Here is a 144179-nt window from a genome sequence, read left to right as displayed (position 1 = left end):
TATATTAACTTATTCATATAAAAAAGAAGTTAAAAATAAATACTTTGATTTTTTGGTTATTTAAATAAGTTTTAACCAAGTTTTTTTTTATAAAAATCTTAAATACCTAACAAGGTGTCATTTTTAAACCAAAATTTTTTCACAAAATGAAACTTATATGCAAAGCAATGTAGATCGTTTTAATGAAACATCCTTGAACTTAGGTCAGAGTTTTTCAAAAATAGGCCATATCGCGCGTTTGGGGTTGATTTTGGTTATTAGGGGGCATTAATTAATAATGCAAAAATAAAAATATATGTTTACTGTTCATAGTACTTTAACTACTATAGCTTAATGAATGACAAAAAGACGCTCAAATTATTTGGTCCTAGGACCTGGTGCACGAAGAACTTTTCGGTTATAAAGTCGCACACTACGGATACCTTTCTATGTCTTGCCAAGGATAGAACTTAACTATTTTATCAATTTATAAGTGTTGTTTATACTTATCAAAGTTTTTTAATGTTGGTGTTCAATTGTTTTTTTGATGATGATTTATCAAGAGTAAAAATACTTTTTCTTCAATACTTTCTGTTTAAAAAATAATGCTATCAAATCCACTTACCAGTTTGAATTCGAGCCGAATATTACGACCGTTTAAACTGTTCCACTCGGATGCTTGCCACTTTCGCTCTTTGACCAAAAAGTTGCACCTATTATTCAGTGCTTTTGCCTCAATTTCAATATCTTCTACTTTTTTTGTTAAACTAAAATAGTTACAAAATATTTAATGCTACTATTCTTATTAGTTTTATATAGAAAAAACTCCAAGAAAACATTAATATTTAGTTATTTAGATGAGTTCTTATCTAGACAATGTATAAAGAGTTTGAAAGAAACTGCTATTTTTAACTTAAAAAAATCATATACGTTTCTATCTCTTTCTTTTGCGTTTGAACCAATAGAGTTTTTTTCTCCAGCTTGTTTACTGCTGCACTTAGCATCGTTTTTTTAGCGCTGCTTTCCTGGCGCTCTTTTCTAAGGCTTAATCTATTGAAAAAAATATCTGCTAAACCAATCAAACTTCTACCAAAGAAAACTTGATTTCTTAATAATAATTAGCTAACCAATGTTTGTTTTTAAGTTTAACACTCTCATTAGCTTCTTTATTTGCAATGAGTTTAAAAATGTTAAAAACAGTCATTTAATTCATGGTTTAAATAATGTCTAAAAATACTGCATTTTTGCTTATATTTTTTATATGTGAGCTTCAAGATTGCATTAAAGTGCATAAAAGTGCATCTTAATAAAATTAGAACAAAAACAAAGTTATACCCTTCAATTTAAAACTGTATTATTAGAAATAAAAATACATGTAAGTCAATAAAAAAAAGAATATTCTGAAGTAATACTTATCTACTCGTTTTTTAAATAATCAAAAATAGACAAATCATCTTAAAAGCTAAACAAATAATGAATTAAATTTTAATGATTTTAAAAATAAAGCGTTAGTTATTATACCAAACATTTAATCTAATGTAACTTAGATGCTAATAAAAGATAGTAAATCAAGAACAGTTGCAGAGTACTGTATAACTTTATAAATTTTTCAAATCTTGACTAAAATTTAAACTCGAACCTAGTTTCGTCTATATTTTCATTCAGTTCTTTGATTTCCTTCTCCTTCCTTCTCTCAACATCATTCAGCTGAGTTTTCAACTCGGTCACCTGTAATTCCAATTCGTTTACATTCTTCTTGAAACTATTATGCTCTTGCAAGCGGACTTCCTTCTCGTCATTAAGCTCAATGATCGTTCCAACATGCTGCTTCAACAAACGCTCATCACCTCCTTCTAGCTCAGCGATCCTCTCGTCTCTTTCCCTGATCTCAGCAGCACTCTTTTCTCTCTCCTCCATGATTGTTACGTCCTTCTCTCTGTTCTGAGCTAGAAGGAGGTCGTTGGTCTCCGTCAAAGCAGCAATCACCCTCGTCTTTTTCTCCAGCTCCGCTTGCAAGGCCATTATCAACTGCGATTCCTGATTTTTAATGATCTTTTTACTTAGTTTATTTTTAAAAATGATGATATCCTTTAAAAAAGGCATATAAATTAGATTATGAAATATTTTCAATACTGTTTTTTTTTATTACTGTTTATTCTCTGCAAAACTTAGGTAAACTAACAATCACTTTTATACATTGAAGTTTATACTTGCTAATGAAATAAGTACTTTTTGCTTAATTGAAATAGCTGATCAGTTGACTGAAGAATATAAAACTAACATTAAATAGTTGTTGATCTCTTGAGTAAAATACGTTATAAGAAGCCATTTTATTCTTCTGTGTATTAGGTTTTTAGAATACGTCAATAAAGCTGTATTGGTGTCCTATACAGATATTTTTTATAAATAAATTGGGCGAATCTTTCTAACTAAAATGTCTAAAATTATGACGTACTTCACATATAGTTTTTAAGTAATTAAAATATTATAAAATTGCTTATTGAACGATAAAAAAAGCGCTTAAAAAGTTTGGTCTAAGGACATTGCGTACAAAGGAACCTTTCGGTTATCGAGTAGTACAACACATAACTTGATAATAATATAATTTTACTAAAATAATATAATTAAAGTATTTAAGATTTATCAATAAAATTAAAATCTTTTTCCATCTTTAGCTTATTGTAAACTATTAAAACTTCCAAGTTAAATTTAACAAACATCTAGGTATATAGCAGGGATCGGTGAGCTACGACTTGTCAAGCATAAACCTCAGGCCTGATACATTTTTTAGTTATAAATTTTTGTGCAAAACATATAAATTTTGTTTCCTATATACAGTTAGAAAGATGGTTTTATCTTAATTATGAGTTATTTTCAAAAGTGAGTTTTGAAAAGTCATTTCATTATAAGTTTCTATTGATTTTTATCTTGTTACATAAATCTAATAATCTAACGGCACTGTGAAATAATCGGTCTATCATAATTACGTTGCTTACAAAAAACTGCTGATCTCTGGAAATATTTTATATAAGTTTTAAATGATTTAAAATACGAACATTGATTATGTACGCACTAAGTTTCGAAATGACTTAAATCAATGTTTTTCATGACCTAAGTCTTAACTTAAACTATGACATACTAAGAAATTATTCACATACTTTTAAACACCATATAAAAGTTTTAAGACTTATGTTCTTTCATATACGTAGGTTATTACTTTTCGTATATATTTTTAATATTTTCTTGGAAATAGCTTATCAAAAGTATTTCACTATTAACAACATTTTTAAAACAAATGAATAAAGTTAAATGAGCAAACAAATGGTAGCAAAATGGTTAATGCAAAAATAATACTTATTATAAAGTAAAGAAAGAACAAACTATATTTTGATTAAAATAAGAGATTTAATCTATTATTCGGTGTGAAATAGGTCAAACTTGTTTTAAATCTGTATGGTACGCACTTTTGCTTAGATTCAAGCAGTGTACTTACCAATTTCCCCACTGTGTATATGGTCCTAACTGAATAGATCTGAATTTTTTGGAAAAAGTTTTAAATCAACTTACATTTGCTAGTTCAACAAGTCATTGTAAATACATACTATAGTATTTTGATAATTTTTTTTTAAATATGTTATAAAAAAAAATTATTGACCAACATAATAAAGACTTAAAAAAAAATTCTACTAACATTTAAAGAAAGTTATGTTTTTCAGAACAGGTTTTTGAAACACTTTGAAAATGCTATGTATTACAATAAATGTTTTAATAGCTTATACTTATTATGATATAAAAAACAAATTGTATTTTATATAAACGGACTTTAGAAAACATTTAAAACGAACTAAAACAAAACTAAAAATCTAAAGTTTTTTTATTTAAAACTAATTGTAAAGCTGATACAAAGGCAATAGATAAAACATAAATTTAAACTATGAAAAAAAATTGAACATACTAAAAGATAGATCACGTATTAGTACCATTATTAGCACACTGTATAAAAGTTTAAAAACTAACTTTCTTTGTACCATATACATAGATTATTACTTTTCTTATATTTTTGTTTTTTTGACATAGACTATCAAAGGTAGTTTACTGTTAACAATAATTTTTCAAACTAATACAGTGTTTTAAACAACCAGCAAGTTTTAAAAAATATATTTAGATATAAAACTATTTTATTTTTGATAGTTTCTATTTCGTTTGTATTAAAAGTTAACTTTGTAATTTTTGGATAGCTTTACATATTTTTATTACCATAGTATGGTAACCATACTAATAATTTTTAGGGCATTTAAGTTTTTCTTATACAATATGTTTTAAACTTAATGTTTTTAAGTTTAATTTAATTTTTAAATGACTTTTGTTTATTATCTAGCGCAGTGGTCTTCACAGTATGCACATGTGAACTCTAGTGTGCATATAAGTTAATTTACAGTGCACAGAAAGTTAAGAAAGGTAAAACAAAGTATTGAATAAAGTTTATTTTGTCTTTTTCTATTAGTTATAACAAAAAGTAATATTTATAAACATTTAGCACATATTATAGTGGTGCACAACTCGATAACCGAAGGTTCCATTGTACACCAGGTCTTTAGACCAAACTTTTTTTTTAGTCGTTCAATTAATAATAAATAAATCATAAACATAACAAAAAAGAGTTGATAACATTTAAGTTAGTATTGTGTTCATTATTATTGAGCTTGAATTCCTAAAGCTTACAGTTTATTTAAAGTAATTTATATACTTTTTTCTTAAGTTTTTGTGAAACAAACTTTAAGAACATTTTTATTTCTAATCTGTTGAAAGCTTTTTTTTTATGAATAAATTCTTGTTAGGGTAATGTTACTACAAATTTTATTTAGTTTTATCTAAGATAAAAAATAATAATTTTGTTTCCTAAATGAACTCAAGTATTTAAAAAGAAATAAACACAATAAAATATATTTATAATTAAAGTAAATCACACTTAACTATTCGTCACGAATAACTTTATAGAATGTGGAAAGTCTTTATAACAAATATTTTATAAAATAAATTATCTGACTTTTAAAGTCTATAACAAACTAAATTAACATAATCTATAATTTTAAAACTGTACAATTTCAATATATTTTATACTGTCTTGAAAATTAAGTTGTAACAACTTGGGTTTTTGTTTTGCCATTTATAAAATGCATTATTTTATTTTAATTAAAATATATACTCCTGTTTATTGAAGGAAAAAAAAACGCCCAAAGTTTTTGGTCATTGGGCCTGGTGCACGAAAAAACCTTTTGTTCATTGAGTATACACCAATTGGATACCTTTTAACGTCTTGTCCAGGACAAATTATAATCAAAATGATACTTAAAACTGTTGTCATATCATAAGTTTTTATACATATGTACATATATTTATGCTGTTGATAGACTTTTTATAATACCAAGATTGTTCAAATTAATCTTAGTTCAAAATTATCTAAATTTTGTTACTTATAGCGTGAAATTATGTAGTTAGTTTTAATGTTTACCGACTAAAATTTTTCAAATGTTGAATTGAGTTAATAATACTAAACCCTAAACTTTAATTAAGTTACAATGTCTAAGACTTCAATAAACTTAAGTATATTTAAGTAATTAAATTTATGTGTTTTTTTTTTAATTTCCATAAATTTTAAAACCAGATGAAGTTTTATATTTTTCAATAAAACAGTTATTAAACAATTAAATAAGTGTCTATGTAGTAAAATGCGAATTTTCGTTTTTTATCTTTATATTCTTAGAGCTGATAGTTATAAAATGAAGTTGTTTGATTTATATAACATAAGTCAAATCTCAGTAACTAAAAGTTAAATTTTAGTTTATTAATATATTTATAATTTACACATAAGTTTGGTGTAAAATTTACTAAAATTAATATATATTGTTACAAAAGTTTGAGCTTTTAACTTTTTTAATTATTTATTAAATGATAAAAAAAAAACTAAGTTAGTACAAGTACTTTTTATCAAACTACATTCTACGGTATATATTAAACAGATAAAACATCAAAAAGATTTGCACACAACTGGAAACACGAAGAAGTTTTATGTGAAATTTTAAATGTAAATGATCAGAAAGTGAAAATTATTAAAAAATTATACTTCAAAGCAAATTTTGAAAGTCTGTCCACAACTCAAGTTAATACCAATTGGTGCGAAGATAATTGAAGGGGTTTTGCTTAAATCAAGTTTTGTTATCTTTAAAACTTAAAACAAATTGAGAAGTGAAAACGATTGAAAATTACATCAAACTAAATTCATTTTATATGTATTCTATATTTTTTATCTGGAGTTAATTTTTTTTTTGCCTTACTACAGGGTTACCAAACGTTTCTTGATTTTTTTAGATTTTTTTAATTTCTTCCAGGTCTTTAACTGTACAGATGTAAAAATTCAAAACACCATATCGAATCATTTCAGCATAAAATTATCAGATAAAAACTGATACTAAAAAAGTAAGGTTTTAAAAATCCATCATAAATCATCACAACTTGCAGAAACTTATAACATTTCAAACGATAATAACTTTGTAACCTTACGCATGAGTTTTAATTAAATCAAGAAAAAAAAATCATTTAAAGTTATGTTTAAACTAAAGTATATTTCATGATTTCAATGTTAAGCTTCCCATGATAATTGTAAACGAAATGTATTATTTTTCAAATAAAAAAAAATTGGATATCATATGTAACACTTTAAATGGTTTTCCAAGCATAAATTGTAAACAATGTACGTTAACTATATGTATCCTCCTTTGAAGTAGTTATAAAACGTAACTACTATTTTTTTATTACCACAAAACTAAAAGACGATGAATTTGTTTCAGTTGTAAAGCTTTATAAGCTTTTAGTAAAAAATTATACGAGTGAAAAAATATGGCAACACTTTAACGATAAAATATCAGTTGAAAACTGTTTCATTTTTTACAGTATAGCTAATCTATACAATTTAGCTGGTGTTGCTAAATTAGCGTTGGCTTCGACGAATCGTTGCTTTCAATGTTGGTTGAAACTCAACACTTTCTACATTTGGAGTTTAACCTGGTTGCAAGAGTACTCTGAGTTGAGTGTTAACTCGGAAATCCAGGTATTTGATGCGGCAAACAACTGGTTGAAGCACAAAAAAGAAAAACGTAGCTCAGTTGTAAAACAGCTGTTGTTAAATCTTCGAATTCCGCTACTTTCTGATGCTACTTTGAAATATCTTATAAGAATCAAATCATCGTTCACTGAAAGCAATGAATGTGTTGAAATATTAAAGTTTCAGTCAACAAGAAAAACTATTTTGGAAACAAGTCGAGTAATTTTAACAGAATCAGGCAATGTAATCAAAACATGTTCAACATTTTAATTTTCTGCGGTAAATAACAAAAAATTAAAAAAGTGTGATGGAAACGTGACCCAAACTAACGGATGAAACACAAACAACGTAAAATATCTGCCTCCGATGACAAAAGTCCAAGATAAACAATTTACTATGGTTTGTTTAAAATGAGGAGTATACGTGGTTGGCGGCAGTTTCATGCATGACAGTGATTTGAAAAAATCCCGTTACTCACCCTCCACCAACACATGGAGTATTTTAGCTAGCATGTACGACATTCGTAAGCGCTTTTGCACTACACTTAAAAACATACGAGAACTAATATTGACTCTTGCTTACAGTTTAAAACAAGAGACAAAAGTTAGCGAGAAATTTGCAGAATGAAGAAAGTAAGATGGTTGGCAGCCTGCGAAGTTTTTGGAGGAAATATAGAAGTTTCAGGCGGATATAATGATATTGAATTGGGGTTAAACACAGTAGAATTGTATGATGTAGTTGCTGATGCTTAAACTCAGCTGTCAAGCATAGTGAAATGAAAAATTTATCACTTTCTAGTTGTTGTAAATGTAAGTTGTTTGTTATTGGAGGTGTTAAAAAGTTTACTACATGTGGTGTTTTGACAACAATTGTAGAAAATTTCTCCAATTAAAACTACAAGTTTAATGCGTTTAACAGAGCATTGTCATTTAAATCTAAAACTTTTTTCTTCTAAGACGAAAAATAGTTGTTTACGACTTTCAAAAGGGCAAATGGACAGAGGAGGCATGTTAAGTTACTAGATGCATAGAATGGTTTTATGCTGCTATAATACCTGTAAGATTTTTAGTTTAGTTTTTTGTTAAAATAACTTTACATGCACTAAAATTAAAAAAACATTTTCTTTTGACTTTTCCATTTGCTGTATTTGTAGTGGGAACGGGTCACTTTTACACGAGGGGACACTTTTGCACAGCGTCGCTTTTGCACGAGGGGACACTTTTGCGCGGTCGTAACTTTAGCACTAAGGGACAATTTTTCACGGCGACTCTTTTGCATGGAGGGTCACTTTTGCACGGTCATTACTTTTGCACGACGACATTTTTCACGATGAAAATATTTTACTGTAGCATTGTTGCACAACGTTACATTTTTTACGGTGAAACTTTTGCACAGCGACATTTTGGCACGATGTCTTTTTTGCACGGAACATCACTTTTGCATGCAGGCCGATTAAAAGTTTTTTAGATAGTACCAAATCTGTAACATAAAAAGAAACTGAAAACTAAAATTTTCTAACATACTTATACAAAAGGCAAAAAATTAAAGATTTAAAATCTTAAACAGTAGAAGTTAATGTTAGAAACAAACTAACGAAAAGATAAAATAAGTTATGGAAGATTCATACCAGGGAGAAAAATTTAATTTATTTATAAACTAAGATAAAAGATATAAACTAAGTGTAATTCTGTGTGTAAATTGCTCTAGTTTTTTTTTTTTTTTTAACATATTAATTAACATTTATGCTATTTTATATATTTTACTATACGATTACAAGTTTGTTGTCCATATGATTGACCTAAACATCAAAACCTAGACCACTTAAACTGAAAGACACATACAGATAAAATAAAATTAACACAAAAAGTTTATTTATTAAAACAAAGTTAAAAACATAACTTGATACAAAATTTATAGGTTAACATAAAAAGCAAAATTTTAACCACAAACTTATACTTATTAAGCTTTGATGTAGAAGGATGATCAACATCAAATATTTAAATGCATTGACTTACAACAAAAATAAAAACCTAACGCTCCAAGGACATTAACAATAAACTGGCCAGATAAATAATCATTAAATACATTGAAAAAGGAATAATCATTAATAGAGTAAAGGTGCTGCTAATAAAATTAAACTATAAACTAAGCTAAATCTTAAAATTAAACCAACGGTTGATAAAAATTTCTTATTAGTTTTACTAACAAAAATTTAATTCAAATAAAACTTTTTTAACTTTAATCGAAGTTCTTTAATTTTTTTGCAAGATACTAGTTCATTTGGAAGTTTGTTCCATATTACAACTGACCGATAAAAAAAATTATTCCAAGCCTCATTATTGAAATGAAGTTTGTACGTAAATTTTTTGCTATTTTCTCTCAGTGAGTAATTAGTTCTATAAGGTTCAAAAATTGATTGTATATTAGTTGTAGTTTGACCATTAATTAGTTTACAAAAAAGTAATGAGATCAAATTCAAGTTTCCTGTATTCTAATTATTTAATATTAGGTTTAGTTAGTCTATCAAGGTAAGACATATCAGAAATATTGCAGCGGTTGAAGACTAATATGGTAAATTTTCTTTAAAAAAGATTCTAGATGGTTAATAACTTTTTTTTTAAATACGTAGACCAGATTGGTGTGTTATGTTTTAACTTAAGACGAATTTAAATGAAAAAAATTATTAAGGATGTTTATATCTGGAGACTTAAATCTCTTTAAATTATTAAAAGATGTAGTTGATGCAATTTAGTAAACGTAATTAATATGGGGACTTCATTTAAAATTTTTAGCAATAAAAGTTCGAAGATCTTTAAATTAGTTGAAGATAAGTTGATACTGTTTATTTTAAAGTCAAAAGTAGAGATAGTAGTGTTTTTTTTTTTAATATTTAGAACTTAACATTTACTAGGGTTTTAGTTTAATTTGCTTTACTCTAAATAATTAAACCTGCAGTAAAATTAAACAAAAACAATCTTTACAAAGTACTACGAAAATAAATAAAAAATTGTAATACTTTATAAGGATTGTTTTTGTTTTGTTTTACTGCAGATCAATTATAACGTAAGTAAACTTATATGATTTTAACTGTTACTAATTGCTTTTGTCTTTTATGAATCTCTTGATTACTATATAACTTTGTAAAATTTTATCACTTGTTAGCTTTGTACTCTACTGATGATAATTGCTCGAAATATATTTAGTGTTTTTGAAATTATGTGTCTTTTGTAACTTATTGTATACTACATTTCAAACATTTTTCTCAAGTTTATGGTGTTATTACATACAAGAATCATTAATACATATTTTCTTAATACATAGTTTTAAAATATAACTTCTACAATCGCCTTATTGTAAAAAAATTTTACAATAACTTCCCCTATTCAGGGATCGATAGGCAAACCAAATACCATCTAAGATAAAATTCAAACCTCACGTCAATCATCTCTCAGACCTTTTTTACTATTGTTCATAAACCTCAGATTAGCTAGTGTGAGTTTAATAAGTTCCAGAAAACCTAGTGTAAATTTGTTGTTGCCACCTTACTAGTAATTGTTCCCTTACTTACAAAAAAAAAATGCATCACTATTTGCCCATTTACTAGCTATTGCCTCCCAGCTTGCAAAAATCACCCAAAATTATGTGTGTCGCCCCTTTTAACCATAGACGTCTAGTTTAGTCTTATTATGCTTTGTGCTTATACATACTTAAAATTGGCTGAGAACTTCAAGTTTATCATAAAATAAGTAAATAATTTGTTGAAACGAAATACTTTTTGGGTAACTTCTTCGAGAATGCGTTGAAAACTAGAAAATACTTAATAAAAATTATTAAATGGTTATATGTAGTTTTTAGTTTAAACTTTGTTGTAAAACATAAAACATTTAAAAAACTCTTAGTTTATTAATTATTGATACAACGGAAACAAATATAATACTCTTTAAAATATTTATAAAGTTTGAGCACCAAAAAAAATAAATAAAAGAAATACGTTTAAACAAAATAAATAGACTTAGTTCTTTAGAGTTATAAAAAACACTTAAATCATTTAAAAATTTAATATACTAATAACAATTAACAGTATAATTTATTTATCAGAAAAACAAAGGCGTTTAAAAACAAAATAAAGTGCTATAGAAAATAAACCTTACTTTAGTTTATCTTGTTTCAAAAATAATAAAAACAAAAAAATAAACTTTGTATAACCTTTAAAAATATTTAAAAACTAGTGCTAAAAAAAGTGTTAAATTGGGTCAAAAAACTAAATGTAATCTTAGTTATTACCAATCTATACCGATTATATTTAAACAGTATAATACTTTTTATATAGCTTTTTATGTATGAGCTTAAATTTATAAATACTAAGAAAATAAATATATTATATTTGCATACTTAATAAATAGCAAAAAAATTAATAGCCTGTTAGTTCAATCGAAATATGTTCAACTGTAAGACATTGATGCTTACTAGTTTAGTTATGTAAAACCTTTATGAAAGTTATTGATTTGCACAAGTATCAAAAAACATATAATAAACAAGCCTAATCTCAGGTATTTAAACCTTATCTTCTAGCAATAAATGAACTAGATTTATTTTAGTCATACTGCAGACAGACAAATAACAAATCTGCATGAATGCTTCACACAAAAGAAAGAAAACTTAACTATATTTTCCAACGTACCATATTTTCTGATTAAAAAAAAAATAAAAGTTTTAAAACAAAATACATTAAAAGTTTCAAACGATATTATATTTTATGAATCAAAATAAATTATAAAGATTTTGTTTAAATAATTTAACATTAACTAAATTTAAGAATTAAATACATAAACATGTGTAGCAAATACATAAACATTTGTGTGAAAAAGTATAGTTATAAAAGTATAAAACAATACTTTTGATCAAATAAAAAAATATTTCTACTCAAACAAAAGTTAATTATAGGAAAGCTTGTACATACATTTTTTTTTATTACTTAATTAAAAAATAAAGCACTATCAAATAAGAAAAATAAAATTAATTAAGAACAGAGACAAGCTATAATACTGAATAAATACTTTTATCATAAACAGCTCAGGTACTACTTTCTTTTAAAAATATTATAATTTCTAGTCTTAAAATTAGTTTATATAAAATTAAAATAATAATATTCAAAAAATCTCAAAAGATTGATCACTGGTTTTTGGATATAGACATTTTTCTTGACCTAACCCTTGCTTCATTACGGCTGATAGTGTACTCAAACCAGAGTATATCGGGAATAAGCGAAGAGTCTCTGATCATGAAAAACTCCCCAAGCTTGCTGTGAACAAACATTGGGAAGAGTGGAGCAAAGACAAACTGGATGAGAAAGAACCAAACCAGTGAGACCACAGATCCGATGGCAGCTCCCCAAACCACCTGGTTTATAGTGTGGTATCCGAGGTAAACTCGGCTGTAAGTAACAACACCGGCTAAGCAAAACGATGCTGTTGTCACAATCAGCTTCCACACGTTGAAAAAGCAAGGGGAAATGGACCTGTTGTGGCAACGGAAGTTCACAAACAAGGTTAGGTAGAAAGCAAAAAACCAAATGAATTGAGCGTGTGAGCTTGGCCAGCCGTACTTGACGTGCATGTTGCTAAGGTCACGCATGCTTGGACGTTTTTCCTTGACAATGTGCTTGATGACATAGTTTAGCACTTCATTTCCAAGTTGTCCAATTAAAAATGTCATTGTGTGCATTTCTCTCCTAATTTTTAAAAGTATTATAAATCATTATACTGGATAGTTGCAAGTTATCTAAAATCAACTAACTCTAAATGAAAATTACAAATAAAGAAACTTTTGTATAATTTTAGTTTATTTTATGAGTAATAAACAAAATTTTCAACATCAAAAAGGAAAATACAAATTTATTAAATCAAAAATTTACTTATAAATAATATTTCACTCAATTGACAATATTAACAAGATACTTAGTAATAAAGTATTTGAAATGTTCTATTTAAATAACATTCTTATTAGAACTTAGAATCGCATTAATATTATTAATTAAGTAAACCATTGTTTTATAAATAAACTAATGAATTAACAAATCAAAAAAAAAAGTCTTTCTTAGTTCTAATTCTTATTCTAAGTCTTAGTGATAGTTTTTCTCGGTAAAAAAGTACAAAAAAATAAACTAAGTTAAAACTAAATTAACATATTCAAATTAAAAATAAACAGGTTTGCCATACATTTTTGTCAAATTTTTTCCAGGTTTTCAAAACTTTTTCCAAGTTTATATAAGTACACATTTTTGGGTCTTTTTTTAGTTTAAAGTTAATTTAAAGGTAAGAAACTGTTTAAATAGTATAAAAACATTGAAAGGATACTGTAAAGCTACATAAAATGTGTTTTTTAATAAATAAAGTTTTTGATAATGACAAAAAAAATTATCTATATGATAGATTTTTAGAGTCAAATCGAAATTTTACTGCATAATATGTTAAAACTAATGAAAATTCCAGGTTTTTTTTTTAAATTCCAGGATATTTGACAACCCTGAATAAATAATTATACTGCAGTACAGCATACAAATAATGTTTGTTATAATACCGAAAAATTTTAATAAATTCATTAGAAATTGATGCTGTTAATTTTTGTTTTCTCATTGAATTTAAGTTGAGAACTTTGAATAATACTCTTGAAATATAACAAAAGTATTAAGTACTATTTATTTATAAACTAAATTATTTTATTTATTTTGAACTTTTATAATTACTTTTAAAACTTTTTAAAAACATTACCTAAAGACTAAACCACCTTATTTTAAAACAGCAAAAGTAAAATTAAATACAGAGAAATTCAAAAGAGTTACTTAAGTATATATAAAATATTATTACTTTTCTTATAATTCTCTTCAATTAAAACATTAAAATTAAATAACAACTTATAGGGAAAACTAAGTTCACTTTTGTATTTTCTTCAAATAAATACATTAAAATTATTTACAAAAGTAAACTAACCTAAATAACACAAGAGTCACCAAGGAACAAACAATAAACACAGGAAAGAGGCTTGAAACAGCCAGCATTTTACCAAAAATGTCACCTTTTGGGTACTCAACATGAGTAAGTGAAAATGAAACCCACTTTTTATCATCTGATGAATCCATTATTAATAAAAATATCTCAGTCTATAATTATAAAAAACAAATTGTTTTATGATACATAAACTGTGTTGTTTATATATTTTAGTTTTTTAGTATTTAATAAATTAAATTTGTACTGCATCATTATAATTTTATGAGATAAAATACTATAAAGTTTAAAGTGAAATATTCTATGTTATACTCAAAACCTTATATTTTATAGATAAATAAATAAAAAAAACAGAACCATTAAAAAAGTTCAACAATCCTAAAATACAATTTGTTTAAAATTATATTCAATCATAACAGACTTGATATACTATTGTCAGTGTTTGGAGAAAAATTCTAAGCCTAAATAAACTAAATAATATTGTTTAATGAGTAAATGCATAACTAATCTTAAAATTTAACACTATTTAATGAGAATTGATTTAATTTTCAAATTGGTATTTATAAATGTATATATATAAATAATAAAACAGTATCTGTGAAAAAAATATAGTTGTAATCAAAAAAAACAACTATTTTAAATCATTTTTGATTATTCAACTTTACTATAAAGATTTAACTGAAATATATGTTTTTATTCAGTTAAAGAACAGTTATATTATTTTTGTACAGTCTTTGTAAACATTAAAATGCTATAATTCTAAAGTAAAAAATTCAGTCCTAGTTATATCAATTAATCCTTGGTGTTTCGCCTGGGTTTTAGGATAATTGTAAACTAATAATTTTTAAACCAGTACATTTTAAACTAATAACAAACTAACTTAAAAAACACAATATTAAAAGAAATATTTGAATTATAAAAACGAAAATAATTTAACTAGCCTGAGTTTTATAAAAAAAGCTTGATTCCAATTCTAGAAATTTAGGAGACCACATCTCTTTACTCAAGACTTCCAGAAAATTACATCTGTACAAGCTCGTGTTTTAGAAGTATAAAATTATTCTTTGATTTATTGGAAAAATAAAACTGATCATTTAAATGTATTATCATCTGAAAATATTTAAAAGTATAATGTATGCTGCTGCCCACATCTGGGTAAACTGCTTTTGTCAGCTTTAAACTGTTTTCACCAATTCATCAACATCTTTTAGAAATTTTTCAACTCTGTCGTTCTAATACTTTTCAGTTTTAAAGAATTTTGGTCATAAAAAAAAATTATTAATCTGCTAGTTCTCCAAAAAAAAATTTTATACTTAAAAGTTTTTTGTGATTTTGATCTGTGTGAGTCATTGAATCTTTCTTATCTTGTAGGGAAGCTACTAGATATAATTTTAAAAGATTGTTGAGCCAAAACTTATGTTTTGATCCTTTTATCAAAACTTATGTTTTAATAAAACCCAAACTTATGTTTAAATCCTTAGAAATTTATTATACAGATCTTTGTGTAATCCATCTTAGCCTTTCTTGAACAGCTTTATTTACATTCTGTGTTCAAGCAGAGCCTCGTCTTCCAATACTATGTTGTTCTTAAGATGTACCAAGTTATTTAAATTTGCTCTAAAATAGTAAACTGTGAATTTAATCACAAATAAGAAATTAAAAATCTCTGTAAATGTCCCACCTGAAGTTGAAATGTTATTTTTGATTTGCTCATATTTCCATGTTTAAAATAATTATTTTAATTTTTTTTTACAAAAATTGACATCTGCTCTTGTATAAATGCTTTATAATTGAACTGCAATAAAACAACACAGAGTTTGTGCGCAAAATTGTTTTGATTTAGCCTGATTGAGATCAATTTAGTCTGATATTTTTTCAAAGTAAGGAAAATACCCTTTAAAAATAATTTTAGGTATTGGAGGGTCTTAATTAGTATTATTGTAGTCTCCGACATCAACCAGCTTTATCTCAAAATTTATTTTGAGCTTTAAAAATCTAAAAAAAATACTTGTAGCTTAGTTACAACTCAATAAAATAAGACTAAATTTTGAAAAGGTTGATTAAAAAAAAACCTTTAATATTTTGTTCTTGTAAAGAAGAAAGAATGAATTGTACCTAAATTTTGTACATCCACAAAATTTATTTTTATACCTTAAAGCTAAGTTTTAGTGTTGTGTATATAATATCTAATAACTTTAAATAAACAAACAGTAAAATATATGAATAAACTGCCAAGAGTTTTAATCTAAAAAGTATTTGGTATAAAGCTTGTAAATTAGAAATTAAAACAGTTAAACCAACTAAGCTCTGAAAAACATAGCTGATGTAAACAGATTCAAACATACAGCTAAGTTGTTGAACTAAACTGTAATGTTTAAACTGCACTTATTTTTATGAATTTTCATAATTATGACGTATATAATCTAGTCAAAACAAAATAATAACAATTCTTAGATCTTTTTAGAGATTCAACATAAGGTTTTAAGCATATATTTTTACAAATAATGACTGATTTTGCATTTAATAAACAAATTTATATTTAGAAATAAATTCACACCTTAATAAGATTTACTCAAGAAAAGTAAAAATTATTCTCAATTTTTTTTTTATCAGAAGTTTCAAAGCATTTAAAATGACTTAAACTGAAGTTCTAAAATTTTCAAGCAAAATATTTAAAAAAAAAACTGATATTTTGCAATAAAAAAAATGATTTAGCCTGATGTGCACAAACCCTGATAACACTTGAAAAATATAAATTCAATTGTAAAATATAGTCTGTTTTATAAGAATTTTTCTATAAATACAACCAAATGAATTACAAATTATTATTAACAGTTTTATAAGCAAAAAAAAAATCATTAAAACTCTATCAGAAAAGAAATAAACATCAATTAAAAACTATTTTAATGAAATTCTTAGTTATGACCTTACAAACTTGATTAATGTCCCAACTAGAGTTACTCATCAAGGAGAACACTAATTGACCACTTTTAGTATACAAATCCTCAAAAAGTTCTAAATACCCAAGTTTTTTTATCTGATATTTCTGACCATTTTCCATTATATGAATGTTATACTTAAAAATTGTTACTTTTTAAATACTGAAAAAAATTCTAAAACTCAACTTTACCAGGATTTTTCTAAAATTAACAATAAAAAACTTTCAACTGATAGTTCTAATATTCTTAATAAATTTCAAATATATAAGACAATTACTCCAAGGATTCTTTAGACTTTAAGTTTGAACATTTGTTAAAAAAAACTTAAGGAAATAATTGAAAAAAATATTCCTACAAGAAAGCTGTCAAAATCAAAAACAAAAATTAATGTTGAAACCCTGGATAACTAAAGGTATACTGAAATTTACTAGGTATAAAAATAGACTGTATAAAATGCTGTGCAAAAATAATTTTAGTAATACACAGAAAGTAAAAGAGTACAAAACTTATATAAACAAATTAACAAAAATTAAAATTATTTCAAAAAAAAATATTTTGAAAAAATATTACAAAACTGTAATAAAAGTTCAGCAGATACATGTTATCAATGAAATTACTAACAAACAAAAGAAAAGCTTAAATTTTTCCACAAACTTGAAATTAATGAAGTACCCTTATCAAATCCAGTTGAGATTGTAAATAATTTAAACCTATATTTTTGAAAAATTTGAAAGCAAACTTCTCTAAATTCAATAAGCTACCAAAACTTTTCTATAAATGGCCAAAGAAGTTACTATATGAGTTTTGTCTAATTTGAGATTAATGAAAAAGAAATATCTGATATAATTAAGTTTAAATTCAAATAAAGCAAATGGTACTGACAATATCTCTATTAAAATGCTAAAACTGATGAACTCTCATATAATTAGTAAACGAATAAACTTGGCATTTGAAGAAGGTGTATATCCTAGTTGTTTAAAGTTAGCCAGAGTATTACCAATATTTAAATCAGGTTAAAAAACAGTTCCAGGTAATTACAGACCAATTTCACTCCTGTCAAATGTCAATAAGATCATTGAAAAGGCTATATATAGTCGTTTGTATAGTTTTTTTAGTAAATTTAGTATAATTAATAGCTCCCAGTTTAGTTTCAGAGAAGGACATTCTACTACTCTAGCTTTATCAGAGTTTGTGGAGAGTACACTAACTTCTTTTGATAAAGGTAATGCTGTTTGTGCAGTGCAGTGTTGTTAGATCTAAGTAGATCTAAGATTCTAAGCAGTAAGGCACTCGACTGTGTAGACAGAGAAATTTTATTAAACAAGTTGGAATATTATGGAATTAGGAGAAAAATGCTTAAATTTTTAGAATCGTATCTCACTGAAAGAAAACACTTTGTAGACTTTGCAGGGTATACATCAACTTGTGAAAGCGTCAAGGCAGGAGTGCCACAAGGCTCGGTTTTGGGACCCTTGTTCTTTCTGGTGTACATCAATAACTTATAGAATACTACAACACTAAAAGTCATAAACCTTGCTGATGATACTTTATTATATACAACTTTTAAGAAAAACACCTATAAAAAAGATAATGAATATTTAAACTCCCAATTGGAAACGAATCAAGATGGTTAATAGACAACAGGCTTAGACTAAATTTAAATAAAACAAGAAACATGCTCTTCCACTCCAGCAAAATTAATATTTGGAAAAACACAGACTTAGATATAAAAATTGGTAATTCAACTATATCAAAGGTAAATATTTATAAATATTTGGGTGTTACAATTGACAATAATCTTAATTGGTCTAACCATATTGAAACATTGAAAACAAAGTTATTAAAGACAATAGGTATTTTATACAAAACACGGTACTATTTAAATCAAAACTCTTTGTATTACATTCTTTACTCACTTCTGATGAGTCATGTTAGATATGGATTACTTTGTTGGGGTAGAGCAAGCAGAACTAAAACTACTGAGATCAATAAACTCGTCAATAGAGCTGTAAGGTGCATACATTTTAAAAGTTGGAATGAAAGTATTAGCAGTATAAAAATATCAAAAAAAATGTAGATGTTGAAAGCATGATTTGTTATGAGTAAGAAGTCTTTATGTACAAATTCAAAAAAAGTATGTTGCCTGTTAATTGCAATCCTTAGTTTACAAGTAAAAACAAAATTCAAAACCATTCAACAAGATTTTCAGAGACAAATTACTTTTTTTCTAGAGTAAATAGTCTTTACGGTTCTAAGTCCTTATCATATCTTGGATGTAAGGTATGGAAGGAAATTTCAAAAAGCTTAAAAAACAAAATTATCTTATAGCATTTCAATCTTGACTAATAAATGTATTACTCAAAAATTAATCAGACGAAAGCCAATCTTAATTTTCTATTTTAAATAGTATCACATGATTTCTTAGTTATTAAGTTTTACTCTCTATATTTTTAAAGAATAATCAATGGCAGTTGTGTTGGCTGGGTGTGAGCGGAGTTGATTTGGTTTTCTTGGTTATAGTTTTTGAACATGCAGTTTTTATTTACTAACTTAACTTTTTTTTTTAATTTGAGTTTGTAATAAAGTATGATTATTATTTTTATTTATTTATTTTTTAATACTAAAAAAATAATTGTTGAGGTTGTTTTAAAGTAACAAAGTTTTTGAAAAAGTATAGTTGAATAAATCGTTTTGTTTATTTTTATTTTTAAGTGAGATTTGTTAACTATTTTTTTATTTACTTAAGTAGTTGTTAAGTTCTTTTCTTATTTTTTGTTTTTTTATTTTAAAACATTTATTTTTGGAAAAGGATAATATTTTAGTTATAGCATCTTCACCACTTCTCCCTTTTTGTTTTATTGTTGACCTTTTTATTGCATTTTTCAGGGTTGCTCTTGTAGAGAGGGCAACAAGAAAAATGTGAACATACATGATCATAAAAATCAAAATCTTTGGGAGGAGACAGTGTGATGCCCATGGTAGACTATGATTTTCATGGTTAATATTGGCAGTAATGGATTTTAAAAAGAGTGCATACCACTTTTTTTCGTTTAAGAATTAATTTCTCTAATTAGTTTAAGTTTTAAAAAAAATCATACATTTAACTTAAAAATAAACTTTATAAAGTTTTAAATAAAATTTATCAAAGTAATTTACACATATATCGTGTGAGGCTCGATGACCAAAAGGTCTTTTGACACACCAATCCATTGATTATAGTTGTGAGCGTTCACATTTTTCTTTCTTTCTATCTACATTTTTACTTGATTAAGAAACCTCAAATTTTTAAAAACTATTTCTAAATAATTTGAAAACTTTGCAGTTTTTAATTAAAAATTTTTTAAATATAAAGTTTAAGTTTGAAAAAGTTTTTTTAAATAAAAACTTTAATTAAACACAATTTTATACATTTTTTTTTAATATTATTAGTGGACTTAGTATATAATCTTGTTTATTATATAAGAAGAAAGTTTTTAAATGAAGTTATCATTTTATGCCTTCCAATAGGAACCTATTAAACTCACAAAGTATGATTCATTGTATCTATAAGTTACTTGTAGTTTTGCTAAGCAATAAAACGAGCCTGAAAGTTAAAATGAAACTCTACAAGTTAAGATAAACTTGTAAAAAACAAGATTAACTTCCCTCTGGCCTTAATTTTAATCTAAGTTGATTTTTGATTAGCTCTGTTATATGTATTTAAATTCTTAAAATTTAAACTAAACTAGCAAATTCAGTAGAGTTTTAATTTCTGTTACCTTACCTTACTCTTATTTTCAAAACTTGTACATATTGGTTTTAAGTTAAAAATCTATTTTAATTTATTTAATATTCAACATATTGTTAGTAAATTGAAATTAACTAGAGATTAAATTTTGTTTAGTTATTTTCCATTCTAAAAATGGAACATTTGCTTATGCTTTGATGATGTACCTACAATTAAATATTTTCAGAGTTTTTTAATAAGTTGTTTATATTTTATTCTATAGTTACTATCAAGGGTTATCAAGTTACTAACAATAAATAAACTCATATTTTCCTTATTTTAAGACAGTTTTAATATTAATCTCTCAGTCTTAAGTTAAATTAAATAGAATAGAACTTTTGAAGTTTTTCCTGTCTTTTAAGTTGTTTCTTATAATTTAAAGTTGTAGTTTTTTTCCTAAAGTTTATCATATTTTAAATTAAAAGCTCTTTAAAGGAATGTTAAGCTTGTTATAAAAACCAACTAATAAAAAAAACTTTTTACTTTAAATTTCTGTTGGTTAACTACCTAGTTTAATATATTAAACTAAATGAAAAAAAGTTAGATAAAACAGGCTTAATGCAATTTTTACAAAAATAGTTTAATGGTTTTAGAGGTCCAGCAATTATAAACTATTATCTTATCTATTGTATTGTTGAACAATATTATTATCTGTTCTAGACAAGACGTTGTAAGGTAACCGTGGTGTGCGACTCTATAACCCGGTTCTTGCAAAGGCCCTGGGGCCAAATATTTTGTAAATCTTATTTTTTGTTATCCAATAAAAATATTTATAAAGTTATATAGTAAATTATTTTTTGATGGGAGTTACCCTACTTCATAATCAAGCTTTTTGTAACCTATTGTTGCAGTAGTACTGCTCAAATTATACTGGGCTGGGTGAAACTTGATTTCTGTTTTAACTATGATTAACTTGATTTTTCTTTTAATTACTTTATAAAAAGCACAATGTGTTATAGTTTTGAGTAAGTTTTGTAACGGGCTTAGATTTTAAATTTTAGTAAAAATTGGTTATGCATGAGTTCAGTACTGTACTAAATTAGTATTACTAATATGTTGCTGAAACTCATTTGCATAAATAAAAAAAATGTCTTTTTTATATTTAGTACTATTGCAGAAAATTAGTGACAATTAGTTTAAATAAAATGTTTTACAAAAAAGTAAAAAACTTAATTTTTTTTCAAACATAAGCTAAATTTTGATTGTAATGCTTTTTAATAAAAATGTTGCATTAATTAAAAAACAAACTTAATTTAGCTAGTTAACTGGGAAATTAACCTAATTTTAAAAAGTTGTTAACAGCTTGTTTTACTATTTTTATCAATCTAAACTAGTAAGGCTTAAAAGTTAAGCAAAAAACTTTAAACTGTAATTAATAAATTTGTTGATCACATTAGGTGTTTTTATTAAAATTTGACAAGTGTTTTTACTCAGTTTTTATTAAGTATTTTCAAGTTTTTAAAATAAGTTTCTTGAGAATTACTTAGATATATAATTACAATGATTAATTAATCAACTTTTTTCTTTTTAATTACTCGTTAATTTGATGTTACAATATTTTTGTATACTTCATGTTACTTTTAAGCTCTGAGGGTCCTTATAGGTGAAACAATGTTAGCTGAGTGACAATCTGTTGAATAAATTTATGATGTTTTTATTGTCTGTTAGTACAAAGTAAAAATGTTACTAAACAGTATAACATTTCGTTTTAGTATAAAAAATACCAAGTCATTGATTTGATTGTTTTCAGAAGAGTTAATAAGTTTAATCATTTACCAAAAGTAATGACAAAATAAAAAAAATTATAGTATGACACTTTTTATGTTTATTTTTTTCTTTAAAAAAAATTAGTATATTATAAAGTTTAAGTGTTCTTTTTTTTTTGTATTTTTACATAATGTATCTCGATATAATTCAAGTTATAGGTGTAGAAATATATCTATAGTTGTAAAAACTTAATAACTCAAAATAGGTAAACAATGCTTAAACAGTATAACTTTTACGGTATTGTCTTTTTTTAGAATTCTTAAAAATTAATACACCTTAGATCAGGGGTCGGCAAACTGCGGCCCTCGAAGGGTAAATCTGCGGCCCGCGAGCACTTTATTTTTTTGAATGGAATGCGGCCCGAAAAAGAAAATTTTGCGGCCCGCGAGCAAGTAAATGTGGCCCGCTGAGCAAAAATATATTTTGAGTTAATTTTGTTTGATAAATTTTGTTTTAAGTTCCTGAATAACATTTTAAAACAATTAAAAGACTTTACTGATTTAGCTTAAAAATGTGAAAAAGACAGGTTAGGATTCTACCAAGTTTTTTTTCTCAATTTAATAATAACTTTCTTCTTGCAACAGCAATTTATTTTATGAAAAAAGAGTGTAAAAAGTGTTTTGAATTAGTAAAATAGTTATATTTTATCTATTTGGTAAAAACTAAATGCAAATGTTTTCCGTTTTGTACAAAAGTAATGTACAATAATTAGTTAAAATGTCATTTCTTTAGTTTAGTTTTTTTACACGTTTATTATACCTAAGTTTCTAACACAGATGTTTTATTTTTAAATGTTATATTCTAGTTTACACAAAAACATTTAAAGCAACATAATGTAAATAATAAGAAGAAATAAGGTTAATTTTATTTTAATTTTGACACCGATGATTTTTTAGAAGTTTCCTTTGCACTTTTTATTATTTTCTGTGCACAACAATGAACAAAGATGCTAATATTTTAAACCATTTTTTATTTAGTACTTAACGATATAAAATTTAGTTTATGCATAATTTTATAACATTATTGTTTCTACATGTAATATCTAAGTGTGTACAGAAACAACTAAAACAATTTATAGGAAATAGATTAAAAAATATTTTGTTTTGTATATTTTTTGATTTTTCATACCATGTTTTTTGGCAAAATAAGTTAAATTTCATGCGTTGCATACTTATATAAACAGTTGCTGTTTTTTGGAACTACCTAAATAATACAAACTAGATTGAGAAATGGTAATTTATTAAGTTTTGCATTTTTAATCGAAATAGTTCAAATTCGATCCAATAAATAAATAAAAATTGCCACACAATCAGACTATAACTATTTGAAGACTTCAAATCTCAGGCTAATTTAGTAATTTCAGTTTTTGGCTTGAATTGCTTTTTGTATGCTAAAATATCAGGCTAGTTTTGGTCACTCGGGCTGACCTTTTTGCTTTAAAGAGTGGTAAACTAAATTTATGATGTATGTTTTTTTTTAATGCATGGTGTTGGTTCGAATTGAAATATGTTTCAAATTTTAAGTCTTTCAGCAGATATAATTTGAATTATTTTTTATTTTAATTGTATACATATAAGTGTGAACAGTAAGTGTTGTTAAAAAATTTCGATAAAACTTTGAATTTGACAATTTGTACTTAAAAATCTGAAAAAACCGGAATTTTAAACAATTTTTACATGTAAAGTAATGAAATTTCGAGTTAAAACAAAAAATCTACCATATAAACATTTTCTATTAAAAAACACATTTATAGTATCTTAACAGTATCTTAAAATTATTTTAATATTATTTAAGACACTTTTTTTTACCTTTAACTTAATTGTATACCAAAAAAAGAAGCAAAAAGTTGTAGTTTTAAAAAACTTTATATTGGTGCATTGCACCTTTGGTTTTAAAATTTCTTTACCTATTGTTGTGTTTGTATTGGAACTAAACCTAGAAGTTATTCTAAGTTGTCAAAATTCGTAAAACAACCTGTAATAAAAATTCTAAAATTAGCAATATCTGTTGTATCAGTTCTCGCATCTTAACAGGTTGATTTAAGTCCTAATTTGGTTTATGCGGCTTTATAACTTTCAGACATTTCCTAAACACGACTTCTTGTTGATGTTGAAGAAAAAGACAGAAATATTTTATTTACTCAAACAAAAATTATTTAAATAAATTTTAACTATCAACGGTATCTTTTTTTAGTATATACTTTTGCTACTTTATAACTTGCCTAAACAGTTTTTTCTGATCAGTCTGTAGTTACTGAAAATAATGATGTGCGTTGTTGAAACTGACTTGAACTTGAGCAGTTTGTTGTTTTTTTGTTTCTCGCAATAAAAATCAAACTAATGTATTATAGTTCTCACAGCTCGTCTTATAATTCACATTTACTCTTTTTAAATGCAATATTTTTACTGCAGATAAAGAATTGCTATAATGCTCAATAAATATAGGTTGACAAATTTTTATACATTTGTTTAGTATTTTAAAAAACTTAATTGTCCGTTCAAGCTGAATTAGAACAATTTTTTTTGTAGTTATATAATTAATTCACTGTTTATAACTTTCGGTATTTATTTATTTTGTGAACTTTATTTTAAACAAGGTTGCCAAACAAACAGGCTAGTTTAATATTTTTTATTCAGACTAGGTTAATGAATTGATTTTTATAAAACTCAGGTGTATCTGAAACTTTTATTTTAAACACTTTAAACAAATCTTCTTATTCTCAGAATAGTTTTTATGACTGTAGTGTAGTTTACTAATTGTAATTTTTTGTCTATTTACATGTTGTTCTTTTTATAATAATTATGTTTCAGTTATGTATTTAAGCTTGATTAACAAAAAGTTTTTAGCTGTTTTAACTTTTAGTAAACTTTTAATATAATTCAGACATTTTTGCTTTTAAAGTGGCAACCGAGTAAAAGACTAACGAATTACTAGTAATGTATTTTACTATAGTATTCCAGCATTAATTTTGCTAAAAAATTTGATTTAGCTTATCTACAGTATAAGTAGGTATTCGTTTTATTTAATTAATTAAAAACTGAATTTTCTAACGAGTGCAAACTATTTAAGACGCAAAAACTATTTTCTAAAGCAAAAACTAAACAATGTATAAAAGTGACTCATAAATGTATTTCAAGCTCGGTTTTTATAGAGAGTTAGGTTTTAAGTAAAATAAGAAAAGTAACATATTAAGTTTATCTTATTAAGTATTTATGTAAAAACACATTTTATTAAGACTTAAATATATTAAACAATGTAAATTCTATTACAATAGATATTTATATATTAAATAGGCATTCTATGTATAGCTAAAAGTCATTTAAAGTAATTATTTGAACAAAAGTACGAAAACTAAATCCAAAACAATATACAAATATCACTAAAACTAAAACACTGGCCCGCGAAGATTTTGAAAACTTGAAATTTGGCTCGCGAGCACCAACTGCCTGCCGACCCCTGCCTTAGATGATTACATTAAGCTTTTCTAACATATATAATTTATGTTTAGCATCACAAATTATTCTTTTTTTTTTTCATTTTAAGAAACAGACATTTATATATATTGTTATACAGCTCTAAATAATAAAATCAAGTAAAATGTGTGTAGCTTGACAATCAAAAAGTCTTTCAATACATCATTTCATACTAAGAAAATTTCAAATGCAAAAACTTAATTTCAAACTTAAGTTAAAAATCTAACTATATGTTACTAGAAGTACAAAGCTAAACGTATTTATATAACACTGCTGTTTACATGTTTAAAGTATTTTAAAAATTAAGTTCAAGTCTTTAACCAAAACTTAAGCTAAAATAAAATTTAAACCAAAATGAGTACAAACAATTTATTCTATACAGATTTAAAACAATGAATAAAGCCAGAAAGATAACAAAAATGATTCTAACAGTTGATTAGACTGTTTATTATGTTTGAAAAAATACAAATATGCAGCCAAAAATTTATATTATTGAAAAACAAGTTTTCAGACATGACTTTAAAACTATAATTTCAAAAATAAAATATAATTCTTTTACTTTATATATTTGCTTTTGATATATAAAATCATACAGTTGAATCTGAATATGTCTCCTAAATCACAAATTCTAGAAAACTGTTTTATATTGTTTTTCGATTTGATAACATGATCTATGTCAAAAAAGTATTTATTGTCCTGTTTGAAAATTATTTTAGTTCAATCCTCACTACTTAGTTAAACGAAAATACTGCAGTATAAAAAAAGGTCGTAACTTCATTTTTTTTCAAAGTTTTAGAGTCAGAAATAATTTGAAAATTTAATTTAACCGTTTAATTTAACCGTTTCATTACTTTTAATGAAACTTTTTGTGATCGGTAAATAGATTAAACACAAACTCAAAACATTAAAAAATAAACATAAATTAGTTAATATTACATATGTAAAAATAGTTGTGTAAATTCTTTTAAAATTTCGATTTCTTATTATACAATTGAAGTTTTTTATATGAACTTAAACGAAACATTTAAATATAGTTATATAAACATTCTTATTTTTATCTACAAGCTTGATCATTAAATTGTGTAGTTTGTACGTAATTTAGTTACTTTTAACAGTAATTTTTTTAGCAAGTTACTAAACATTGCTTGCAAATTTTGTTACCTAATTCAACAGAAAACTTAAGTTTGTTGATATGACACTATGTTTTTCAAAAAGTTTTTACAACCTAGAGCTGTGATACTCAAGCATAAATAAAACTACACGGTATATGTATGAAAAAGCTTTTGTGCACACTAGAACATTAAGTATTAAAAATATTAATAACTAGAATACTAAAATTGCATTAAACTGATAAAAACACAATTTTTGTTTAGGCTTTTTAGTCTCTTGATCAGAAATCTAAATCTTTAAATTATACAGTATTAGTTTGAAAAAAATAAATATAGTTTACAATATATTTTATATATATGGCACATACGTACTATTTTATCATTAATACCAATTATTTTTGTTTTGTTTGAAAAATTTTATCCAACTTTCGGAAATCATTAGGTTGAAGAAGAATGCAGTTTCATGACTCGTCCAATGAAAAGGATGTGCTGCAGCTTTTCGTGACAAACAAAAAACAAAAACGGTCGGTCGCAGTAGAAGCTTTCTACGGAAGCATTACCATTCTTGTTAACATCAGTCGGCAAATTAGTCACGGAAAGAGGCACGTGATCCGCAACAGGAGGGTTCGCCCACGTGCCTAACTCGTTCACTTCCATGAGCGATTCGTGGACGATGCCGCTCACTACCAGGCTCTCGTTGTACGACATCCTTGACAGGTTGGCGCGGTTTTCGTCGAAAACAGTTTTGATCCCAACGCCTTCGAGCGCGTGCCTCAGATCAACGCCGCAGCGGATTCGGAACTTGGGGATGTCAACGGCGACCCTCTGCAATTTGGATTGAAAGATCATGGAATCGATCATCTCCCCGGTCAGCTCGTCTTCCACGTAGTCAAGCTGAACCTGAGGGTCGGGAAGGACGAACCACATCGAGATGCCGTCGAAGTCGTAAGGGATCTCGATGACGGTCGACTTGAGGGCTTTGAAGCGGCACATTTTGAACTCGTCCTCGCTCTTGATCATCTGAACGACCGTTTCCTGCTGCATGAAGCTCTTGAAGTTGCCCGGACCCGTGGTGAATTTGTTCTTCCAGCCGCATTGAAAAAAGTTTGCGCAAGCGCCGACTATTTGCGGCGTGTTGTCTAAGCTGTTTTCCTTTATCACGTTACACAGTATTTGCTGCGTGTGCCTCGCTAGCCACGCGTTGACTTTCTTTCTCAAGTTTTCTTTCGCGTCCCCGAAGCCGGTGACCTTTCTCACTTTGCCGTTGTACAGCTCCATGACTTTTTCGCTGAAAATTGACCTCAAGCTTGCGTTGGTGTAAATTTTCGTTTTGATGTTCAGAACCTGCATTTCAGTCAAATCGTGTATTTCGTCCTTCAAAAAGACGGCGTACTGGGACAGTTCGGCTTCGTTTGCGAATCCCATCACGTGCAAGAGTTCTTCCAATGACTCGCCACTGGCTCCCGAAAGAAACATGGAGAGGGTGAGAAGAGCTCCGGTGGGAGAGAGCACGATGTTTTCGTTTGAAAAATGACTTTCTTTGCTGAACAAACTGGTGGCGAACTTGGACACCGTCGTGTAGCAGTTGCTTGGACCTTGCGTGTTGAAATCCATTTTTATAGTTAAAATTTAGTTTTACTTAAATAGTTCTTTAAAAAATTATAAATTAAGATTACCTGATGTTTACAATGTTTTGGTGTTTTTGAATAAATTTGAGGTCGTGTCTATTACAAACTAGTTTAATTTTATTTAATAAAAGGTGTCTAAGATTATTTTACAGAACTTAAGTAGATAAATTAAAATTTACTTAATATTTATTTATTTAAGACTTAGTTACAAATTGGTATATACTTCATTATTTTTTTGATATAAGTTTTTAAACTGCTCCATTTATTTCGGGTTTGAAATGGTAAAAACTTTGAAAGGAAGAAACTTAATTAAATACGAAAGCAAATGTAGTACAAGACTTATTTTTTTTAATTTCTCATTAATGACTAATTAGCATTAAGATATTCTTTTGTTGTTTTCTGTGAAAAACTGTGTTTTAAACCTGTTATTTCGCAGTAATGTTTCTTAAGATATGCAGTGAAAATATATTTAAAAAAATTACAAAAGCATCTTAGTATTTTTTTAAATATTTCGATAAAATCTTATTATTTTTAAGTTAGCAATGAATGTTTTAAAAGTTTTTTTATTTCAGAAAATAATTTATCATAAGCATTTATGTTTTAGGATTATGATAACTTTTATTAAGTACTTAACAGCATTTAGTAAAAAATTGTTTCAAAAAACAGTTATTTTAATCAACTTTTTATCGAAATAAATAAATATGTTAAAACTTAAATCAAAGGTAGAAAAAAAATCAGTATAACTAGGTTTCCTAAACAAATGTATTTATGTTTGAATGGAAATTAATGATTATAAATAAAAATTTCAGTTATAAAATCTTTAAGTCTTTAAATAAGTAACAATTTTCGTCTAAAAAAATCTGAAAATACCTTTTTATTTGACGCATTAGTGTTTTCTGATAAAAACAGAACATATTGTAGTTAAATTTAACATTAAATAAACTTTCGCATAAACTTTTATCACTTTAATAAAACTAAAATTTGTAAAACTTGATAAAGTAAGTGTTTATCTAAAGTTGAGAATCTGACGACTCGAATTTTTTTATTTTAAAGCTTCTTTATGAAGAAATAAACCCACCCTAGTTAAAGATTAAACGTTTTGGTATTTTTTATATATCTAAATACACTATACATGTATATAAAATTAAGTTTGTTTACATTTAATATTGAATTTAAATCTTTTAAAATACTTTATTTAAGACTAAACTAAACAAAAATTAAACTTTTGCTTTTAAACTTTTTTTTTTTTAGTAAATACTTAAAAGCTTTAAACTAAACTAAACAAAGAGATATATAACACTTTTAAAACTACTAATATGTGCTACTTGGTTTAATGTGCAAATATTCTCCTACTTGTTGTGTTAAGTATAAACAAACTATTAATAAAAGTTTACAAAAAAATTGTAATAATCTCAAAAAAAAACAACAAACATGGATTTATTAGGGAATTTTTTTAAAGTTATTTTGAAAACTATTTATAAACAGTGAATAAGTCGTTTTCATATTTCTATTTGATTTTGTATAACGCAAACAAAAAGTTAATCAGTAAACATTGGGTTTTAGTATTCACTAAACTTGGTTTTACAGATATTTTAATGATTAATAAAAACATTTTGTGGAGAAAGTAAAACAAGATTAATTTTATATTAGAACAGTTACTAAACCTTTTTCAATATTTTTTTTTACACTAATTGATCTAATGCGTAAATTTAAACCATTATGCGTAAACTTTAAAGTGCATATAAGTTCTTAAGTCGTAAAAAATATTGTAACAAATGGTATCAACCACTCACTTCAAACTTTATTGCTTGAATGAAATAAATGGGTATAAAATTACCAAATAGTGTTCAAAAACTAATACTCAGAAAAGTTTTATTTAATTTGCACTATATTTTTTGACTGTACACAAATATTTTAACGAAAATTTTTTTTTCAAAAGATGACCTACTTTGTACCGTCATTTAAACTTTTTATCAATAAACTATACTCTTTTTAGTTAATTTCTTCCATAAGTTATAAAATAAACTTTTATTTTAAAAAGTAAGCCTTGTATTTTGCACAAGAATTTTCATCAGCTTTATAATCTATTCAGAATTTCAACTAGACTGACGAAAATAAGTTCTATCAAAATTAATTTAAACAAATGTATTTTTTTAGAGTTTTTTGCATCTTCTTGAAGTTTTTTTTATGCTTCAACTTATTATTTAAGCAGTATTTTATCAATCGTTTAGAATTAAAACCTATAAATATTTGAAAAAAAATCTAAATTGCATAAATAGTTAATTTTTCTACAAGATTTTTTTTTTAATTAGATTAAAACACGTATATACTAAATGCATTTTTTTCTGTATGTACAAGTAAACAATATCCAAAAGTTTGTTAAACGTCTAAAGTAATATAATTTTTTGTACATTGATGTGGAACCAAACAAATTTTATAGTATTTAGTCTTATTAAAATAATTACTCTAATAAAAAAGAATTAAAATGTTGTCTTGTAATATATTTTAAGGCTTTTACCTTTTTTCATCTTTACCAAACTTGTTGGGATAAATTAAAAGTTTAACAATTTTAAATAAACTTTAGAAGTGAACAATTTTAGCTATTACTGTTTTATTGTTTTGTAGTTTTTATATTAACATAATTTGTTGTAGATAACCTGAACTGTTTTAATATTGCTTATAAAATAATATTTAATGATTTAATTTTTGTTTTACTGAACATATAATTAACTTTACACTTTTAAGTTTTAAAATAAAATCTTAGTAAATTCTAAAACGTTAAACTATTTAAATATATTACAAACTATTACAGTTTGATTTGAAATATATTGTGGTGAAATATTTAATTTAATAACTATTAAGCTTTTAGTTGTGGAATAGTTATGTAGAGTAACTATTTTTAATCTTTTCAAAAACTGTGCATGATAGACCACTAAATAAGAAAAATATGTAAACACCAAGTTATTTACGAAGTATATTCATTATAAATTAAAAATCTTATATCTTAACGGATTTAGTTGGTACAAAACATTCTAAATTTATAAAATTAGTATAAAAAGCAGTACATACTTTTAATGGAGTTAGTTATTATAATTATCTACATCGTAAAATCATTTATATGCACGTTACAGTTACGTGCGTTTTATTTTTTGAGAATTGAATATTATTGACATAAATATAGCGTAAAAGCTCGGATGTAAATAAAAAAAACCATTAATAAGAATAAATTGATCATAAGTTTCAATTAAGTAAATTATGTTTTAATCTTTTTTGTTTAATTCATAAAGCTTTTATTTTCTAAAAAAATTCTAACTAATACCAATTTATTTTTTTACTGTTTGTAAATTTTTACATTTTTGGTCTATACTTTATTTATACAATTTTTAATTAAAATTGGCAAAAAAAAACTTATTTAGTTACTATTACGATTTTAAAATCTAATTCCAATTACTTATACAGTTTTTATGTTTAATTGTTTAAAGTAGAAATATTAAAGGAAATATTATATTGTCGGAAGGATTTATTGTGTCTAAATACTACTTGCAACTTATATGGCTATATTTTTAATTAAAAAAAACGTTTAACTTAAAAGTTTTCAAATCATATTTTTGATTCTTTTTCAAAAATTAAATGAAATGTAAAAAAGTTATGAAGATCAACTATTAAAAAAGAATCAAAGATAAGATTTTAAAAGCTTCTAGTCTATATTTTTTGCATAAAAAAAATATAGTCATACTAAATTGAAAATGGTATTTAAATACTAAACATTTTACTTTTAACTTTTTGTAACTTCTAATTTGGGTAACTACTTAAAAGTATTCTATTAAGTGAACTTAAAAAAATAGTTTTTTAATCATTTATTTATACTACTTCAGCCACACATCATGTATACAAAACCAAAGAACTCTAGCTTGATAAAAATAACTTTTAAGTGATGTTGTAAATTATACAAAACTAATCAAATGAAAATATAAAAATTACCAGTAATATTTGAAAGACTATAAAAGTAATAAAAATCGTTAGCTTCAGTGGATGGAAAATTCTCGCTTTTTCACAAAAAAACTTTTTTGTATTGAAAAAACAATTAGGTTTTTTATAAGTTTTAATTAAAAACATTAACGTGGTTTTTTGACATTTGTTAAAAATCGATTGAATCGATTGAAGTAAATGCTTTTTATCTATAAACGCAGAACGAAAATCACTCTAAAAACAGTGAAAGTTTGTTCTAGAACATCGGTCGGCAGGCTTTTATAAGTCGTGAGCTAGTTTTATATAAAAATTAGCTCGCGGGCCGCACCCTGTAAAAAAGTTCTTTTATGGTCAGCAGTTACTAAAGTAATTCTAATTATAAATAAGTTAACAATGTTTTGAACCACAAATTGATAAGATGAGCAAAAATTAAGCACAAGTAATTATTAACAATCTAAATAAACGTTAAGTTTTTACTACAAAGTTATTTTTTAATGAAAAGGTACGTTTTTAGCTGAAAATTATACCGAAGACGCAGATTTATGGTTTCGGCCCGCAGTTTTCCAACCCTGATCTAGACACCACCCGTTCTTAAATTCCGAAAAAATATACGATAGATAACTAAAGAGTACTACTTTTATTAAAAAACTACTGATTACTTTATAAAATCCAACTCATAAACTATATATACTAAACAGGTGTTATATCACTTTTAGGTTGTTTGTGATAAAAGCAAAAAACAATTTTTTTATAAAAAGTTTCAAAGTATCTATCTGTGGGCAAATAAGTTTACACCTGTAAAATAAAAAAGAATTGCACCGGGTATTACATCATTTGCTAAAACTAAAGTAGTTTCCTCTAATAAAAATATTTTTTTTAGTTAATGTGACAACCTAGGTTCAAATCCTGGTTACAGCACCTTTTTCGATAACCGACAGGTCTTTCCATGCACCCATTTGTCTTTTTTTTTGTTTTTTTTTTACTTTTAGTTACTTTTTTTTCTCGCGCAAAAATGGGGTTTTGTGCAAAAATTTCGGTAGGATCTGTATTAACAAACCATTCGCTTCTAATTTTTAATATTAGTTATAAATAAAACAGTTTTATTATAACTACTAAAATACTTTATTTAATTAGTTTGTTTAAATTGGCACCTATTGTTTGTATGAACAATTATGCAGTAAAATTTGTTTTTGTTATAATTAAAACAGCTTCATTTGAAACAAATAATAGATATTTTTGCTTATTGTAACAATACGTGTATGTGGCGTATGGGCGAAACAAATTGTGCACATTTGATTGCAGTTTAGAGCTCTTCGTAATCACCGCAGCTGAAATCGTAAAGTTTGCTTTCGACAAGCTGAGCAAAATACCTGAAAAACTGAAAGCTAAATTGCAGAATCCGCAAAGATCGGAGCAAAGCAGATTTTGCACACAAACAAAGTAGGAAAGAGAAGGTCAAGATGTGATTTACATGGAGGGATGATCTGATAAGGATAACATATCTGAACAGCAAAGCTACGATAGGGAATTGCGGCCTGATGATCAGCAGTTACAGCGATTAATGAAGATTAATTTCAATTAATAAGTTTACTACCAAATTATTGAGGAGAACAATATCGAGACATTAGTTATATCGAGCAATGGCACAATTATTCTCAACGCTTGCAGAGCTACGAAGAACAGCGGCTTAAACTCCTAATGTAGCTTTATGATCAGCAGCAAATGTTGTTGCAGCAGCACATCAATGAATAGCGGAGAGCCGAGCAGCAGTTTTGTCGAAGAACAACAAATGAGTCTAATGTAACTTCACGAAGAGCAGCAGAGGTATGAACAGCAGCACGATGTAGAATTTTCCTGGCTTGAACGGCAGTTGAATGATTAATGGTTAATTCAAAGGCTAAACTTATATCAATAGGTGGTCCAACAGAACAAAATAATGATGGACATCAGAGTTATTATCAAAAGCAAAATAATGAGCGACATCGGATTTTGCGATCACTCACACAAAATACATCAAGAAAGGCTTTTGCGATCTATTTAAGAGCTACTAATAATGAAAAACAGAGTCTTAGGGATCAGCAACAAGGAAAAGAAAACATCTGTATCTAACAGATGAGTGTGACGATGTAATTGTGCAGCAACTATTTGAAGAGCAAGAATAACCGAGACCCAACGGCCTGACGGCTGACAGGATCGAGCAGTTTGAACGTTTTCAAGCTGCCGAGTCGTACATTGGTGAGCTGTGTAATTGCATCAAGGATGACTGGGAGATCGGCCGAGAGCTAGTGAGACTCAATTGCACTGACATATGGTTTTCAGAACACAACACTTGCATCAACTGCTGAAGAGAGTTCCAAGATTAAAGGACACAGGATTAAAACTTCACTCTTTTTTGTTTTATAGTTGTAAGCTACACAGTCAAATATTTTTTTTTTTTACACTACTTTATTAACTAGGCTATAAAAAAGTCAAAATTTATAACGAAAATTTTTTTTGAAATAACTAGAATATTTAGAAAAAAATTATGCTTTATTGATATACTTTTACCTTAAATACTTGTAAAACAGGTATAATCGTTACTCTGATAAATTGAATTACATTCTTACAAAGCAAACGGCTTAGCTTCGCAACATTTTTTTTTTCTTTAATGTTTTAGTGGCTAAAACACGTTTTCTGTTAATTGAAATTTTTTAAGTTAAATTTTTGATTTGTAAAACGTTGAATTAGTCTCACAAAGTCGATAGCTTTGCTTCGCAATACGATTATTTTTTGTTTATTTTAATGAAAAGATTAAATTAATTTTGGTGCTACGCATAAAAGAACACATTTTTTAGTATATTAAATTTATTTTATTTAATTAAAACTTTTTGACATGATTTTTTGCTTTGCAAAATGTTGGGTTAGTTTACAAAACCGAAGGCTTTTCATAGTAAAACGACTGTTTTGTGTTTTCTTTAGTTAAAAAAAGAGTATTCTTTTTAGCTAATTAGTTTTTTTTTTACAAAAAAGACTCAGCTAGATTGCATGGTTACTGATAGTCCTCCTCACCTCTAACAACTGCAACGACCTTGGACCAAGCCCCATGGAAAATGTGTCCATGGGCTTATCTCGGGCCTACCTTCTACTAGCTGCAAGACAAACTGCTGAGCCAGGCCGGGACTATTACCCGATTATTAACTTCACGATAAAAAAATATTTGTAGTAGGCTTATTCAAAAAAAATTTTTTCTTCAGTTCTGTTAAACAAAAATATTTACCTTGTAAGCTTCGAAAACATCGTTTAAATAAGTTTTGTTCCTGAAATCACTAAACATAATATTAAATTTACAAGTTAGTGGTTTATTAGTATAAAGAAACATATGCTAGTTTAATAATGAAAGTTACTGAGCAGATAGTTTTTATTAGAAATACGAATATTATTTCATTAATAATATTTTTACTTAAGTGAAAAATAAATTTAATAACAACAAAATTTCAGAAGTTTGCAAAACAACTTCTGCTTTGTTTGTACATCTTAAAAACTGTGTATGTCTGATGATATGTGAAAAAATTCCCCCTTAATTGAAAAAAAAGAAATACAAAACAACTTTTATTACAACCTTTTTAATAAGAGAATTGTTTTTAAGTACAATCTAAACATCTATTATAAATTGCTTTTATACATGTCAAAATCATAAAGATGTTGTTAAAGAGCTTTTTTTAGATATCATCTAAAAGCATAATAAAAAATGCTTAAAACTTTTTATTATGCTTTTAGATGATATCTAAAAAAAGCTCTTAAACAACATCTTTATTAGTTTAACATGTATAAAAGCAATAAAATGAACACAGTCACATAATAACACATATCATATCACTAATATGATATGTGTTATTATGTGACTGTGTAGTTATTTTACAAAAAAAGTGACTTTGTATTAAAAAGTTCCGTGTTATAACTTTGTTATTTATCTTTTGCGTAAAACCATAGAAGATGATTTTCTTTATTTTAAATTAAGTTTTTCTTCGCTATTATAATTTTCGATGAGTCTTTACTCTGTAATATTTTTCATACTTGCAAGAACGAATTATTTTTATATCTCTTTTTTTTTCAAAAAAAAGTCGTTTTTAATAAAGCTTAACTATAAAATCTACTTACATATTTTAAACCAGACTAAACTAAGTTTTAAAAATCTAAAAATTTACAATCGCTGGATTTACACCATATTCTAACTTTAGCAGCTAACCTTTGATTAACTAATTTAAACTCATTAGTACTAGTAGGCAGTGGCAATATTAAAATTTTTCAGACAGTTTATATTTATTTTAAATTTCTTCTAACAAAACAGCTTTTATGAAAAAAGATAATAGAAACTAACATAATCAAGAAAAAAAAAACTTATTTCAGTGAAAAGTTTTAAATTTTACTATACTCAAATACGTTTTGCTTAAATTTAATAAAAATCTTGGAAACTGTGCTACTTACTGATATTATTGTAAAAGTAATGTTTAAAACGTTGTTTTTAAACAAAATATATGAAAAATATTGAATTTTATTTATTTAAACACTTAAAAGTTAATTTCATTTTTTAGTTAATAATTATAAAAGTAACCACAGGTAGTTCTTTTTAGCTTTTTAAGTTTAACCTTAACCATTTAAGCTTCGCCTTTCAAAGATTTTTTATATCATCTGAACTAAGTACGAACTGAATGCTGAATATTCAGTGTTTTTGAAAAGTAGTTTATTTTAAAGCACACTCTTTAGATTCTTAGTAGATCTGTAAAAGTAATGTATACATACCAAGTCAATGATTTATAATTTTACACAGGGTTGCCACTTTACCTGGAAACCTGGAAAAATTTTGAAAAACCTGGAATTTGAGAAATTTTGAAAAAATCCGGGAATTTTGAACAAAAATCACTAAAAAAACCTGGAATTTTAACAATTTTCACATGTTCAGTAGTAAACTTTTAATTTGAATAAAAATATATGTCATATAAATAAAAAAGTTTTGTCATCATCAAAATTTTTTTTTAATAAAAAACATATTTAAAGAAGTTTACAGTATCTTTTCAATGTTTTTTATCATTTAACTTTGTTTTTTACCTTAAACTTAACTGTAAACTAAAAATAGACCCAAAAGTGTGTATGTTTAAAATCTGGAAGAAATTTAGAAAACCTGGAAAATTTATGTAGAGACGAGTGGCAACCCTGTTTAAAGAAAAACAATTAATATTTCACTACAAAGCATATTTTCAAATTGTAGATCTTTTTTTTTATCATTTGGCCCTAGGACCTGGAGCAGAAAGAACCTTTTGGTTATTGAGTTGCACACCACATATATATTTTAATGTCATGTCCAGGACATATTATTCAAATATAATAAGTTCTACTTGAATTTTATCTACAATTAGAAAGTCTGCTTTGTGGTGAAACATTGTAGTGGTTTTTCTTTGAAATAATGAATTGTTAATTTTCAATATCCTATGTGGATTGATTACTGTGTCTAATTCGTTTCAAACTCAATAGTTACATACTAAGTCACCTTAGATTTAAAGCATCTTTCTTGGGCCTTAAAGATTGAATACATAGTTTATGTATTCAATCTTTAAGGCCCAGCTTGTGTAACCAGAAAAAGTTCTTATACCAAACTAGACTTTTTAAATCCTTATATCAAGTAATTTTAAAGTAATTACTTTATTTCTAAAACTTATTTTAAAATGTATTTTAATTTTATAGCTGGTTTATTTTAAATTGGTTTTAATTTAACAAGTTTTATTAGTATACCAAATGTATACAGCATTAGCATTTAGTTAGTTTTTAACATTCATTTATTACATCATTCTATATTTTAAAACTACAGTATGATTTTGTTTCAATTTCTATTCATTCTAACTTAGTAAGATACAATTTCTGATGAGTCTTACTACAAAAGTACTAAAGTAAATTTAAGAAAAATGAATTGTTTTTTGTTCTACTTTTTAAACAAGTTATGCACCAGAAAAAAAAATGAAAAAACTTCTCAAAGTCTAAACTGAAATATACTTGTTGCATAGCAAAACAACAACTGGTGAATCCAATTAATTTTAATTTAGGTTCTTAAAGATGTTGTAGAACACTACATATACAAATTGGTAATTCCCTAGGATGATGTTGCACAAAAACCAAAGTGAAATATATTATATTTGATGTCATTTTAAACTATAATTATATGCTTAAAATCTATGTTTTAAGCTTAATATGTACAATCTAAAAAGATACTTTGTTTAAACAAGCTTTATAAATACATAGTAAGAATTAAATTTAATTATGATGAACTAAAATATTTAATTGACTTAATTTTTTTTATTTTACAATATTGTAACAAATATAAATTAATGTTTTTGATTAATTTCTTTACCACATATTTGATGTCATTTACATTGTCAAATAAAAGCAATTAAATTTTTAAGTTTTATTAGTTTATGATAGATAAGTTTAATTTAATTTATATATTTATAAAATACATTTTTAAATTGAATGGTTAAAAATGACATCAAATATAATATATTTTTACTTTGATATTAGTGCAATATCATCCTAGAAAAATTACGATTTTTCATGAAAAATAAGCAAGTAACTTTTCTGGAATTCCAATTTTTTTTTAAATTTCCACTGTGAGAAGTTTTATATCATTTTTACCATGAAAAATAGAAAAGAAGTTTAATTTTTTATAACTCAGCCCAACCTAGTTTTTTTTTAGTTTCACTAGAGTTGAAATAAGTTTTTTAAAATTGATCTTGCTAATTTTTTTTTATAATGTACAAGTTTATAGTGTATTTAATAATCTACTTATGACTTGTACTACTCTAATATATAAGTTATATATTTTATGAGCTCTGATATAAATGTTGTTGTTTTAAGTCATTATATATCATATCTATTATATTGTAATTTAATAATCAGAAATAACATTTTGTTCTTTCAGTTTCATTATATTTATATTCTGTTACCAATTTTTTCAAAAACTTGATTTTTTGGGTTTGAAAAGTTTTTTGAATTAAAAGTAAATATTTAAGATGACTCAGCTTAGTTTTAGGTTGCTAAAGATACACAGTGGGCTGGCAAGTGGCCATTGACTATTTTCGCGACTAAACAGTTAAAGCAAGATTTTTGTTTAATTGTTTAGACTGGGGTTTTGTCTTTTAAAAACTGGGTTAGTTTCTGTTCTGCTTAGAGTATACTAAAAGTTATGTAAGCTTAAATGTAGCCAAAGTTTACTTTTTGTAAGTTTAAAACAGCCTCAAAAAATGCTTAAATTTTTGTCAAAATTAAGGTCTACATCTACTGTTAAAAAACACCTTGAAAGCTTTTATACAAATTCTTTTTTTTAAGTTTTTTCATTTGTTTGGTTTAGTGTTAATTGAGAAAAGTCAAAATTCTTTGAATATTTAAATGTAAAAGTATATTATTTCTCATATAAAAAATCTTCTATTCTCGCCGAAAATTCATTGATGATTCTCTGGCAATTAAGGGTATTCTTCAGGGTTAATTTTCTCAATTTGCCACCTTAGAACCAACATTGTTTATTTTTTAATAATTTAGTAAAAATGACAATTCTATATACAAATTTAGAGACAAATCTATCTTGTGGAATATAACTATTTTATTAGGTTTTTACAAGCAATATTTCTATTAAAAAAATTGATATAATATCCTATCCCTGGTTTTTCACTGAATCATATGACAACTGAGGGATTGTGAAAATTCTCCAAAAAGAAAGAAATTCACACAACTTTACTGTTACCTGAACAAACAACAAACTAATGTTTTTTTGATGCTGAAATGACAATGGTGGATGGTAAGCTACAGAGTTTGCTCACTGGTATAGGAGGTGCCTTCTGTTGCCTTTGCAGGCAGATATAGCAAGGAACAATGTAATACTTTAGATTATGTTAAAGCAGGATTTCCTGTTGATCGTTCTCTTGAACAAACAAAACAAATATGTGAAGAGAAATGGCACTTGCTTGAAAATTGAAAACCAAATGACTATGAGGTTAGACAGGGAGTAACTAAGGAACCAATTACAAATGAAGAGCACTTGACTTTACATCAGCTTCACAGTTACATCAGAGTTTTCGGATGGATCTATAAAATATGTTATCATGCTGTGGCTGGACATTTTAATTAGTCAAAATCGAAGTTTGAAGGAATATCTAAAAGTCAAGGTGTAAATAATTTAATTGAGTCAAAAAGAAAATTTCAGAAATGTGTAGAAGAAGAAATTAATGTTGCTCTTGAAAAACCGGATCCCACAGGCCATGGTGGAACTTCTACAACATGTAACGTAGTCAAAACTTTGCTAAACACCAATAATAGGACTCTGCTGACGAAGCATATTTCTGATGTTAGTTTAAAAGAAAACATTGACAAAATTATTTTGTATGTTTCCATTGTTTTATGCCTCATAAATTCTAACAGAAAGATTAATGTAGAGAAATACTCAGTTTTATGTCAAAAAACAATGATGCTGGTCATGTCGGTTAAATGGATTTGCTTTACACCAACTGGGCATACTGTTCTTATACATAGTGCTGAACTAATTGAGCAAAACAACAGTAGAGATTTGCTAAATTACACCGAAAGTGGATTGGAAGCTAACAACAAGTTTCTAAGACAGTACAGAATGAACTTTTTAAGGAAAACTTCTCAGTATGAAAATTTAACAGACTGTTTAAATCGATTATGAGACAAGAGTGACTACGATGTTAACAACACTTTAGACAGACTGAATTGCACTTATTGTAAAGAGGTTGGACATACTGCACGAAGTTGTTTGCAGCTAAATGAAAAAAATTTATTATGTAGTTCAGAATGGGAAACGTTGTTACATATGCTTTGTGCTACTGAATAGAGTGTTTTATTTATTTTTGAAACTAAATTTCAAAGAAGTTTTAAGAACTTACTGTTTGATTTATATTTTCTAGTAAATTTAAAGTACTTTTTTTTAATCACAGGCTAAATTATTTTGTTTTTTGCACTGTTTTGCAACAAATAAATGTTTTTATTGTTCAAAATGTTTACGGTTTTTTTTCTTTTGATAAACTAGTACAAATGTGATGTTATTAATAATACAAACTTTGATATACAAAGATCAGCCTTAAATTAATAAAAAACTGTATTCAGAGTATAGTTTCACCCGGCTTGATATTGAAAATTCATTCATATTTTAACTAAAATGAGAGTAAATGTAACTCTCTTGAGGTAGCCAATTATTATTTTCTTTTTTTTGTAAATCTTTCTAAGTTTCATTAGAAATTAAAATTTCAACTATTTTTTAAATAAAAACAAACATTATTCTTATTTTAACACTAAGTGTAACTTTAAATTGTATTATAGTGCTTTTTATGACAGTTTTATGTAAATGGCCGCTTGATCCCCGTTTTCAGCCCACTGTGAGATATTTTTTTTTGACTCAAAGAAAGTCAACCTAAATTTAAAAAAAACCTGTTTTACTGAATTAAGAAGCTTTTCTTTAAGCTTTTTAATTTATCTAGTTCTGAATTAAGTGTGGGTTATTTCTTTTTCATTATCTTATTAAATGTAGTGTATAATAATGTGTCATGGTCTAAATTTGATAGTTTGAAACCTTGAATTTTTGAAAAACCTAGAATTAAATAAGGGGGGTAAGCCGTGATTTTTACAAGTTAATCTTGTTTTATAGAGTCTTTACTAAGCTTCAAGTTGCTTTTAACCATAAAAAAATTCAAACTAATTTTTGAGATATGACAGGTCAAAGTCTTGCCGCATAATAGGTACCCTATGGGAAGGGAAAACTAAAACAGCAAAAAAAAAGACTATTGTATTTAAAATCTATCTCCTACATTTTTTAAGCAGTCTTCAACCTTTCACAGTCTAATCTTTATACAATAACAAAAAAGCGTTACTTAGGACTTTAAAAAATTACAAAAAGATTTAGTTTTAATTTTTAATTTTTTTTTTCTATTTCTTAAACTATTAAAATTCATAAGTAATGTTTTTCATTTATAATATAAGGAACATTTCCTAAGAATTTGAAGATTGCTTGAAAAATGAAGGAGGAGATAGATTTTTAGTGATTTTTAAATTTCTGAGAAAACTGAACCCAAAAAATTTGCAGTTCATATGTTTCTACCTAAAGTTCGATGATATTTTTGAATTCTATAAAAACTGGCTTGTAGTTTGTACTTAAACTTTCATATATACACTTAAGTCTTTTTTTTTGTAAAAAAGTGTTGAACCCCCCTATGACCTTAAAAGTTCTGGTCAAAAAAACCTAGAATATAAAAAACTTATAAAAATGGAAAAAGCTCAAATTTTAAGCTATTTTTACATGTAAGTACTGAATTTTAATTAGATACAAAAATATATCATACAGAATATAATTTTTTGTATCAACTATATATAAATATATTTGTAAAAATTTATTAGAAAGTAGCTTTACAGTATCTTTTCAATGATGTTATACTATTTAAGACAGTTTTTTACCTTGAATTAAATTTTAAACTAAAATTTTACAAAAAAACTTTTTCTAAAAACCTGGAAGAAAATTAGAAAACCTGGAGAAAAGTTACAAAATACCTTTGGCAACCCTGTTGTTTTGTAAATTAAGAGCAATCTTTGTAGTTTAAAGCACAATTCATTATCTGTATATTCATTTAGAATTTTTAAACTTAAAAATTTTAAACATTCAAAATGGGAGATCGCTACAATATTTTTTCACAAATGGAACACTTGCAATCCAAGTATGTTGGAACTGGTCACTCGGACACAACCAAGTGGGAATGGCTGACCAACCAACACAGAGACACTCTTGCTTCATACTTGGGTAAGTATTTTTGTATAATTTTTATATTTCTTTATTTTTAAATAACTACTTAATTTTAAGTCTTTGTTTTTACAGGGTTGCCACACACTTGAGTAAACTCAAAGTCAAACTAGCTTAAAATTTTTAAAAATCTAAGGCTGGTTTGAGTTGTTTTGAGAAAATCAGGCTTGTTTTCTGTAAAAATATAAATCATTTACAATTAATTCAGTTTAAAATGTTTTATTTATTTTAGGCGAAATGTGTGTTATTTTTTTTTTTAATTCTGGTGAATTTTACATTCTTGGTTTCATGTATCCTTGCACTTGACTTTTTTTAAAACTACAACAAAGTTATTTTAAAAAGTCTTTTGTAAATAGAAAGTGAAACAGCATATTTTTAGGAGGGTTTCCACACACTCATAACATCTAGGCTTGTTTCAAATTTATAATGAAAAACTCAAGGTTACTCAGGCTCGTTAATTTTTTTTGCTAAGTAAGTTTTAATATTTTTAAAATTTCCACACTTGTTTTTTGGCTTTAAACTCTAATTTTATAATTTGGGTTTTTTAATATTGGGTTTTTTTGTTTATATTTTATCATTTAAGCTTGATTAACATTTTTTCAGTCTTTTGCTTTTTTTTTTTCAAGTTTCTTGAAAATTCAGACTAGTTTTGGTCACTTAGGCTGTTTTTTTGCTTTAAAGAGTGGTAGTTATGTTTTAAGTTTAAAATTTTTTTTAACACTAAAATAAAGATATAAAGAAAATTGTTCCTATAGATTTTTTTATTCAACTGAAATAAAAAAAAAAATTGGTGATTTAGCTTTTTTATTTTATTTTTTTATATAATTTTTTGTAAAAACTGCAAGGAAAGTTTGTAAAAAACCTGAGTTATTTATTTCAAATAACAAAGAAAAATATTTATTTTAAGTGATTTATAGCTTTGTTTTCTCCCTCCTCCATAAGGTACACCATAAATTCACTAGCTATATCTCAAAAATACTTATGTTATTCTAAAACTGTAAAAAGCAATTATATCTAAGCTAAACCCTAGAAAATAAGATCTAGTTGTAAAAAGTGAATACTCCCCTATGTCATTCAATTGTAACTAGGTCAAAAGACATTAAGATTATTTATGTTTTATCATGCTTAAACTATCTTTAAAGGTTTAAAAAGAGGTTAGAAAATTCCATTCAAAGTTATTACAGATTGTAATGGATTAAAATATAGTTTAACAGGGTTGCCACACACTCAGGGTACTCAGGGAAATTCAGGATATTTGAATATCTACAAAATTTCAGGGAGACTCAGGGTAATTTAAGATAGCTTAACTTATTTTGTCTTTTTTTAAATTTATGATGACTTGGGGCAGTTTTAATTTTTTATAAAATCTCAGGATAGTTAAATGATTTTTAAAAACTCTCAGGGCAAATTTTTTTCAAGAACTATAATAAGATTTAGTATATCAAGTTTTAATATTTTGTTATTTTATTAAACCAGTTTTGTTGAAAAACACAATTTTTAATGATTTTAAAATGGTTATTTAATTTATATTTTAGCCTTGCAGCTAGTTCTTCACTATTTTTTGAAATAATTGTTTAGTTTTTGTTTATAATCTGAAATTAAAGTTTATCATGATATAAGTTTATAGTAGATAGAAACAGCTAAGAGATATAAAAGTTTGTCTCTGCATTGGTAGGGCATAGAAGGGTAAACAATTTTTTCACAGTTTGATCTTATTTTACACATTTAATACTAAGCTACAAGATGCTTTTTACAAATTTAAAAAAATTCAAAATAATTTTTAAGATATAGCCGGTCAAAATCGGAGGCAATAATAAGTTCCTTATGGGAGATGCCCCCTATGCCCTTAACATTCTTTATAACTTAGTTATTTTATTATATATTTAGGTAAAATTATAATGTTTCATATATCTATAATTCATAAGTAAAGTTGTTTCTTATAACTTATGAATACTTGTTTTCAGTAAAACTAACTATAAATGAGTATTGGCTAGTGTTGTCTAATCTTAAAAAACAGTATTTTTCATAAGTTTATTAAACATCTAATGCAGAAGCATTCAAATACAACCTTACTTTTATTTATTAAGAAGAAAAAATAACATGAGGTATAAGTAGTTTGTGCCAGAGGCAAACATATTTTTTAAGGATTGAAAAAAAAAATCGCAGAGTGACTTAAAGCCGTTTAAGGTGAATCAAGGCAGTTTTTCGATGCAAAAAGTGGCAACCCAGTTTTAGCCTGAAATACAGTTTTGTTATATTAATTTTTATGAGTTTAAACATCTGTTTTTTTTTTTAACTTTTTAATTTTCTATACAATAGAATCAAAACACTTCAACTTTAAAAACCTTGGAGATTTTAAAATCTGTAAGGAATTAAAAAGCTTGTAACCCCCAAGTGTTTTTTTTTAAATGAATTTTATTAATACACATTTTCATCTGGATTTTTTACATTTAAAAAATAACTTTTCTAAATAAGTAGTTTTTTATGTTTATATAACTAAAAAGTATAAATTGATTCCACAATTTTGAGCCACAAAAAAATATCAAAGAAGTCAGAAATTTTATTTTATTTAAAATGTTTAATAAAAGTCCATAATTTTTGTTATTCTTAACAAAGTTAATATTTTATTTGCTTTATTTATTTATTCTTTTTCAAGGTATAAAAAATATCTTCTTCTGCTTGGATTATTTTTTAAACATTTAAAAAAATGTTTAACGTTTCATAAAATAACTTTAGTATATAATGCTTTTTTCTCTTCAAAAAAAGCTAAATTGTTTTGTTATATTAGTATTTACACAGTACATAACTCAAAGTTATATATTTGTTTCTTTTGGTTTTCTTCCTTGGTAAAATTAGGTTATAGGCCTTAGGGGTCCTGGGTTGATTTTTACAATTTGATTTTGTTTTATAATGTTTTAGTTAAGTTATTTCACACCTTTTATCACTTAAAGAAAGTTAAAAGTAACACTTGAGATATAATGAATAAAAGTTATTGAGTTTATTAGAATTCTAAATTTCAGCTGCAAATCAAAGGTACTTCTGATTGGCTAATGTATTTTTATTTTTTTAATTTTTAATCACAATTTTTTTCTGGTATTTTTTGTATATTTGGGTAAGTGGGTTAAAGATAAGGCTATATATGTTTTAAATGTAATGCTAAATTACTTTACCTCATTTACATAAGTTTATGAATAAAAAAAATAATTTCAAAACCTTATAACTTAGCCGACCCGGTTTCTTATGGTAGGCGCAAAGCAAAAAAGTGTATTTTACCAACAGTCTATCTTCTCACTAAATTTTTTAATTAGTATTTTTCAAAATCTTACAGGTAGCTTTAAATTAATTACATTTGAATAATGTTTTAATCAAGTTTTTTTTTTTTTTTAAAAGGATTAATATCTATTCTTTATATCTAAAAGTTTTTTCTTAATAATTAAATTTTTTCACGCGACTTAGATATTTTCTAACTATTTGAAAAGTTTTTCCTGAGAGTTTGAGATATCTCGCTCAAAAAAAAGTTTGATAGGTTCGTAATTTATTTTGTAATTTCTGAGAAAACTAACAACAAATATACTGTGGTATAAATGTTTCAATTGGAAGCTTTTTCAAAAATGACTATATATATCAACAATTAATTGAAATTTTTATATACTATTTTTATATAATAATAATTAAAATACTAAATTGTTTATTTAAAACATACTCAATTTGTTTTTAGGCCATCACGACTTGCTCAGTCACATTTCAATTGCTGAAAACGAGACGAAGGCCCGGGTCAGGTTCAACTTGATGGACAAAATGTTCCAACCGTGCGGCCCTCCGCCTGAGCGCCCCAACCTCGACTGAGAAAGTTTAATAAAATAAACTTGCATTATTCCAACAGTTTGTTATTTTTCTCTCAATTTCATTTTAGAAATGTCAAAATTATCTTTAATGTTTTGTGAATGATTTATTGTATTAGTATTACTATAGTGAATTTGTCTAATGTATTATATAATGATTCTTTATAAATAATAAATTTAACTTTTGTTTGTTATGTTTGTTTTTTGAAATTAAATTTAAGAGGTAACCAATAAATATATTATGAAATTTTATAAAACAGGTTTGTCAGTACTTCACACTATCTAAGGTTGTTTAGTCATTTTTATTGTTTGCTTACGCAAAATTTTTTTAAAGTTTTTATTATTAAATCGAGAAAATATTTGTTACTTAAAATCTTAATTAATTAACAATGTAGTTTTTAAGGCTAAAAAGTGTTCTGAAAAAACTTCGATTTGGTTTAATTTTGATATATCTTTAAACTAAACTACTTTTAAATATTTAAACATTAAGTGTTTTAAGAATTTTACCTTGTTAAAAACTTATTCTTTTTCAATAACTACACATTTTTATTTACAATATTTTTATTACGTTCTTACTTTCAACAATTTTTGAAATCAAATATCTATTGAAGTACTAACCTTATGAAATATCTTTATTATCATTAGAAGTGGAATTAACTTTTAAATTATATTTTATATTTTTGTATTTAGTAATTTTGAACTATATAAGTTTTATTTAAGTAACTAATCTCCTAAAAATTCAACTTTATTAATAGCTATGTTATTATCGGAGTACAAAAATTGTCATATATCCTGATTTTTTTAAAGTTTTGGGTAAAATCTGGTTCATCATTAAATATAAGTTTCTTAAATACTTCTATTAAAAAAAACTGTTTTAACCTAAGAACGTCAATTGAGTAAGTAATTAAAACTTTTCGTTTTTCTTATGCCCTTGAAGTCCTAAAAATAAAAAACAGCAATAATTAATTTTTATGCTTAAATATTTAGAACTGAATTTTGTAAAATAATTGAATAGAATAAACAGACAGTTTTATATTGAAGGATAAATATACAACTTGAATACAGATAAATCAAATTTCCTGATAAACTGTTTTTAATTGTTTTTTATTCAACGTTTTCGTGGTTTTGCTTTAAAAAATTATTTGTAACTGACTACTAAAAACGTTTTTCGTATCAAAGTTATTTAGAGTATATTGAATATAAAAGGAAATGTATTAAAATTTATCTATTAGCTGAATTTAAACCAAACCTAGACATACTCAACATGGCCCTATTTAAGAAAGTCCTAAACAAATAAAACCAAATGATTACCGAGTTTAAAAATAATTTTCGTAATGTACAAAACATATCTATTTTTTTCTAGATTATATATAGAGTAACTTTTTCAATGTAAGAAACATAAGAGTTGCATTGATATTAAAAATATATAGTTAATCGTAGTTAAAAAACACACTTAATCATATACAAAAAATGATCTTAAAATAATTTAGTAAACGAAAGTTAACTTTGTTTAGTCTTGATTTAAATATAGTATTATTAAATAAAAAAGTTGTTTTATTAGTTAAATACAGAAATTACTCTAAACTATTGATCTGAATAATAATATATTTTAGTAATTTTGAAACATAATAAACGTAAGCGTTTTAATTTTTTGTATTAATTCTAGTACATTTTTGTTTTACTACCAATATGTTAAATAAACTTTAAAAGCTCTTTTTATTGTATAAGTTTTGCTATTTATAAAGTGAAACATTTTATGAACAAACAAATCATTTGAACTATATTACCTAAAGAAAAATTTGTTTAAAAAAAGGAATCTAAAACAAACGACAAGACCAGTTGCATTATTTTGCGCGGTAAGCTATAAAGCTACAATTAAGTTTGACATATTGTTTATTGAACGATAATAAAAAGGCGCTCAAAATATTTGGCTCTAGGACCTGGTGCACAAAAAACATTTCGGTATTTAAGTCGTACACATTTTGGATACCTTTTAACATCATGTCCAGGATAGAATACGTAAGTAAACATTAAACCAACCGAAATTCATGTTCTAATTAAAATTTATTTATTTCCTGAAAACAGGTTTATTAGTTTTTCACATTACAAACTGAATGGCGAATAAAACAATTTAAACTTTTAATAGCTTAAAAATAAGAACTTTAAATATATTTTGGTAGACTTATTCAAAGTCTTCTGCAATTTAAAAACAAAGTTGGGGACGAAATCATTCGAGTTGAATCCAGCCAGTTAACTGAAATCTCTGGCCAAAAGTTTTTTTTGATTGAAAACAGCTTATACAAAAACAATTAAAATTGAATTATTTTATAGTTAATTTTTTTAAACGTCTATTTAGTTCAATTTTCTCTATACTTTATTATTTTTTAAACTATCATTTTATTACAATTTTGCTTTTAGAACTTTTATAATAAGATTTCTCTAAACTAACTTGCAAATAATTTTTTAACGACTGCGATCTGCGAAAGAGTGTTTCTTTAAGTTTTCGCCTGAAGAACAAAAAACTTTGAATACTAGAAAAATTTAGAAAACTTATACTATAAATGAGTTCAAAGAAAATTTGCTCGATTAATTTTTATTCACTGCAGTACTTCTAAAACGAGTTACTTTGATAGACTAATGAAATTTAATTCTAAGATTACAGACGACTTGAGATTGTGATTTTTTCTGAAGTAGTGAACAGTGAGACTACATTTATTTGAAAAAAAATCTACAAAAATCGTATTTATAAAGAAGTAATACATAAAATTTACATGCAAATATCACTTAGATGCATACATTATAAGAAATATGATGATAGTGTAAGAGAATTAAACACTCAGAAAAAAAATTAGATGTTGAAAGTCTGTATCTATATCAATTAGGTCTGTTTAGGTTTAACAATAACTTAATACCACATAACTTTGAAAATTACTATAAAAAAGTAAAAAATGTCCATAACTATCATACGACGTCTTCAGAAACAAATTTTTTCTTACCTAGATTCAACAGTAAAATAGGTCATAAGTCGCTATTTTACTAAGGAAGTAAGTTGTGGATAAAGCTACCATTATGTTTAAAAAGTATAAGTCATTTTGGAAAGTTTTACGATGAACTTAAGATAGTTATTTTTTAAATAGCGATTCTCAAGGTCATTAGTGATCATTTCTACTCGTCTACTTACTTTGGTTTCAAGAGTTAATAGTGTTTGCCATTTAATACCAACATTTTTTATTTACCTTTTTATTTTTTGTTTTTTTTTTGTTCTAAAGTTGATTTGTTTGGTTACAATAGCAGTGGTTTAGTCTAGGTTGTATCATTTTCTATCTAGTTATTCTTAAGGTTATTCTTTAAGATTACTATTTTGATTAAGTTCAGAATACTTAAAAAAATTTTTTTTAATTTTTGAAATAGTAAGCTTAGATAACTGTTTTAAGCAAACTTATGTTAAAAATATCTTTTTTTGAGGAAATTAAAGAAAAAAATTCTTTTTTTTATGTTTGCAAATGTTGTTTGCTCTCTTCTATTACAGTTTTAAACTTAATAATAATTTTAACAACATTAATATTAACAACAACAAATTTCCTTCTATTTAAAAACATACTTTGTTTTTTTCTACGTTATAAACAACATAAATTTTACAGTACCTATTTTCATACTTTCATTTATAAAAGTTTTATATTAGAATTCACTTCTTTAAAATCTTTAATATTTTTACAATAGTAAATAGTATATTTAACTATTGCAATGTAAAACTATTTTTACTGTTTAAATTAAATAATAAATAAAATAAAAATTACCTTTTTAGCACAAAATACTGATAACTTATTTTCGCAGAAATATTTCAGCGTATTACATTTTTAATTTCTTTAAAGAGGTTGTAAACTTTAATTCAAGTATTTACTCGTTTGCTATTAGTGATGTTTATCTCCTTTTAAAAGTTAATTTAAAGTTATATATACGTTTTAAGTCTTTATGTTACTATACAAGACTAATAGTACATTATTAAACACAAAGTTCAGTTAATTTTTGTTTAGTTTTCTTTTCTTTCATATTTCATTTAGTTTAATTGATTGTTTTTTTACTAAAGATTTGAATATTTAAATACTAAAAAAACTATGTGTAATTGCTCGTGAGAAACTTCATAAGAATGTGGTGTACGACTCGAATACCGAAAGGTTCCTTTGTACACCAGGTCCTTAGACCAAACTTTTTGAGCCATTGCCGTAGCGGACAGAGATAAAACACTTATTGTAAGAAAAGAAAAGTTTTCGACATGCCCCATTTAAGATCCATTTATTTTTAAATTTAATTTATTTTCGGGCTCAAGTGTTTATTATACCATCCTAAGTTTCATTTGTTATTAGTGAAAATTTATTTATAAGTATTACTTAAATTAAACTTGACAAGTTTTTTGCTTAGTTTTCATTTTGAAATTAATTATCTTTTCTTATATTTACTTAAGCACGTAATTAAAATGATTAATTAATTACTTTCTTATTATCTGATCTTACCTTATATATTTATGTGCTACGTGTTGTTTTATTGTTACTTAAAAACAGGGTTGCCACTTTACCTGGAATCCTGGAAAAACTTTGAAAAACCTGAAATTCTTCAATTGAAGCAAAAACTACCTGGAAAAACCTGGAATTTGAGAAGGAATTTTTACAATTTTCACATATTCAGTAGTAAAATTCGGGTTAGTGATAACAGTGATAGAAAAAAAAAAATACCGACTGAAAGTAAGGGTTAGGGGTAACAGTGATAGTAAAAAAAAATCAACCCGTGCAAAAATGTTTCCGTGCAAAACTGTCTGCTCGTGCAAAAATTTCCTCGTGCAAAAATGATCCTTCATGCAAAAGTATCTTCGTGACGTTTGTGCACTCGTGCAATCTGTGCACTTGTGCAATTTCATACGCTCGTAAAAATTTGACAGCTACCCTTTTAAAAGACTTCTGCGTTAATGCTTAGTCTTGTAACATTTTTTTAAAAAGGATTAAAAAAAATTAGTTAAAAAAATTTATTAAATATAATCTTTGGCTACTCTTAACTTTTATATTTTTAATGTTAACATGTATGTAATGATTTTTTAACTTGATTTCCTTATTTTATTTATATGCAATTCGGATCCTTAATGACAAAATATGTATTGAAAAAAGTATACTAAATTAGTTGTAAACTGAACTTAAATAATTAACTTAGTTGCAAAATTTGCATAAAGTTACATAATACTAACGAATCTTATAAACTTTTGCTTTTCAAATAGTTCTTTTTCTATCTAAACAATCTGTATTTTCTATGGCACAAAGCTTTATGCTAGAGTTGGGAAATGTACAACCCACAGGTCGGATTTGGCAAATTTGAGTTTCTGGCTTGTGATGTGTTTTTTAGCTTTAATGTGATTTAAGTAAATCAAACAATATTGAGCTTTTTAGAAAAAACTATTTCACTTTAAGTACTTACTAAGTAGGATTTCGGTTCTTTTAATTTTAAGTTCTTATTTATTCCTTTTAGAACACTATTTTTCAAAGTAACGCAGCTTTTATTTAACAAGTCTCGCCTACAAATAATTTTTTTTGGAAATCTAGCCCGCCTTCCAGAAAAGATACCGACAGAGACATTCATACAGTTTAAACCTTTTTACTTAAGACATTTTAGTTTCATATGTTTTAAGTTTTGTATGATTATACTTTTAATTTTCGGCGGTATTCTAAAATATAAAATTCAAAATTTCGATTGTTTAAATTACTTTTGAATTGATTAAACTTTTAAAACGTGTAGATAATTTTATATTTTCGTTTGTTTTTATTTTTGTGTAGAAATAATAATGGCTCTTATCAAATTTAATTGTTTATATATATATTTTCTTTTAAGAAATTTTAAAATCTTGATAGTTAAATACTTTCAAGTGTTTGATATTTACTGTTTTCGGAACTATTTATTTTAAGGAAATTTATTAAAAACTCATATCAAACAATTATTTTTGGCATACTCTTTTATTTTTCATAAGATTGTAGATGTAAAAATTTATCTACAAAAACAAATTTTTAAAGTTAGGAAATATTACGTATGAACAAAATTATCAAAGTAAAATAAAAAAACATTAATAAAACTTCATAGTAAAATTTAGTTGTAACTTTAAAACTGACCAATGCTTTAAAAACAAAACATTCAACTGTTTTTGTTGTTTTTTACGACTTTAAACTTTATTAAGTTTTATGTGTCTACACAAATAAAACTATCTATCTTATTAAGAAATTAATGAAAAGTCAGTAAATATACTTAAATTCTTAAATCAAGTAATTTTGAAAATGGTTTGAAACTCTATCTACGATTTAAAACTTTATTAGGAACAAGAATTTTTTGGGCAGGTTTAAGCTTGTCATAAGAGTTGGAAAAAAATTACAAAAAAGTTTGTGCGTTTTAAATTTTACGACAATTATTTATCGCAGATAAGTTTTTCATATCAGATTAATAAATTCATATAGTGTAATGTACTTGATTTTTGTTTTATAGGTGTTTCAGTAGTTTGTGTATTAAAATAAATGCAATATTTAAGTTTTTAAAATTTCTAAAAATAAATATAATTGTAGATTGTATTACTTCTGTTTGCTATGTTTTTTATTCTTAGTATGTGAGTTTAAATATTTATAGATTTTTCGACTTAAAATAAAATATAAACTTAATGTAAAAGCTGAGCTTACAGATACCAAGTGAAGTTTAAATGAAGAAACCTGATATATTATTTTTTGTTTTAATATGCCTTGCATATACAAATGGTCAGTTCTAGAAATATAATAATATTTGAAATATTAGTATTGTACATACTTAAACATTTTAGGTGAAAATTGCAAAGAAGGATTTTATACTCGTTCTGACGGCTTCTGTGTCGAATGTGGAGTAGGACACTAGTTAGCACACATTTTTACAAATAAGTTAACAGTATAAGTTTTTTTTTTTAAATTACTTAGATTATGTAAAAAATAAATTTAAAAAAAGTTTATAGTGTTTTACTGTTTGCAATGAATTACAAACAATTGTGTAAGTTTTACACTTGAGAAACTTGTGTCTTCTGTATAAACAATTACTTACGTCATTAGGCTCACGTGAAATTTTTTACGAGATGAGTTTTAGACAATTTATTGCTTAAAAACGTGTCTATCAACTGATATAAATGTTTACTTATTGACTGTTAAAATACCTAAATTGCATACAGATTAATTTTTATACTTTAAAGCTATAAAACCAGACAAATAATTGTTATTAGTATACTAAAAACTTTCCGAGAAATACTTTATTTAAGTATAAGTAAATAACAAAACAGCTGTAAGGGTGGCAATGGTACGATACAACAACCCTGTCCAATAGGAACTTACAATGACAAAGTTGGCATGGCAACATCAGATGCTTGTTTTGTAAGTTAAACTACATATTGTGAAAAAATAATAAGTGTTTTAAAAAAGTTTAAAAAAGCGATTTATACATTTTATTTAAACCGATATTTTTTAAAGTTAAAATTTCCTTTTAAACTTTTTGACTAAAATTAGGTAAAAATTGTTCAGACTGATAAACTGTTTATTTACAAGGTTTTTTCGTACACCAGGTCCTTGGACCAAATATTTGCGCGCTTTTTTTTCGTTTAATAAACAATATTAGTACAATTTTTAAAACGTTAAAGTTGAATTATAAAACATCGAAACTAAATGTTTCTTTAAAAATTTTCTTTAAAGCTTTTAATAACTTTTGTTATAAATAAAAACTTAATTTTTTAGAAAAAATTTAACGGAAAAAAAAACCACAATCAATATAATTTATTGCTGTACTTTTAGTAAGATTAAACATGGTTAACTACCTACAACTTATTTATTTTTAGGAAAAGTCAAACTATGACAGTTAAAAAACATATTAAAAAGCCTTAGATATGAAACTTGACAAATTGTAAAAACAAAAATTCAACTGCAAAAATAGAATAACCTCATATAAAATTAAAAGATGCAGTGCAATAATATAATTTACCGCAGAATAAAAATAAAAATATAAAAGCATTTTACTTATTGTAAATATGACTACTAAGTATATTTTTAGGAAAATTTTAGTTCTACCATATTAATTAAGTTTTAAAAAAATTATATTTAAATTGATTTGATTGTAAAAAATATATTTTTTATTACATTCATTTTTACTTTTAAATACTTTTTTATTTTTAGTAAACAAACATAAAAACATTGTTAAAGATAATCAACTATCACATTGTACATTTTATATAATTTTACGACTATTTATACTGTTTATTAAACGAAAAAAAAAGCGCTGAAAAATTTGGTCTAAGAACCTGGTGTACGAATAAACCTTTCGGTTATCCAGTCATACACAAGGATACAGTTTAATGTCATGTCCAGGACAAGTATAATTTTAGGTGAACATGTTTTAGACAAAGTACGAGTAATTAAAAGTTAAAAAATTTTTTGAATGTAAAGTTAGTATTTAATTTTAGAAATTTTAAAAATCTTATAAACATAATGTTAATAGCTGTTCGTTGTAGTCTAAACTGAATTTATAAAACTCCTTAGTAACATAAACTTAGAATTTATTAGTAGCCAGCTGACTTTTCTTATAAATACACCAGTCGTTTAAAACGCTATGAAAAAATAATAACCTCAGTAGCATATAAAAAGCTAGATGATTTTTCAAAAAGAATATGTTAGTCGTTAAAACCTTTTATAAAAAAATAGTATCAATATTGTTTAACTTTTTTTTGTAACGTTTAGAAAAATTAATTATAGTTAGCCTCCTTAATAAATGGCAGTACTTAAACTCTCCCACTCTTCATATTTCTACTTTACACAAAAAAGTCTCAATTAATACTTTTGATATTTGTGCAAAGATCAAAATACGCTTCTTTGGTATTCAAAAAACTTTTCAGTTTGAAAAACCATTTAGTCTTTACATTATTAAAAACTATTTTTAATTGTATTAAAAAATACTTATTATTTTGTAACCTTCTATTTGGAGCTTGTTAAAAGTTGTAAAAGTTAGTTTAACATCCCTTTTATAAAAACTAAAACTAAAAAAATATTTAACTTTAGACATAACGAAAATAATTTTCTGCAGCTATGTAATAAAGGATCTTACTCGAGTGATGTCGGTACAAATGTTTGTAACTTATGTGAGGCTGGATTCTACTGTCCTAGTTTCGGAGGTATAAAACAACTAAAATGTGCAGTTGGTACTTACTCGGGAATCGGTCAGGCATCGTGCGAGAATTGCCCGAAAGGTTATTCGTGTAGTAACCCAGCTGATTTGCCTGCTAAGTGTCCAACAGGCTTCTACAGTTTCGAAGGTAGTTTTACAAAGCTGATTTATATTTTTTATTCTTTAAAATAAATATATACTTTTTTTAAGTTACTTTACGCAACTGAAAATTAAAACAAACTTAGAACCTATTACCAAGGGCTAATGAGAAACATTTCTTTTATTATTATAAATGCTTAAAACTGTTGATAAAAAATAAGTGGCATAAGTTAAGAATTATTTTATAGGCCGTAAAAATGTAAAATTTTATTGTATATTTTAGTAATATTTATGAAAACTTTTTAACTAATATTAATAAAAAAAATTTGTAGTTGCTTTACTATGTAGAGCTGTTCAAACTTTTAGAGCTAACGAACTTATCAAAAAAAAAGTTGGTTGAAACAATTAATAACTATTTTAGATTAAGAAAACATTTTTTATCTTTAAGAAACAGCATAATCAAAAGTTTTATTTAAGTCACAAATCACTATCTCTATGTAACCATTAGTTTATTTACGTCAAAATGTTTTAAAGCTTGTTAAAGGTATTGAATTAACTCTTTGAAATTAAGTAATTTTGATGATATTAAACTATTCACACGTTTTAAGGTATGTATATACAACTTTAAACTTTGAGCTAGATAAACAATATATATTTTTTTCAATATGCTTAATCTTTGTTAAAATAATTGCTATCTTATCGGAAACTTTTTCACCACTTAAATTTGTCACGTAGCAGTTTTACTAAAAATTTGCTAACGCTAAAATTATTTTTTATATTATTAAGAAAAAAACTTTTATGAATAATAGTTATCAACTTAAATAAGATGCAACTGATTTTGTTATACAGGGTTTTCCACATGCAAAATATGCCCAAGTGGATATGAATGTCCGTCTGGAGACACATTAGTTGAGTGTAAAGCTGGTTTTTTCAGCGCCGCTGGTTCACAGACGTGCAAAGCTTGTCCTGTTGGGTATTACACTGTAAATGCAGCGTCGGAATCGTGCCAACCATGCCCGCCAGGACACATGTGCCCGGAACCCAGTAAAAGTCCCAAAATTTGTCCGTTCGGGTACGTAACTTCATGCGGCAACGTAACTTGTCACGCCTGTCCTAATAACCAGGTGTCCAGCGATGAGCACACCGAATGCCTGCCCTGCCCAGCTGGATTTGCGTGTTCCGAGTCAAGGTTGCTGCAGCAAGTTTATTTGATTATAAGTACTTTATAAAAATTCAAATTTTAAGAAAACACATATGTTTTAATATTTTGTTTGAAGATAAATGAATACAAGATAAATGTTTTTCGTTTTTTCTATACCATTTATTTTTTGTTTTTCTCAAATAAATAGTTTATAAAATACCAATTTAAGTAAAATTAAACCTATTGATGTATCAAATGTATTGTGTTTATTTAAAATCATGTCGTTTTTGTCTATTTCAAAGTACAGTAGACGTAGAGAGTTCTGTAAATAATAGTTGCAATTGTAGCTACGAGCATATTGCTACAGCTGAATCTATTCTAAAAGTAGGGCCGTTGCAAAAAAAAAAATTATGGTGGTTAGGAAGGTTTTATCTTTTTGAAGTTAGTTTTTAAATAATAAGTACTTTACTATCTTTAAAAACATTTAAATCCCTTAAGTTACAAATTTCTAAATAATTTGTATTTTGGTGTAAAGTATTTCTTCTGTTTATTTTTTATTTCTGTACTAAATAATATTAAACATATTTACGAGTTTGCTAGTTGATTTTTGGCTAGATTTTAAGTAGAATGATGAAGTTAAGTTAATTTTGTGTTAACTTAACACAAGTTCTGTTCATAAATATAGATGTAGATCAATAAAATATAGTAATATAGATATCATATAGTTCAATATGTTGTACTGTTTTTAATTCAGTTGAAAATGATCGAAATTTTATAATTAAAGTAGATTGTTTTGGAGGAAGGTTTGATGCATAAGACAGACAAATGTAGATTATGTGTTTGCTTTATGCTACTTATCGATTAACATACCAACAAAAATAAGAATGTATATAAACGGTGAAAAAAAAAAAAAGTATTAGTGTTCTCACAATCAGCATAAAGTATGCAGTGTACTGTATGATAACGTCTTAAAATAGTTTAAAATATTTTTATAAAAAAGTAATTTTTGTATTTTAGATAGTAAGTTAAAGGCTAGTAATGTATTTAAAAAGAACAGCTTATCTTATTTGTTTAGGATAAAAGTATGAACAAAAAATTTTGAATTTTTTAAATTTATTACACAACATATTTTATATACTTAAAGTTTATGCAGTTCAAAGTAAAGTTGTACAAAACTAAGGCTAAAAGTATCAAGTTTTAGTTGATTTTGTCAAGTAAATAAATTTTAAAGAAACAAACCAACTCTCTGTGAAAGTGGAAGTTACTCCTTAGAAGGAAGTACTTACTGTTCCTTATGTCCTGCCGGATTCATGTGTCCCAACCCATCAAACGAGCCTGTTGCCTGCAATAAAGGTAAGAAAATAATTACACTATATTTTATTTCAACTACTTAATTGGCGCATGAATTGAGAGTTTAAACCAAAATTAAAAAACTGTTTTTTAATCGCTATTGTAGGAGAATATTCAGCATCTGGTTCAGTATCTTGCAGTTTGTGTCCAAGAGGTCATAAATGCGTAACAACTTCAGTTGCTGTAAGGTGCCCGGGAGGAACGTATAGTCCTTTAGGAGGTTCGTAACATGTTCTTTTTTTTTTGAATAAGTATAAACAGTAAACTTTGATAGTTTCAAAATACAACTGTTCATAATATTTTTACTTTATCTTCAATCTTGCACAACTTTTTTTTTATAAAATGCAAAAACAGTTTTATTAGATAAAATACATACTTAAGCCTGTACTCTACGGTAAACATATTTTGAACCTTTTCATAATGACAACTATATATTTCTTTTAACTTGATCAACTTTGAGATGTTTTAACTTTGAATTTGCTTTTTCTATAAAAAATAAACAGTATTGCACTTCTTACTAAATATGTGTTAAAAAATATTTTAAAATGGTTTAGATTGTGATCACTGTATTTTTAATGCTTTTTATTTTTTCTAGAAACATCATGCATAGTTTGTAGAGCAGGATACCAATGTGCTGAAGGAGCCAGTGAAGAAACTATCTGCATGTCAGGTAATACTTGTTCACAAAACGTTTCTTTTATCTTAAGTATTTTATGTTTAAATAAAAAGTTTTAAAGCTATATATTTTTTTTCACTGAGCTACAGAGTTTAGATTCTAAAATAAAGATAAAAATCATAGAAAGATCAAAACCGTATGATACTTATAATACAGCTATAAAATAATATAAAATGACAAGTAAATATTTTTGTCAGTAATAGATATTTAGTTCCTTAGTCGTTATCAGCAAAAAAGATTAAAACAATTTTCATTAAAAATTGTTACCCCCAAAAATAGGAATGTATAGTCCAGAAGGTTCAACCACTTGCCTTCTATGTCCACCTGGATACCAATGTCCAAATTCTTTTCTCAAAGAAAGTTGTCCTGATGGGACTTTTAGTCCAGGAGGTCTCGTCACTTGTGTAGCAAAAGATGCAGCTGGTTCGTTTTAAAAATTTTTTTAGTAATTAATGCTTAAAAGTTTTAAAACATAACTTGTTTGATTTTGTTTTTTTAATGCTTACTTTTAGTTATACCGTGAACCATGCTTGATAAAATACAAAATAATCACTTTAAATTTGAACCATATTTTATATTTATAAAAAGTTTTCAACATCAAATCGGAAAAATTATTAGCACAAAAGTTATTTTCAATAAGAGTTTTGGTTTTTTATAAATACATTTTAAATGAATTAAATTTTTCTTTTAAAGATTCAATAACTGCTACGGGTGTTAAAGTGTCGTCAAGTTGTAGTTTAGGGGAATATGAAGATGGTGGTGCTTGTACTCCTTGCCCAAAAGGTTCATATTGTGTGAATGGGGTCAAAAATGATTGTCCAGAAGGTAAAAAGCTAAAGTAATGTGTTTTTGCAGCAAAATTTTAAAGAGTAAAACACATTTTAAAATAATCCGATTTTCTTTATCAAATATTCTTATAGTTTAAAGAAGCCTAATTCATAAAGTTATCATCATAATAATTACAAAAACAGGTCAATATACTGCCGAAATTGGTAATTATTACTGTAAAAACTGTCCGCCCGGCTACGAGTGTCCAAGCACATCAACTTTGCAGATTTGTAAACCAGGAACTTACTCGATTGGAAATCAGCCTTCATGCTCTAATTGCCCTGCTGGATATTACTGCCCATATACCAAGTAATTTTTTTTCATGGAAATACTGCAGCTTAAAATCTAGCTAAAGAAAAGTTTTAAAAGCTTGTTTTAATAACGTTTAATTACATTAAATCAAGGTCTTGAATTATTATTTTGTTTTTCGAACTAGCCAAAAGCATTATATGAATTGAAAATGTTTATTAAAAGATGATAAGCATTATACTTTTTATAATAAAACTTATAAAGTAATTTCAAAATGTAGCCAAAACATAGAACTGATGTGCTCTCCCGGAAGCTACTCATTAGGATCTTCTACCAGTTGCAAGTCATGTGAAAAAGGAAAGCAGTGTTCTGATCCATCAAAAGAAGGTAAATTTTAAAAGTGCTTTTTTTTTCTTTACTTACCATTTCTGTGGGTTCACAAAGCTGACATTTTGAATTGATTTATTTTTCTATGTTTTTTAAATTTAAAAAGGTTAAATAGTATTAGTTGTAATAAAAGCTCACTGCCATCTAAAACATTGAGCACAGTTAAATATTTTTATTTATAAGAACTTTATTGACTGATTACACTTTTTGGTTAAAAAATTGTAGCATACTAAACGTTTTTGAAAATATATTAATATTTTTTTAATTAATGAGACCTCTCAAGTGGCTAATTTTAAATTAACAGTGCTATATGCTTTAAAATGTGCTGCTTAGTTTAGATTTTTAAACTTCAAAAACAATACCTGACGGAATGAAAACACCTATTTAACTAAACTTTTTACAGAACTTATGTTGTATGTTAATGTATGTGAGGATTATATTAAACAAATGCTTAAAGATGGTCATATACATTTTAGTAAACTTAAAAATAATATCTTTTAACGGGGTAGCTAGATTTTTAAAGCTAAATTGTATAATAAATTTATTGTACAAGACTTAATTTTACAAACTAATTTTTGGTCAAAGACCTCGTCAGCGCATAAATAAATCTTATTCAAATAAAATTGTATAAGTTAAATTTTATATGTTAAAAGTGCTAAAATGTATAAGTTAAATTTTGAAATTTACTAAATCAGTAACGACCAAATTTGAAACTTTGAATTGTTAAATAGGAATTTTTTATCAGTTAAAAAACAACTATTTTGAGTAAAGATTGTTTTGTTTAACTTCTTTAAGCTATAATTAATTTGCGTTTTTATAGTTGCTTTTATTTTAATAACCAACTTAACTGAAAACAGCGCTATAAAGTTAAAATTTTACTTTTAGCTATTGTACATTTTTGCTATAATTTTGTGCAAATTTTAAAACAAAACGTATATAAAAAACGTTTTCTAGGAAGCGACTGCGCAAATGGGTTTTACAGCTTAGGTGGGCAAACGAGCTGTACTGCTTGTAATGCAGGCTGGGCTTGTCCTTCAACCGACAGAATAGACGATCAGTTTCCGTGCGGGAATGGAACTTTCTCCGTAGAGGCACAGAGTATTTGTACTTCGTGTCCTCCTGGAAAGTAGTTGAATTTTGTCTTATACGTTTCTTGTTTAGTGTTACTGTTAAAAAAAAGTAACTTAAATAATAAACAGTAGAAGCTTTATAAAATTACGTGTAAATAAATGCAATTATCTTAAACTCACAGCCAAGCGTAAGACTTTTGTATTTTTAAGGTACTGTCCGTTTACTGATGCTGATATCAAGTTTGAATGTGACGTCGGTTTTACGTCAGCAGGAAACAGACAATCATGTTTAAAGTGTCCACCTGGGTTCTATTGTGTTGATTCAGTGAACGAAAACGGGTATGAAACACATTTCAATATATCAAGCAAAACAAAAATAATATTAATTATTGTGAAATTTAAGTTTTGAAAGTTGGATGATCAGTTGAAAAAAATAATTATTAAGTTAAATTAAAGTTATAAATAAGAAATATTGAAGCACGTTTAACTAATAATAACTTTTTCAAATAATAATTATTCTAAGATTTTTTTAAATAAGCTTAAAATTTTGAGGTTTTGACTAGCTAAAGATTTTATGATAGCCAACTTATCCTTTTTTAGGTCAACTTACTTTTTTGTTTTAAGTATATATATATTAATAGTATATATTTCTAAACGCAGAATTAAAAATAGATATGTTTTTAAACATCGTTCGTAAATAGCATTATATAATTTAATTTTACGAAAAAAGTTTTTAAGTACGTATGCTTACTTAAATTGTAAATGACCTTGAAGATTTTAGCTTTAATATTCAATATAGTCATTAAATTAACTTAAGTAGTGCATCATGTACTAAAAATTTACTAATAAACGAACAGTTATTAAAATACAAACTATTTTAAATTAGTTTGAAAGGAAGTGTTTAGAGGTTTAGCGTACTGAAAAGTGATATCTGAAATTAAAATCTTGAAATATAATTTCAGAAATCCTTGTATACCTGGAACTTATTCACTTGGTGGTTCAGTTTCTTGTTCAGAATGTCCAGCAGGATATTATTGCCCAAGCACTGACCATAAACCATACAAGTGTGAAAATGGGTACATTTCTACAGTTGTGAGTTTTTACACGGTTTTTTTTCTGGCATAAATTAACTCTAATGATATTGTTATCAAAAAGAGTATATATTTTCGGTTTTGATTATATTATATAAACATAAGCTGTTACAATGATATAAAGTTTTAACGATGCGATCCTTTAAATTTATTTTAAAGTAACATGTCTACATCAGTATGAAAAATAATAAACTACATAGCTTAGAACTTGGTTAAACTGGCGTGTTTTTAGTATTACTTTTAAACTTGCAATTAATTTTGACTAAATCTAGGAATGTGAGATTAACTATGTTATTAGTTTATGTTTATAGTATATAATTTAAGAAAGGGACAGTAAAGTGAACTTTCAAAGCAAAACTCTCAATTAGTATGTATTAATTCTAAAGTAAATTTTATACTTCTGTACTGTATAAAGCTTAGAAACGAAACATGGATTTCAAAAAAACTGTTATTTGCTATTTTAATTTTTTAATCAAAACCCTTTTTATAATGAGGCACTAGGTCTAAGCAAATAAAAACATTCAGTTACTACTTCTTTAATCTACTTGTTATAAAGATAAAAAACTGAAAAATTGCCTACTTTTAAGTTTTAAATCTGTATATACAAACTTAACATTTATTGACAACGACATTCATCTGTAGTTAAAATAGCACGTTTAATAAGATTTAAACTTGAGTTAATAAGAGACAACCTTTTCTCCTGATACTTGTCTGCATACAATAGCTATTTTACAAACTATATTCTTTTGACAAACATTATTTTCTATAGCGATGTTAAAAAAAATCTTTAACTCGTTCAAAAGAGTTAAATGGTATTTTACATTACTATTTTTTTTTGTTTGGTACATAATTTTTGTTCTTGTTGATTATGTTTACTACTACTTACTCTTACAGTAAACACTTCATTATAAATTCAAAGTTTAAGTAATATTTTAGACTTGCCAAATGCGTATGCTACTTAAGGCATACAAGCAAATAAAACTTCACAATTAAACAGAACAGCGAAAAGTGCGACAAGTGTAGAGCAGGTTACGAATGCAGCGATGCCACGAAAGAAGTTGGGTGCCCTGCAGGAACGTGGTCAGGCGAGGCATCCGTGGAATGTCTGAAGTGTGATCCTGGATACAAGTGTCAGGTCTGTTTTTGTAAAAGTTTGTTAGTTTTATTAATTAATCATTTCAAAAGACCTTAGAGTGTCAAAAAATGTAATAAAAAATAAAGGTTTTAGAAACTATTTAAAAAATTCATAAAAACATCAATTACATTAGTTTTGATTAAATAATTAAAGGTAATGCTATTAAGTATGAGTAGCATTATGAAGTAGGGCACAAAGTTATTTTTAGCTGCTTTGTTACACAAAAAAGTGAAAAAAATGTACCGAGTTGTTAATAATCTATAAAAAAAATTACTATTTATATGAAAATAATTCGTATATTTTATTTTAAGAGTTTCCCATCTATTCATAATTTAAAGTTGTTAAATACATTTGATCAAAAAGTTTTAATGATTATTTTTATCAGCAGATTATAAGTTTTTTAACTGCTATAGTAATACTCCATATATTTAGTTTTATTTTGACAAATAAAACATTTTAAAGGAGAAATCAACAAGTTCGAAGCCTGCATCTGATATTTGTCCAGTTGGAAAGTATTGTGATGGAAAAACTGAAACAGACTGTCCCAAAGGTACTTACAATCCCATAGAGGGAGGTACTGATCTTACTTCGTGCAGGGCTTGTACTCCTGGTAAATGTTGTCCAACAGTTTCAACTGAAACACCGGATAATTGTCCTGTTAACCATTACTGTCCTGAAGGAACATCTGGTTGTAAAGCATTACCTTGCCCAGGTACGATGTTTAAAATAAGAAAAAAATTGAAGCTTTGAAGTTTTTTCTTTTGCGATATTATTATAAAAATATAATATTCAACTACATACAGTAACTAAAATACTCTCTAAGTATTAAGTGCCCAGTTGGTAACCACTATTGAGAAAAGTCATTTTAAACACTTTTTGTCGACCGTATTGATTTAAATTATTTTTTTGTAATTTAAAAGTTTGTAAGAACTTGTAGAAATTGTTAAACTATAAGGAGTTTTAACACAATTAGTACTCATCATCGACTGCGTGTAACGGTATTTACTGAACCAAAACAACTTTTTTAAATTTTGTTTTGAATTGTTGAACAGTATTTAATAAAAAAGAATCGAATTTAACTTAGTAAAAAAAAAATTTTCTACCCCCACTTCAAAATAGCTTATCACGTGTGCAAACTTTGCATAAGAAAATTAAAAAAACAAATTATCTTACAATTGTTTAACTTTACCTTCATAAAACTTCATTTACCTAAAAACAGGTGGTACTTTCAATCCGGACGAAAACAGAGAACAGCTACTTGACTGCACGTCAAACCCTTGCCCGGCTGGTAAGTATTGCGAACCTGGTAACGGTCCTGCTGACTGCCCCCAAGGATTTTTTTGCTTGGAAGGACAAACTTCAAAGTTCGAAAACCCATGTCCTGCAGGAACTTTCGGCTCGTCCGTTGGATTAAACAGTTATTTAACTGTTTTTAATATACTTTTACACTTTATACTTTATTTATTTTTTATTTTCTAGTAAAGCAACTGTTTTTAGTGAAAAATTGTCACAAACAAAACTATACAAATTTAAGCGAAATTATGTCTGCTTTATACGAAGTTTATGTTACTTGTTGTGTTAGTAACTAATTGAGATTTACTACATTACCAAATTAAATTTTTGGTTCTCAATAAAAAACGTTTAGTTGATAATGTCAGAGTTAAGCACAGTAATACTTAAGATATCAAGATTTTTATATCATTTTTTTACAAAAGGCTCTGTAAATTTAATTAATTTTTTTTAAATGTTTTGCACTAAATCATATAAATACTTCCGTTTTGTTTTTACACTTTTTAATAAAGAAACTAAAATCATGTATTTACATACAGTATACTTTTATAACTTTTTTCTAGTAACTGAAACATTTCTTATATGAAAAAAAAACTATTTTTTAAACTTAAGGCTCGGATGAATGTTCCGAATGCACAGCCGGTAATTACTGTCCTCTCGGCAGCGGAACGGACCCAACAACCAATGAAATTGAGTGTCCCAAAGGAAGCTACAACCCCGACGTGAGAAAATCAGACAAGCTAAACTGTTTCAAATGCGACGAAGGAAAGTTTTGTGATTCAACCGGCCTGTCTTCTCCAGCTGGCGACTGCTCCCAAGTAATTATTTTGTTTTTTACTATACCTTTTACTACAAAAACAGCACAAAATTATGGACTTTAAAATTATTTTTTTCATTGTTAATTATGAAACTTTGTTTGGAAGTAAAAAAAGATAAAACAAAAAAAGCAATAAACATGTTACTAAAAAATATCATACATTGATTATATATGACTTATTTCAAACTTCTTGAATCACTAATTTTTTAGGGATATTATTGTCCAAAAGGTACAATTACACCTGATCAGTTTGCTTGCCCACCAGGTACTTACAGTAATCGTACTGATTTACACAATTCTTCTCAATGTGATACTTGTCCAGAAAGCTACTTCTGTTCTTTTGGTACAGGTAAAGTTTCACTTAAAATATTTATATTTTTAAACTGAAAAGTTTGTTGAATGTTTTTGCTTTTACGTTCTGAGCTGTACTAACTTTTGAGTAAATCTCAAACAGTAAAGCCTTTTTATATTTAATTTTGGTTTTTGTTATTAAATTAGTAGATTTCTTTTAAAATTAAGGCTAAACATTACTAACTTTTATTAATTTACAAGACTTGAGATACAAATACTAATTTTTAAGGTGGATTTTCTTCTTCTACTCCCCCAGAACCGTGTCCGAAAGGCTTTTACTGTCCTGAAGGCACTCCATCAAAATACAACAATCCATGCCCGCCCGGGACTTTCTCTGACAAAACAATGAATGTGGAGGCTAATGACTGTATCAAATGCACACCTGGATTTTATTGTACGGGGGGAAAAGATGCCCCAGACAACCAATGCCCCGCAGGCTATTATTGCTTGGAAGGAACAAACTCCAAAGAACAGTATCCTTGTCCAGAAAAAACCTATAACCCTGATTTAGAAAAAAAAGAAATTACTGATTGCAAGCCGTGTATTAAAGGTTTAGATGTTTAACTTTTTATAGTTCGAAAATAGTAACTAAACAGTAAAATCTAAATTTAACTTACACAGGCTTTTTATTTTGGTAAGCTGTAAATACTTATGTTTCTGTAATCTACATGCTTAAATTATAAAACCCATTCAGCTTTTTAATAAAAAATCAGGTTCCTTTTGTGAGCCTGCAACTGTTCAGCCAGTTCCGTGCCCTGATGGTACTTACATGCCGTTCGGCGCCGATGAAATCACCGATGTGGTTGAAGGTGATCCTGCCGGAAGAGAAAGCAGTTGTCTCCCGTGTCCAGGAGGTTCTACCTGTACGTCTGGAACTGTGGTACCCGTGGGTTGTCCTCTTGGGCAATACTCTAGTCCTGAAAGTTTCTCTTGTCAGCTAAGTATGCCCGGGTTTGTGTTTTGAAACTAATTTTCGACATCGTTTTTATTTTATTCTTACTATTTATTGTTTATCCAAATCTAACAATTATAGTGTTTATGAGGAATAATATCATACTAAAGTGGTGCTTATTTAAAGTTTTATAAAGACATTTTCATAGAATTTAAAAATTGAAAGTTAGCATCTGTTGCAATGTTTTAAATAGCTTGATTTAAAAAAAGTTACATATTTTAGCTATTACTGTGATGAAGTCGGTACCTCTTTCGATGATATGATTCAAAACAAAACGTGTCCTCAAGGTTACTATTGTCCAGAAGGTACTGTGTACGAGAGTGATAAGCGGGATTGCAGCGAGGGAAGGTATTGCCCAGAAGCAACTGCCGAAGAACTTTTATGTCCACCCGGCACATACAACGATGAACTAAAAGCAGAAGCAATTGATGACTGCAAACCTTGTGATGCTGGGTAGATTTAGCTCTTTTACTAATAGTTCAACTATATTTTTAGTCTACTATTTATTTTTACAGTTTATTTTCAACAAAACAATGTTCCACTCCTATATCGGCAGATAGCAGATCATCAATTATTATAAACAAACCTGAAAAAAGCTTTGGAACAAAATAAATAGAAGCTATGTAAAAAAAAAAATTTAGATTTGTTTAGAACAACTGATGATCTCCTATATGCCAATATAGGAGCGAAACATTGTATTGTTGATAACAAACTGTAAAAACAAATAGTAGGTAAAAATCTCCTTAAAGCTATTTAAGTCGAGAACTTTGAGTTGTTTGATTTAAAACAAACTACAATATTATATTTTTAGTGGTTAACTATTATGATCAAAATTAATTATTTTGGATATAAAACTAATATACTTAATAAAAAAGGAAAACGTTTTACATTTTACGCAATCTATTAAAACCAAAGCTTGGTAAGTTTTTAAAAAATACTTTTTTAAAGTGTTTCTATAAAATACACACTTGTGAAAATTTCTTGTAAAAAGCTAAAGTTTTTGAGACAGAAAACAGTTTCAGTTTTTTATCAAAAATAATGCTTAAATGATTTTATTTCTTAAGAACGTTTTTCAAACCTTAGGATCATTATTTGTTTAATTAATATTAAATCGTTAGTTTTCGCGGTTATGTATTTAAAAGTTATCTGACCGCTAAATATGTAACCATTTCTTCAAACACAAATCTCAAGCTTAAAGACTTGATAAATATAAAAAAACAGAGCTGAACAATTATTCAACAATTTTTTTTTTGTGATTTACGAAAATCGATAAAACTTCTTGTTTGCTAATAAAATATTTAGGAAGAAGTTTTACGAAGTTTGTAGAGAATTTATATGTGCCATTTATAAACATTTAAGCTTAGTTTACTACAAGCTAATTAAAAAAAAGAATGAGTCATAAGACGGTGAAAAAAGTAGCAAAGTACACACAGATTGTTGCAATCACCATAGATAGGTAGCTAAAAAAAGTTTTGAACAAAAATTTCACAGCTTTTATTGTGTTGGAGGAGGCGCAAGTACTAGTGGAGAATGCTCAGTTGGCTATTACTGCCCAACAAGTATTCCAAATCCCTTAGAACAAGACATTGGGCTCAAAACCATCGGTTCCTCTGGTCCTAAACAGGTAATTTAGTAAACTGCACATAGTTTTTTTTTTGTTTTGCCATACAATAAAGAATAAGTATGCTTAAAGTAGTATTAAGCAAAAGTGTTTATAATTTTTTCTTTTAAATAAGACATATAAAAAAGTATACTATTTAATCATAGCTCAATATTTTGAAAAGTAGTTTAAAAGCTAAAGAGATTAAACAAAGTGTATATGCTAGTATCAAACAAATTTATAGAATTTCTATTTTTAAAGATTTTGAACAAAATAAACAATTAAAATATGTATAAGTTAAAACAAAGCTGTATTGGATGATACTTTGTTTACTTTTAGATTCCTTGCCCTGGAGGTACTTACATGGATGAAACTAAAGCCAAAAATGTTGATGAATGCAAAAAATGTGTAGCTGGTACGTACTGTCCTCAAGGCTCAGTATCCATGACCGATTGCGACCAAGGTTTTTATTGCGAGGCTGAAGTGGCTAACACGACTCCTTGTCCAAAAGGAACGTATGGAAATCGTACAAGTTTGATTAGTTTTAGACTTCCTACTTACTAAATATAAAGAAAAAGTATTTTGTTACAAAATTGTTAATCAATAAAACTCAAGCATTTTTTTTCATATTAAAACAATTAGATACTTTTTTGTCGATTATTAATTTTTTGAAGATCTAAAATGAAACAAGCTTAAATCAATTCCATAGTATTAATACAATTTAGAAATAATTCTAAGAAGATAGATTTTAATAAAATAATGATGGCATTTTTCGTCAGTAAAATTAAAGAACTCTGAAAAATATTGTTTAAAAACGGTTTACTTTTATGCAGAATTGAAAGAAAAAAAAGAATGTGCGAAATGTGATAAGGGTAAGTACTGTGACAGTTTGGGAATGATTGCTCCTCGGGGCGATTGTGATCCAGGATATATATGCTATGAAGGTTCACAAGAATCTAACCCTAACGATGGTAAGAACGGAGTGATATGCCCAAAAGGAGGCTACTGCCCTGCCGGTAAAAAAGTTGTCTAACTTTTTATTAAAGTAATTTCTATTAACCAACTAGCTTGTTTAGTTATTTATTTGAAGACTATCTTTAAATTTATTAAAACTTTCAAAGTTATAGTTCTTTAAATAAATAAATTTATTAAGTTAATAATGTCATTAATTTTTGATTTTAACGTTTAAAGGCTCGTATGAAGTGAAGCCGTGCGATCTTGGATATTTTAGCAACACTGCGGGACAAAAAGACAGTAGCGACTGCACACCGTGCACAGCCGGATACTACTGCAACGGCACAGCTCTCGACAGACCTACGGGAATGTGTTTTGCTGGACATTATTGCAAACAAGCGTCTTTTGAAGCAACGCAGTTTGTTTGCAAGCCTGGTAAGTAATATTTGCTTAACAAAACTTGAAAAAGTTAAAGATAAGTTGCATTATTAAAAAGAAACAAATAATTTTAAATCAGGAACTATTTGTTTCACATATCATTGATTTAAAACATTTGTTATAGCACCATTTGATGTTTCTCTTAAAGACTTTTTTAACAGACTTTTTTTTATAGGAACTTTTTGTAAAGAGGGATCAACAGTTGAAAGCATTTGCCCCATTGGTACATACCAGCCTCTTGCTGCTAGTGAAAATTGTACAGCCTGTCCTCCAGGAAAAACTTGTCCTTTTCAAGCAATGAACGACACTTTTGATTGTCCTGAAGGTGTGTTATAAACTAAAACGCATCCAGATACAGAAACAATTTCGTAAATAAACTATTTAGTTCGACATTATATATAAAAAAAAAACGCACATAAAATTACTAAGTTTTATAATTTACTTTAGTTTTATGTAATTGAATGCTTTTTTTGAATATTGTTTATAAAAACAGGAAGCTACTGTCCTTCACCAAATCCGTTTGTAAATTTCACATATGATCTAAGTGCAAGTGAATACGTAGGAACGTATCTTGTTGATGGTGAACTCTGCCCTCCTGGAACTTATAACTCCGCGTTAGATTTAAAAAAAAAAAACTTTTGTAACAATTTTAGTTTTGAAGCCTTAATACTTTGTAAGTACAAATTATTTTGAAAAGTTTTACTATTTAAAAAGACTATTACATGTAAAATGTTGTAAACTGTTGAATAAAATACTATGATTCAGAAAAGGAAAAGAAACATTGGGAGCTTGCTTGGCCTGTCCTCCTGGAAAGTTTTGCAGCAGAAAGGGAGCTAAAGAACCGGAAGGAGATTGCTCGGCAGGTTACATATGCTACAATGGGTCTACAGTTAGCAGGCCCACCCAAGACAACAGTACTGGAGGTTATTTCATTTTAATTATTTTTCTATGTCCTTAATATTTATAAAAAAATTAAGAAAAAATAAACAGTAGACTAGCTAATTTCAACAAAATAAATCAAACTCTAAAACCAAACAGAACTATTTTCTTGTTTCCTAAAAAAAGTAAATTGTATACTTTAAATAAAAGTTATTTTTAATGCTAAGGAGTCACCGTAGAAGCAAGTATGGGACAGCAGTGCATACCAGGCCATTACTGTCCCAAAGGGACCACTACAATGGAAAAATGTGAACAAGGCACTTACAATCCGAACCTTGGCGGTCGATCTATAGATGATTGCGAGTAATAAAACATTTTTAAGTTTACTGTAATTGTATACTTGTATAAGAAAGTATAGTTATTTTATAACTGTAACAAACTTAATTATTCTTAGAAATGTTTAAAGTGGCACAAAACAGTTTTTTGTCCATTAGCTGTAAAGTAATTTCTTAAAATTTTGGTAAAATATTTTAACAATTTTATTTAGTTTGTGTCCACCTGGAAAATATTGTGAGTCGGTTGGCATGAGTAATTTTACCGGAGCGTGTGAAATTGGATTTTATTGCGTCGGAGGCTCATCTACTTCACAACCTAAAGTTAGATTCGATCATGATTAGTTAAGAAAGTTGTGAATTGTTTAAACCATCTTTTTCATTGCATAATAACAGGGTGGTAAAAACACTGTGTAGTGTAAGTTAATTAAAAAAGTATTGAAAAATAATTTAGCAACAAAAATATACACTCACTTTTTTTAAAGAATTTATCGGTTGATGGTGGGGCCGAGTGTCCATCAAATCACTACTGTAATTGCACTGGAGGTTGCAGTGAACCTGCTGAATGTAAAACTGGAACTTATACAAATTCGACTGGTCAAGCTATTGTAAGTTAAACTGTAGAACAGTTTTATATCAATATTTTAAAAGTATTGTAAAAAAACAAATGTTTAATGTTAAAATTAATAGAATAATTCGGTACTTAAGTGAACATAGAACTCGTCTACTACCTATTGAAGTCAACGAAAACCAAAAAAAAATCTACATAAATTAACGTAAATAACTAAGTCAAAGCATTACCAGTAATATACTTAAAAAAGTTAGTTTAGAACCTTCTTAATTTAAATACTTTTTATTAACAATTTCAGTGCATCAACTGCGACCCTGGTTATTTTTGTGAAAAAGGATGGCTTCCCGTTTTGTGTCCCGAAGGTCGCTACTGCATCGGGTCATCCGGCGACGGCGACATAGACGGAAGGGTTTTAGAGAAGCAGCCGAAACCTTGCCCCGACGGAACGTACAACAACAAAACCGGCCTCAGAAACCAAACGGAGTGCTCTAAGTGCCCGGGCGGTTTATATTGCTCCGCCGACAGCATAATACCGACTGGTCCGATTTTACCTGGCTACTATTCGCAAGGGGGCGCCAGTTCAGATCAGCCAGCTGCCGGGTCGTGCAAGCTGGTCATTGAAGGCACCGAAGTGTGGTCGTTTGAGTGCGGGCCGTGCGAGCCCGGACACTTCTGCGTGGGCGGTCAGGGCTTCATGGAAAAGTGCCCGATCGGGACGTTCGCCGAGTCGGGAGAGCTTCGGTCGGAAGAAGAGTGCCAGAACTGCTCGGCTGGATACTACTGCGAGTCTTTAGGTCTGACGGCTGTTACTGCCCAATGTGCAGCAGGCTGGTTCTGCACTGGCGGAGCTACGAGAGCGCAACCTGACGATCCGGATGAAGGTGGAATATGCCCGCCGGGGAGCGAGTGCCCGGAAGGTTCCATTTCGCCGAAGCTTTGCGAAAAAGGAACTTACAGCAACGTGTCCGGAAAAGAGGCTTGCGACAAATGCCCGGCTGGTTACTTTTGTTTGGAAGGTGCAACAGACCCGTCTGACTGCCCGGCAGGGTCGTATTGTAAGGCGGGCGTTGGCGAGCCTACTAAATGTCAAAAAGGAACTTTCAACGGGATAACTAATCAGCAGTACCAAAGAAGCTGCTCTGATTGTCTACCAGGTAGTTTGATAAATTATAAAATTTAGATAAAAAAGCTAATTTAATTCTATTTTTAAGCCTAATACTTCTAACAAATTACCTTATTGAAAAATTGTTTTTGGCGTTTGCCAGCTCTAAGATTTTATTTTTTTTTTAATATGGACAACACGTTTTAATTATGCTACAGTTTGTTTAAGTGAAGTGAAAACATTTTTTTTTTCAATTTCTACTAAATTGTTTAAAAGAACTAAAACAAAACACTACAAAGAGTTCCATTGTGAAATTATTTTTAAAGTTTTTTACAAAAATCAAGTATTTGTAAATTAAAAATGTGGTAAAATTTATAAATCTTTTTGTTTTATTCTTTTGTTCATGTATTTGTCTGTTCAGCACTGTTTAAATTATGATTTGATTTATTTACATTTTAACACTTTTTATAATTTTTAAAGACTTCGTATATATACTTGTTGTGTATAGAAGAAGATGTAGTTAGAGAAAATTATTTAAAAACTATAAGTTATTTAGATAAATCTGAAAGAATATTTATCCTTTTAGATTTTTTTGTCTTTAAATTATAGTAAAATTCTATTAGAATATATGTTTTTAGATGAACTTGCTAGAAAACTTAGCAAGTATTAGTTTCTACAATGTTTTAAATTAGTAATCGTAATTAAATAAAAACACAAATTATTTTCTGTAAATTTTCAAAACCTAGTTACATAAACTTTAAAGAACACTTTTTTTTTGAGAAATAAAAAAAGATTTTTATATCACAGCATGTCTTTTGCAGGTACTTACTGTGCAACAGCCGGCCTGACCAACTACACAGACTTGTGCGACGAAGGCTGGTATTGTACCGAAAAGTCTGAACGAGCCAGACCAACAGACAGCCTTCAAGGTGGCCAGTGCGCACCCGGTTTTTATTGCGTTAAAGGCTCGAACGTGCCCCAACCTTGTGATGCTGGAAAGTATTGCTCGAAATGGGGACTTGGTGCCCCGGAAGGAAATTGTTCGGAAGGGTTCTATTGCAGTAATTCATCGAAAACTCGAGAGCCTGATGGTAAAGATATAACTGGTCAGATTTTTTAATGTATCATGTTATGATAATTAAAAAAAAGTTCTTAAACTATTAACCATTAAGGGTTTTAAATAACAAACTTCAAAATACTTATACAAGAATTATAAAAACTAAACTATCATAAAATTTACAATATAACTAAAATTCAGGCGGTCCTTGCCCAAAAGGTCATTATTGCCCAGAAGGAACGGTAGAGCCGAAACAATGTGATCTAGGAACTTACAGTGACTCAACAAACGGAAAATCAGAAAAAGACTGTCTTGATTGTACTGCAGGATATTACTGCGATGAAAAAGGGTTGGTAACGCCAACTAAGTTGTGCGATCCAGGATTTTATTGTCCTGGCGGGCAGTCTGTTTCTAGTCCACCTGAATACATGTGTCCTAAAGGTAAACAATGATTAAAATTTTTATATTACTAAGAAATTTTTCAAGCTGCTTTTAAACACAAAGGCTACTTCTGTATCGCTGGTTCAAAGTTTCCTGAAAGATGTGACAACGGAACTTATCAGGATCAAGAAGGTCGTGATTACTGTGAAGTTTGCCCGGCCGGCTTTTATTGTGATGCAACAACAAACGTTGTAACAAGTTTCAACGAAAGTGTATGTCCTAAAGGTAAGAGATTTTTAGATGACTGTTTTATAACCACAATACTTCTCTGATTAAAAAATTAGTTTGTTTTAAGCTACCTTAAAAACAGGGTTTCCACAAAGTTAGAATAATCAGGATACGAAAAACAAAGACAAAAGTCAGGAAAAGTTGAGAAAAACTAGGGTTTTTCGAAAACAAAGTAAGGAAAAGTCAGGAAATTCGATTTAAAGATGCTCTTAATAAGAATTTTCATCTTCACTAAAAAAATATTTTGCAAATGTTATTTTCATAAACGTTTTGCTTTCGCAATTTATCATTTTTTCAGGATCTTTTTGAGTTTATTGAGTAAATAATAAACTTTTAACCCATTTGTTATGTATTTTTAAATCAGTTTTAATTAAGAATTCGATTTATAAAATTCAGGATTTTTTCATCTTGATCTGAAGCAACTGTGTTAAATCTTTTTAGATACTATATTTTTAGGAATTAATAGCACTTTCTTGTTAAAAAAGACAACAGGTTAGTCTTGTTTATATAACAATAACGTTTTAGCCGTCAAAATTTAAGTAATTATTATTTAAATTATTTGGTTACCTTTTAAAAACTTGAAATTATAAATAAAGTACTAAGTTATGTCGTTTGAATATGATTTAATCTACCCTAATTGTTAAAAACATAAATTTAAATGTTTATTTTTATTGAGGTTACATATATATTTTAAGTTACAGAATTGAAATTTTGAGTGTAGACAACTTATACTGATTTATTAAAGTATGTATTTAGATTTTAGACGCACAATCAAAATTAATTGGAACACACTACACAATTAATAAAATATCAGAGATTTATCAATTTAATTAGCGCACAACGCTTTCTACTAAAAAGCAAAACATTTTTGCGTGTACAGTCTTTAACTCATTAGTTGTCAGACTTATTATGGAGTTATAAAACTACATGAAAAATTTATTTTGATTGAGTTGTTTTGGAAATCACATCTTATAATTATTATACTGCGCAATTAAGTAAGGTCGTATTTTATGAAGTTTAGCATTATTACTTGAACAGTTGTAAAATATTTAAAACTTCTTTGTTTAGTTCTGTAGCTAATAATATGTTGATTGCTTTTTTATTTGGCAAAATATATTATAATCCATTTTATTATAAATGAAACAAGCACAATTCAAATTTTTTTACGACCATTAATAAACATATGAAACGAAAATAAGTAAAGAAAAAAAAAAAAAACATATCTAACTAGAGTTGGAAAATTCAAAGCTCAACATTTAGAATTAAATACAAAAGTATTAACGTATTTCAGTAATAAGTTTATTCAACTAGACAAAATTATACTTTATAAAAACTTGAATTAGTACAGCATAATGATGAAATTGTATAAATATCTCTAAGTTTGTTTTCCACAACAAATGATATTAAATAGTTGCAATGTTTAAAAGTGGAGTTTCATTTAAAAAAATCAGTCTCGACTTTATATTTTAACTTATTTCTTTTACTTAATAGTTTTTTATAACTTTTGAAAAGTAGATAAGGAATATTATTTTAAATGTTATTAGTATAGTAAATATATAAAATAGAAAAAAGTAAAAATTCTATTTTTTAGCTAACTTTCATTTAAGACAATAAAGATTTTAAAACACATTATATTTTAGGATTTTATTGTCCGAATGGAACAGTCTTTGAAAGAGAAAACCCTTGTCCACCTGGATCCTTCAACAACAGAACTGGTGCGAAGTCGCTAGATGAGTGTGTTAGTTGCTTGGGAGGTTATTACTGCCCTAACTACAACACTTCTGCACCTTTACTCGAGTGCTCTTCTGGGTTTGTTTGTTATTTTATATTGATGTGCAGCACTATTGTAGCTAAATAAGTACTATCAAAAATATTTCAAATAAATAGTTAAGGTAATTTTTTTTTCAAATAAGTGAGTTTATAGACAAAACATTTTTTAGACATAAGAAAATCTATAGTAGAAATTGTTGTGATTTGATGAAAAAATTCATACTAAAACAAAATTACAGATACTTTTGTAAGTTTGGAGCAAAAACTTCAACTCCGACCCAAGGAGATCTTGCAGGGCCCTGTCCTGCGGGTTTTTATTGCCCCAGAATGACAACAAATCCAAAACCGTGCCCACCCGGGACATTTAGTCCTTACGAGAAACGGAACAGTGTTGAAGAATGCTTGGAATGTACACCAGGTTGCTTTTGTTTTACGTTTACGCAAAAGTACTCTTAAATTATGATTAGTTCTAAATAAAAACATTATTAAAAAAAGTTAGTTAGTCTTAAAGCTTGTAGCCTTAAATAACTTTTAAATAAAACTAAACCACTAAATTGTAGAACTTTAGCAATAAAAACATTTTCAAAGGCTCTTATTGCGCAAGTAACAATTTAACTTCACCAACGAGTGTGTGCGATCCCGGGTATTATTGTCCAGGCAACTCAACTTCTTCAGAAGAGATTAGCTGCACTGCTGGTCATTATTGCCCGTCTAACTCAAGTCAACCTACACCATGTCCTGTTGGTGAGTAAAACTTTAAATAAACAAAAACATTTATTAAATGTTTTTAATGAAACATTCAAAACTATACTACTATTTTTAAATAATTAAATATTTTTAGGAACATACTCCAACGCAACCGAGGTAACAGATGAAAGCTTGTGTGCAAAGTGCTTAGGTGGAATGTACTGTGATGTTCCTGGTCTACCCGAGCCAGCAGCTACTTGCACTCCTGGTTACTTTTGTCCGATAGGTTCAACGAAACCAAACTCAGTAGTCACTGGTTGTCCGGTTGGATTTTATTGCCCTGGAGACTCGCCAGAACCGTTGCCTTGTGATGATGGTTTTTATGTGAGTTAAAGTATTAGAAGCATAAGTTTTAAAAGGAAAGTTTTTTTTTATAGAGTTTGAACTATGAACAACATTCTCCATGAAAAAACGTATTTTAAGAACTTGTATTCCCTTAACTAAATTTACAAGCTTAGTTAATTTTAAACTAAAGTTCAAAACATGAAGAAAATTAATAAAAAAATTATAAAACACGCAATACAAGAATTCAAATTACTTGTTTAGCTTACTTATTTTTCTGCTTTTACCAGTTGATTTAAAAATTTTTGTTTTAAAGAAGTTAAGAAATTTTGTGTAATTAATTACTTAATAAAAAAGTATAAGCAGTAAAACTTCTGACTGTAAGTTTTAGACATTTACGACTTGATAGTTATTTAAAGAACTTAATAATCTATAAACGATGTAAAACTAATGAACTCAATATATTAATTCAATTAATTCATATCCATCTTAGACGAATGTCACTCTTTCACCTTCTTGTGAACCTTGTCCTCCTAGTTTTTACTGTTCGAAGTCAAATGTGTCTGAGTGCCCAGCCGGATACTACTGCCCCGAAGAAAGCAAATTTCCCCAAAAATGTCCGAGAGGAACATTTTCAAACCAACCAGGATTGAAAAACATAAGCCAATGCCAGCCGTGCCTAGCAGGTTTTTACTGCGAAAAAGAAGGTTCAACAAATGTAACAGGTTAATTAGTTAAGAAAGTTTAACACTTTATCTAATAATTTTTTAATTTAAAATCAACTTAATTGCCTGAAATTCAGATATTATTATGTATATTTATAATAAAAATAAAAATGTTTTCTTAGACTTGTGCGATGAAGGTTTCTACTGCAGTTTTGGTGTTGACAGGCCGCAACCCGATGGTTCAGGAAGCAACTCGACCCTTGACTCGTCTTGGTGTTACGATGGGAAGCAACTTGGTCTCGGTGGTAGGTGCCCCGCAGGAAACTTTTGTGAGAGAGGCTCTTCCTTTCCAGAGCCGTGCACTGCTGGGACTTACGCGGCTTTTGAGGGACAATCGAGCTGTGACGAGTGCCCGAAAGGTATACCTCTGCTTTAAAAATTTTCTAGTTCTTATGGTATACATTTGAAGTGATCATTCTGATAACACATAGTATTAGTTTGAACTTTGAAGTGAAAAGTTTGAAAAGACTATTAAAAAAATATCTTTTCTTTAATATTGAAAATTCGTTTAGAAATATAATCTATAAAGTTTTTGTTATTTTCTGATGTTTTAATTAGTGAAAAACTAAAAGAACATTTTTTATTCTTAAAATATAATTCATTAAGCTACTCTATAAAAAGTATAATGTAGTTTTGCATAGCATCTTAAGCTTTAAAAATGATGAATTTTACTCTCCGACACATTTTTGATGTAACTGTAAAACATTTTTTTGTTTACTAGGAAAATGCAGTAAAAGCGATCTGTTCAACTTGTAAATAAAGTGCACAATAAAGTAACTAATAAAATTCAAAAGTCAAAAAATACTATATCAGTTTTTTTATTTAAATTTAAATATTAAAAAAAAATTAGGTGGTAGGATGATATAAAAAAGTTATTTTTTGCCGGTATTTTTTTATCTAATTACCATTTTCAACAAAACTATACTCCTGAGTTTTTTTTAATTTTTAATTAAGCTTCTTAGTAAATTAGATTAAACAATGCTGTATACTATTACTTTCGAAACAAGTAAACTATAAATTATAGAAAATCCTTACTTTGTTTTAGGATACTTTTGTCCAGAAGGTACAAGCAACTATACAGCTAACGAATGTCCCAGTGGTTCTTACTGTCTAGTAGGAACCAACAACACTCAAGGAGAGTTATGTCCTGCTGGAACTTTTAATAACGAGACTGGCAGGTTTTCAATATCACACTGTAAACCATGTTCTGGTAAGTTTGTAAAAGGTTATGTATAGATAAAATTAAAATTTAATTCTTTTTTTATATAAGGTAAATTCATAATATACTAAACTCTAATATAACAAATTTTAGTTCAAGTATCGAAATTCGTTTGATAGTATCTAGAATAAAAACATATACAAAAATGAATAACTTTTTCTAAAAAAAGTATTAAAACTTGTAAACAGGCGGAAGCTATTGTGAAACTGATGGTTTACCCAATCCTACAGCACTTTGTCACGAAGGGTACTACTGTTCGTCAAACTCAATAACTGGTTTTGAAAATCCGTGTCCGGAAGGCAGCTACTGTGTTAAAGGATCTGCTTACCCAAAAACTTGCGAACCCGGGTACTTGCATGATTGTTATAAATTCAAATTAATTTACTTTTAGTTTTTCTAAGTAAATTAAACAGTAAGCAGTGTTTTAAAAGTATCAATACATAAATTTATGAATTGAAGTTGTAAACAGTTTACAGAATATAACAAAATAGTAGTTAAATATATTTTACTTTAATTCTTTTTTATTCTTAAATTGGTATAAAAAGAAGCTTATCTTTGCAAAGTATTTTCAAATTATTAAAAGTAAAAATATTTTTGTTTAACTTAAATTCTTGTACATTGCGAGCATGCATAAAAATTAAGCTAAGTAAAAATGTTTTAATAACCAATTGAGTAAGTGATTCTTAAAAAATTAAACACCATCTTTATTTCATTAATAATTTTTTGAAATTAAAGTAGTTTTAGTATACTAAAAATCTTTTCAGGCTTTTAAAATAAAGTTAGTTTTATACTCTGACTACAGATACTATTGTCCAACTGAACAGCTTTTCGACTACACTTCATACCCTTGCAAAGAAGGATTTTACTGCATTGCTGGTGCTACTGTACCTGACCCATTAGATGGTTTAACAGGTTTGATACAGGTTCCATTTCTTATTATTTTTTTCTTAGAAACCTAGATACTGTTTAAAGTTATTTTTTTAAACTTTTCTTTAAGCAATAAATACTTATCATAACCGTACTTTAAAGTTTTAATTAATTTTAGTTTTATAAAGTTAAACTTACAAAAAAACGCTAATGTAAAATGCTTTTGTATGTTTGCTATTAGTAAATTATAAAACTGCAAGATCAACAACAACAGCATCCGAGACAACCTACGACCGGTTTCGTCCTAATTAGGACTCATCAGACAGGCATAGTCAATTGAAAACCGCTGATGAGATCTAACCAAGCGGGCTGAAGTACGAATTAATGAAATATTAAGCCCGCTTGGTTAGATCTCAACAGCGGTTTCTCGCTACTATGCCTGCCTGATGAGTCCTAATTATGACAAAACCGGTCGTAGGTTGTCTCGGATGCTGTTGTTGTTGATCTTGCGGTAAAGTTCATTAATAAATATTGATGGCGCGAAACATCTGAATTATGCTGATTATGGCCGTAATAACTACTGGTTAAATTATAAAATAAAACACTTACAATTTGAAAGTTTCTTAACCAATAACTTTATTCTGGTATCAAATAGGAAACGAATGCCCAATGGGAAACTTTTGTCCGCAAGCTTCACCATTTCCAATAGAATGCAAAGGTGGAAAGTTCCTGAATTACACAAAAGCAACTAGTTCTAGTGAATGTATAGAGTGTTCACCTCGGTACTTTTGTCAAGGTGCTGGACTTCCCGAGCCGACTGGTTTGTTGGTTTTCTCATTTATTTTTGTACATTGGCTATGTAGTATTTGTAAATAGAAAACTTTATTTATTGATACAAAAGAATATAAAAGTACAATCAGATACTACAACTTTATTATTGTTTTTTGACTTCTGAAAATTTTACTTTCAAAGATCTTTTGTTTTTATACAGTTTTTATTTATTTTGTTAAAAACTGGATTAAATTCTCTTTTTACAATAAGAAACTCAAAAAAGAATACAAACAGTTTTAAAAAGATATACACACAGATCTGTGCAGTCCTGGGTTTTACTGCCCTGGAATTCCAGGTCAAAACATTACAACTTCAACACCCAGCCTTTACAAATGTCCAAAGGGACATTTTTGTGTGGAAGGGTCTTCCCAGCCAACAAGATGTGCTTCTGGATATTATCAAGACTTAGAAGAACAGCCAGACTGTAAAGAGGTTGTTTTATTTTCATTTTAACAATTTTCCACGTAAACTATTTAAAATTCTACTTTAGAACCTTAAATGGGTTTTACATATAGTTGTGGCCACTTACTTCTTTTTTAAAACTAAAAGAACCACTTGTTTTTCCGCTATACCTAATTACTTAAATTCAAAGAAGTAAGCTGTGAAAGCTAAGACTAATGCAAGTTAATGTTTCTGCATGTTAGTAAATAACATTATATTACCCCTTTTTAGAAACAACAACTCGTTTGAAAATCACCGTCATTTAAAAAAATAGTAAGCTGAATAGTCTTATTTAGTGTTTACTTCAGTTTTAGCATAACTTTAGTAATATAAGCAGAGTTTAACTATTCTGTTACGTAACTACACTACACACATGCTAACGTAATACAGTTTTATTGTAAAAATTTTGAAAATTTAATCAAAACTACAATACAACTCTGTTTTACAGAAAAAGTTGTTAAATTTAATTACTGTAACTTAATCTACGTTTTTTAAATGTAAAAAAAGACAATTAAGTTTAGTAAAACTTAATTACCTAGCTAGAATATAAAAAAAACTAGCTTTTTAAAAAAATACTTTTAAAAACTATATGTATATTTAGTGCCCCGAAGGGTTTTATTGTGACAACAACATCGAGCCAGTGATCACTTACAATGAGACATCACGTTGTCCAAGAGGTCATTACTGCCCACCGGGTACCGAGTCTGCTCACCAGTACCAATGTCCAACGGGGACTTTCAATAATGTAACGGGTGCAACTGACCAGAGCTTCTGCCTACCCTGCTCACCATCAATGTAAAACTAGTTTTAATCCTATAATGTTTTATAACTTACTCAAATTGATAAACCAGTTTCCTTTTAATATTATAAGCTAGTGGAATATAAGTTTATCAAAAATAAATAGTAAAACATAAACTAGATTTTCTATTAAGTAACTTTCAATTTTGAAACAAATCAACTGCTTTTTTGTAAATAATTTTGTTTGTAACTAGTAAACTAACAAAACATTGTTATTCTTAAAATTAAAAAAATATTGTTTCAGGTTTTGCGATAAACCAGGTTTAGAAGAACCTGAAGATGTTTGTGAGAAAGGTTATTTTTGTAAACTTTCATCAAACTCGTCAAACCCGGTTGATGATTTGGACGGCAACTTTGGTCCATGCCCACCAGGTTTAGTTTTTTTAAAAATATAAAGCTTTTATCAAGTTTATGTCGGTACTAAAAAAAAACTAATAGTCAGTGATAAGTTAACTGTTGAAAAATACTAAACTTTGTTAACATTTAAACATGTTAGAAAACAGTTAAAAAATACAAAGTATAAGCAAAAATACTTATCAATTAATAAAATAGTTGTTTCAAAAATTCAGAAATCCAAGCTCATTTATTCTCTTTTATATTTTAGTTTCCTATGTTTACACTGTCATGTAGTTTTATCAAAAATATTTTCAGGGTTCTTTTGCAAACGAGGGACTGTCGACCCGACACCTTGCGAGCCAGGCACTTACAATCCCGACAGCAGAGGTAAAGATGAAAGTTGGTGCCGCCCTTGCTCCACTGGCTCTTTTTGTCCCGACCGAAACATGACTGTTGACGGTTATCCGTGTGAAGAAGGTCAATTTCAACTTAGCTTATGTTGTTTAAACTGTATAAAATCAAGCTTTCAAATGAGAAATATTTTGTAAAACCAAAGTTTTTAACGTCTTGTAATCCCGAAATATAGTATAGGTACATTAAAATAACATTTAACATTGTAAAAAAATACTTCTAAATATTAGGATATTATTGTCCAAATGGAACTTCAAGTCCATCTAATAAGTGCCCGAAAGGTTTTTACTGTCCGTTAGGAACAAATGTGCCAGAAATGTGCTCTCCGGGTACTTGGAGCGATAGGGAAGGACTAACCAGTCCTCAGGAATGTTCACTTTGTTTAGGTTACTAACTTTAGAAATTTTATTGATGCTTAAATACCAAGATTAAAGTATAAATGTCAGAAGAAGAAGTGTCCTGAAGTTTTAAAAACTACGTTTAACCAACAATAATTTGCAAGTTGCTTAGATATGAAATTGAAATAAAATATGTAAGTTAGAAAAATGAATTAACTTGTGTAAAACAAAGTTTTTAAAACTTTATACATCATTGTAGTGTTTTAGTATATCAAAGCAAATTAAGAATATTTTATTTAATTATACGTTAAATAGTTGAAAAATGTATAAAACTATTTTCAGCGGGATTCTACTGCCCTAGATCAGGTCAGACAGAAGTTACTGACAAATGTGAAGCTGGTTTTTACTGTTTATCAGGACAGAATAACACTAAGGATAACCCTTGCCCTAAAGGTTTTCATTGCCCTGTTGGTAGCGAAATCTACAAAGAATGTTCGCCTGGAACTTTCACGAACTCGACAGGTTTTTTTTTTTAACAAAACTTTCAGATACTTAAAAATGACATCTTGGACTTAAAAGTATAAAGCTCAATACAACTAGAATTTGAACAATTGAATTAATTTTATAGGCAGCGAAGTTTGTGAAGACTGTCCTCCTGGATTTTACTGTCTACCGGTTACTCTTTCAAACTCCACAGAAAACTTACAGCTGTGTCCGAAAGGGTTTTATTGTCCTATTGCGACAGGTAATTTTTTCACTAACTTCTAAGTAAACACCCCTTTAATGTGAACCTGAATGAAAATAACTAGAAAATTTTCAGACATTTTATTTATTTACAGGCGTACTGTTATTCACAAAAGAAAGTTTCAAAATGGAATACTTACACATTATTAAAAATACTAATTAAGTTGAGTATAAGTCAATCAAAGTACTTTAAAGGTAAAAACTCTACCTGGTGGAAACCGTGTCCTGCTGGGACCTATGGCAATGAAACAGGATTATCCAAAGAAACCCAATGCCAAGAGTGCGATCCAGGTTACTACTGTGAGGGAATTAACAACACGCAACCTACCAGTAAATGTGCTGCAGGTTTGATTATACCTCATTTTACTCAGTTTCTTGTTTTGATGATAGTTCGATAAGTTTTTGTATAACTCAATTTTTAGGGTTTTACTGCACAAGTGGGGTTGACCGTCAAAAGCCAGGCAATGTAACGCTTCCTGATACAATTGGAAATTGCACGGCTAATACTCTCGGATTAGGGGGTATTTGTCCGAAGGGGCATTACTGCTTCGAAGGCTCAATAGTACCACAACAATGCGACCCGGGAACCTACGCAAGCAGTCAAGGTTCTTCGTTTTGCAAAGATTGCGAAAGAGGTTTTTACTGCCCTCAAGGTACATCTGATTATTCAGCATACGTCTGCCCACCCGGGCATTGGTGTCCGAATCGTACGAGTTACGGGGAACAGTACAAATGTCCAGCAGGAACCTACAGTCCTTCAACTGGATTGTATTTGAAAAGACAATGCTTGGATTGCGATGAAGGCATGGCATGCACGATAGCTGGCTTAAGCGCTCCTAATATTAACTGCTCAGCGGGTCATTACTGCGGAAAAGGCAGCAGCACGTCTACACCTGTGGACGATAGCTTTGGCAGTGTCTGTCCTGCCGGATATTACTGTCCTGAAGGTTACGAAACGTTTTTTTTTGTACGCTCATATTTGATATTACAGTCCTTTACTTTTACTTATTAACTTTAACTACTAGAAAATTTGTTCAGTATCTTAGGTTTTTTAATTAATTGTCATATTCTAGTTTATCTTAATAATATGATGTGTTAAAACTAAACTTGTTACGTAAAACTATTTTTTATAAGCTCTTTTTTGTGATAAGTAAAAGTTATATTTCTTGTATTTAACTAAGATTTTGTGAAATAATAACGTAATTCTATTTTTTCTTGCTGCATACTTAAAGAATTAAAAACAAAAAGACTTTTTTAAAAAATTTATAAAAAATATGAATTAGTTTTATTTCAAAATGTTTAGTTAATACTGTATTAATTTGAACTTTTAATCAAAATGTTTTAAATTTAATATAACAGCTCTAAATAGTTTATTTAAATACATAGCTTTGTAAACAGGATCAAAGTCGCCTGAATCATGCCCCACCGGCTACTTTTGCCCGCAGCCGAACGCAACCTCGTTCACTCACAAATGCTTTCCGGGATTCTTTTGTTTTTTGAACGCGACGACGGGCCAACCGTCCGGCGACGACTCAACAGGATACCCGTGCCCCATGGGAAGTTACTGCGAGGAAGGAACACAACTTCCAGCTCCGTGCCCTCCCGGTACTTTCGGAAACGGTACAGAGTACAAAGGGGTGACGGACTGTCAACAGTGCCTTACCGGCATGGCATGCACGAAAAGCGGTCTAATAAAACCGGACGAAGTTTGTGCGCCCGGTCACTATTGCCCGGCAGGATCGAACGAAACTTCTGCCAATCCGTGCCCACCCGGTTACAGGTGTCCCGTGGGTTCAGGGTACGTCGACATATGTCCTTCAGGCCAGTACCAAGACCAGCCTGGGCAGCCTGATTGCATCCAGTGCCCGGAGGGTTTTTACTGCAATTCAAAGCTAGGCGCAGTGACCGATTATAGTGTTTTTGAGTGTCCTCAAGGTTACTTTTGCCCTGTTGGTACTCGCTACGCGGAAGAATTTCCATGTCCCGTTGGTATGTAATTTTTAAAAGATAGTTAAAAAAACCTGAAAAATTATATCTAAAAAACGATATTGCTTTTATGTACTTACTACTTAAACTTCGTAAAAAAGTTAGAACCAAGTCGCTAAAATAAGAAAGCATTTGCATATTTTTTTTGGTAAAATTTGTAAACTTAACGTAAAGTTCGCAAAAGTGGTATTTTTATGCCTTGAAAAAATAATAAACATTTTTTAATTTTCAGGTACCTTCAATAACCGTACAGGAGTAGTCTCTGAAGATAAATGCTCTGAGTGTTTGGCATCTTTCGCTTGTGACCAACCTGGTCTCACATACCCAGTAACACTTTGTTCAGAACGCTACTATTGCAGGTTGTGTATCGTATATTTCTACTTAATTTTCAATTTGATATAATACTAATTATATATTGAAATAAAACTTGTGCTAAAAATCATTATTGCGGAACATTTATGTTTTTTTTAGAAAGTCATCCAACTCAACAACTCCTGAGCAGCCAGGAATTGCTGATAAATGTCCAAAAGGTTATTACTGTCCAGAGGGGACAATCGAACCGTACCCTTGCAAAACGGGAACTTTTAGGTTGGTTATGTTAACTTATAAGTAAAACAGGATATGTCAATATTAGTTTATATCATCAAAAAGTATCCATCAAAAAAAATTCAAAGTTTTTATTTTTAATTTAGAAATGCTTTTTTATTGTAGAAAACAAAAATAGATAAAACTGATTAATAATGTTAATATTTATAAATAATTATGTAATTCATCCTTTTCTACGAGACGATGAGCAGAAGTATTATGAAACATGTTATAAAAGATAATATAATTATCAGTACATTTCACATATTATCAAAAAAAGGTTATGTTTGTTGTAAAGCGTTAGATAACAATTTTATATGATTAGTACTAATAAGTGTTAATAAACAATACTTTCTTTATGACATTTTAAACATAAATAATACTAAAAACAAACACTATATTAAATACTTGAAATTAGTATATATTTTAACTATGAGTTTTTGTTTTGCATACATATCTGAAGAGACAACATACAAATATAAGTTGTGACTAATATAACTTCATTTTGAGATTAAAAAAAATTACTTTAAATTTTAAATAATGTAAATACCGTTGCAGTTGATGCTTTTATTTCCTCTTTAAATTTATTAATGATATAATAAATACTTTAATAAAGTAAGAGTAACACTAAAACTCTTACTCTTAATTATAGTCGTCAAAATTAATCTTTGCTCAAAAAATAATACCCACAGTGTTTTAAGTAAAACGCATTGTATTAAATTGATTCTTCAAACCTGCCACAGCTCTACTCCGAAGCTGGCGAGCTCGTCTGAGTGTGACTTGTGTCCAGCCGGGTTTTTCTGCAACGACACCGCCCTCACATCCTTTGTCGGACCTTGTCAGGCGGGATTTTACTGCCCTGCCGGATCAAACTCTTCTACACAAGTTTGTTTTTGTTATGTTAGGTTATTTTTGAAGCTTTATAATTCAACTAAATGAAATGTCTTTCAGACTATAACTATAGAACATTATATAAATGCGATGAATAAAATAAAGCTTGTTTATTTGGTTCTAATAAAAATACAGCTTTTAATAAGCATAAAAATCAGAATAATTTCATATTTTTCAAATTATGTATTTTACAAAAACTCTTAATAGTATGTACTTAAATAGTTATAGAAATTGAGCACGTTTCATAACCTTAACAATATATAGTCTGTAAACTAAGTAATATACTTAAAGCTAAACAGTGTAGCGTTACTCTATAAAATATTTTGTTTTTAACTTGATTTGGAACAAAAAAAAATGCAATCATTACGTAATACAATAAACACAAAAAATTATTTCTCTTTTACAGTGTTGTAAAATTTATCAAAACCACTTCAAGTAAGTTTTTTTTTCTAAATTCTAGATAAGTTAAAACTTAGTTAGATACCTAAAAATATAACTTAATAAAAAAATAAAGTGATTAAAAAAAGTTTTTATAACTAGTTGCGTTTATTAAATTTGCAAGTTTTTATGTTTAAAGTTATAATATTTAAAGTAAATGAAATTGAAAATTGTTTAGTAGGTGGTCATTAAGTGCTGTCAAGTTCTTAATAAGTTTATTTCTCGGTAAACTATCAATCAACAATGTTACATATGTTTGTAATCTTTCTCAAAGTTTACGAGACTATAAAAATATTTTGGTACCATTAGATAAAGCTAAAACTTATCAACATGTTTCTATCTACAGTAAAAGACTAGCTAATAATTCGATTAATTTCTACAGTAGCTAATGCTTTGTTCTTGAGTGTGATTTCAAAAATCTTTAAAGCAGTAATAACAAACTTATAAATTGTTGTTAGTAATAAAGATATTGATCAAGGGATTTTGCAACTAGTTTAGCAGTATTAAAAAACTATTTTTAGTTGAAGACTAAGTTCGTCAGAAAAAACTAAAAAAAGTTGTTTTTTACGTTTTTTTTCAAGGAAACAACTAGAACTCTTGAAACTAAATGCACAAATTATTCGAGATTCCGTATCAATTAAAATGATAGCTAGAAAATTCCAAAGATCCTTCGCTCATTCCTATTATTATTATATGAAATAAAGTTTTTGATTTTTTTTTTATGTTTAACAATTTTAACAACTTAAGGTTTCAATTAAATTATAATCTATAAACTTTTTCATTTTCAAACTTCAACGTTAGCCAAGCAAATTTTTTTTCTTAATTTTCATGATTTTTTTTGTACATCTTATTAATGTCATTTTTATAAACATTATATCCTTGTTATCTTTAAAGATTATAAAAACTGAAAAACATCGATGGTTTTGTTTTAGCACAGACTACTATAAATTAATAAAACCACCAAAAATTTATTCTTATCAGATAATCTGCCCATCTGGTGCGTATTGCAAACAACAGTCGTCCTTCGAAACTCCTTGTCCAGTTTCAACATACTCACCAACGGAAGGACTGAAAAGCGAAAGTGAATGTCTCGAATGCAAGCCGGGTTTCTACTGCGAAAAACCCGGACTATCAAACTATACCGGTCCTTGCGAGGAAGGTTAGTAACAATATTGTAAATTTTGATAATTTTGTAGTATTAGTTAATAAAAATATTGTTGAGTAATTAGATAAAGTGTTGGTTATCATTTAATAAAAATAATTTAACTACAATTTTTAATAAGTATTTTTACTTTTAGTAGAGTATGCTTTTTATAATGCATACTTTCTATTCTTTTTGTAGCATACTTGCTGACTTTAAAGTTACTTTTGTTGTACATATAAATTAAAATTTTAACAATTTTTAAATTTTAGCTCAAATCACCTTAAAAACACCTTTAACTTATAAAACTTAAATTCAGGGTATTACTGTCCGGCTGGAAGCTCTACTGCGACTCAAGTGGCTTGTCCCACGGGATTCTACTGCCCGCCTCAGTCGGCAGACCCGCAGGCGTGTGGGGACGGGTTTTACGCCACAGCGTCCTCCTGCCTGCCTTGCCCGCCGGGGAAATACTGCGTTAAAAGCCGAGTGGTTGCCGGTGATGCGAGCACTCTGTTCAAACCCTGCGAAGCCGGATACTTCTGTCCTGAGGGAACCGGTTTGTTTTAGTTTTAATTTTTGAAATAAATGTTTATTTGATTAAATTTTGTTTTTAGACTATAAAATAACCTTTCAAGCAATGAAAACTAGTATTTTGTGTAGTATAAAGTAAACAACATTTATTACATTAAATCTACTATGTTAACTCTATTAAATTATATTTAAACTGTGTTTATAAAAATTAAAAAAAAACGGAACAGGTCAAGACTTGCAGTCGTGTCCGCGCGGCTCCTACTCAAACAAAACCGGGCTTTCCAACGTCACTCAGTGCACTCCTTGCGACGGCGGCCACTTCTGCAACGTCACGGCGGCCCAGCGCCCCGCAGACAAGTGCATGGAAGGGTACTACTGCGAGACGGGCTCGTTCGTGGCGAACCCGACCAAAGAGATCTGCTCCAACTTTAGCGAATCTCCGTTTCCTTGCGTCGGAGACGTCTGCCCGTCCGGTTCTTTCTGCAAACGAGGCAGCGAGTTTCCAAAGGTTTTAAATTGATAGTTTAAAAAATCTAAATTAGTCTAAGAAAGCTGTTTTAATTCAAAGAAAAATAATTTGATTTTGTTACAGGCCTGTCCCTCTGGTACTTACAACAACCGAACAAGGAGATCTACTTGCGATGATTGTGAAGCAGGGTATTATTGTTTGGCTAACACAATTTCATACCTTGAATACCCGTGCCCTAAAGGTCCTTTTACACTTGTGTAATTAGCATTATGATTCAAGAGCTTTATATTCTAAGTTTGAAAACGTTGGCGACTTTTTATTTCGAAAGCTTACTCACTTAAAATGTTGTTTTATCATTTAAAATAAAAAAAAGTTAAAAAATCTTAAAAATATAATTTCATACCAATAGTTTATAAATTCAGCATCATAAAAAACCATCTAATTATGTAATCGTTGTTATCAGGAAACTACTGTAAGTAAACAATCAAGAGTAAAAGTTTACTTATAGCACAAAATTTTTTAAAAACATATTTTTTTGTTCCATAAGATAAAAATTATATCACTGTGGATAAAATTTTTTTTAGGATTTTATTGTCCTAAAAGTACTGAATACGGAGAACAGTGGCCATGTGAAAAAGGTACATTTAACAATGAAACTGGAGCCCAAAGTTCGGATGCTTGCCAAAAATGTTTAGCTGGTTTTTACTGTGACGTGAAGAATTTAACTGCCCCTGTTGATTTGTGTCAAGAAGGATTTTATTGCCCTAGTTTGTTTAAATGCTACATAAAAAATCATTACATAAGTATTTTAATGATACAATTTAAAAAATATCATAAAATGATTTTATAATATGTCTGTAAGTTTAAAAAATATTTTTTTTTTGAAATACATAAATTTGAAATCGTTTTAAAAATTCAGAATATTTAACTTTTCACCATACTACACAATTGAAAAATTATATATTGATTATTGAAAAATGTCTGAGTTTTCTCTTTTTAAAAACTTATTTACACATTATTACAGCTGGGTCCATAGAAAGTACAGAGAACAGCTGCGAAGCGGGACATTACTGCGAACAAGGGTCAACCAACCAGATTCCCTGCAATGCAGGAATGTATTGTGACGTAGACGAGCTGCCGGAGCCGACGGCCGGCTGCCAAGAAGGCTTTTATTGTCCCACGGGCTCCAAAAACTTCAACGAGCTTCCCTGTCCCGACGGTTACTACTGCGTGAAAGCAACGCCGTTACCCGAGCCGTGTCCAAACGGCACGTACGGAGTTGCTGGTTCGTCGCTGTCCAACATAAACGAGTGCATGAAATGCGATGCCAGTTATTATTGCAACGGTGTGGGTTTGACGGAGCCTTCAGGCGAGTGCGAGCCAGGATACTTCTGTCCGGAAGGAAGCAACAGCAAGACGATGTACGAGTGTTCGAAAGGCAATCACTGTCCGAAGAAGTCTGGTGCGGAAGTCATGTGCAACAACGGCTTTTACCAGGACGAATCGAAACAGAGGTCTTGCAAAGAATGTCCTGAAGGTTCTTACTGCCAGTCCACCGGTCCGGTTCTGAAACCCGAGCCTTGCCCTCCGGGAAGTTTTTGTCAACGACAAGCATTTGCGCCAGAACCCTGCGACGCCGGTTATTACAACAACTTGTACGGCCAATCAGATTCCTCCGCCTGCTTACCGTGCTTTCCCGGATTCTATTGCTCCAGCCGCGGCAGCACCACCGGAGAAGGAGACGGTCCTTGCGATCCCGGGTATTACTGCACTAGCGGGTCGACGTCCAAAATTCAGTTTGAGTGCCCGGCGAACTATTACTGCCCGAAAAATACATCTTCCCCGATTCGTTGTCCTTCCGGGTTTTTTACAAATGACAAAACCAATATAGCCGAAACTGACTGTGACCCATGTCCGCCTGGAAAGTACTGCGTTGACGATGCTGACGGAAACAGAGTTATATTAGACTGTTCGGAAGGATTTATATGTACCGGTGGTTCGAACACTTCCGTTCCTAGTTACTCGTCAGGAATGGGATACGTTTGCCCAACAGGACACTTTTGCAATGCTGGTGACAAGATTGAAAACTCTTGTTACGAAGGAACTTTTCAACAGGCAACAGGCGCTTCTAATTGCTCTATATGTCCCGCAGGGTTTTATTGTCCCGACAAAGGTATGAATTACACTAAAATATGTCAGAAAGGTCAATACTGTGTAGAAGGGAGTGACTACAGCGGAGAACCGTGTCCAGTTGGCAAATATTCTGATAAGTTTGGCCTTAAAAAAAGAGAACAATGCTTACCATGTCCAGCTGGAAGGTTACTTTCCACGCTTTACCTTACTATTTAACAACTTACATTATTAAATATATTTTTCATATTTTTAGTTAGTTTTATAAATTCTTTTATTTAGTTCACATTATGTTTCAAAATGTATATATTTCTTTAAGTTATGTAATTAACTGTTAATTTCTTATTTTTTAAGGTACTGTGACACATTGGGACTTGAAGACCCAGACAAAAACTTGTGTGCTGCAGGGTATTTTTGCAAAAGCTCTGCAACAAAGTCAACTCCGAATGCAGATAGCTTCGGCAACGGGCCTTGCCCAGCAGGATTTTATTGCGTTCAAGGTAAATGAACAGAGTATATAAAACTTGAAAAATACTTTTATAAACCAAAAACTATCTACTTAGGAACTTTTTCACCGACTTCTTGTCCCCCGGGAACTTACCGTAGTTCAGAGAAAGGTGAAACTTTGGACGACTGCTACCCTTGCCCGCCTGGAAAATATTGCTTGCTTCAAAACTCCACAACTGCGACTGATGACTGTTCTCCTGGGTATTACTGCCCGTCCTCAGCAAATATCACCAACGAGTCTCCGGCAGGCTTTGAATGTCCAAAAGGATTTTACTGTGAAGCAGGTGCAGAAAAATCTGAACCGTGCAAACCAGGTAATTTTGAAATATATTATCTTTCGTGTAAATGTTTTATTAAAGATATAAAACCAGATCATATAAATTCAGCATTACTTAAGTAGCTCTACAAAATTTAAAACAAATAATACTTTGTTTACATGTAACTTTTAGCGACTACTTCAAAAAAATAAACGTTTATTAGGAACTTGGCAGCCTAATGAAGGTCAGTCTTCTTGCCTAACTTGTGAGCCAGGATATTATTGTGAGGCGAATGCAGAAGTTATGCTGCCTTGTCCAGAACATGAATTTTGTGTAGCTGGGTCGAGCAGTGGCAAGTTCTGTGCAAATGGAACTTACAGCAATCAAACAATGCTAGATAGTCAAGACCAGTGCAAACCTTGTCCGGCAGGAAAATACTGTGTAGACGGCTCTGTGACAGGTCAGTTTAAATTTAAAACAATCTGCTTCTTTTTTACTTGTTTATACTATGTATTTTAACCTTCATAGTACAAAAAATATGTGAATGAATTATTTAATTTGATAATGATTTCTAAACTAAAAGTATATACTGGAAACTACAGGTATATATATAAAATATATGTTTTTTTTTACTAATAGAATTCTTTATCAGATGACTGCTCCGCTGGCTACTTGTGCATAAGCGGAAGTGGAACTCCTACACCAGACGGAACAGCTCCTTCAGTTGGAAAACCGTGTCCACTTGGTTATTATTGTCCCAAAGGCACAGTTGATCCGAAAAAATGTCCCACTGGACTCGTAATAAACAACGAAGGAGCGAGCTCTATTAACAACTGCACCGATTGCCCAGCCGGCTTCATTTGCACCAACACCAGTACCATTCCCCAGCCTTGCAATCCCGGCTACTACTGCCCGTTCCTGTTCGAATCCGTGGCTTGTCCGGCTGGAACGTGGTCGGACGTTGAGATGGCCACCAGCCAATTGTCCTGCCTGCTTTGCCCAGCGGGTTTCTGGTGTCCGGATGTGGCTACGGTGAACCCGTACGTCAACCCCTGCCCAGTGGGTCACTATTGCCCGCTCGGAACCGGCAGCCTGGCCGGTTCTAACACGACTGCGAACCCGGTTCCCTGCCCGGCGGGAACGTACCGGGGTGAAATATCTGCAGAGAGCCTGGACGATTGCCACAAGTGTCCGGCCGGTTATTATTGTCCGGAGTCAACGACTATATGCTTCAACTGCACGGATGCAGCTGTTATAGGTTTGAGTAAAAGGAAATTTTTATAAAATTTATAATTATTATCTTATCTTGAAATGTTATACTGATATTATTTTTTAGATAATTTCATGACTTTTATTATCATTTATCAATTACTTAGAAGTTTATACTAAGTTTAATAAGCACAGAAAAAAAAAATTTCTAAACTATTTTCCACTATGAAAATTTACTTAAAAGCTTAAACTTTAACGTTAGATTTAAAAGAAACCTTAAAAATCTTTAAGTTTTTTGTTTGAAATATAACCTAACTTACAAAATCTTCAGACTTTAGCGTTGATTTTAGCAATAACTTTACAATCTAATAAACTTATTTGTCTTAAATAAAAATTTTTGAATTTAAATAAAATTTACAAATATAAATCATAAGTTTATTTTATTTTTGCTAATTATAATAAGTTTCATTTAAAGCTATAACAAAGGTATACAAACTATAACACTAAAAAAAATTAAAAAAATAAAAAATTAGTATTTAAATATAATATAATTTTAAACATTAAGTTTAAGCTTTCTTTTTTAAATGTATGAAAACTCATAAGAACGTTGTTTAAAATTTTTGGAGCCAAACTACGAAGTTTAATTGATGTTTTTTATTAACATATATTAAAAAACACGACAAATTAGAAAAAAAAGTTTACATTTATTTTAATGATTAATGCTTCAGAGTATATGAGAACATATTTTATTTAGGCACTGCTTGCAATGTTGGAAATTATTGTCCTGAAGGCTCATCCTCTCCGTTGCCATGTCAACCTGGACAGTATTGTCCTGATGCTACAAATCAGTTTCCTTGTCCAGCAGGTAGTTAATTACATAGTTTTAAAATACAATCATTCTCAAATGTAAAAACTAGCAAAAAAGGTTGTATAATATTTTCGATAAGCTTTTATCCTATTGATATCTTAAGTCTTATTTCCCTTATAATAACGTATTTTTTTCGTGGTTTATACTATCTTTACTTTATAAAAAGTGTTTGCTTTATATGAAAAGTAAAAATAAGTGTTTATAACATTATTTTAACATCAAACCATAAGCTGTTAAAAAAAGTGTTCAGTTTTAAACAGAGTACTTGTATATACCGCAGGTAGTTATTGTCCTCAAAATTCAAGCAGTCCTCTTCCCTGTCCAGACGGGTTTTATTGCGAAGCTGAGTCTTTTGAGCCGTCCAAGTGTCCACTGGGCACATACCAGTCACCAACTTCCGGTCAGACCTCTTTTGACGACACCTGCATTACGTGTCCAGCCGGAACTTACGGTGGACCTGATACTACAAACGTAAGCTGCTCTAATTTTCCTCATACAAACTAAGTAATCCTTATTATATGATGATATTTTTTTAGTTTACTAAAAAACTGAAATAAATTGTTATTGGTTTTTAATTAAATTCGGTAAAAAATAAGAAATAAAAGATTTCGAACAGAAATGCAACACCTGCAGAGGCGGGGTAATTTGCCTCGAGGGAGCCATTTCAGACGACGCCAAGCCGGGCAACGTAACAACGAACGTGACTCTGTCGTACCCTTGCCCCAGAGGTTACTACTGCCCGGCGGGTGCTAAGCAACCCACACCTTGTCCCCGCGGAACCTACAACCCCGACGAGTTCGGCTCGGGACTTTCCCAATCTTGCATCCTGTGCTCGCGCAATTATTTCAACAATTTGGAAGGCCAGACCGCTTGCTTCCCGTGCGGGGCGCAGGCGTCGCAGCCCCTCATGGGCCAGGCTTCTTGCAGGTGTGTCGGATCGGGCAGGGATTTTCAGCCGAGCGACCAGCAGTGCCCATGCGCCGCCGGGTACAGGATAGACATAAACAGGGGAGGCGACTGCGTTCAGTTAGTTCTTCAACTTCGTTTTTTATACGTTAACTTGAAAGCATGAAAATTTGTTTTTACATTAGTTAAGATTTAATAAAAGATTTAAACAGTTTTATGCATTTCTGTTATATGGTTAAACTAGCAAAAAATACTATTTAAACTTTTATTAAAGGTTCGTTTATCCGATTTGTACGGAAGGAAGGACGAGATCTCAGACAGGAAAGTGCTTGGATGAAGTTGAATGGGAAGAGTTTTGTATTGAGGAGTGCGGCTCTTCAGACCTTTTTCAAGGCTAGTTTCAAATACTGACTTTTTCAAAAGTTTCTTGGTTCTCAGTGTAAATAAAAATTAGTTAGAAAACCATATAAAACACTGTCTCAATTCTTTAAAAAAAATTAGCAAGAGAACTTTCGTCGGTTAAAAATTAATTTTAAATCGTTTTTTATTAAGGTTAGTTTTTGAATTGTTAAAGCTATTATTGTACATATTACAAGCCATTTTAAAAGCTTTTCTTTTAACAAAGCTTGGATAAATCTCGCTATAATAACAAGTATTTATTGAAAATATTTTTATTTTTATTACAAATAGGTGTCGACAAAGTTCTAGGTTTATGCAAATGTAGCGCTGATAATCTCGATGCCACTTGTGATTACGAATGTCGAGTTTCTCAAAGAAAAACGCTTCAGTTCATCTGCCCCGATCCACTTGTGAGCAACGACTCTTACGTAAGGTGGTATTTTGTAGTAAAAAATAACTTTGAAAAAATTATATCAAGCTTTTTTACTGAATATTAAAAATACTCGGTATAATGTAGTTTAATTTTTTTTTTTATATTGATCTCTTTGGTGTTTAAAAAATTGAATTAGCATCTGTTCTATTAGTTTGAATCATTAAGTGAAGACTTGAAAATAAATAGCTATTGTTCTTAGGATTACTTATGAGGATGGCTTGTACGATGACTTTCTTTCTTCGGAACTGTCAAATATTGTCAACGCCCGATTGTCAATATTTCCTGAACAATGCACTTCAGGAGCTGAAACTGCTGAAGATGTTTTTGTTATGGAAACAGAAAGTGGCGATTTCTTGGGAGTTTACGAGCCAGATGCAGCAACAATTGCTAACCTGCTTCGTGAAAACTCTAAAGTAAGTCAAACAAGGCATGATAAAACATGATACTTGATGTTTTAAATTCAATTTGAAATATTTAATTCTTTTAAACTGCTACTTGTTACTCACATGTAACATTTAATATTATTTTTTACGAAAGAGATTATAATTTTTTATAACATGTTGTATTTCATTTTGTATGCTTTACAACAAAAAATAAAGTATTATATTTTCAAATACCTTGTTTTTACAAAACTTGGATTTTTTACTCTATATAGTTAATTAAAGTTTTACTTTTATGTTTTCATATTTATTTTTCAACAACTAGTATAAAAAAGTTAGTTACTTCATAAAATCATTTAACAATTTAAGAATTCTACAACTGCAAGAAAACGTAGAAGTTTGTATGGATATCCCTACAACGACTACAGCTTTAACCGTAGACTACTTGCTGATTCACGGAACACGGTCAATTCTGGTATTTTAAATCCTGTCATATGTCTAGAATACAGAGCTCTTGTACTTTTCACGTAAGTAATGATTAAAATATAGTTATTTAAACTTAAAAACTTATGTTTTCTTAGAAATCAATATTTAAGGTTATGTGTATAGTGTACCCAATTGTTTACTTTACACATTAAAGGATTTGTTCCTACTCTGAATCTTTTTTTTAAACTAATTTATAGTTCTTTTTACTTTCGCTGTATTGTTACAACTTAAACATATTTAAAAAACCTCATAAAAATATTAGGATTTCAAGTACGGGTTATCCAGTTTATGACGAAACGAATTTATACAACACAAACGAAAAATTTGACTATGGAGGTTTCAGAAAGCTTTTAGAAGCTCAATTAATTGGTTCAACTGCTACTTTATTTGTATACCGTTTTAAAGATCCTGGCGTTTATTCTTTTTACAATAGCCTAGACCCAACGAAAAAGTTTTATGTTAGAGGTATAAATTTTTTTTTTACCTTTTTTGTTGTTTTAATAGTAGTTTTTTTATGAACAAATTTACCCACCATTTTTAGTTATGTTATATATTATAATAAAACTACTGAATTTTTCATAATTTTATATTTACTGGAGCATACTTTTTACGAATTAAAAAAAATAATATTGCTCTTAAAATTTTGCTTCAAATTTTAGTTTTTCTTGTTTCTTTTTATTTTATTAGCTTGGTTAGTACTATTTTTTATAGTAAAATATAAAACAATGCTATCAACTGTAAAACGTTTAAATATTTACGTTATAATTAATTAATTAATTAATTTTGTTTTATCAATCTGTTAAAAAAAATATTAATTGTATAAGAACTTAATTTTATTTATATAATACTTGATTACATGTAGTAGTTTAAAACAAGCATTTTAAACAGCATTTACATAAATAAAAAACCCGACTAAAAAAATTAATACTTTATTAATATTCAGTTATGGACGTTGGAGGAACTTGTACGGAGCTCGGTCCCTTCTTCCCAAAAACTTCAAGCTTTCTGATACAAACCGGCATAAAGCTGAGGTCGTCAATTTTGCTCGAACCTGATTGGCTGCTCGTGGGAATCCTCATCGCGTCTGCAATAATACTGGTTCTTCTGCTCATTCTGGCGCTTTACTTGTTCCGCAAGTACGGCTGGGAGAAGTGCTTGTATGTTCAGCCTAGCTATCGCAAAAAGGCGAAGGCGTTTGATTACGACAACTACTCATCTAAAGTTTGTTTAAAACTTATATTAATATATTTTTTTCAAATTTTTATGGAGAATTATATGGACCATTTAGCTTTTAATAATGACTGTAACATCTAAGCGACAAAATAAGTTGTAAATAGAAATTGCTTCGATAGTTTTTATCTAAATGTTCATACACAATAAAATAAATTTAAATTTGATAACATTAACAATATAGCATATAATTTAAGAAACTTATTCAACACCAAGCTAAAGTACATACTATTTAATTTAAAAAAAAATTCGCTTAATTATATACTTTTCTATTTATTAAATTGACGAAAAACTCTTTTAAACACACAAAGTTGACTTCTTCATTTAGTTAGGTAAACCAAATAAAATAATGTAAAAAAAAACTTTTCAGTTTTATAGATTACTTATATACTATAAAACTTTAGGGTTCAACAGTTTATTCTTCAAAAAGATATCACAAAAATTTGTTAGCTAACGGGAAAGCTTTAACACAAAAAGCTAATGAGAAGTTTTTAGAATCTGACAACTTTTGGGATTATGAACGACAGGTAATAAAGATTAAAATCTAATTAGTAAAGTAAACTCAACTTACCTAATTTAGAAAAATAAGCTTGTACTAGATCTTTGATCACAAAAAAAAAATTTGTACAAAAAAAAATTGGTTGTGCTATTACAGGTTGACCTGGAAGCTTTTAGCAGTAAAAGTTTCTACTCGATACTGAATAATCAGTCGAAATCGGTGACCTCAACAATTGGTTTACAAAAAGATGAAGTAAAATCTTTGTTTCAAAAAATTTTGGAGCAAGTCTTTTCTTTAAAAGGTAAAGAAATTTTAGTATACCAAAATTATAAAACTGTTTAAGATTTAAATTATTACTGAAAACAAAACTGAAAATAAACAGCTATCAGTAAGTGAAACATATACTTCTTGATAAGGTTATTGGTTATTTATGTAATCAATTTAGGCTTGATTTAAAACAAATAATGTTCTGTCATAGTAAAGTTTTATCCATCAAAAGATATTAATTATCTTAAAAAGATTCAGAATTATACTAAACAGATTTATGGGCTTCAAAGATTAACTACAAAGGAAGATTTGCATTTGCATCAACTGAAGAACTAGTTGACTACAACAAAACAAAAGAAAAACTTGAAATTGAGCTTGAAAGAAGAAAAAGAATAGGCGAAAACATGAAGGTTTTTATTTTTGCTATTGTGTTGTTAGTTGGCATAGTTTGGCTGAGTTCTATTTAGCTAAATCAAAAACGTTCAGTTATTATACAAGACTAATTTGATATATGAAATTTTAATAAAGTTTATCATCTTAGTATTTCGCTAAGTTTGAATTATTTTACTAAACATAGTATTTTAAATGTTTAACATTTTCAAAACAGAGTATATTGAAAATACAACGGGACTTAACTGAGGAAAACAACGAAAAATGTATTGATTATAATACAAAATTTGCAAGTTTAGTTAAAACAACACGTTTGTTTTTGGAACAAAGCTACAAGCAACTTAAGGAAGGTAAACATAATAAAACCAACTTTTAATACTTTACGTTTACCTAAAACGACTACTTACAGATTTTTTTAAGTAAAGTATCCAAGTGTTATATTTAGTTAATATATTATTTAGTTTATCGAAACTTCTTAGGTTGAACTAGTTTAAAGAAACTTTATACTTTTTGCGCAAAATATTGTTGATTGCACATTTCTACATTACCTTGATTTTTACCTTTGTTACCTACGTAGGCTCAAAAACATCAGATGAAATATCACGTGACCTAGCGATCCGTTTCAACTTGCAAATAGAAAAACTGTTTCAATTGGTACACTCACATTCTTCACACTTGGGATGTCTGACAATGCTGGATAACGAAGACAAATGCGGAATAAGACTTTTAGACCCAAGTATTTTTTGTTTCAAAGACTTTTATCAACTTATTTTGTTAAGTTTAAGGGTTTTTGATTAATGCAGATTTTTTAGCTTTTAAGAATACTAAAAGTGTTGAAATGTTATATCTACATACACAAAAAAGATTAAGTTTACAAAATTTATAATATAAATATAACATCAATACTTTTATACTTTAATATAAAACGCTTTTGCTACTAGAAAAGTTTGGTATTATAAAATATTTTTAAAACTCTAATTTAGTTTCTTTTTAATTTTAAATCTAGTACTATTTTTCGAAAGTATTTTGTTTGTTTAAACGTAGTAAACATACTGAACAAATTTATATACTAAATGGCATTTTATTTGAATGATATTTCTTAATAATAACAAAATTACAACTGTAAATCAAACTCAATTAAGCTAAAAAATTAATAAAAACTTAAAAAAAAATTGTTTTGCATTTATACAGATTCTAATGATGAAAAAGTTTTGGATATTAGCGACTTGTTTGATTGTAGTGGAAAATTAATTCAAAATTTTGTATGTTTTAAGGAAAAGTATACTGGGTTATATCGACCAATTAGTGGAAGCAGGGCAAAGTTACCGAACGGAACAATAATTAATTTGCCTAGCAATCAGTATATTATCAATCATAATAATGGTTTATTATTAACTGTTTTAAAAAAAAACTTTAAACTTTTTTATAATATTTTTTAGCCCGCTTTTTTCTGCTTTCATAACACAGATCCATTTTTATCAAATGTATGTTTCTGCAAAACTAAAACCAAAACTTACGTTTTATAATTTTTAGTTGAATATGAAAACTTCCACACAGGACAAGTTATTTCCGACCAAGGAAACTTGTGTTTCGACGCTTCGTCTTCCTCCCTTGTGATTACATCAAGTTCTGAAAAAACGAATGTCGCAAGTTCTTATGAGCAACTAATACCTTTCGTGCCTTACCCGACTTTCGGATCAACAAACCAGCCGGTATCTAGTGATAAGTTGAAAGAGATAGAAAGGATGTCAGACCTTAAATACTTTGCTCCCATGTTCGACACGGCTACAGGACTAAGCGTTCCAATTTGCGCTGTCACTATTCACCCTTCGAACGGAAAAATATATCCTTTAGGTAATGGCAAAAGCTAATGGCTGTGTTTATGGATTTTTACAACAAAAAAACTAGTTTTATTAACCAATTAATTTTTTTTTAAGAATAATGACATTTATATAAAATTGCTCATTTGGCTATTCTTTTTAACTATATTTATCCGTGTTTATTCAGCAAATCAGTTTTCTTTAATGAAAATAACCACAACATTGATAAAAAATCAAACAGTGTTAGTATCCTATAAAAAAATGTTATGTTTTTGAGACTGGTGTAAAAAATTTATGAAGTAGAAGACAACCAATTCATAGAACAAAACCTTAACCATTAATGTTATTATTTAAATATTTTAGTATTAACTTGTTTTGTGAATGAGTTTTCTGAAAATTCTTTAAAATGTTTTTATAAATATACTTTTACTAAATATACTTGTCCTGGACAAGACGTTAAAAGGTATCCAAGTAGTGTGCGACTCGATAACCGATTGGTTTTTTGGTGCACCAGGTCTTAGGACCAAACATCTGAGCGCTTTTATTTGTCGTTCAATAAACAATAAATTTTAAATTATTTGTTTAGCACTTGTAAAACGATTGTAACGAAACAAATAAAATTAAAAAAGTTAAGTTTATCAAATCTACCTGTGAAAAAAATAAACTATTGCTCTAGGTGGAAGCTACATATCGCCGGTCACATTGATGCCATGTGCAATTGAAATTGGAGACTTTATGTACGAACATGCATCTTCAGAAAAGCTTGTTCCTATAATATCTGTAACGCTTGACCGTTTTGGAAACGTTGTACCTGTGAGACTTTTAAATAAATTATACTGAGTAAAAAAATACATTTTTATATAAGATAAGACTTTTTTTAACAATCTAAGACCTTAAAAAAATAGACCTAAATTAACATAAATTACGTTTTATTTCTGTTTTTTTTTTTCACTGTACATGTTGTTTTGTTGTATAAAACTGTTTTACCCACAGGTAGGAGGTATGATGTCGTCACCCGATGCCGGAAAACCGAACCTAAGAGTTCCAATAATACCGAAACAGCAGTTCGTGGATCCACAAGTTGGAGAAGTATCCCGAGTGTCTTCTTGCCGACTTATGGAGAGCACATCATCGGGAGACGATCTTGTAGCAGTTCCATGCAGCGGTGGCATTGAGTCTTTGGTAGAAAGAAACAAGATTAAGTCGGAAATCAAAGTTATAGACTCGCTTAAATCTATGAAAGAAGCTCTTACAGGTTAAAACTAAAAACAATGATGTAAAACTAACATTTTTAAAAGATACTGTTATTGGCAAATATACGTGTTTATGTTTATATATACTAGTTATATTTTTTATAAAAAGAAGTAAAATAGAGTTTTGGGTAAAAAAAAATCAAAACATTAGCTAAATTTAAACACTGTCATAAATACATTAGCATCCATATTTTTCTATCATAGTATTTTATTGAACACTTTTTAGTATATTATACTATAGCTTTAGTTAGTTTGCTTAGGTAGATTAAAACTTTTAGAAAACCTTTTATAACTTGTAAACTACACTTTTCTGAACTCAAGATAAGTTTAAAAAAATTAAAACATATAAACTTATGTGTTTTTTTTTAAATAGGAGAAGAAGCGAATAAAAATGGTGTGTCTTTTAATTGTAAGCACGAGCTCTCCCTTATTGATAAATGTATCAACGATCATGAAAAAGCTTCGCAAGTTTTGCTGCTCCACAACATCAGAGCAGCAAATGATCTCAAACGAAGGGAACAAATGTCTGAAATTCTCTGCAAAACCGGTGGTTGTCCTGGTAACATGCAACACCTGTCTACCGGTTTTAATTTATTTTGAGTTTTCTATTAATTATTTTTTAATTGGTATATCACTTAAATACTAGAACTTTGTAACAACTAATTTTATTTTTAAAATCCTTTTTTTTTTAAAACTTTTAAACTAGGTTTTCAAATACTATAACTTAACTAAGAAAAATACCAATTTCAAAACCAGGTCAACTTTTACCTATTTTGGTCGGTACAAAAGTAAGAGATCCTAGTGGTTCCGACATCAGCGCTCCGGTTGTAGGCATCTGTCACAAGGTTTCCGGAGTTCCCGGTTCTGGTGTCAGACCCCTGGTCGGTTCCATGGAGAGTTCAAACGGGGAGGGCCTTTGCGCTATTGAGATTGGATGCGAAGGAATTGACTCAATAACTGGTCAGATTGAAATTAAAGTCGAATATAACTTTTTATAATCATTATGTTAACTTAGTTTTAAGAATTTCAGATGATATTGTAATCTTAATACAAGTTAAAAACTATTAATATTAAAATTGAACAGGAAAGTGCGGTAAAGTAGTTGGAGCAAAAATAAATAAAGTAACTGACACCGTTGTTCCCCAAATTAAAAATCCTAGTGTCCATCACATTAAAACGAGACAGCCTCCATTGGGAAGCTTGCAACTTCTAGATGAAGAACTAACTGTTCGCAAGGGCAGCTTAAGGAAAGTGAAGCTTGTGAAAAAAGAAATAAATACTTACTGCAACAAACTTAAAGTGGTAAGTTGCACCCTTTGAAGACTTTTAATAAGTTAGCTTTGTTAAATAACTTCAATGGCTTTGCAAAATTTTGAAGTTACAATAGTGCTAATAAAACCTTAAGTTTTGGTGGAGTAGTATTAAAATATGTTTTATGATTAACTATTTTGATGTTTTAGGAATTGACTGGAAGTTATGATCAATTAAATTTTGACAACATATACGAAATGTTAGAAAGAATAGTTTCATTGACAAAGAAAGTTAAAAATATCTCAACTTTAAATCAGCAAAAAAAGGAGGTATCAAATTATCAAGTTATATTTCTTTAAACTGTTTAAGTACTTATAAAAAGTTTAAAGTGTTTGAATTTAAAATTACTTTAACATGAAATATAGCACATCTTGAAAACATTTTTACGTTCGTTATATAACTTGTTTTCTGTTTGCGTTATTTTACTAACAACAATATAAGTGAAAACTTGTACATTACTTTTATAAACAATTAAACTTACAGGCTTCACTTGTGAAACTAAATTCTTTGGTGCCATTTGATGTCATAGCGTTACTTACTCAAAATGATACAAGCTATTTACAGTATGAACAAAACCTCATATCTGACTATGAAAACCTCGCTGAATCGGTGCTTTTTTTTCAAGAATTTATTTTAAAATAATTACAGCTAAAAATGCAGTTTTTTATTATAATTTCCCTATTTAAGTTTAATTTTAAAATTTTACTAGTTAACTAAAGTTAAGTCATGTTTTGTAATGTACTGTCTTTATTTTTGACTTTAAATTTTATTTTGGTTTTCAAAATATTTTTTTAACTTTAATCTAAATAAGATTTTATTACCGTTTTTTTTTTGCAGCCGTGTTTCTCTTAATAAAACAATTAATTTAGCCAAATATATTTATTAAGTCAAAGCAATTTTTTTAACATAGATCAAAGTTTTAATGGAGAAATTCAAAAAAGAGGAGCAAGCAAAATCAGATAAGCTAGACGAATTATCACATTTAAAAGATAAAGTAACTAAGACTTCTCTAAACCAGAACGTTATACTGAGATACCAACAAGCGATGTCAAAACTACAAGTAAATACTAAATTAATAGAGCTTATAAATCTGATTAGTTATTTTTGTACATGCAACTTATAGATGATAAACTAGCAATGGTATTTCAATAAATAGTTTAAGCGTTGTTTTAGTTTTCATTTTAACTATAGAGATTTTTTAATTTCATCTTTTTACCGAATTTTAGGTTGAGCAATCAAAACTACTGGAGACAAAATTTGAAAAAGTTCAACACTCCTCTTGCACTGTAGACCGAAGTAATGAAATTTCTAAAATACTTATGTCCGAGGCACGTGATTTGTTGCAAGGGGAGCGAATGGTCGTTTACGACTACGTAACAGTCCATCGGGGAATTTACGGTGATGACGTTGAAGTAAGTTCATTAGTTTCTACTTACTAAAGAACTTATATAATTTTTGAGGCTTTTTCTTTATTTAGTTTCTCTCGTAAGTTTCAATTTTTCGGACAAAATACTTATCAGAATAATTTCTCTCAAAAATCTAATTCAAGTATAAAAATGCATTACTTTTGAAAACAGAATAATACCTGCTAACTAAAAACACTTTTTAGATTTAATTTGTAAAAGAAAAAAAAAAGCCTTAACATAAAAAAGATGTTATATTTTATTTTCTAAACAAAACTTAGTTAATAACATTTTTTTGTTTATTCTTTAAATACTTTTGAATAAAACCCCTGCATTGAAGTTTATAACGTTGTTTGATCGAAGTTTTCCGATAAGCAGTTTTATAGATCATGTAAATTTTAAAGGCATAGTTTTAAGCTTTTAACTTTTCCCTAACTAATTATGTCTAATTTTTTTGTATGTTTCTATTAACTGCTAGATTTTGATAAAAGCGAGTCTTAATATAAAATAAATTCATGACAGATGTTTATTATCTGAACAATTTATAAACTGACTAACAAATAATAAAGTGTTAAAGTTTCTTTTCTATTTTCATTGTCTAAATCAAACATTTAAAAAAATTGCAATGTTTAAAAAACTGTTTACTAAAAAACTTTTTTTTTCATATACCATAATGATTCTAACATTTTTAGTAGCAAAAAATTAAAAACTTTAAAGCATTAAAAAGGTTTGACGACAACATAGTGTATGCATTTAAGTATAAACAAAATTTTGATTACTCTGACTTTTATATTAAATATAAAGGATTTAGTTTCTTTTATTTTGAAACATAATGGGTGTTTTTATTTTGTTCTAAAACACAGAATTGGACAAACAGCGAATTGATGAATGCTATGAAAAAGTTAATAGTTTTATTAGAAAGTGGTATGAAGTTTAAACTTTCAGATGACTTAATAAAATCAATCGATAAACAAAGCTCGTCTTTTAAACAAGTTTGTCATTTATCAACATAATTGTAAGCTATATAAGAAGTATTTCTTTTTTTTGATATAATAAATAAGATTATAAAGCTCAAATATTGTTGAGATAAATTCTTAATAGAAAAGTACTTAAACAAATAAACCAAAAAAGACTGAAGCCATTCGCATACTGCAAGAATTATCGAATAAAAATCAAACACTTTCATCAAGGCAGGCCGCAGATGGCAGCTCTTCTGCCATAACTGACACTTTATCGAAACAGGTTGTTAAGATATTTTGAAACAGTTACCTACTTATTGTTTCAGTTAGATATTTATGCATAACTAATTTCTTAATTCCAGGAAAATATTAAAACTACCAAAATATTATCCGAAAGTCTTCTAAAGTCCTCCAATGATCTTGAACACTCAAGTGAGTTATTCCAAAATACTCTATTAGTTCTTTAAATTATTATCAATAGTATTAAGCAAAAAATGTTCGGTTTCAGGTGAAAGTATTACTAATGATAATGGCATAAAAATAAGAAAGTTGTTAGAAAAGCACGCGAAAGAAGTGGCGCAGCTTGAAAACGAACTGCGCAAAGAAGAAGTGTCTTCAATTAACAAAGTAAGTCCAGGTTTGATTAATATAAGTTACTTTTATTTAAACATTTGTTGCTGCTTGTCAGGTCATTCAAAGTGTTGAAAAACTTAAAAACTTCGAAATCGCCCAACTGAAAAAAGAACTTAAAGAAAAACTGAGCCAGTGTGTAGATGAAAAAGAAAAAGAAAAGGTATTTATCATATGTAATTATTTTTTTACAAATAAAATTTCGTTAACGATTTACTTATTAAAGTATTAGTTTCTTAGTATATAGGTTGATCTTTTTAATTAACTAACTTGAATACTACCTTTTTTGGAATCTGTTATTTTTTTATAAACTCCAATAAATTGAATTTCACTATTATATTTTTATAAAACAATTACAAGTTTATAGAAGTTTACAAACTAAATGTAGGTCTTTTATAAATAAGAATACGTTTATAATTAATGAGAAACATTGATTTATAAGATTAGAAAAAATTTAGATAATAAGAAATCAAAAAGTTCAAAGTAATCGTAAAAAAAAGCCAATATTTTTTTTTTTGCAATTTGGTTTTTTTAGCGATGACAAAGTTGCTCTCAAGTCTAAACTATTTGAAAAAACTTATTGTTAGTATAACTATAACTTTAGATTATTGAAGAGTACCTGCAAAAAATAAAAGTCACAACACAAAAGTATGAAAAACAAAAGAAATCGAAATTGGAACTTATGAAAAAGAAGTTGTTAAAAGAGCGGCAAAGAAGAAAGAAGGAACTTCATGAAAAGCATACAAACGAGGCTAAGCAAGCTGGACTTGACGCTAAAGAGGTATATACTATATTTATATTTTTTACAAGTCGTTGCTACTAAACACATAAAAAACTTACAAGTTCATTGAAAAAATCTTTGTACTCAAATATGTTTAATTACTTAAAACTATGTTAAACTTTTGGCTACATATCCATTACTTTTTTATAAGAATTAAGCAAAGCCTTAAACATGTCTAGTTTTTTAAAGTATATAAAACTTTTTTTTTAGTAAAAGTTTTTTTTTGATATATGATGTGTTTTTTAGTACTGTTCTTCTTAAACTAGATAAAAAAAAATTAAATCTTGCTTATTATAAGAAATTATTTTTTAAAATAAAGTTATGCTTACTGTATTTTTTAAACCGAAATATTTCCGTAGTTTTAAATTTTTATGCGATATGTTATTCAATATATCTTTTTTTTCAGAGATTCAATTTTATTTATATCAATTTTTGCATAGTTTGTCATTTTAATTTATTCATTTACTAGTAATAGTACTGTTAATTTTTTTATTACAGAAATGCAGTTTGATAGTTCGTTCAGCGGTGAAACCTAGTAAATAAATTTGATATTAGTAACTAATTTTTTATACTTAAATTGATTGTTGTAAAAAAAGTCTATTTAATAGTAATATACTTTAATTAATATTAACATTCCTCTTTTTAACCGTAGGTCGTAGGCAGCTTAGTTGAAGAAAACGAGGAAGAGCTTCAGAAGGAGCTGACCTTCTTGCAGGAGCAGCAGGATCGACTGATCAAGGAGCTGAAGGAGGCGTGGGCGGAAGACCGGGAGGAGTACGAAGGGATCGATTGGAAGAAGAGGAACGAGGAGATGGAAGAGAGGATCAGGATGTTAAACGCCGGAAGACCGGTTTGTTGAGAATAAATTCAAAACATTAACTTCATAGTTAGTTTATTATATAAACTTTTCGAACTGAACTGTTTTCTTCACATAGATATTTAAAAATAAAAAAATAAACTTCTTTTGTCGTTTGTCTTAGCTAAGGCTATTAGAGTATTAACTAAAAATATGTTATAAGTAATTCCACACCCTACACCGTAATTTTTTTGAACAGTGAGTCACTGTATATTAACTATGATTATTTACTTTTAAAAAACTATAACTATAAGTCATAAAAGTGTTATATATTCTTAAAACTAGATGGTCTAAACAAATAGCGACATTAAGAAATAATATTGAAATTTCTTTTATATCTATTAAATGGGCTAAAATACATTGCAGCAGCCTGTCTTGAACGGTGGCACAGTTTCAAAAATTTTGGAAGACACTAACAACGACAACAAACATTTGCAAGAACTTCATGAAAACATGAAAAACAAGATGATGGCAAGAAGGAGACAGCGACGTGAAAGTAGAAAGAGTTTCCAAGGTAGGGAAGTTTTCAAATGTTTATTACTAGCATGTAACAAGAAAATTAAATTAAAACTATGAATAATTATACATTGTTTAAAAGATTATATTTTAACTCTGTATAAAATACAAAACCTTTAAATGAAAGTTATAACGTCTATTTTACACTATTTAAGATTTGTCCCAATTTTAATTTTCAAAGCAATCCAAACTATTTATCAATTGTTGACCAGTTGCTTAATTATTATAAATTGTTTTCTGTACCCTCCTTACCGCTTACCAAAAATAGATAATTGAGAAAAAACTGCTAAAAAACAAGACTGTCTTTTTTTTGAACTTTTTTTGGTAAGAGATAAAATTTTAAAACAAGCATCAAAAATATATTTTTGTAATTATAAAATAACTCTTTTTTCACAAATTCATAAACTTATAAAGTAAGTTTGATTAAATCAATGGTATTAATCATCAATGGTATTACAAAAGCTAGTTAGTAATTAACAATAAATATAACAAATAATAAGTATAAAAATTATTTAAAGATTTTAAAAATAAGTACAGAGGTTGTTGAAATATCTGGACTGAGTTAGCTCAAATTGTCGTAAAATGTTGTCCCAAGATTTTGCTTTATACACTTTGTAGTGTTTACTGTTTACTAATCGATGTTAAATTTATTTAAGGCACACTTGCAGCTACCAGTAAAGTTGCAACGGCTCTTGTTTTCATTTAAATTTGTTAGCTTTGTGCTGCAATTATTCATTCTGTATATACTCTTGTACGATAAATATAGAGACCAGGGGCGTAGCGTGGGGAGGTACACTAGCGCATGCGTGCCACCCAAAAAAAGAAAAGAAGTAAAAAAAAAGATTGTAATATCTTTATCCTTTATTGTTTAGTTTTTCTGCTTAATTTGCCTTTTATCAACTATGTTTATCTAGTATTCAAAAATTTAAACGTAATTTTGAATATCAATTAGTGACACGTTAGAAAAATTGCCCAATATACTGATTCGGTAGTTGATGAAAAACTCTATAAGGAAAAATTTTATAACTTCATTAACTTCATAAGAAATTAGACTCAAAAAGCACGCAATTAATGTAGTGCACCGCTGTAGTATAACCTTATGGCAGATTTTTCTAGAAAAAGCTTACAAAAATACGTCACGCTTAAAGGAAAATTAAACAATTTTACTTTTTTTTTTTATGCTACAATAAATGTTAAGTCTATTGCTAGTTTTTTAACTTTATTTTTGTGTCGGCCTATGAGAAATAAACTTAGTTTGTGACTTTTATTTTAAACAAATGCAATCAGATAAGATTACATTTAAAAAGTATACTTTTAACTATTTTACAAAGTTGTAATAAACTGCAATAACAGTTATAAAGTTAGTCTGTTTTATATTCTGTGTAACTTTGTTAAATTATGTGCAATGAGGTGTTGTTATCACTGTTGTATTGTATATAAAAAGAGATTGGTATTTTTTTCGTAAATAAAACATATACTTTCGTTTTATTGAATATATTAATTTTTAAAGATATAAAGTTTACTGTAAGAAATAAAAACAATTTTTATTTAGTAAGTTTACATTTGTGCAAGTATAAGTAGTTCTAATGAATTTTATACTTTTTTTTAATTGTTTAACTTTGTAATACATAAGTATTTTTTAAAACACTTACTTCGAACTTATTTTACTTAATGAGTTTATTTCAATTATATTACTTAATAAAAGATCTTTTTATAGCTAATTACAAAAGTTTTAACTTAGGGGATTTTTTTAGAAAAAAGTTTGCGCACCCCCTGACCAAAATACCACGCTACGCCACTGATAGAGACGATTATTTAATACCGTAATCAAATGAATCTAACAAAGCAAAACGAAATTCATTGCAGTTATACAGTTAATAAAATAATAATACATTTTATGTAATGAAAAATTCTTTTTAGATAGTAATAATTAAATTCATTTAAATTTTAAAATATGTGCAAAATCATCTTGAGACATAAAAATTTCTGCGAACTTTAAAACGAATGGTTAGTTTTTACTTAGTGACATTTCATTTAACTAACTAAATTTTTAAAAAATTGTTGATCAACCAGTTTTTAAACAAAAAATATATTAGACATACGTTTATTCGACATTGAAATATTAATATTCTTGTTTTGTTTTTTTTTTACTTAAAAAAATATACTTTTAATTTTCTGTACAAAAATTAAACTAATAAACTATATAAATACTCCATTAAAGTCTAAATAAATTAGTTTTTATAGTTATTAAAAAAACTGTAATTTTCATCAAAATCTTTTTATACTTTTTTAATATACTTGTATATTAATATTTGTATATAAAATAATTCTTGAATTAGTACTTTATGAAAAAACTAAGTTTTGCGAAAATGAGCTACTTATTAATACATAAACAATTAAAAACGATAATGAAAAACAACTAAAAACATTAAATGCTAAAGGTATTACAGCAGAACAATTGCATGAAACTGAAGAGGAAGACCAGTTTATGGAGAATAAAGTTATAGCTGCTGTAATGGAGGTAAGATTAACATTGGAAAAATTGTGTTTGATTACTAAATCTCATAAAAACTTTTTTATTTTTTTTCATTAATTTTTAGTTGTTCTAAATGCTCAAAAATTGTTCTAGAAGCGTTTAATTGTTTCTAGAAAATATATAAGTAGTAGCCTGTTTAGGCTTAAACGTAAATTTAAGTAAGAATAATTTATAGTTTTAGTAGTATTATAACGCTAGGAAACATTTAGATATTTTTTAGCTATGAGAAACAAAATAGATGAAAAAACTTAAAATAATTTTATACGTAGATTGAGCTCGAAAAACAAGAAAAAGACAGAACAAAAGCTGTAGAAAAACTACTCGAAGAAGAATTATTCTCTGGAAATAAATCAAACATCGACGATGAAGATAAAGAAAAAATAATCAAGGAGTTCAAAGAAATTTCGCAAAAACTGATGGACCAAAGGAAGAGTAATAAAGATAAACAGGTTAACACATACATCTTTGTTTTACTAATCATTTGAACATTATTATTTATATTTTATTTTACTATTTATCATTAAAATATTTTTTAAAGTCTTCAGTAAAAGCAAAGTTGTTTGCTATACTAAAAATTTTTATAGTAGAATGATAATGAAAAGTATATTCAAAGGTAAACAAAATATTTTTCATATAATGATTTTAAATAAATTTGTTTTTGTTTCATGCCAAGACAAAAGTTTTTAAAAACCTTTTAGGCTAAAAGTTTTATTAAAAAAACACTTTTACAGATGTTGAAAATCGCTGCGTTATTATCGGCAAGAAAGAAGATTAAAGAAGATATGTTCATTGAAAACGCCACGAAAGTAGAAATGGAAAAATTTTCAGCTCAACGCAATGTAGTACATAGCGATGACTTTAAAGAAATGAGCAGTGCTTTAGAAAGTTTAAACAAAGTTTACCAAGAAGACCAACCGCTAATTAAAAATCAGGTTATTCAAATAATAACTTTATTTATAGACTTTTTTGCTTATGTTTATACTTTTAAAAGAACTTTTCTTATCATAAGTTGGTTTAACTTATAGTAATTAAAACTTGGCTTAAAAACATAAATTACAGATGTAATAATAAAAAGCTGTGTGTAGATAGTATAAATAGTTTACTAAAAGTTTTGAAAAAGGAAATAGTTATATGTAATATACAAAATATAGGTCTAGTATATCTTTAATTCCATGGAAAATTTCTGAGCTAACAAATTTAAATTATTTTAAAGATTGAAGAGCTTGCTAAACTTGAAGAAGCTCATCTTGAAAACAAGCTTCAGCTTGAAGAAAATTTAAAACAAGAAGAAGTTACACGTAAGTTTGTTATCAGCATAATAAAAAATACAAATACAATCTAATACAATAAAAAAAATACTTAAAGGTACAAGTGAAATTAATACACGCCTTAATGAACATATGCTTGAAAAAGACAAAGAGGAAAAAGCTAAGGTAGATATAAAAATAAAAAAAGGAAACTTAACTAAAGAAGAAGCCAAGAAGGTGATGGAAAAGTATAAACAACAAGTAAGTACATTCTATTTATAGTTTTTAGTTATGTTTAATTTCTTTTAGTTTAAATTGTTATCACTTTTTGATTAATAAATCATTAATTTTCAAAACAGCTGTATATAAACTATTCAAAATATAATAAGTAAGATTTAATCTTACAGTTGAAAAGAAAAAATATGTAATATTTACAAAATTTATTTTTATTTTCATAAAAAGTTCGTGAAATTTTAACTATTGATTAAATTTCTGCTACAGAGCTATGCTTAAAAAGAGTTTTTTCAAATAATTTTTTGTGAAAGATTGTTATCAGTCATGCTAGAAAAATTTCAATAAAATTTAAATTTAAAAAAATTAGTTTAACAAGAATAAAAATGATTCCAGTAAGCCAAGTATAGTTTTATCCAAAATATTATTATAAATTCTTTGTACAGATAATTTTTTAACATTGAGTTTACTGAAGTTTTTAATATTGTTTTTTTTTTTCTTCAACTAAAGTATTTGGACACCATAATATTTTTATAATAAGCACCCAACACAGCAATAAGACTTTTATAATACTAACTCACTGACACATAACTTTCAGTTTCGTAACTATATAAGAAATTAAAAAGATTTAAAAATTTCAGATGCAATCTTATGGTAGAACTATTGAAAAAGAAAGAGAGCAGCAACTTGAAATCATGAAACGAAAACTACAGCTAGAGAAAAAACGAAAAGAAGCTACTTTAAAGAAAAAGTTTGAGGTATTAAAGAGTGATTTTTTTAACCAATTTAATTTATTTACTTAAAAACTGTTTATTATTAGTATCTATAACTTTACATTATTAAACTTAACTTTAAGGCTGAGGTGGGAAATAAGCTGACAAAACTAAAACAAACGAGGTACGAACAAGTCATTAGAGCTGAAGCCAGTGAAAATGAACAGAAGCTTGTCAAAAAAGTTGTAATGTCATCAGACAACGAAGAGTCAAACATTAAAAACTTACAAAAGGTTCTTATGAGTCGACAGTTGGCCGAAATTGCAAATCTTGAGAAAGACTTTAATCAACAAATGGAAACTGCCACAAATGTGGCACAAACTATGGTACTCATCTAAATTATATTTGATTATTTTAAAAAATATTTTATTTACTTTTTTAGTTTTACAGCGTAATACATTTTACTTGAAACTAGGTACAAGAAAAGATGGACGAAGAGCTTCAAAATTTGAAAAACTTCCATGCAACTGAAATTAAAGCAAATCCAAAAGATAAATCTATTCGATTAAGACAGAAAAAAGGTAAAAATTATTAAACTAAACTTTAAAGAATATCATAAAGCAGTTTTGTGTTACTTCAAAAGCTTTTAATTATTAGTAAAAGTTGTATATATCTTTAAAGTAAGCTTATTAAAAAGTGAGAAAATAGATTTTTTTTTATTTTAGAAAAATATAACGTTCTTGACATGTTAAAAAAAATTTATTACATTCTATTAATTTATGTAAATTGCAAACTATTTAAATTTAACTAGTAAACTGTTTTTAAAATATCAAATTGAATAATTTTTTTTTTGATTAATGCATACATCATTATATTTTACTTTTTTATAATTCAATATAATTTTTTTTTATGTAGGACTACGGCATTTAAAAAATAACCCTTTAAATAGAAGTTTAATATAGGGAACAAAAAATACCAATATTTAAAAGAAAATAAACACTGAAATTTATACTCTATAAAACAAGAGTTTATAAATTGTAGTACAGGTTATACTTGCATTTAAAGGAACAAAAGCTTAGTATACAAAAACTTATCTAATATAAAACTAAATTTATCTTAAAGTTTACTAGTTACAAAAAAACCGGTCATTACACCATTAAATAAATAAAAAGTATAGCTATTACCGATAAGTTTGTTGTTAATTGTAACAGAATAATATACATAATTAAATTTTTTTTTAGTTATCAAAAAAATAGTATATCCCTTCAGGATTATCACTACAAATTCAATAGATTAATGTGTTTTCCACTTGCCTCAAATCTTGATGTAAAAAAATCTATCTAAGCAAAAATTTATTACTTATTTTTGTATAGTCAAAATTATAAATTGAGTTCATTTTATAAGTTTCATTATGTTATACGTGCTATTTTTTCATACTTCAAAAACCGTTAGTAGTATTCTTTTGTAAGTAAGTTTGAACGCTTAATATAAGAAAGACTATCGTTTAAATTTTTAAATCTTTTTTTTTTTAAAGTCGCCTTACCTATACAAAAAACTTGAAGTAATAGTTAGATACTCGAAACACTTCAAGATTTTTACTTAATAAAAGTATTTTCAACATTTGAATGTACTTATTAGAAATAGAGGATTTGAAAAACTCAATCGCTGCGAAAATACACGAAGCTAAAGACAAGGCTACTAATAGTTTAGTTCTTTCGCATGAAAAAGAAAAACTTAAACTACGAGAAGACCATCTAAAAGAATTAATTGATCTGATAAAGATTGTTGACCCAGAAGAGGTATTCTATTTGAATTATTTTTATAACTAACTTTATTCTCTATTTTTCCATAAAAAGAGAAATCTAAAGTTGTTTTAAAATTTAAACTTAATACAAATTATGTTGTAGAAGCTATTGAAGCAGTTTACTGAAGAAACCAAGAAAGCAGTTAAAGAATCGGAAGAAATACGAAATAATAAACGAAAAGAATATGATAATAAGCTGAAAGAATACAAAACCAAAAACAAAAACAAATATGATAAAAGTAACAAGTTTTATAACTTTTGAAAATGTTTAAAATAAATCTATGCAAACAACTTTTGTTATACAGTTAAAAAAGAACTTAAAGAAGAGTCAACTAAAATCGAAGAAAAAATAAAAAATGAACGTGAATTTTTGAATAAAACTGAAGAAGCAAAATTGCAGAAAAAACACCATAGTGAAAACGTTACTATTCAAGCTGAACTTGACAAAATAAAAAATGACGACAAGCTTTCTAAAGAAGCTAAAGAAAAGCTGATAAAAGATTATGAGGAAAACTACAATAACATGCAGGTTCTTATTTATTAGTTTTTTTAAACCTTGATTTAATTTTATTTTTACGACCTGTTCAAGAGGCAATTACATAGATGTAGTTTTTTTTTTTGTAAGTAAACTTCATTATATAGAATGTTAAAAATAAAATCTAACACAGCAACGTTGGAACGATGAAAAATTTAAAATGAAACGAGCTGTTGAGAAAAGGCTAAAAAACAAGAGAAAGAGAGAACTAGAAAAATTACAAATAAAACAAAGAAGCGATATTGCTGTACTGGAAAACGAAGAAAATTCATTTACCGCACAGTTATCATCGGATCAGGCAGAACAACTCAAAAATACTGCAGAAAAACTTTATAAAAACGATAACATCGGAGAGTTAGTTAGAAATATTTAAACATATGTTTTTTATGAGATGGATAGTTTTACTAATTCAATTTATTTTTCATTTAATGGGAATCGTTTTTTACATGTGTTTAGTAATATTAGCTTACGTAGGTAGTTTTGTTAAAATAACCTATCATATAGTTTGTTTTTTAAATGTTTTAAAGTTTAAAAAAATTTTTTTACGTAACAGGTATTTTTAAGTAGATTTTTCAACTGAAGTTTGTATAAAAATTAATTGAACTTTTAAAATACAATATTTAAAAGTTTATAGAAGATACTTTAGTATCTTTTAGGTCACATAAAAACAAAAAAAAAACACAATAAATTTTAATAAAATTAAATCTTTATAGTTTTTTTTGTTTTTTTTTAAGATAATTGATTACTCTTTGTTTAGTTTCTATGTATAATGAGCTTATGATTGAGATGAATATATTTAATGCTTGGTTAGTCCGCTTTTCTCTCTAATCATTTGCATTTATTTTGTTTCCATTGTATTTATTTGCTTTGGAATAATTTAAATTTTGTTAATAATCATCTATGTAGATTAGTCACAATTCTAATTTACAGGATGAACTACTTTTTTTGTGTTTAAAATTTTCTGTTGTAATTATAACAAACTTTTATGGAGCAAAAGTTATAATAATCTGATTTTTTTTAATACTATGATTTACATTGATTTAAATAGAACTTATAAGACGAACAAATGAATGATAGAATAGTTTAACTACTGTAGTTTTCATAGGTTATTTACAGTTGAAATAATGAAATTCATTACAACAAAAATGAAAAATTAAGAAAGCTGTAGTAATATTTAAACTTATTTAACAAAAAATTTGTAGTTATACAAGTGTACTTTAAGAATATTTTACTTGAATTATAGAACTTTAATTGAAAACTATCGGATCTAAACAATGTATAGAATCGCTTGTAGTTAGTATTTACTGTAAAGTATAAAATTCAGTAATAAAACAAAATTAATTTATCAATAAAGGCCTATTTTTAGTTTCTAGGAATTTTATAAGCTAAACCTAGTTACCTTTAACTAAATACTAACGATATTAGATATTTAGAATTTATATTATTCAACTTTATAAAACACGTTTATTTTAGTACGTTGTTAGAAACATTACAAAGTATTAGAAAAATAAGTGTAAACACGCTAGTCAGAAAATAAAACTTTGAAAAATTCAGAAAATAAAGTTAACTTAGAGAGCAAAAATAAAGAGTATATTGGATAATCAGCCTAGATTTCATACTAAGTTTAAACCTGCTAAAGTCCTGCATAACTTGCTACATCTCTCTTTTCATTTTGTAAATAAAACTTTGAATTTAGCGCATGTTATTTATTTTTGTTAAACTTAAACGAAGCCTATCTTACATAAAATATCAAAATGAAAAATAATAACTTTAATTTTTCTTTTCAAGAACGTCATTTGTGGATAAAACTAAGAAAAGAACTGAAAAATTAGAGGAAAAAGTTGAAATTGAAAAGAGAAAACATAACAAAAATAATGACAATCAATTGAAATATCTACTCGCAGGAATGTCACAGAATAATGATGATCCTTTAGATCGAGATGACAAGTGGAAAAACACTAAATTTTATCAAGTTTGTTTGATTTCATTTCCACATGTACTACATAGTAAAAGTTTGTAAAAAATAAATGGTTTATTTTATATCCGAATAAAGAAATAAATTTTACAAAGTTATATTTTTCTACATTTTGAAAGTTATATAGCTTAATTTGTAAAGTAATTTAAGATATCTTAATTAAGAGAAGTATTCCATTTTATTTTATGTATAAATATAAGTTGTTTTAACGCTTGTGTTAAAATTTAAGTAGTATGAAAATTAACACTAGTACAATAAGTTATTTAAGACTATACTAGTACTGCTTAATTCTAAGTTTTCTATGTAGTATTTGTAAACTCAAGAAAAACTAACATAACTTATTTGTTATCTTCCATTTTACTTTTATTATAGAAGAGTTTTTTAACAAACATTAGGTTATTTTATCAATTTTTTTTTATTTTACAAAATTTATTTCTACTAGCAACTCATCATCATAGACAAAAGTCTAAAATCGAGATTAAATAATAACCTTGAAGTTCAAAAGGATAAAACTCCAGATTCAGCTAATAATAACAAGTTTATTGACATCTACGTGAGTTAATACAATTTGATTAGAAAAAAAACAAGTAACTAAATCCAGAAATATTTTTTTTTTTCATTAGGACGCTCAGTTACCAAAAACTAAGAAAGAAGATAAAGTTTCTACTGTAGACGAGTATAAGCTTACGCCAAGTGAATTTACCGTTTTTAAGTTTGGTTGCTTTATCTGCAAAATGATATGTGTGCTTTTTGAGGTTAGTTTTTTTAAGGAATTTTTACTTACTGTTTTTATATTTACCACCTAACCGTGTTTTAGAATTGTATATTTCAATTAAGTACATATTTTTAAGTCAAATACTTAAGGTTAAAACTTTTCATACTAACTTTGTACTTCATACGTTTTTAACTTTAAATTCAAAACTTTCAAAGGCAGAACATTGTTTCTACACTTTTTAATATACAATAGATGGATGAAATTCAGCTTAAAGTAGCTGACGATCTGTCACCCAACAACTACCACAACAACGCCTTTCGACGCTCGTTCGCGTACAAACACGCCACCAAGTGTCTGTACATCAGGCGTGAAAGAATGACGTCGGTCGGAGATTACGTCATGATAATAGTCCACTGTCTGGCGCACGTCAGTGTCGGTAGCTTTGAAAACGACTCAGAACCACTCTTCTTGCGAGCGTTTTACAAGGTTTGTTCTACTTGTAACTTATGTTTGGTACATATTTACTTTTGCTGGAAGTTCTTATTAGTCTTATGATATAAATTAATCAAAGAGTGTTTTATATACAAATTTGAAGTAAATAGTCGCTTTAATTTTGCTTTTACCTTATACCTTTATCAAGTACTTGTATCATTGTTTTTTTTTACTATAGTATTTGTAAAAAATGATAGTTTATATATTTAAAAACATTTATAAACATTTTTACTTTTTAGATAAACACAGCGCTATTCATTTTTTAACATTTTACTAAAAAGTTTTACATGATAGTTTTTGGCTTTTGAGCATTATATGTGCTAATACTTAAGTAGTCATAATTCAGTCAAAATTAAATTATTAAAACAAATAGTTTACTTTAGTAAAACTAATTAATTATGCTTTATTTATGTGAAGCCTATTTCGTTGATGTCTTGATTTTCAGTTACTTAAGAAACAATTAAGTTGACCAATTTATTTAACAAACGTAATCGATTTATAACAGAAGCCAAAAAACATTTAATGGAAAGAACTTTAAAACAAAACTTTTCAAATAAGCAATAATCTACTTACTTAATAAACAATACCACTCGTAAAAAGAATTTTACAGAGTTTGAATTTTTAAAATAAATGTTTGTCATTTTACGTCGGCTAACTACTAACTTTTAATAAAATCAACAGGCGCTAAAATGGTCATGTGAAGATCTTTTCTTCTCTAAATCAGCTAATGACGGAATTGTTAATTCATCGATGAATCACGAAAACTTTCTTTCACCACTAATAAATACAAATATAGTTACACCTGCTTCGATGAACTTTTCATCTTCTGTTTGTGTTTCAAAATAAATACATTTTAATTAAAATATGGAAATAAAAACTTGTATTTAATTAGGTGATAGAAAGTCGTATGAACAATTATCAAGAATTCGTTGATGTTGATAGCTGGAAATCTATGATAGACAAAGAGAAAAACCATTTTGAATATTTGAAACCAAGTAAACCGATTAACAAAAAGCTGGAAAACCCATTAATCACGTTAGCCAATTGTTTTCTTTAAATGTTATAGTAAGATAATTTTATGGTTAACAAAAAAAAAACTTTTGAAAGTTTCGCATTCGATTCAATTTATTTTTATGTATTCAGGTTCAAAATATAACAGTTAACCCTATACTTATTTCGTTTTACACGATCAACACACATTACACGAGGATAGTTATACAATTATTTTTTTTAATTGTTATCTAAAGTGTTGACTCAAGTGTTAAAATAGCTACATGAGAACTTAACTTAAGGAAAATAGTATTAGTAACAAAAGTTTAACTACTTTTAAACAACTAATTTTTAAATCAGCTACATTTATTCTAATAATTTTTGATAAGAGTTTATAATGGTTGAAACATTTTTAAGACACTACGGTACAATTTCGTTTCAAAACTAGAAAAAAAATATTGATTGATTTGAAAAAAGTTTAATAAGCTTGTTATATCTTAAATGTTTTACTATTTGTTACTCAACAGTATATAAATATTACTTTATTTATACTTAATAACTTAAACAATTATGATCAAGTGAAAATGGTGGATGACTCTAAGGAGGGTTTTCCAAACTGGGCCAAGGGAAGAGGGGGGCATGAGGTCATAATATAAAACTTACTTTAGATATTCTGGAGTCGATGATGAAGAGCAAAAAAAAGGTTTTAGGCGTTTTTAGTGGTAGTTGAGAAACTTGTGCTAGATATTATGGAAAATTTTTTGGAAATTTAGGGGGTCACAAGCCGTAAAAGAGGGAGTCGCAAGGTTATAGTTTGTAACTTACTCTAGACATTTTGAGATGATGATGAAAAGCAAACAAAGGTCTGAGATGTTTTTAATAGTAGTTTTTTGAAGCTTGTTGGAGGGGGCCATAGCTTTTTTAATTTCTTAAAAGGTAGCCTTTAAAAAAAATTAGGAAACCCGGTTTTAAAGTAAACTACTTATATTAAATAAACTTTATTATAATTTAACGTTTAAATATTATTTACAACGTGTACGATACCATGCTTTTACATGTTTACAATGTTTTGCATAGAGTTATTTTATTCAACACTGATTTATTAAAATATCTATAACATAACTATACATCTTATTTTATCTTAATATCCTTTTTTGAAACTTACTTGTAGTATTATAACCTACACTAATAAAGATAACTACATTAATTTTAGTGGTTTTTACTAAAACACATATTAAATTTGTAGTATAAAGATCTTAAACATATTTTATTAAGAGTATGAAGATTTTTAAAAGTAGAAATAGTACAGTAGACAAGAAATGAATTTTTCCTTAATATATTTAGCTTATAAAAACAAATTGTACAGTAATCTTCCTTTATTGTACCAACATATGTTTCTGTGTGTTAACGAATCAAAACACTTCAACTGGGTTATGTAAAAAATAATTACTGTAATGAAAGAATAGAAGCATAGAATAAAGTGGGTGTATACATGTTTTTTATTAAAATAAAATAATTACTAAAGATAATAGTTAATAATAAGTAAAATACTTAATTTTAAGTCCTACTGATATAAAACTATGTAATATTTGTAATTATTAAGTCTAAAACACTTAAAGTAAACTAATATACACAACAAAACAACAAATCATAATATAAACAAAGCACTTACGTTAATGGAAAGAATGACTGAATCAAATTTACTGTTGTTAATGAACGAACAAAATACATTCATTACATCTAATAATTACGTCACGATATAAATGAGGTTATTTCAACTGTTTAATCTGTATTGCAAAGTTTGTTAATTTAGTTTTTTGTTAGTAATCTATTTTGGACAAAAACAAAACATCAACCATTAGTTAGTGAATCAATAAAATTAAATAAAACCTAACAACGGCGAAGACAATAAAAGTCAGATCTGCTTCCTAATTGTATATAACTTTGATTTAATCTTTACAAGCATTTAATATATAATATACATGTTACATCAAGTTTCTGTGACTTTTATTGTCTTCGCCGTTGTTAAGTTTTACTAAATTTTATTGATTCACTAACTAATGGTTGATGTTTTATTTTTGTCCTAAATAGATTACAAACATAAAAACTAAATTAACAAACTTTGCAATACAAATTAATCTGTTGAAATAACCTCATTTATATTGTGACGTAATTATTAGATGTAATGAATGTATTTCGTTCGTTCATTAACAACAGTAAATTTGAATCAGTTATTCTTTCCATTAACGTAAGTGCTTTGTTTATATTATGAGTTGTTGTTTTGTTGTGTATTTTAGTTTACTTTAAGTGTTTTAGACTTAATAATTACAAATATTATATAGTTTTATAACAGTCGGACTTAATATTAAGTATTCGACCTATTATTAACTGTTATCTGTAGTAATTGTTTTATTTTAATAAAAAAACATGTATACACTCACTTTATTCTATGCTTCTATTCTTTCATTACAGTAATTATTTTTTTACAGAACCCAGTTGAAGTGTGTTGATTCGTTAACACACAGAAACATATGTTTGTACAATAAAGGAATATTACTGTACAATTAGTTTTTATTTATATTTCAGTGAAGTTATTTCACTACGATCTTTTGTTAGCAAACGATTAAACCTTTATTTCGAACATTTATATTTAGCTTATAAATGTTTATAGATTTTTTTCTTCGTAGTTCAGATTTTGCTTTCTGAATTTTTATTTTTTAGCAGCATAAAACTTTTTGGAACTGTAAAAATGCAGAAGTTTTTTATAAAACAAGATAACTAGTTTAAATATTAAAGCAAATGCTTTATTAAATTAACTTTAAGTTATACACTTCTTTTTAAATTTAACATTATATACAAAAAGGTTTCAAATATTTCATCAACTTATTAAATATTTTTTATTAAAAACTAACTGTTGTAACAAACTATAGTTTATAAAACAAAAATAAATAAAAGTGATCTAAAAAAGTCAATTATAGATAATCAATAGAACTACAATACTTTTACAATCAGTCTTGAAAATGAAAAAAAAACTAAGTTAATATTAAGAATGAATCAAAGATTTATATGTTTTATAACTGTTATGAGCAGTACTGCTAAACTTAAAGAAAAATTATAGACAGTTGATGATCGTAGAGAAATTTGTTTGCCATTTTTATAATTTAATGCAGACATTTGTTGAATAAGTGCTACAATCCCAGTTTTTCTAGACCATAATTATAATATTTACCTACGCTTGTAAAGAACTATTATAAATAAAATTAAAATAGTACAAAGATAGAATAGTATACTTAAATTGAAAATTTTTATACGAGTAATCCAATCTTCTGCTCATTATAAATTATTTTAAATACTTTTTATGTTCAACATGTGCTCAAATTTTGAAACACCGCTTCGGCTTTAAATTTAAAATTATATTTAGAATTTAAAGATATAAAACAATTTAGAAAATATTTAAAAAACGAAATCAATTAATTAAGATTTAAATTAATCACTAACTTAAAAACTAAGATTTTCAAATTCTCTTTTTTGGTTTTAAAAAAATCTGAAAAACTATTTTTATTTAATTATTGTTTGTACTTTACAAGTCTAATTGATCAAGTTTTAGTTTTGCACACTTAAACAAGTGAAAAAAAAATTTTAGAAAGAAAACATTAAATGTCAAGGAAGAAGTTTTCGAAAGGCAAATAGCGAAATATCGTCAAAACATTGATGATCTAAACGTATTATTGGTTAAGCAGCACAAAGGTTTTTTATCTTAACATTTTGTTTAAGAATTTATCGCAATGAAAAAGTTATTTATATAAATGTAACTTTAAGTATCAACATTACCAGAACTTAAATTATATACTATTTTTAATTGAAGAAAGTTAAACTGCATATACGGTTTCTTTAAATTTTTAAAGCTTAAATTAACAACTGCATCTAATTTTGTTTTGAATTATTTCAATAAATTAGTTTAAAACTTTTTTTTGTAGTCTTAACTTTAGATGTGTAAATATAAAACAACTATTACAGTATGTAAAAAATTTCAATATCATCAGCAACGTTTCTCTGTCTATTTAAAAAGAATGTTTCTACTAGTTACTACGAAGAAAAAAACTAAAACTATAAAAAGAACCAACACATGTATAATGTAACTGTATATATATATATATATATAGATTTTAAACTTGTTTTGAAGCTGATGAGTGAATAGTCACGAAACTCGAGTCCTTTGAGTTTTGCATCTTTAAATAAACCTTTTTAATAATAAAGCCCTCAAAGTGGGCTCAGCGTGAAAAATTTAATTTATTAAGTTAAATAACTTAATTATATATATATGTATAAAATAAGGTTAATGTTCAAACTTAAACACCTTCTACTGACCCCACTTGAAGGGCTTTTAAATAATTTATTGAAATGGCGATTTTAAAAGTTCTGGTACATATGTTTCATAAAGCTTTAATTTTTCATAAAGCTTTAATCATCAGCCAGTTAAATTCAAAATAAAAAGCACTGTACTAAACAAAGATACAAAAGTTATGCAAAAAACATGTATACTGTTTTTGTCATTCTGTTTTTTGTTTTTTGCATAACTTTTGCATCTTTGTTTAGTACAGTGCTTTTTATTTTGAATTTAACTGGCTGATGATTAAAGCTTTATGAAAAATTAAAACTTTATGAAACATATATACCAGAATTTTTTAAATTGCCATTTCAATAAATTATATATATATATACAGTAAATGTTATTTTTCCTTTAACGACTCTCCGTTTTCTAGGAAAAGTTCCAGTGCAAAGTGAAGAAAAAAATCAGCTTTTAGCACAAATAGAATGGTACAAGAAAGAAATACATTCAAGAGAAAAATTTTTATAAACTAAAATTGAATAAATGTTCTTAAAAACTATTTAAAACAACTAATTTGCCTATTAATTCAACATCTTAATAACACTGTATCATTTTGTAAAAGCAAAATATAAGTTCAAGTAATGTTTTTTTAATCGCATTTGTTGTAATTATTAACAAATTTATATGTTCAAGCAATATATTTTAAGTAATTGTTATATTTAATAAAATTTAAGCACTAATGATTAAAATTAAGTTTTATTGTTTTGTATTTATAAAGTTTTTTTTAAATTGGTATTCATCTATAAGATATTAGTATTGTAAACTTAGATAGAATATAAATTAAAAAAAGCTATACCCAATGTTAATTAAGGTTTTGAAAGTTTATTCAATTATAGTAATTTTACAATTAAAAATGTTTTTTTGACCTTCAAAAGTTTATAAATTAAGCTGTTTAAACGTTTTTATACGCTTTTTAAGGTTCTGACTTAATCAAGAAATTAGTAAAAACAATTATTTAGAATGTAAGAAAAAAATACTAAACAAATTTCAAGAAGTTCAGTTTTTAATTTTTTTATAACATAAGTATATTGGGATTTTAAAATCTAACAATAAGTATATGCTTCTGAGACTAAATAGTTTGAAAACATTTGTCTAAAAAGCATAAATGTATGTCCAACGGCACATTCTAGTTTGAAAACTACTTATATAAAAAGGACTATTTTATAACAAACACTTTGAAATATGCAATCGATTTGATTTTAAGTATACAGAAGTGTTTCTTAGACTTTTTTTAAATACAATTTTCAGATTAACCGTTTTCAAAATTAAGGGGCCCCTACAAAGTTTATTTTAAAAAGTTGGGATAGTAAAAATATTTAAGTAAATCTGATCTGCTGAATAGAAAACCTGTTTACCTCTACTAGTTAAAGAAAAACAAACAATTTTTCAGATATTGTGTTTTTGACCTACAGCAGTAAAATACAACAATTTTTTTTAAATCAGTTATTTAAAAGGTAAATAGATGTTATAGAAGTTTTGCATTAATTATTACCAAGTTATTTAGAATGATATAAATAATTCTTATTTTTCAAACAGGCTTTTAAAAACAGAGTACTTTAATGTTTCAAAACTAAAGCAATACTTTTCAAACACCTTTGTTTTAAGTTTGAAACCATTTTCTTAAATATTGATATTTCTTTAGAATAATTGATACAACTGTACAAAGTTCTCTAAAGCTCTAATGCAGTCAAAAATAACAGTACAAGTTCGTGTATAATTCTACTAGTTAATTCTACATACGGCGTGCAATAAAAATGCAGAAGATACTTTAGTAATTTACAGTATCTTTTATTTTTTTTAATTATTATGACAAGTTTTTTTTAACTTAAACTACAATATGTTGATTATTAATCTAACTTTTTTTTTCGAAAACTACTACTACTATTTGTTTCAGATGTTGATGTAGTATACTTTATTATTTTTATTCTTTGAAATCATTGAACATTATAAACAACCATGTTTTCTTTATAATTTACCCAGTATTTATTTCGGCCATCATCAACAAAGTTGAGATATTTCGCGCCATCAATAACAAACAATTAACTTCACTCCACGACCAACGGCATCTGAGACAAACTACGACCGGTTTTGTCCTTATTTGGACTTTTAGGTAGCCATAGTCGCGAAAAGCCGCTGTTGATCTACTTTATTATTTACAAAGTTTAAAATTTGACAATTTTCAAAAGCAGTGTTTATTTTACATACATTAACTAGAACAAGTTTAGTTTCAACTCGCGATCATTACGCATCTAATAATAAAAATTTAAATGGTGGGTTAAAAATAAATTTGAACGATAACTGGTAAAAAACTATGTTCAAACATAAAAAATCTAGATAGTAATTAATCAATAAAAAACAATTCCAACAACTGGAAAGTAAATAACGTGGATTGAGTTGATTGTTTAAAAATATATGAATGGAAATTAAACGGTTTGAAATTGATCGGGTGGGAATTGATATTATACCTAATCTACCAAGGGCGTGGGGTGGGACGCTGGAGCTGTTGCTTCACCTAAGAAAAGAAAAATAAAATAAAAATGGTTCAGTTTTAGAGTTTAAGTTTTTAAATACGCTGCTTTAAATGGGGCACTGCTTTAGCTGTACCACCCAAAAATAAATTTAAACAATCTTATCTGAAATCTTAGTAATTGAGCTTTAAAATGATTTAAGTTTTTTTTTTTATGTTAGCTTAAGAAATAAGAAAGTTATATTATCATATAATTGTACAAAAAATACAGACAAATGTATTTATGACCGTCGATTTCGTCAATTTCTTTATTTAATGTTCAAAATGTTCGTAAAATTAGAGCTGCAAGCTCAATCTGTGTCAACTGCATCTAAAACGTATACAAGTTTTCAATTTGAAAAAATGTTGAAAAGCTGAATTCTGAACTGCATGAACTTTTAGCACCATATGAATTAAATCATGATCGTTGTTGAAAATTCACTACAACGCGAGGGGTGGCTTCAGATTTACACTACTTTTTTTGAATAGCTTGAAAATCATGCAAATTCTTTGAATATTTGCTGAGTCAGCATTATTTTTCATATTGTGTTTTTTAAATTTTATTGTTTTAATTGTTTTTTTATATTTAGTATAATTATTATTGATGGCGCGAAACATCTCAACTCTGTTGATGATGGTCGTAATAACTACTGATTAAAACTGATCAAACGAGCGCAGACTATAATCTTACAATAAGCTGACAATGTCTGAGACGTTGGGCTGTGAATGATTTATGTGTCAATTTTTTTTAACTTTACCCACAGACGGTCGCTTCAGTCCTTGTAATTAATTCCGCTTGGTTAGATCACAACAGCGGTTTCATGCGACTTTGCCTGCCTAATGAGTCCTAATAAGGACGAAAGCGGTCGTAGGTTGTCTCGGATGCTGTTGATGCTGCGGTAAAGTTCATCAATTATGTTTAAGTAAGGTGGGTTAGAGCTAAAGGTATAAATTAAAGAAAAAAAAAGCTTTAAAAATATTCTGCTGACTCTGCAAATATGCATGATTTACAAGCTACTCAATCAAAGTATTGGAAATTTGATGCTACCCTAACACGAGAACAACAAAAGAAGTTGAACTCGAGCAGGAAAACAATGAGCAGAGGAAACTCAAGCAGGGAAAACTTAAGGAGCGGAAACTTGAGCAGAGGCAACTTGATCAGAGGCAACTCAAGAAGGGGCAACTCAAGCAGGGAAAACTCGAGTAGAGGCAAAAGTTTTAAGTTTGATTTTTTTTTTTCGATTTTCAGCACCCCCTAACAAAAATACCACGCGACGCAACTCGTATCTACTAGTTGAGACTTAAATATTAAAAATAAATATAAACTTTGTCTACTATTAAGTCGCATACGGGTTCCATAATATGGAACCTAACATAATTTAGGATACAATTTAGGAACCATAACATAATTTAGGATATGGAATCCATATCCTAAATATTTTAAGTACTGTGTAGTGTCAATAAATTAGAAAAATTTTTTAAATAATTATTTTAATACCACTAGTTTGGTAAAAAAAAGTTTTAATCATTTATCTTGTTTTAAATTTTTTTAAATGTTAATGTTAAACTATTTTCTATTAAACACTAAAAAAAAATTTAAACGTCGTAAAAAACGTCGTCATTCATGTTTTGGTAGTTAAAACGTCGTAAAAGAAGACAAAAACAAATACCTACACGAATTATCAGTTTAAATTTTAAAATATTATTTCAAGCTACTTATACAATTATCTTGAATTTTGTACATTTTATGACGTAAAACAAAAATAAATGTTATAATGGTTTAAAAATAATGATTTTTTATTTTTCTGGCAGCTTAAATTATAGTTCTTTTTTTATTTTAATTTTCTCAGCAAAAAACATTATTCAAACAATTTATAATTTATTCGTCGTTTTTACCATTATTATTTATCACAGATACACAATTTGAAAATCCGCTTTGCCGTGAAAACTAAGTAATAATGTATAAAGCTTTAATTATACCTTTATTTACAAAAGTTTGAATTAAAAGATGAAGATTAACTTCTTTAGCAACTATTTTGTTGTATAAAATTAAGTAATTTAATAGATAACATTTACTCATATCCACGATATTAAGCATTAAAGAAATATAGTCTAGCTTTTTAAGATGTGATGACGAAATAAAAAAAATTCGTCAGTTTTTGGAAGCAATCGGTTTTTCTTTTGCTCGTAAAAGTTACCAGCTTCAGAAAATAATCTTTCAAAATAAACAGAAGATTGAGGTGTCGAAAGATACTTCCTTGCAAACCTGGCGAGACGTGGGTATCTTTTCTTGTTTGACTTCTACAAAGATAAGACTTAAGCTTCTTTTTTTAAGTAAATTTTCTTCAACAAAAAAAAATCTTAATTTCTGTTTCTATCTCTTGAACAACAAAATTTGCTCGCCTTCGTGAGAGGCTGTGCTTATTTCTGTTTCAAACGTGCAGTAGAACGACAAAAATCATTTGGAACACCATTTGTAAATAATTGAGTTTTAGTCTAATTAAAATTAATCGACATTAGGAAATTACTATTTTGCTTTTTACTTCTAATTTCATCAGCTTCCAACCTCCTGTTTGAGATTAGAAGGGAAAAAGTAAAATCGATACCGTGGTTCAACAGCTGCTGTGACTAACAACAAGCTGTTATCATGAAGGTTTAAGTGTAAGCTGTTATTTGTAGTATACAATCTTGGGAATTGAGTCTGGGTTAGAACTGAGAGGTTGTCATCATAAACAAATGACAAAATATTACTTAAAAAAGCACATCTTTATTAATAATATTCTAGTGTAAACATTTTCAAAAGTTCAAATTAACTTTTACAATGAAAATGTTAAGGGAAATTTCATAATTTAGTTAGCCGATCACATGTTAAATTGTTGTTTCTTAAACTTTCAAAGAAATGTTAAGCTTTATACATTACTTTAAGATTTATAATATATTACAGTTAAATAAAAAATTTAGTCCAACTACATTTATTACGTTTTGATAGGTATAAACTAAAAAAATAGTTTTTTATTTGAGGAAATCAGTTTTAGTAAAGAAAATTAATAATTCAAGTAACATTTTTTTTAATTTTTTTTTCATACATACACTTCACTTATAACAAATACATTGATATTAGCTCACTTTTTTGTTAATATTATCACTAGTAGTTTTTATTACTTACAAAAATTTGTTTTATTTGAGATAACAAACTATCTTTCAATGATTAACAAAATGTTTCAAGTGCGAAGTAAACTTGTAAGGATGTTTTTCTCCTTACAATAACTGAGGACAATAACATGTTTGTATTAATTTTTAAACACAAACTTTCATAAAAAAAAAATTTCAATTTAGATTTGTTAATTTTGGTTTTTTAAAAATCTTGAATTAACATAAAAACGAAAACATAATGTGTGCTTACATGTCAGCTTTATTTTTGACAAGGAGAATACAAATTATATTTTTTAAATAAACAAAAATGTTCATCAAATTTGTTAACCTAAATTACTATTTCAAGACAAATTTATAAATCAAACTTAAAGCTATGTGTGAAATGTCTAGAGCAAATCCAAACTAATTATTTTTAAATTGTAGCTATTAATTTTTAAATTTTAAAAAACACAAGACTTACTATTAATACGAAATAGACAATAATTTCCATGTAAAACTAAAATTTGCTTAATGACGTAACTTTCTTATAAGTTCTATTTTAGTTCTTGTTTACAACTTAGTTAAACAAAAAAAGTAACAATATTTTGAAGTAGATTATTTTTTCTTGTTAGGAATATAACTTCTACTACTTGTTTTCTAAAGTTTAATAATAAAAACTAATCTACGCTTTAAACTAATTTTACAACTAAAAACCATAATACTTGTAGAAAACAAAACTCAAAAACTTAATTTAAATTTTAATATTTTATTGTTTTGATAATATTTTATAGGTAAGTATAAACTATTAAGCAAAAAACTTTTAATTATTTTTATTGTAAAAAATTTATTATTAAATAACTATAGTTAAGTCTAATACTTTGTACGTGTAATTTTTATTTCAAATATCTATTATAAAACTTATTCTGGAAAATAAACGTACAAACTTGAAGTTTAAAAGCTCTAACTTATTTAAAAACTTAAAAGTAATACATAAACCATCTAACTTTTAACTTGTAGAGATTTATTTTAAGTTAAAATTTTTTTCAAATACTTGACTTTATAAACTAATAGGTAGTAATAATTATATCTAAACTAAATTTAAATTAAAATCTAACAATGCAAATAATAATCAACAACAAAAGTGTTTATTTAATTTGTTAACCTAAATTGCTATTTCAAGACAAAAAATGCAAAAGTTTATGTACTACTAAGTAAAAATTGAAATTAAATGGCATATTTGAAATAAAATCGACAAACATGAAAAAATTTAATAACATTTTTTCAGATGCATGCTAGAGCATTTAGTAGTTAAATTGAACTTGAAACTTTTTTTTTTTTTATACTTTACATATCTTAATGATTTTTTTGTTAATTGAATCTAAAGAGAGTCTTTTATACAGCATTATAAAAACAGAAGCATTTGCACAACTTTCTTTTTTTAAATAAAGACAGTGAAAATAGAAAAAATTAAACACATTAATAGTATTTAAGACCATAATATTTTTGAAAAACATTTAACTTACTTTAAAGTTTGATTTAATTAATTATTAAGGTTTTTCAAAAACTTTTAAATTATAGTTTAACAAAGAAAACGGGTGGGTGTTACTTTTGCCCCGGGGGAACTTTTTGCACGAGCGTCACTTTTGTACGAGGGGTCACTTTTGCACAAGTTGAAAAAAAAAAATCACTAACTTTAATTCACTTTTTCTTTACTTTCACTACTACCCCTAACCTTTACCTTCGGTAGGTAAATTTTACTTTATTTTTTTTAAACATTATTGTATAATTATTTTTCCTGTTTTTATTTTTAATAATTTTTATTAGGTAAATTTTTTTTTTTTCTATAACTGTTAACCCTAACCCCTATCCTCGGTCAGATATATTTTTTCCTTTTCTATTTTTTTTGTTAGTTTATTTTTTTCCTTTTGTCTAGTTTTATTTTATTTGTATTTTTTTCTATTTTATTTTTTATTTTTGTTACCATTGTTATCACCAACCCTTACCCTTGATGGGTAACTTTTTTTGTTAATATTTAATCTTTTTATATTTTCTAACTTGTTTAATTTTTTTTCAATAACTTAGTTTTCTTTATATTTTATCTTTTTTTACTTGCGTGCAAAAGTGAACCTTCGTGCAAAAATGACCCTTTGTTTAAAAGTGTCCCCTTGTGCAAAAGTGATCCGTTACCAAAGAAAACATATTCATTAGTCTGACACTTAAATTTTTTGAAATATTTTTGAAAACGAACCCATAACTATTTAGAATTGAAGTTTTGAAAAAAATGTACAAATAAAAACTCAAAAAAAATAATTTCTAATGTTTTGATTAATTTAATAATATTTGTTTAAAATTAATTTAAAAATATTTTATAAAACATTTATAAAATATTTAAAAAAAAAGTCATTTGTATTGAAGAAAATCATTTTTCATAATTTCTTTTCATCATTTATTATGCAAAAATAAAATTGACCTTTTAATTTGGTCTGTATTTGTTTGCAATGAGCAAAACCAACCCAGTTAGAAGAGACAGAGCTCCAACGACAATGTAACAAATTCCAACAAAACTATTTTTACCGCCAAGAAAACTCACAGTTGAAAAGACTATGCTCTTAGTGCCATCAAACCCAGTCACTTGAAAATTGTACGAGATATCAATAGTATAACTTCCTTGTGATAAACCGTCATCCAATCTTCCATAAGGCTTTCTAAACGTTGGAAATGCAGAAGTACGCATCCAAACTTCAAGAGCTTCATTTTTATATCCATTATTGTTAGGATCACTAGTATCAAGTTCTTCAACACGCTGACTCCAGTATGGAGGCTTTTCAAAGTTTTGAAAAGCTTCAATCAAATTATCAACTGGCTCAGGGTTGTTGAACTTTACGTCATGGTCAGAGTTCCAAGCAATGTTTTTTCTTGAAATAGTAACGCCAGAAACATCAAATGTGTCATTGAAAAGGCTGTTTGCTATGGCACCACAAGGAGCAATGAGTTTTCCATCAGCATCTTCTTTGAAAGGCTTGCAATCATCTGAAAGACTATCTACATTACTGCCAAGTAACTGGTTGTCATCTCTAGATTTAACATAACGCCTGTGGTTCTGATAAAAGTTACTGAGTCTGTAGTAAACGAAAACCGGTCCTGTAACATTTCTATCTACTGTAAAGGTTTCTTGACAAGTGCAGGAAACATTAGGAGCGTTGGAACTGCATTGCAAACCTGAGCTTATGTCAACACAGTTGGTGTAATCTATGGAAACCTCCCAAACATTGTTAGAGGTCACAAGAAAAATGGATCCTAAAGGAATGAACAGAATACCAACAATGAAAAACATGGGAAGCACAGACTTGGGCTCATACACAGGTTGCCAGGCAGCAAGCCTTTGCTGCTTAAATGCAGTGTTATCTGGTCTCTTGCTTATATCCTCTGAAGACTTTGAAGATTCTTCTGTTATTGAAAACTCTCGACGAGTCATTGTCATTGTTGTTTATTGAAAAATCTGTGTTTGTTTTTTTATAACTGTTTTATTATGAAACTTAGGACTTATTAATTACTCAATTCAGTTAAAATTGTGTATAAGCAACTAAAAATTTTCATCTTATACAGTATTAAACAACTTATCAATACTTTTTGTTTTAAGTTAGGTTTAAACAATCAAAAAGCTTATAGTCTTAACTTTACTTAATTTACCTATTTTATAATTTTTAAAGCCTAATGCAAACCCTACAACACATGGTTTTTTTGAATGCTAACAGCTTACAAACTTTGAAATTTAGTGGAATTAAAATAAAACTTGAAACAAAGACTTAAAATATCAGTAGGATAAACTTAAAAATTTAGTAAAATATTTTTATGCAATATTTTCATTTAATATTATGTAACTTAGGGTTTACAAAAGTGAGTGGCAATTCCTCCTCTTTGCAATTTTAAACTTAAATAGGGCAATAAATATTTAAGAGTCAGAAGAGGGCCAACTTTAAATGATTTTGTTTTTAATTTAGCCCTATGTTATAAAAACCTAGTTTATTAATAGATTTTTATTACTGTTAAACCAGGGTTCTTCATTTCTTCCAATTGTTTCAAAACCACCTTCAACTGGTATCCGTTTTCAAAACTGCAATATTGCCTTTGTTGTAAAAAATTAAGGGTCTTTTTTTGAGCATCAACAAAGTGATTGTGTTCATATTTTGCAGGATTACCACTTGTTTTTTCAAAAATTTTTCCAGGTTTTTAAAAGTACACATTTTTGGATCTATATTTAGTTTAAAGTTAAGTCTAAGGTAAGAAACTGTGTTAAATAGTATAAAAACATTGAAAAGATAATGTTAAGCTACTTTAAATATGTTTTTTAATTTAAAAAATGTTTGATGATGACAAATTTTTTTTATTTATATGATAGATTTTTTGAGTCAAATTTAAATTTTACTACTGAACATGTGAAAATTGTTAAAATTCCAGATTATTTTAGTGATTTTTGTTCAAAATTCCAGGTTATTTTTGCCTAAATTATCGAACTCCAGGTTTCCAGGTAAAGTGGCAACCATGAGTTTGGTACACTTCTGTGTATGGACAGTAATTTTTCATTATTTTTATAAAGATTTTTACTAGATTATCAAAGCTATTATGAACAACTTGAAAAGTTTTGGATGCATGGTCTTCAATAGTTAATGGCAAGCCTTCTTTAATTAAGTTTTCTATGAAATAAGAATCATAGGAAAAAGATCTGTGTAAGGAACACTCTTAGATCTTGTTATTTTAGAACTCATTTTTAGTAGGAAATACTATTTCAAGCTTAACCCTGTAAGAAAAAAATTAGTATAAGCATTTACACTAAAAATATTTACAAAGTTTTTATTAAAAAACCTTACGACTAAGAACTATATTACATTATTTCAAGGTTCCCACTCTTTGAATTAAGAAAAACAGCTTGTTTTAAACACTTGTTCAAAACTAGCCTGAGTTTTTGATGACATAAAATAAATAAGACAGGACCAAATACGACCTTTAAAAATAAAAATATGGTTGGATTTGGATCTTGGCAAGTTATATACTGGGTTGCCACTTTTTTCTTTTTTTTTTCCAGGTTTTCCAAATTTCTTCCAGGTTTTTAAAAGTACACATTTTTGGGTCTATTTTTAGTTTAAGGTAAGAAACTGTGTTAAAATGTATAAAAACATTGAAAAGATACTGTAAAGTTTTTTTAAATATATTCTATTATAAGAAAAAAATTTAATGACAATTTTTTTTAATTTTATGATAGATTTTTTGATTCAAATTGAAATTTTACAACTTATATGTGAAAATTGTTAAAATTCTAGTTTTTCAAGGTTTTTTTAGTGATTTTTGTTCAAAATTCCAGGTTTTTAAGGTTTTTTTTTGCCTATATTCCAGGTTTTTCCAGGTAAAGTGGCAACCCTGTATGTATGTGGATCCAGTAGATTACTCATTTTAATATACAAATAACATTAGTAATTAAATTCATCATGATTTCTACTTGATTTGTATACTTCTTGTATCCTAGATCAGAATTATTCTTCAAGTTATAACTTTTACCCCTTTTAGCTACAACTAGTTTTATCAGATACATTCTGCTAATTACAGTTATAACACTATAAAAATTCTGATTAAAGTTCTTAACTAGTTTAAACCATTATAATAATTCAAAATAGTTTATATTCTTTAACTTTTATTTATAATATTTAATCTTAGTTGCCACTCTTTGAGTAAAAAAGTAAGCCTGTTTTTCACGTAATTACTGCCAAAAAACTTACAAAATAATTTATACTTTTAAAAACCTTGAAGAAATTTTATTGAAAAAAAAAACAAGTCAATTGCAGTAAGTACATTTTTTGGCAGTAAGTACATAAAAAACAAGCTTACTTTTTTACTCAAAGAATGGAAACTTAAATAAAATGTGACTGTAATAAATAATATTTTTAAAATGACAACAAATTTTATTGTTTATAATAAATTATTCTAACCTGATCAGAATTTTACTATTTTACAAGTAGAAACTGTTCAAAATTCAAGGTTTTTCCAGTTTTCAGGGTTGCATCTCTTTGAGTAAAAAAATCTTCCCTGAGTGACCAGAAACTTCCCTGAGTAACCTTAAACTTCCCTGAGTTTTTTTAAATCCTATAAAAATAAATTAATTTATTAAAAAATTACCATGTTAGTTCTAGGACTATTGAAGAACTTGCCACAAGGCTAAAAAATTTATAAATAAGCACTTAAAAATAAATAAATATAACTTTTTTGAACAAAATATTGAAACTAGATTAACTAAATCTTGAACTAGAAAAAAATTTCCCTGAGAAACCAAAACTGCCCTGAGTTTCCTTAAGTTAAAAAAAAGAGAATCAAAATTCCCTGAGTTTCCCTGAGATTTTCTACAACTTGAGAATTCCCTGCGTTTTTCAACAAATTTAGTTCAAAATACCAGTTTTTTTTTTTGAGAAGCTTCAAATTATAATTTTTTTTTTATTCTAGACTTAACCAGGAATGGCCACCAGGTTACATCTAATGTTTCTTTTTTTTAGAATTTTACAGTTTAGTAGAAGCCCAGCATAATGAAGTATTTTTATCCTACTCAAAAACATTAAAAAAGTGTCCTTTTTTATTTTTATGAAAATTAATACTGTTTCGAATTATTTGTCTATATATTTATGTTCGACACAAAAGGCTATCAAGCTTGCATCATTTTAATAATTAAAATTTTGGTTTTAAAGTTAGAAACCTCAAGACTACATTTAACAAACAAATTATTTTTTAGGGCATAGAGGGGTTAAATCACTTTTTTCACAATTTTATTTTATTTTATAGAGTTTAAATTAAGCTACAAGATGCTTTTTACAGACTTTAAAAGTTCAAAATAAATTTTGATACATAGCAGGTCAAAGTTGGCAGCAACAATAGGTTCCTTATGGGAGGCTCAAACTAAAATGGCAAAAAAAGACTACTTTATTAAAAACCTATCTTCTTCTACGTTTTTTAAATTAAATACCTCAAACTTAAGGAAATGTTCTTTGAAATATTTAGAAAATGCTGTCAAAAGCTTTTTTTTTTCAAATAAAAAAAAAATTTAAAAAAAAAAGTTATTTTTTTTTTGTCATAACATTTTTATTTATAATTTTTTTAAATTTTGTTCTGACTGAATTTTCTATATATGGTAAGGAACATTTCCTAAAAGTTTGAGGTGGTTATCTCAAGAAACCTATGAGAATTTTTACCTAGAAACTCTCAAGAAACCCAGATTTTAAGTGATATCTAGTTGTTTGCCATTTTTGTTTGCACCTCCCATAAGGAACTTATTATAGTCTCTGACTTTGACCTGCAATATCTCAAAAAATATTTTGAGTTTTAAAAATTTGTAAAAAGCATCTTGTAGCTTGGTTAAAACTCCTTTAAGTTAGATTAATTTGTGAAAAAAAGTGATTTAACCTAAATTATTCCCTTAAATTAGGGGTTCCCAACCAGGGGTGCTCGTACCCCTTGGGGGTGTGAGATGGTTTTTCATTTTTCTATAATAAATAAGGAGATTTTTACTCTGATAAAGTTAAAAAGTACATTTTGTTATAAAAAGAAGTTGGCACTAAATTTCTGATTAAATTAATTTTATTAATACGTCATAGAGCAAGAGCGCTTTTCTAGAAGTAAATTCATTTTAATAATTTCAATTAATAGCAGTTAGTTTAGAATTAACATTTAAGTAAAGCTTTCTTAGAGTTTTACACCTGTGAATTTTAATCATCTATTCTTTAAATATTTAGTTTTTTTAACTGGCCATTAGTTGTTTAAAACAGTTTATGAGCTAGCATCTATTTTAATAGAAATACGTAGATAACATCTTCAGCAGGTTTTTTATTAGCTGTTAAGAACAGGTTCTATTTAGTCTATTAAATTTATAATGTAATCTTTTTTAAGCTTAGTTGTGCAGAAAGTGGTGCTTAAAGATTTAACATCAATTACTGTATATTATACTATTTAAAAAAACTTGTTTTTAGCTTTAGTGAAACCAATTTTTATAGATCAGCAAAAGTATTCAATGCATCATCTTTTTTATTTCTATTCATTCCTTTTTTTGAACTTAAACCGTTTACCTTTTTCAATCTAATTTTTTCTATTTCTATTGTAAGCATACAAACTTTTTTGTACTTGCTTTTATACATATCTTTTTACAATTTGAGACTAAATATCTTTTAACTTTTTAAAATCTTAACGCCAACCTTTATTATTTTGAAACGTCATAGCTGCTAATAGTTTCTTACCATGTGGTGTATAACGTAGCTAAAGCAAAAAAGCCTCATACAATTGCTGAAGAGTTGATAAAGCCATGTGTGTTACAAATGACAGAAGATGTTCTGGGAAAAGAAGCTTTAAAAAAGCTTGAGTTAGTGCCCAAAATAGCTTGAGAATTATGCATGAACCCTTTTCTCAAAATGCGGTTTGAAAGCAAAACTATTGAACAATATTGGTGTTGTTTAATGAATATGTTTCCAAAACTTGGTGAAAAAGCACTAAGTACTCTCATTGCATTCACAAAGACTTACTTGTGCAAGTCTGAATTTAGTACTCTTTTGTCAATAAAAACTAAATCAAGAAACCAGAAACCGCTTGAATGCACAGGCAGACATGCAAATTGCAATCAGCAACAAAATGCCACGTTTTCAGAAAGTTTTGTGCAACAAACAGGAACAAAAAAGTCATTAACTTTAGAGTAGATTTAAAGTTAAGTTCTTAATATTTTCAAAACTATATTGCATCAATAGAATTTTAAGAAATTTTTAAATACCTTGTGAATATAACAACATGTAATTTAGCGTTTTTTTATTAAATATATAAGATCAGTTTAGTTTTTTGTTAATGTTAATTGAAAAAAAAAAAAAATTTTTATAAAGATAGAATTTTTTTTTGTTTTATTGAAAAGTAATTAATTTTTTTACTTAGTTTAAAAAGGAGCAGGTAGAATTACAAGTGACAAGCTTCAAACTCACTTGCTTGACCTTCAGAAAATGTTTATCTTTGCAGAGGGAAGAGTGAGTTCTGATGTTTTCTACCTTATCAAAAATAGATAAAACTTGTTCAAATATAGTCTGCTATGTTATTAAATTTCCAAGTATTTAATTTTTGTTAATTTAGTACACTAACATAAAAATTAAAATACAAACTATTAATTAAAGAAATCAATGATTTTATAAACAAATTATTAATGAATAATTATAGCATATAGTGTTAGGGGTGCGAGATCAAATTAAGAGACTTTAGAGGTGCGGGGCATAAAAAAGGTTGGGAACCACTGCCTTAAATTGTACCTGACTATTTGTGGTTATTTAAAACATTTAAGAAGAAGCTGGTTACAAGCACGAATTGGGCACACATTATTCAACATTACTTGCAGGAACTTTTTACTATTGTACATGATATTTAATATATATTTACTACCAGGTCTAAGTTTCATCAATGTGCTTTTTAAAAAGTAAAGACATCGTGATAGGCACTTTAAGAGGTACGCACTAGGTTTTTTAATCTTTTTTTTTTCAATTTAATATTTTTTTGAAAACTTATTTAGAACTAAATATTTATAAACTTTTTACAGTTGTTATCAGGGAAAAAGACAGGCTCTTAAAAGCAAAGATAGATAACTGTAACTGTAACTACTAGTGATACTTCAGATACGTTTGACATTTTTACTATTTCAAAACTTTATCGTCAAATGAATAAAAATTATTCTTTTTATGAAAACTAGTATTTTCTTAAAACTAAAAAACAACAAAATAATAATTATATTTAAAATAAGTTTATTTAAACAAAAGCTTTATTAAACTTGTACTAGAACTGTTTCAAACAAAAGATTAATTCTTTATAAGTAGATAACAATAAGAACACAACTATTTAAAAAAATAAAACTCTAGAGTTTATCAAACTTGGTTTAAATAAAATATTTATTAAAGTTTAAACTACAGACTTTTTTAATAATAAATAAACATCTTAAATTCAATTTTTAAAATAAATTTAGTTTACTAATAAATATACCATATTTTATATAAGATTAAGTATTAAGAAATTTCGTTTTACTTTGTTTCATTTTTCGTTTGTTTTTTAGTTTTTTTTTTTGCTCAATATTAAATTTAAAAAAAAACTTTTTTACTATATCATTCTTGCACAATTAGCGTTTTAAAGTATTGAAATATGTTTAAGATTGATTAGTTCTAAAATATTTGAACACATAGTCAAAAAGTAAACCTAAAAATTGTGAAATTGTTTCCTTAAATACGACTGTTAACCTTAAGCCGTTAGCCTATAGAAAACTGTTTCATAGCAATTCAGACTGCCGATTTTTTTTAGTTTTTTATATAAAAAAAATAAAACGTTGAACTAACAAAATTAAAACAACATTTAAAACATTTAAAAAAAAAAACACTAAACAGATTGCTATTTTTTGCTAAATATAACAATATATTGTGGTTAACTTGTTTCCTTGTCTCTACAAGTTTATGCACGCATAAAATTTGTTGTTTATTTGAAATAAAACTTCAGTTTTATTTATTTATTTATTTAAATTATTATGTTTAAAAGTTGTTGCACGCACTGTTTCTAAATGTGCTTTATAAAACAATAAAACTTTAAATACATTTTTATTTATTTTAATAAGTATCTGACAATATTTACTTTTCTCTGTATTTAACAATAAACGTTTAGTAAACTTGTTTAATTTAATCTATAAATTGTTGGACGCATAACTATAACGATGCAAGCCTTTGTTAAAGTCATCAAAAATTATAAAAAAGTGTTTAAGATTACATATTAATCAGGTATACATTTAAAAAAGACAAAAGTTTAAAACTGTTTAACATAATAAATATTAAATAATAACAATTAAAACTTTGTTAATAATCCTCTTCTTCTACTGGACAAGACGTTAAAAGGTATCCGTGATGTGCGACTCCTTAACCGAAAGGTTTTTTCGTTTACCAGGTCCTAAAACCAAAAATTTTTAGCGTTTTTTTTTTGCCGTTCAATAAATATATACCCTCAATGTATTGCAGTACAATACTAATTAATTAAGTATGGCTCATAACTTTAAGGTTTGTAAAAACGCCATCGAAGACCATCGAATTATTAAAGGGGTAGGTGTGGTCGTTGAAGTAGACAAAACCCACCTTACATTTAAAACTAATTACCACGTTAAAAGGGACGTAACAAGAGAGCATATGTGGGCGTTTGGTGGTATTGAGAGACACACGGGCCGAAGTTTTATGTGTCTCTCAGGCTTGACGGTAGACGAAGCATGCCAAACCTCTCAAGTCTAGCCGCTCATTAAAAAACGCATAAGAAAAGGACTGTTTATAATGAGCGACTGCTGGCTTGCCTACAAGAATATCAGTAATCTTGTCGACACTAACAATAGATTGTTGCTATTATACTTTTAATCAAAGTATCAGTTTTGTCAACCCTTCTAACCGTTGGGTTCATACCCAAATGGTAGAAAGTTTTAGGGAGACCTGAAGACCACATAAGTGGTTGTGGCAAAGGTATGAAGATCGAAGCAAATTTGTTAAGATATTTGTTTTTAAAAATGCACATAATAAAAAAGTTTCATAATTTGTTGATTGAGTGCGAAAACTCATTGCCGTACGAACAAGAAGAAGACTAGTTTTTCAGTGAACTAAAAGTAACATGTTTAAAAAATAGTTTTTGTTTATAATTCGTTCTTTAATTTAATTTCTAGTGAGTACGGGAAGCCATTCCTGTACAAAAAGAAATATTGTTTTAATAGTTAATTTAAATTAATTAGTTGAAAGTATTAAAGTTTTCTTTATTATTCATTTACTCGTTTACTATAACTTTTTTTGATCATTATTAGTTCAGTTATATATTTAAAAAACTAGCTTATTCTTATATTGTATTAGTTGGGCTTAATCTTGGTCTAAATATTGAAATGGTATAACCTAAACTTTATGTTAACTTCAGCTTATCTCTCATCTCACAAAAATCCAGACTTCGGCGTTGTAAAATAATTTTCGCTGATACTTTTTATTTGATTTACACTGTTAACATTTAAAAGTATAGAACAAAAATATTTCTAAAGAACTTATGCTACATACTGCTGTTATTATTAATTGATTTCACTCACTTTATGATTCAGTGGTTTAATTGGTAAAATTTTAATTGTGTAAAAACAAAAAACAATAAATAAACTCATTTTATGTTAATTTAAAATTTGCTTTTGTTTATCAAAATTGT

General features: G+C 27.6%; 5 protein-coding genes and 1 long non-coding RNA gene across 6 annotated transcripts; 3 read left to right on the top strand and 3 right to left on the bottom strand.

Annotated features, from left to right (window-relative positions):
* Positions 1-11337: 11337 nt before the first annotated feature.
* Positions 11338-14233, bottom strand: LOC145835791 (dolichyldiphosphatase 1-like). The gene is made up of 2 exons (XM_082943510.1): positions 14071-14233; positions 11338-12812 (listed from the first exon to the last, which is right to left on the bottom strand). The coding sequence occupies exons 1-2, from the start codon at positions 14217-14219 to the stop codon at positions 12254-12256; spliced, it is 708 nt and encodes a 235-aa protein (XP_082799636.1). The 5' UTR covers positions 14220-14233; the 3' UTR covers positions 11338-12253.
* A 13344-nt stretch (positions 14234-27577) lies between these two features.
* LOC145836647 (serpin B9-like) lies at positions 27578-28753 on the bottom strand. Its single transcript, XM_082944434.1, has one exon. It carries the CDS (start codon positions 28751-28753, stop codon positions 27578-27580), a length of 1176 nt encoding a protein of 391 aa, XP_082800560.1.
* Positions 28754-43399: 14646 nt separating this feature from the next.
* On the top strand, positions 43400-47592 carry LOC145835787 (splicing factor 3B subunit 5-like). Its single transcript, XM_082943505.1, has 2 exons — positions 43400-43561; positions 47280-47592. The coding sequence occupies exons 1-2, from the start codon at positions 43429-43431 to the stop codon at positions 47405-47407; spliced, it is 261 nt and encodes an 86-aa protein (XP_082799631.1). The 5' UTR covers positions 43400-43428; the 3' UTR covers positions 47408-47592.
* A 6567-nt stretch (positions 47593-54159) lies between these two features.
* LOC145836646 (uncharacterized) lies at positions 54160-121764 on the top strand. Its single transcript, XM_082944432.1, has 116 exons — positions 54160-54179; positions 54725-54815; positions 56512-56740; positions 57541-57880; positions 59064-59185; positions 60138-60281; positions 60552-60683; positions 60830-60995; positions 61216-61322; positions 62277-62420; positions 62575-62731; positions 63355-63484; positions 64481-64618; positions 65081-65330; positions 65838-66035; positions 66521-66726; positions 66936-67074; positions 67306-67626; positions 67790-68027; positions 68251-68481; positions 69520-69652; positions 69968-70169; positions 70462-70644; positions 70820-71017; positions 71196-71345; positions 71514-71634; positions 71786-71943; positions 72130-72262; positions 72447-72555; positions 72717-72839; positions 73101-73956; positions 74726-75010; positions 75163-75402; positions 75466-75627; positions 77271-77439; positions 77640-77818; positions 77989-78144; positions 78242-78471; positions 78923-79154; positions 79277-79513; positions 80200-80364; positions 80562-80721; positions 81176-81285; positions 81896-82060; positions 82328-82503; positions 83114-83307; positions 83555-83682; positions 83962-84123; positions 84288-84443; positions 84738-84917; positions 85024-85140; positions 85335-85484; positions 85562-86086; positions 86538-87128; positions 87358-87484; positions 87597-87713; positions 88454-88595; positions 90021-90198; positions 90500-90736; positions 90939-91219; positions 91304-91421; positions 91765-91947; positions 92205-93498; positions 93665-93810; positions 93874-94131; positions 94298-94534; positions 94727-95332; positions 96038-96148; positions 96432-96622; positions 96768-97177; positions 97332-97450; positions 97748-97889; positions 98089-98302; positions 98639-98796; positions 99018-99220; positions 99699-99976; positions 100390-100512; positions 100641-100785; positions 101025-101161; positions 101359-101491; positions 101719-101877; positions 102333-102524; positions 102699-102995; positions 103638-103774; positions 103955-104216; positions 104588-104797; positions 104971-105174; positions 105299-105516; positions 106009-106134; positions 106436-106585; positions 106752-106937; positions 107792-107920; positions 108060-108170; positions 108250-108319; positions 108396-108514; positions 108576-108680; positions 109122-109298; positions 109951-110148; positions 110521-110668; positions 113112-113191; positions 113476-113655; positions 113938-114138; positions 114420-114504; positions 114572-114714; positions 115326-115442; positions 115541-115783; positions 115873-115978; positions 117036-117196; positions 117305-117396; positions 117616-117730; positions 117870-118090; positions 119525-119708; positions 120154-120264; positions 120335-120466; positions 120679-120912; positions 121600-121764. The coding sequence occupies exons 1-116, from the start codon at positions 54160-54162 to the stop codon at positions 121762-121764; spliced, it is 22794 nt and encodes a 7597-aa protein (XP_082800558.1).
* A 72-nt stretch (positions 121765-121836) lies between these two features.
* LOC145835344 (uncharacterized) lies at positions 121837-126774 on the top strand. Its single transcript, XR_014369858.1, has 3 exons — positions 121837-121953; positions 125552-125655; positions 126672-126774. It is a non-coding gene; the product is annotated as an uncharacterized LOC145835344 (long non-coding RNA).
* A 6182-nt stretch (positions 126775-132956) lies between these two features.
* On the bottom strand, positions 132957-141017 carry LOC145835625 (cell cycle control protein 50A-like). Its single transcript, XM_082943301.1, has 2 exons — positions 140930-141017; positions 132957-135435 (listed from the first exon to the last, which is right to left on the bottom strand). The coding sequence occupies exon 2, from the start codon at positions 135415-135417 to the stop codon at positions 134410-134412; it is 1008 nt and encodes a 335-aa protein (XP_082799427.1). The 5' UTR covers positions 135418-135435; positions 140930-141017; the 3' UTR covers positions 132957-134409.
* Positions 141018-144179: the final 3162 nt, after the last annotated feature.

Source organism: Thalia democratica, chromosome 5, assembly GCF_965202585.1.
Source record: "Thalia democratica chromosome 5, ktThaDemo2.hap1.1, whole genome shotgun sequence".
Lineage (NCBI taxonomy): Eukaryota > Metazoa > Chordata > Thaliacea > Salpida > Salpidae > Thalia > Thalia democratica.
The sequence above is the reverse complement of the archived record's forward strand: the minus strand, read 5'-3'. Positions and strand labels throughout refer to the sequence as shown.

What these genes read in the sequence shown, in the direction of transcription:
- LOC145835791 (XM_082943510.1), bottom strand. Translation starts at nt 14,219, where the DNA reads ATGGATTCATCAGATGATAAAAAGTGGGTTTCATTTTCACTTACTCAT. An exon ending in GTGACTCTTGTGTTATTTAG is followed by an intron (nt 12,813 to 14,070) that starts GTTAGTTTACTT and finishes TTTAAAAATTAG; the next exon opens with GAGAGAAATGCACACAATGA.
- LOC145836647 (XM_082944434.1), bottom strand. Translation starts at nt 28,753, where the DNA reads ATGGATTTCAACACGCAAGGTCCAAGCAACTGCTACACGACGGTGTCC.
- LOC145835787 (XM_082943505.1), top strand. Translation starts at nt 43,429, where the DNA reads ATGGGAGATCGCTACAATATTTTTTCACAAATGGAACACTTGCAATCC. An exon ending in CACTCTTGCTTCATACTTGG is followed by an intron (nt 43,562 to 47,279) that starts GTAAGTATTTTT and finishes ATTTGTTTTTAG; the next exon opens with GCCATCACGACTTGCTCAGT.
- LOC145836646 (XM_082944432.1), top strand. Translation starts at nt 54,160, where the DNA reads ATGCCTTGCATATACAAATG. An exon ending in TGATGGTAAAGATATAACTG is followed by an intron (nt 75,011 to 75,162) that starts GTCAGATTTTTT and finishes ACTAAAATTCAG; the next exon opens with GCGGTCCTTGCCCAAAAGGT. An exon ending in TGATATGTGTGCTTTTTGAG is followed by an intron (nt 120,467 to 120,678) that starts GTTAGTTTTTTT and finishes AATATACAATAG; the next exon opens with ATGGATGAAATTCAGCTTAA.
- LOC145835625 (XM_082943301.1), bottom strand. Translation starts at nt 135,417, where the DNA reads ATGACAATGACTCGTCGAGAGTTTTCAATAACAGAAGAATCTTCAAAG.